The sequence below is a fragment of the Lolium perenne genome, chromosome 4, assembly GCF_019359855.2.
Source record: "Lolium perenne isolate Kyuss_39 chromosome 4, Kyuss_2.0, whole genome shotgun sequence".
NCBI classification, from domain to species: domain Eukaryota; kingdom Viridiplantae; phylum Streptophyta; class Magnoliopsida; order Poales; family Poaceae; genus Lolium; species Lolium perenne.
Genome location: NC_067247.2, coordinates 22,553,725 through 22,697,903, shown reverse-complemented (window position 1 = coordinate 22,697,903; position 144,179 = coordinate 22,553,725). Strand labels below are relative to the sequence as shown.

The window sequence follows — 144,179 nt, the reverse complement described above, 5'->3', positions numbered from 1 at the left end:
AGATCTACTAAATAAAGATCAAGCGGGGTGCCGCCCCCACACCTGAGATAGGTGTGAGGGCGGCTAGACATGCAAGGGTTGCACTACGTAAGCATGTTATACGAAGAACTATGCTAACCCTAACACATCTATGATAACTACGTTGCTCGCCATCAAAGACGCTTCAGTACGAGCAACGCATGAACAACGTGGGGCTTGTGCTGCCTAGATCGCAAGATGCGATCTAGGCAGCATGTCGCTACAGTAGAAACCCTCGAGACGAAGGAGTTGGCGATGCGCCGAGATTGGTTTGTTTTGGTTTGAACGTGAGTTGTTGTTTATTCCATAAACCCTAGATACATATTTATAGTCTAGCGGACTTTCTAATTCGGACGTGCACCTAACCGTGCACGGGTAAAACTCTAACTCCTAACTTAAGATACGATCTAATAAATTACAGATAAATGGGCAATCTAGCCCAACTTTGCATATAAGGCCGATCTTCGTATTCTCTCCATATATAACCTTCAAGCTTATCTTGATCGTGGCCCACCTCCGACTTGGTCAAATTCTGGTGATAACAGTTTCTTGTTTTTGTTTTTGTTTGAATAAATGCTTGTGTGGGAGAGAGACACGCTCCTCTGGTTCGTATGAACACATGTGTTCTTAGCTCATAATATTCATGGCGAAGGTTGAAACTTCTTCGTTAATTATTATATGGTTGGAATTGGAAAATGCTACATGTAGTAATTGGTATGATGTCTTGAATAACTTGATACTTGGCAATTGTTGTGCTCTTGTTTAAGCTCTTGCATCATATACTTTGCACCCATTAGTGAAGAAATACATAGAGCTTGTTAAAATTTGGTTTGCATGAGTGGTTTCTCTAGAGTCTAGATATTTTCTAGTAAGATGTTTGAACAACAAGGAAGACGATGTATAGTTTTATAATGCTTGTAATATGTCTTCTATGTGAGTTTTGCTGTACTAGTTCATGCTTGTGTTTGCTTCAAACAACCTTGCTAGCCTAAACCTTGTATCGAGAGGGAATACTTCTCATGCATCCAAATCCTTGAGCCAAACAACACTATGCCATTTGTGTCCACCATACCTACCTACTACATGGTATTTTCCGCCATTCCAAAGTAAATTGCTTGAGTGCTACCTTTAAAATTCCATCATTCACCTTTGCAATATATAGCTCATGGGACAAATAGCTTAAAAACTATTGTGGTATTGAATATGTAATTATGCACTTTATCTCTTATTAAGTTGCTTGTTGTGCGATAACCATGTTCACTGGGGACGCCATCAACTATTCATTGTTGAATTTCATGTGAGTTGCTATGCATGTCCGTCTTGTCTGAAGTAAGAGAGATCTACCACCATATGGTTAAGCATGCATATTGTTAGAGAAGAACATTGGGCCGCTAACTAAAGCCATGATCCATGGTGGAAGTTTCAGTTTTGGACATATATCCTCAATCTCATATGAGAAAATTATTAATTGTTGTTACATGCTTATGCATAAAAGAGGAGTCCATTATCTGTTGTCTATGTTGTCCCGGTATGGATGTCTAAGTTGAGAATAATCAATAGCGAGAAATCCAATGCGAGCTTTCTCCTTAGACCTTTGTACAGGCGGCATAGAGGTACCCCTTTGTGACACTTGGTTAAAACATGTGCATTGTGATGATCCGGTAGTCCAAGCTAATTAGGACAAGGTGCGGGCACTATTAGTATACTATGCATGAGGCTTGCAACTTGTAAGATATAATTTACATGATACATATGCTTTATTACTACCATTGACAAAATTGTTTCATGTTTTCAAAATAAAAGCTCTAGCACAAATATAGCAATCGATGCTTTCCTCTTTGAAGGACCATTCTTTTACTTTTATTGTTGAGTCAGTTCACCTATCTTTCTCCACCTCAAGAAGCAAACATTTGTGTGAACTGTGCATTGATTCTTATATACTTGCTTATTGCATTTGTTATATTGCTTTGCATTGACAACTATCCATGAGATATACTTGTTACAAGTTGAAAGCAACCGCTGAAACTTAATCTTCCATTGTGTTGCTTCAATGTCTCTGCTATGAATTTATTGCTTTATGAGTAACTCTTATGCAAGACTTATTGATGCTTGTCTCGAAAGTACTATTCATGAAAAGTCTTTGCTATATGATTCACTTGTTTACTCATTGCATTTACATTGTTTCGAATCGCTGCATTCATCTCATATGCTTTACAATGGTATGATTAAGATTATGTTGGTAGCATGTCACCTCAGAAATTATCTTTTCTCGTTTACCTACTCGAGGACGAGTAGGAACTAAGCTTGGGGATGCTGATACGTCTCCAACGTATCTATAATTTCCGATGTTCCATGCTTGTTTTATGACAATACCAACATGTTTTGTTCACACTTTATATCATTTTCATGCATTTTCCGGAACTAACCTATTAACAAGATGCCACAGTGCCAGTTCCTGTTTTCTGCTGTTTTTGGTTCCAGAAAGGCTGTTCGGGCAATATTCTCGGAATTGGACGAAATCAACGCCAAACCTCCTATTTTTCCCGGAAGCGTCCAGAACACCGAAGAAGAGTCGGAGAGGGGCCAAGGGGCCACCACACCACATGGCGGCGCGGGCCAGGCCTAGGCCGCGCCGGCCTAGGGTGTGGCACCTCCAGGTGCCCCCCTGCGCCGCCTCTTCGCCTATAAAAGCCCTTTCGACCTAAAAACGCAGTACCAATTGACGAAACTCCAGAAAGACTCCAGGGGCGCCGCCGCCATCGCGAAACTCCAATTCGGGGGACAGAACTCTGTTTCGGCACCCTGCCGGGACGGGGAATTGCCCCCGGAGCCATCTCCACCGCCGTCTTCACCGCCATCTTCACCGCCATCGCTGCCTCCATGATGAGGAGGGAGTAATCCACCCCCGAGGCTGAGGGCTCCGCTGTAGCTATGTGGTTCATCTCTCTCCCATGTACCTCAATACAATGATCTCATGAGCTGCTTTACATGATTGAGATTCATATGAGTTTTGTATCACTACTATCTATGTGCTACTCTAGCAAAGTTATTAAAGTAGTTCTATTCCTCCTGCACGTGTGTAAAGGTGACAGTGTGTGCACCGTGTTAGTACTTGGTTTATGCTATGATCATGATCTCTTGTAGATTGCGAAGTTAACTATTGCTATGATAATATTGATGTGATCTATTCCTCCTACATATGCATGAAGGTGACAGTGTGCATGCTATGCTAGTACTTGGTTTAGTCTTTTGATCTATCTTACACTATAAGGTTACTAAAATATGAACATAATTGTGGAGCTTGTTAACTCCGGCATTGAGGGTTCGTGTAATCCTACGCAATGTGTTCATCATCCAACAAAAGTGTAGAGTATGCATTTATCTATTCTGTTATGTGATCAATGTTGAGAGTGTCCACTAGTGAAAGTGTAATCCCTAGGCCTTGTTCCTAAATACTGCTATCGCTGCTTGTTTACTATTTTACTGCGTTACTACAGCTGCAATACCACCACCATCAACTACACGCCAGCAAGCTATTTTCTGGCATCGTTGCTACTGCTCATATATATTCATACCACCTGTATTTCACTATCTCTTCGCCGAACTAGTGCACCTATTAGGTGTGTTGGGGACACAAGAGACTTCTTGCTTTGTGGTTGCAGGGTTGCATGAGAGGGATATCTTTGACCTCTTCCTCCCTGAGTTCGATAAACCTTGGGTGATCCACTTAAGGGAAAACTTGCTGCTGTTCTACAAACCTCTGCTCTTGGAGGCCCAACACTGTCTACAGGAAAAGGAGGGGGAAGTAGACATCAAGCCCCAAGAGTTCTAGTCCAAGTCTTCGAATAAGACCCCAACACTAAAACCTCCCATATGTGGGAAACCTACTCAAGGAGGGAGTCCTACCCAAGGTGGGACCCCCACCTTTCCTTGAGGTGGGTTGGCCGGCCACCCTAGGGGAGTCCACCTTGGACTCCTCCCCTTTAGGGTTGGCTGGTCATGCAAGTGGAGTCTCTTCGGGACTCCACTTTCCAAAGTGCCATTCTTCCGGACTTTTCTAGAACCTTCTAGAACCTGCCATAAATGCACCGGATCATTTCCAAACTTGGAATATGACTTCCTATATATGAATCTTATTCTCCGGACCATTCCGGAACTCCTCGTGATGTCCGGGATCTCATCCGGGACTTCGAACAAATATTCGAACTCCATTCCATATTCAAGTACTACCATTTCAACATCCAACTTTAAGTGTGTCACCCTACGGTTCGTGAACTATGTGGACATGGTTGAGTACTCACTCCGACCAATAACCAATAGCGGGATCTGGAGATCCATAATGGCTCCCACATATTCAACGATGACTTTAGTGATCGAATGAACCATTCACATACGATACCAATTCCCTTTGTCACGCGATATTTTAATTGTCCGAGGTTTGATCTTCGGTATCACTCTATACCTTGTTCAACCTCGTCTCCTGACAAGTACTCTTTACTCGTACCGTGGTATGTGGTCTCTTATGAACTTATTCATATGCTTGCAAGACATTAGACGACATTCCACCGAGAGGGCCCAGAGTATATCTATCCGTCATCGGGATGGACAAATCCCACTGTTGATCCATATGCCTCAACTCATACTTTCCGGATACTTAATCCCACCTTTATAACCACCCATTTACGCAGTGGCGTTTGGTGTAATCAAAGTACCTTTCCGGTATAAGTGATTTACATGTTCTCATGGTCATAAGGACTAGGTAACTATGTATCGAAAGCTTATAGCAAATAACTTAATGACGAGATCTTATGCTACGCTTAATTGGGTGTGTCCATTACATCATTCATATAATGATATAAACTTGTTATTAATAACATCCAATGTTCATGATTATGAAACTAATCATCCATTAATCAACAAGCTAGTTTAAGAGGCATACTAGGGACTTCTTGTTGTCTACATATCACACATGTACTAATGTTTCGGTTAATACAATTATAGCATGATATATAAACATTTATCATCAACATAAAGATATAAATAATAACCACTTTATTATTGCCTCTAGGGCATATCTCCTTCAGTCTTCCACTTGCACTAGAGTCAATAATCTAGTTTACATTTGTAAAGATATAACACCTTGGCCTTCTGGTGCTTTATCATGTATTGCTTACGGGAGAGGTTTTAGTCAACGGATCTGACACGCTCAGAAACGTATGTATTTTGTAATTCATTTGCGTCTCAACGCATCACTCATTTCCAAATGAGTCGGCATTTAAATATGTTTGGTCTTCTGGTGGAACCTTAATTCCGCGGTCTGAAAATATGTCACTAATATTGTCACACACAATATAGCTTCAAAGTTCTGACTCTGTCGGAACTACACCAAGTTCTCAAAGAACCTCCTGACTTAACATCCTTTGTCATTGTCAAAACAATGACATATTCTGCCTTCATTTGTAGAATCCATCACAATATTTAGAACTCTTCTAAATCTAGCATAGACAACTTCTAGCTTATTGTGCTACCTTTTAAACAACACTTAGTCTAATTTGAGATTGAAATTATATTTTATATGTGACAAAAACAATATTGGTGTAACACCTTACAGCGATTTGTTTGTCATTTCTTCATACAAATATATATATATATATATATCCTTAGTTCTTCTGAAGTACTCAAGGATATTCTTACTGTCTCCCAATGATCATCATATGAATCATTCTGGTAAATGCTCATAACACTTTATAGCACATGATATCTGATTGTGTACATATTATTCGTGATCTATAATCACTCATGTGTTTTTACTCATTGAGTGTCAGATACACTTAAGTCTTGTTAAAACTTTAACATGACAAGAATATTTTCTTAATATTTCTATATTGAACTATTTCAATATCTATTCTATGTACTTTGACTTAAACTTATTTATGTGTTTCAATCTATCTTCATAGATTTTGACACTAAATTTGTTTCAGTCCATATCCTTTCATTGAAATTAATTTCTCAATGAAACCTTTTAATCAAGTATATAATTACATCATTTATAACCAACTATATGTCACCTACTCCCTCTCTCACAGTTTATAAGGCACGCGCGTACCCCTAGGTCGCAAATTTGATGAAGTTAGCATTAGTTATATGTTATAAAAATTATATCATTAGAAAGTTCAGATGTTCTATTTTCTAATAATATAATTTTTATATTATATAATTTAAATTATATAGGTTAAATTGGTGACCTAGGGGTACGCGCGCGCCTAATAAACTGTGAAGGAGGGAGTACATAAAGTATTATAAATATGTCTTAGCGCTCCCACTTAATTTCTTGCAAATGCAAGCCTCTTCATCATCTCTTGATGAAATCAAAAACTCTTTGACTATTTCATCTGGTGAAGATTCCAACTCTGCGATACTTACTTCATCCAATTGAAGTTCGTATACCTATCTAGTATTCCACGAACCAGCAAAACTCTTGGTTGTATCTTGTATACAACTTTAATACATACTTCTGATAAGTAATGTATTTTGCCATCCTACTAGCATATCTCATAAAAGAAATATGTAGTGATTACTAGAATAATCCACATAGACTATAAGCATTGCTACGGAAGATCTAATCTTATCGTAGTCAATTCTTTGAACTTTGTCGTAAACAATTTTTTGACAAGTCGAGCTTCTTCAAAGATATTTCATCCAAGTCTATAGATCCATTTACTTTCAAAAAGTATTCATCTATTATGGATTTCATGGCGCATGGCCATTTTAACGGAGTCAGGGCCCATCATAACTTCTTTGTTTGTAGTTGGTTTATCATTGTTCAAAATCAATCCTTTGTCCACAAATCATTTATTTGATCACAAAGTAAACCATACCTACAAGGTTCAATATGTACTTCGATCTCCATGGCTAAAACACTTTGTAGTCATGGGAGCCATGATCGTTGTGGCCGCTTCCGAAACCAATTCCGATGCTGCGCTACTCTGATCATTATGCTCAGGTTCATAAACCTTATCAAATTATATTGTCCTCCCACTCAAATACTTCACTAGAAATAATTTCTTGAAATAAGAAACATTGACAAACACTTTTGTCTTTGTCTTGTGGGAAGAATTCCCAATTAAATCTCTGGGATAACCAACAAAGACATTCATCCGATTTTGGTTGTAAACTCTTAGACCAAAATTTAAAGAAAAGACTATTAGGGTTTATACCCATGTCATAACTTGTATGATGTCATTTCATCGGATCATGATGATGCTCTATTCAGTGTAAAAGCGGTAGTCACTAAAGCATAATCCACAAAAATATAATGGCATCAATATTTTATCTCATCATTGATCCAACAAGGTTTGGATACATATCTCGGATACTATATCATCATTATGATACTCCAAGAAATGTGAGTTGTAGAACAATTTCATAACTCTCTTAGATGTTCGCTAAAACTCATAATTCAAATATTTCCACCATGATCCAATCATAGATATTTGACATTTCTATTACGTTGATTTCCACTTCATGTTGAAATTTATTTGAACCCATTCAAATGTTTCAAACTTCTTCCTTATCGAATATATCCATATATATATACTCAATTCATTGTTGAAAGTTTTCATGAAGTAGAAGAATCTCCCGCACACAACTATGCTCAGTGAACCATATACATCATTATGTATTTTTCCACTAAGTTTGTTGCCCGTTCAACTCTTGGCCTATGAACGGTATTTTAATCATTCTCTTTAGGAAAGATTTGCAAGCGCCAAATGATTCAAAAATCAAATGACTCCAAAAATCCATTTGCATGGAGTTCCTTCATGCGTTCCTTTCTAACATGACCTAAATGGCGGTTCCACAAATAAGTGGAATTCAAATCATTTGCCTTATGGCATTTTAGCGTCAGTTTTATGTATGTGTGTTTCACCATTAAGATTTATAATAACTTATCCATCGTACATGGAGTAATGTCATAATTTGAACAACTCATTGTTTTCATTTGACCGGAGCAAAATAACAATTATTAAGTTCTTTATTATAAATTCTAAGGGCTAGATAGAATGCCAACGACGAACATAATAACACTTTATTTTGTTCCAGACGTGCATTTCTATCATATTCCTTGTCAGTCACTTAGGCCATTGTATTCTTGTATTGCGTTGTTTTGTATGACACTTCAAACCAACCAATATAGTACTAATATCCAAGAATTTCATAGTGTGACCTAACTAGGAATACAACCATAACATGTATATCATTTATATACACCTGAGCTAGACTTTCTAGTCTTTTCTTTCTTTCTGCCAAAATATCTTTTGCAGTTTCTCTTTTAGCTTTCCTCATTATTCAGAAAAACACTTCAACATGAAAAACTTCTAGGTTTGTTGGTCTAATACCAATAACCTTGAGGTTCTTATTTTGAAGTTGATCATCATATGACAAGTGTTCTAGATTTCACTATTAGTAACTTTGTAATATGATGAACAATTTCACTCATAATTTTATCCATCAATTCATGACAACTTTCTGAGACCATGTCTATACATGCTAGGCTCATAAAGTTTAACCTTTGTATTTGCATGTGCAAATCTGGCTTGCACCCGTTGTAAGCACACGTAGAATCTATAACACCCGATCATCACGTGATGCTTCGAAACGACGAGTCTTAGCAACGGTGCATACTAAGGATGATAACTTCATGGATATGCGAATATCATTAGTGCCCCAATAGTTGGAGGATTGTGACGCCTGGCGTCTTCAACCTTCATACATTCCCATAAAACTTATGAGTTTATGTAGTCTCACCAAATTTATATTCTATCATCTTGTAATAAGGTCTTAGATATCACATATATCTCATACCTTGATTATTTCTGAAAACTAAATTTTCAGCTCCTTACTTTTCAAACAAATTTGAACTTTAAGTTTGACGGAGACAAGATAACTTTAGGTACTAATTGAAACCTTAGCTCTTTGAATCAACAATGTGAGGTTTACTAAAAGTTTGCAATAGGACTTAATCAATTCTTGATTCTTTAACAATACGGTACCAATCCGTAAAGTTTCTTGTCAGATTTTAACAGTATTTGTATCTCAATAACAAGACTAGCGCATAGTAGAAAAACGGATGCCAATACTACAAAATTAATTCAAAATACTACTCAGACTATGTTTAAGATAATTAGTTCATGTTTTAATCTAATTACTAATGAACTCCCACTTAATACAACATCCCTCATAGTTGTTAAGTGGTACACGATCCAAATCCACTACACCAAAACCGATCATCACGTGAGATGATGTAGCTTCAATGGTGAACATCAACATGTTGATCATATCATCCATATGACTCGTGTTCAACCTTTCGGTTTCCGTTGTCCCGAGGCCATGTCTGTACATGCTAGGCTCGTCAAGCAAACCCAAGTATTCCGCGTGTGCAACATGGCTTACACCCGTTGTATGTGAATCGTTGAATCTATCACATCCGATCATCACGAGATGCTTTGAAACGACGAACTGTTACAATGGTGCATACGAGGGGAGAACACTTTATTATCTTGATATTAATGTGAGGGATCATCTTATAATGCTACCGTCATGATCTAAGCAAAATAAGATGCATAAAGGATTAACATCACATGCAGTTCATATGTGATATGATATGGCCCTTTTGTCTTTGCGCCTTTGATCTTCATCTCCAAAGCACGGACATGATCTCCATCATCTTCGGGCATGATCTACATCATCGTCGGCGTAGCGTCAAGGTTCATGGCGCCGTCTTCATGGTTGTTCACCTCATTTAGCAACTATTACAACTACTTTGAAATACTACTCAACATGAAATTTAAAGACAACCATAAGGCTCCTGCCGGTTGCCACAATACAATAATGATCATCTCATACATATTCATCATCACATTATGGCCATATCACATCACCAAACCCTGCAAAAACAAGTTAGACGTCTCTAATTTGGTTTGCATATTTTACGTGGTTTAGGGTTTTCGAGAGAGATCTAATCTACCTACGAACATGAACCACAACGGTGATACTAATGTTGTCAATAGAAGAGTAAATTGAATCTTCACTATAGTAGGAGAGACAGACACCCGCAAAGCCTCTTATGCAATACAAGTTGCATGTCGAACGAGGAACAAGTCTCATGAACGCGGTCATGTAAAGTTAGTCCGAGCCGCTTCATCCCACTATGCCACAAAGATGCAAAGTACTCAAACTAAAGACAACAATAGCATCAACGCCCACAAAACCATTGTGTTCTACTCGTGCAACCATCTATGCATAGACACGGCTCTGATACCACTGTATGATAACGTTGCATAGAAAACAAAAAAAATTTCCTATCGCGAACACGCAATCCAAGCCAAGATGCAATCTAGAAGACGGTAGCAACGAGGGGATGATCAAGACTAACCCTTGAAGAGATTCCAAAGCCTATAAGAGTAGGCTCTTATTGCTGCGGTAGACGATCACTTGCCGCTTGCAAAAGCGCGTAGAAGATCTTGATCACGATCGCTTCCGGCGCCACGAACGGGCAGCACCTCCGTACTCGGTCACACGTTCGGTTGTTGATGAAGACGACGTCCACCTCCCCGTTCCAGCGGGCAGCGGAAGTAGTAGCTCCTCTTGAATCCGACAGCACGACGGCATGGTGTCGGTGGTGGTGGAGAAATCCGGCGGAGCTTCGCTTAAGCGTGCGGGATGTGGTGGAGGAGAGAGACCGCTAGGGTTTGGGGAGAGAGGGGGGTTGGGCGCCGGCCCTCTAAGGGGTGCGGCCAAGGCTGAGGCTTGAAGTGGTCAGCCCCCTCTCTATGCCCCTCATTATATAGGTGGAAGCCCCAAGAGTTCTAGTCCAAGTCTTCGAATAAGACCCCAACACTAAAACCTCCCATATGTGGGAAACCTACTCAAGGAGGGAGTCCTACCCAAGGTGGGACCCCCACCTTTCCTTGAGGTGGGTTGGCCGGCCACCCTAGGGGAGTCCACCTTGGACTCCTCCCCTTTAGGGTTGGCTGGTCATGCAAGTGGAGTCTCTTCGGGACTCCACTTTCCAAAGTGCCATTCTTCCGGACTTTTCTAGAACCTTCTAGAACCTGCCATAAATGCACCGGATCATTTCCAAACTTGGAATATGACTTCCTATATATGAATCTTATTCTCCGGACCATTCCGGAACTCCTCGTGATGTCCGGGATCTCATCCGGGACTCCGAACAAATATTCGAACTCCATTCCATATTCAAGTACTACCATTTCAACATCCAACTTTAAGTGTGTCACCCTACGGTTCGTGAACTATGTGGACATGGTTGAGTACTCACTCCGACCAATAACCAATAGCGGGATCTGGAGATCCATAATGGCTCCCACATATTCAACGATGACTTTAGTGATCGAATGAACCATTCACATACGATACCAATTCCCTTTGTCACGCGATATTTTAATTGTCCGAGGTTTGATCTTCGGTATCACTCTATACCTTGTTCAACCTCGTCTCCTGACAAGTACTCTTTACTCGTACCGTGGTATGTGGTCTCTTATGAACTTATTCATATGCTTGCAAGACATTAGACGACATTCCACCGAGAGGGCCCAGAGTATATCTATCCGTCATCGGGGTGGACAAATCCCACTGTTGATCCATATGCCTCAACTCATACTTTCCGGATACTTAATCCCACCTTTATAACCACCCATTTACGCAGTAGCGTTTGGTGTAATCAAAGTACCTTTCCGGTATAAGTGATTTACATGTTCTCATGGTCATAAGGACTAGGTAACTATGTATCGAAAGCTTATAGCAAATAACTTAATGACGAGATCTTATGCTACGCTTAATTGGGTGTGTCCATTACATCATTCATATAATGATATAAACTTGTTATTAATAACATCCAATGTTCATGATTATGAAACTAATCATCCATTAATCAACAAGCTAGTTTAAGAGGCATACTAGGGACTTCTTGTTGTCTACATATCACACATGTACTAATGTTTCGGTTAATACAATTATAGCATGATATATAAACATTTATCATAAACATAAAGATATAAATAATAACCACTTTATTATTGCCTCTAGGGCATATCTCCTTCAATTTGACAGTCCCGAAAGGTTACTAAGAGTAGGCCAATCGTTGATGGTTACGAAAAGCAACGCTCGTAGGTCAAATTCCTCTTCTTTGTGCTCATCCCACACACGGACACCAGGTCTGCCCCACAGCTGTAAAAGTTCATCAACTAATGGCCTTAGGTACACATCGATGTCGTTGCCGGGTTGCTTCGGACCTTGGATGAGCACTGGCATCATAATGAACTTCCGCTTCATGCACAACCAAGGAGGAAGGTTGTAGATGCATAGAGTCACGGGCCAGGTGCTATGGCTGGAGCTCTGCTCGCCAAAAGGATTCATGCCATCCGTACTTAGACCAAATCTTATGTTCCTTGCGTCAGCTGCAAAATCTTTGAACTCTCTGTCGATCTTTCTCCATTGCGTTCCATCTGCGGGGTGTCTCAACTCCCCGTCCGACTTACGGTCCTCTTTGTGCCATCGCAACAACTTGGCATGCTCTTTGTTCCTGAACAGACGTTTCAACCGTGGTATTATAGGAGCATACTGTTGGCGTCCGAAACCCACCGGCGAGCTACGGCTGGCGACACGAAGAGCCGGGAACAACTCAGAGATGCGGCTGGCCCTGGTCCCTCGCGCGACGGCCCGCAAAGACTCTGCACACACGTCCAATGCTGGTGCAAGGGCGTGCCACCTGACCTATACCTGGTCAGGAAGGTGATGGATTTGCTTCGCTTAGGTTTCCTGCATGGCATACACGTAAACATTAAATACGAGCCTCGATCGGCTCTCAGGTTTTCCCGTGAATCGGCTCAAGGAGCCGATCCACCCATGACTCGTAAAGTGTTTACGATAGCATGGTGGTCCAGCTTGATCAGCATAAAGCTAAAACGATCTACAACGATTTAGGGTTTTCACCGCATAATCGGAACATCCTACTCGTGATTGAGCCTAGCAGCCACGCACGGTGTCAATAAACCAACCCTAGATAAGGCCTAAAAACCAACATGAAGTTGATCCCCGGAACATCTTATCTAGGGTTAGCAAACTGTACCCTACGTGCCACCGGATCCTTCAACCCGTTTGCAAGGCCTAACTATGCAGATATTAAACTAATCCTTGAAGAACAAGGAACAATCATAACGGATCGGATCTACTAAATAATGATCAAGCAAGGTGCCGCCCTTACACCTAAGAAAGGTGTAAGGACGGCTAGACGTCTAAGGGTTGCATGAACGAAAGCATGTAGCAAGGTAAAACGATGCTAACCCTAACACATCTATGATAACTACATTGCTCGCCATCAAAAAGGCTTCAGCACGAGCAACGCATGAACAACGAATAAACGTATACTGCCTAGATCGCAAGATGCGATCTAGGCAGCATGATGCTTACCCGGAAGAAACCCTCGAAACAAGGGGTCGGCGATGCGCCAAGATTTGGTTTGTGATGAACGTGATTGTTGTTTATCTCGATAACCCTAGATACATATTTATAGTCCGTAGACTTTCTAACGTGGGAATAATCCCAACCGTGCACGAGTCAAGTTCTATCTAAACGACACGTATCCTACTATATTTACAGATACACGGGCAAATTAGCCCAAACTCGTTATTCAAGGCCGATTCACGTATATTCTTCGACGTATATTCTTCAAGCCCATCTTGATCGTGGCCCACCTCTGACTCGGTCAAATTCTGGTGATAACACATGCCCCCCTGGTTTTGGAATTGATAATTCCAAAATCACTCTGTCTTTTCTTCGTCGGGTCATGTCGTAGCAGAGCAGAACCATCGCAGTATCCTTCATCATGATGCCTTGCCTTCTCAACTTCTCCGCGTGACTTGGCAGTTTTTTTTTCTTTGGGCACCACTTCCTCGGAAACTGCTGTGGCATTGAATTTCCACCATATCCCCTTTATTTAACCGCTCTGAACAGTTCGCCGCTTCATCCCCTTGCTCTGTTCTGGCCATCGGCACCCGGAAAACCCCCAATCTCAGAGCAATGTCTTCCTCCTCTTCCTCCTCCGCCTCATCGGACCTCTCCTCCCAGTCCTACTCCTCTTCATCCTCCTCCTCCTGTGAGCCCACACCAGAGTGGGATCCGGCGGCGGCTTAGATGGCGGCGTACAACAAGCGCGCCCCGGAGGAATGGGACCAGGAGGACCACGCCTCCTCCGTCTGGTCCGAGGACGACCAGTCCTTGACCAGCGGAGATGAAGACCTCCAGTTCCTCGCTGATGGGAAACTGAAGCCAGGGAGCGAGGATGACTCGTTCTCCTGGGACGATTATACCTCCTCCGAGGAAGGGGAGGAGGAAGACGACAACAACGACTCCCTCGAGGATTACCCGCCGGCGAAGCGGTTCCGCGCTGGGTCAGACGACGACGGCGACGACGACGACGACGATGATGAAGATGAGGAGGCCCCCAATGGGGGCCGTTGGAGCAGCGACGAGGAGCCCGCCGGCAGCAGCACCGACGAGAGCTTCGACGACGATGAGGGCAGCAACAGCCCGTAGACTAGGACCTAGTAGCATAGGCCTAGCAGTAGTAGCAGATTGGCCAATAGGCCTTCTTTTGTTCTTTTCCCCTCTTGAGCAATCGGCTCTTTCCTTGTAAGAAATTCTTTATTAATGAAGAAATATTCCCCAATTAATTTCGCTCCTTATTCAATTTTGCCGATTGTCAAACGAAGTCGATGCACAAAGAGCCGATGGCAGGGCATCAGCTTATGCCATAAACATGCTTTAAGGCCATAAAAGTTGCCTATTCACACGGTCAACAGATCCAATTCGTGCCCACGCCATCTTCCGATCTCAAACGCGCAGATTCAGCAAAAATCCATGGTCAAATTATCTGAGATGCCATGACCTGGCATAAAATCAATCTATTAACCTACTCCATTGAGCTTGTTCCTCTAGAGTCGATGGCTACGCATCGGCTTTTTCATTATTCTACAGTCGATGGCCGTGCATCGGCTGTTTCGGTATCCATGTTTCTCAAGTCGATGTCTGAGCATCGGCTGTGATTTGCATATAAACAAAAAATTTACTGGGTTTCTGGCCCTCAACATCGTCACCAGGGTCATCGCCTCTGATCTTATAACGCAATGCAGTGCATACCGGGCATTCATTCAAATTCTCGTATTCACCACGGTAGAGGATGCAGTCGTTGATGCATGCATGTATCTTCAGAACCTCTAAACCTAGAGGGCAGACAACCTTCTTTGCTTCGTACGTACTGGCGGGCAACTCGTTATTCTTTGGAAACATATTCTTCAACATTTTCAGCAAGTTTTCAAATGCCGAGTCAGCTACACCTGCCTGTGCCTTCCATTTCAGCAAATCCAGTGTGCAGCCCAGCTTTTTCAGACCATCATCGCATCCGGGGTACAGCGCCTTTCTGTGATCCTCTAACATGCAATCCAAATTCTCCCTCTCCTTTTCAGTTTCGCAGCGTCTCCGTGCATCAGCAATGGTCCGACCAAGATCATCAACGGGATCATCACGTGCCTCTTCTTCACCTTCCCCTTCACCTTCAGCATCCTCCATGAAAGTATCACCGAAATGAGCAAGATAGCTTTCATCGATGAAATCATCCCCTTCTTCATCTTCTTCCATTATAACCCCTCTTTCTCCATGCTTGGTCCAACAATTATAGCTTGGCATGAAACCGTGCCGAAGCAGGTGCATGTGAACATCTCTTGAGGAAGAGTAACCCTTCTGATTCTTACAGTTAACACATGGATAGATAACAAAACCCCCCCGCTTGTTCGCATTAGCCACTACGAGGAAATCTTTCAAACCCGTAGTAAACTCGCAGGAGAGTCGGTTACCGTACATCCATTGCCGATTCATCTGCATTATTATAATATAAAATATATAATTAACCATCATGCATTTGTTAAACTAACTAGCTACAAACAATATAAATTAAACAATGAACTACACACATGCATATTTTATCAATGACACATCAAAGGTTCAAGTTGCTAACCGCGATCGAGGAGGAAAAAATAAATGAGAAAGCTCAAGTGTGGCTCCAACACTTCATATCATGTTTGTTTCATGCTCTTGGGGCATTTCATCAAACACCTTATGTGCATAAGAGGAACCAAAAGCAAACCTAACACCCACTTGTGAAGTTTGTGAAGAGAATGGCTCCAAATGGCTAAATGTTGGCTGCTGGATGGGTATATATAGGGGAGGGGCTTTAGTCGCGGTTGGCCTGGCAAACCGTGACTAAAGGTGCCCGAAGGCCTTTAGTCGCGGTTGGCCCCTCACGTGCACCAGCTGGCCACCGAGCGCCCTGGGCCCAGGCCTTTGGTCGCGGTTCGCCTCCCGAACCGCGACTAAAGGTCCCATTAGTCGCGGTTCCTACAGCTTCGCAACTTATGGGGCTGGACGGAAGCCTGTTTTTCCACCAGTGCACGTTCCATCTTTACCTAGTAAGTAGTCCATTGTTAACAATTCGACCTCCTTTTATACCACTGTCCACCGTTACGAATATGAAATTACTAGTTCTCAGCTAGCTGAGAACTAACTTCGCACTCGGTTAAATCCTACATTATTTAATTCGCATTGTGATTCGTGCTACTCATGAGTTGCAACTTAGAGATTTGATGATATTATTTGACTGAGAACGAAGTTAGTTCTTAGTCGACTGAGAAATAGTTACACCCTTAGGAAAAACGACAGATTATGCAGCCAGCTTAACCTCCACAAATTATGACGGGAATTTATAATTTTGACGGGGAACTCCACAAATTATACTTTTCTGAATTATAGGGTTGCATCCATAATATATTTTTATTCCTGGACTCGATCTTCAGCTCGGCCTGGCGGCGTGTGTACTGAATCTGCAGTGCGTGGGATCAGTTGGAACTAGGCGCCTCAAAAAGGGGCGGGCGCCTCACGTGCGCGGCCGGCGGGTGGCTAAGGACAGAGATGGATTTCTTCTCTCCTGAATGATCGCAAACAAACAAGGTTAGTACAACCAAATAAGCAAGCAACTAACATATTCATAAGTTGAGTGCCGTTACCGGTCCCGGTAGTGTGGGGAAGAGTGGTGGGTGCCGATGATCCGCTCATGGCGTTCATGCTCATCGCCTGGCCAGGATCACCAGCAGATGGTGATGGGTGCGGCGGAGAAGAAACCGGGGGACGGCCGCTGATCAACGTGGCACGGCCAAGCTCGCCGTTGGCCAGCAGGAGAAGCACCACCAGCCCTACGAATGCTTTGGACGCCATTTTTTTTTTCCTTTCTTTCTTGGTGAAGCCACTATGGTGTGTGTGTGCCACTGACCCAACGATGGGTGGCTCCATATAAATAGTACATCAGTGATCAATTGATACACAAGACGAGTACTATAGTTAGGCGAAGGTTTTAATTTGATTGGGAGTAATAGCAAGCAGAGCTCGGAGATAAATATGTAGCGAAGAAGTGGAGGAATCGGTATCTTGTACCGTCCTGTCTATCTTAGCTGTACCTACTTTTGTTAGAAAACTATAGGAATTGAGATGTAATCAGAGCGGGTCTCTTCTCCACGTGATTTCGAACTTACGAAAGGGAGAAATCGTGGTATCTTCAACAGTGCGCATTTCACATATGTGCTTAAGTGGCTATGCTAGCCTTCGGGAACATCAAGCGTCATTTCGCCTTAAAGTAAAAAAAAATGGATCCACCCCGAGCAACTTCCTAACTTTGGAGTAATTCTTTTTTGTTTCATAAGTTTTGGGCGAGCTCTTTCCCTTAAAAAAACATGCTACTAGTTTTAAGTAGACAACTATAGTTTTTCAGATATGTGCGGCTACGTGCTTTAGCCCGCTAAAGAAGGGCTGTAGCGCACTATAGACCCGCTATAGTCTTTCTAGCAGCCTACAGCTATACCCTTTAACCAATATTTCAAATGTTGTGCATATCTCTCTATCTTCTTGTTGCCTGCTAGTTACAGGATTTGAATTGCCAGCAGCTTTGCACGTGGTGTAGCCATCGGCCAAATGCACCGCTCAACATCAAAGGAGGAACTCACTTAGTATGGGATCGCTGCTTCTAGCTCTGAGGCCGCTAGCGACCACCTCGACTTGATTGTCATCAACTGCTGCGTCGCAGCAGTACATATGTGCACCAACTTTGAGTACAAAACTAGGACATCCCAGCTATCAGACTCGGGCATGCAAGAAAAATATCGGAAGAAGATCAAAATCGCATGCCATTTGCACGCCATCCACGTAGCAGATTGATCTCGAAGTTTTAAAAGAGGTAAAAACTGGCAAAATTTTCACTAAATGGGTAATACGGATGAAAATTTATTAAATGGGGTAATACGTTGAAAAAATCAAACTAGAGGGTAAAAATTGAAATTTACTCTAATTTGAAAAGACGGTGATAACGCGGGTTGCTTTTTAAACATGTCTTCAGTACGAGACAACAATGGTTACGCATTTTTCATTTTGTAAGCTAAACATGTAGTGGGAGGTAGGGTCTATGTTGATCATATTTTCAAAAGTGAATGAGAGATCCCTTGGTTTATTAACATGTATTTAATTAGGAGAAGTCCTCAATCTACTACATCCATCCAAAAGTCTAGGAAGAAAATGAGATGGATTTTTTAAACACATTTGGTCATGATAGACCAAGATACCGCATTCATTATGAGTTGTGTGATGACACATTATATTGAGGGCCACTGAAAAAGTGAAAAATTACAACCAAGCCCCCATTCTATTAAAGAGGGCCCTCGGTCTGGGGTCTACAACGTGGCAATGTCCCTTTTCACCAAGCTCGCTTCCATGCTAGCTAGCGCGGACATCCACACCATCATCGAGGACTAGGACACTTGAGACAGAGCAGCTGCAAAACGCTCCCCTAGAGCAGAAAAGCCTCCCTTTGGCATTCTAGCGAGAAGTTGAAGAAGAGTTGAGCCAACAAAGAAGGTCATAACTAGTAACGACGATATATCTCATAGAGCCACCCTTCGACTATAAGAGTCGGCAGAAAAATGGACAGAGCCCATTGAAACGCTGTTGAGAATGCACTCCGGTGTACATCATCATACTCACCCCGCTGCGGACCAGGCATGCAAAAGCTAGGAGCGAAACCCATATTTTCAGCCCCACCCTCACCTCGAGGAGGAGAACATGGAGAAACATTCTTTTATTGAATAGGACCTTGTGTAAAGCACTAAAACATCACCAACACCAAACCTCGCTCCTCTACGAAGCCTGATGGACTACAATGTCAGCAGGAGCCCAATGTAGCGCACACGCATGAGGAGGTAAAGTTCCCATGGCATAGAGCCAACACTAGTGCAAAAAATTACAGTAGTGGCGTGCCAGACCCGTGCCACTAGCAACAAACATACTATTGCCCTGCAAAAAAAATTGTCGGCATGCCACTATAAGACACACCAGTAATGTAATTTCCAAAAATTTAAATCTTATGAACATTTCATCATGTATGTGCAGCGGGCGAAGGAGTTTGTGTCATTTGGCAGCGGTGAGCAAGGACTCTCTCTGGCAGAGCTACTAGCTCGTTGGCCCTGCCATCATCTACTAGCAAGCGCGAGGGAGGCGGCTGAGAGGTGGAAGTCTACGCCTCAATTTTGGGTGCGGCAACAAGGTAAATGGACGAGGGGAGGATGCCGAATGCGCACCTTTTGGGCGGCGATGAGGGGTGGACTCCGGCAGCAGTGAAGAGTGAAAGGAATCTCAGAAGAAGGTTGGATGTGCACCTTTTGGGTTGCAACGATAGGCAGCCTTCAGCTGCCGTGAGGATGGGAAACATCCCACGATGCTGGTTGCGGAAGAGGGGTGCGAGAAGAGAGAGGTGGTTTGGTTTTTCCCAAGTTCCGCGGGGAAGGACACCGGGAGGAGGAGGCCGGATTCCTTAACTGTGGGTGCGATAATGAAGGAAATGATGGGGAGGATGTCGGATGTGCACCTTTAGCCGCAATGAGGGAGACATTCGACGTAGCTAGTCGCAAGGGAGGGGCTGAGAGAACAGAGTGGTGATTGTGTTATTTTAATTGTGAAAAAGGTGACATCGGAAAGTCTACTATTCATTTTTGACATTTTAAAATGTGTTATTTTAATAAAGTGAGCATGTGCACTCGGAAGATAAGGTGACTTTCCGCATTTATGGAATATCTATTTTTATAAAATTTTATGATTTAATATGTCTACCACGCTTCCATTCAGAATTGCAGTTTATACGTTTTTTTAGTTCAACTACCATGGAACAAGGAAGCCAAATAGAAAAGAATTGGCAAGAAAATGGCTTAAAATCAACTTGGTATCTTGCTAAGCTAACCACTATGAGTCATAAATCTCCCCTCCTAGTTATACAGAAATCGGGCGTAAGATCTGAATCGCATCGTCATGATACTCCTAACTTTTACAAGTTTAATTAATGAAGCATCTTTCATCAAAATGAGCAAGTCCCTCCTGTAAAATGATTTGAGCCGCCCTTTGTATACACATGTCAAATAGATCGTCCCGACCCATTGGTGGACCCCCCGGCTGGTGGCCGCATACCCGGCACCGGAGTTTCCACATCCCCACGGCAAGCATGCACGGCACGTACTGCCCGCGGCACCCTGGCACTGTGCACGCCCCAGGGCACAAGAAGCTGCGGGATCCGCCCTGCCGCGGCGTCTCCACGTCGGCGTCGGCGGGAGCACGCCGCCTAGGGTTCCTCAGCCACTCCTGGCACCGCCCGCAGTACTCTACCTCATCATCCTCGTCTCCCGGAGCGCGAAACTCGTGATAGCATCGGGCGCAGTAGGCGCTCCGGAATGTGCGCGGCGGCGGCGCTTCCCGCCGAGGCTTCCGGCTGCAAGACGTGTCGGAGGCAGCCGGTGGACTGGCGCGGCGCTTCTCGGCCTCCGTGGGCGCGGCCGCGGCCGGTGGTGGTCGGCTGTGATTGCTGGGCTTCTGGTCGGCGGAAGGAGGAGCAGGCGGGTGGCGCGCCGAGAGCGCGGCCCAGGCGTCCTGGAGCAGCTTGAAGGCGCCGTCGGCGGCGGCGGAGCGGTTCTTGTCGGGGTGCAGGACGAGGCACAGCCGCCGGTACCGGCGCTTGATGTCCTCGCGTGTCACGCCGCGGCAGGCTAAGCCCAGGACAGCGTACCAGTTCCTGCTGCCGGAGCCGGAAGCGGCGGCGTGGACCTCGTAGGCGGCGAGGGCGTGGGCGAGGCTGGAAGGGACTGGCATGCGGCAGAGTGCCTTGGCATCCTGCGCCACCCGGAGGGCGCCGGCGAAGTCGCCCGCGAGGAACCGCTCCTCGGCGACGCTCTGGAGCTTCTCGGGCGTCCCCTCCCGCGCGTTGTTTCCGCTCCTGGCACCGGTCGCCATGGGAAGCGTCGATCGACGTACGTTGCAGCTAGCGACGAGCCGACGATCGGTAGCCTGCGCGTGTCGAACATATTTATGATGGCGGTATACTTTATCCGAACCCGATTCATACAACAAGAACATGGATACGATCCGGAGGTAGAATAACGAACGGTGGCCAGTTGGCAGTTGCCAACTATACGATCGTATCTCCGGCCAGTCGGCATCTAATTGTCATCCTGAGTCCCACTGGCCCATGCATGATGCAATGGGGAATTCCTAATTTTTTGTGATGTATGGGCTGATTAGGGCATGTACAATGAGGAAAAATGCCCAAAAATATAAAACGATTTTTGTCTGAGCACTAATGTTTATTTGTACCAGACAAATGCCTAATTAACTAGCCACTTCTCATGTACAAATAAGCACATATACATAACAAAGATTCTCCGATATATATTTTTATTTATTTATTTATTTATAGTATAGCAAATAGTGTATGGTAGAGATACATGAGCTATCTACATCGATTATAAAATAAAGTCTAAGAGAAACAAGCAAATCTTTAAAGACTTTAAATTTTTTTTTCTTCTATGACATAATCTTGTACTTTTCTGAAAGGAGTCAAAGAAAAAAATGCAAAACCACACAGTCGGACACATAAACAAAGATTCTCCGATAATTGTGTACTTTCATGCAATAGCGCACGATAGTCTCTTCTCTTGATTCTTTCCTTTTGTTTTAGATAAGTTCATGACTACACATGACCAATATATCATGGATACATGGAGTCTGGAGGTAAGCTGCCGTTCTGAGTTGGATTACTTTTAACGCCATCTTCAGCTTGCAACATCAGTACAAACTTGCAGCATCTGGAGAAAAACATAATACATGTAGCAACACTTCAAAGAAAGACCATCTTTCTATGCTTGCCGGTTCTAGTGGTGAAATGGTACCTTTTCCCTTTACATCTACGTGTTGCGGTCAAAACCCACCGGCGAGCAGCGACGGGCAACACAGTAGAGCCGGGAACAACTTAGGGCTGCGGCTGGCCCTGGTCCCTCCGAGCGACGGCCCGCAAAGCCTCTGGTACACACGTCCGATGCTAGTGCAAGGGCGTGCCACCTGACCTATACCTGGTCAGGAAGGTGATGGAGATGCCTCGCTTAGTTTCCTGCATGGCATACACGTAAACATTAAATACGAGCCTCGATCGGCTCTCAGGTTATCCTGTGAATCGGCTCAAGGAGCCGATCCACCCATGATTCGTACGAGGTGCACGAATATATGGTGGTCCTGCTTGATCAAAATAAAGCTAAAGCGATCTACGACGATTTAGGGTTTTCACCGCATAATCGGATCATCCTACTCACGATTGGGCCTCGCGGCCACGCACGGTGATCGTAAGCCGATCCTAGACAAGGCCTAAAAACCAACACGAGGTTGATCCCCGGAACATCCTGTCTAGGACTAGCAAACGACACCCTACGTGCCGCTGGATCCTCCAACCCTTTGTAAGGCCTAACTATTGCAGATATTAAACTAATCCTTGGAGAACAAGGAGCAACCGTAACGGATCGGATCTACTAAATAATGATCAAGCGGGGTGCCGCCCCTACACCTAAGATAGGTGTAAGGGCGGCTAGATATGCAAGGGTTGCACTACGATAGCATATGATACGAAGAACGATGCTAACCCTAACATATCTAAGATAACTACGTTGCTCGCCATCAAAAAGGCTTCAGTAGGCAGCATGATGCTTACCGGTAGAAACCCTCGAGACGAAGGAGTTGGCAATGCGCCGAGATTGATTTGTGGTTGAACGTTGGTTGTTGTTTATTCCATAAACCCTAGATACATATTTATAGTCCAAGGGACTTTCTAACGTGGGAATAATCCCCACCGTGCACGAGACAAACTCTACCTAAACGACACGTATCCTACTATGTTACAGATACACGGGCAAACTAGCCCAAACTTAGCATAACAGGCCGATTCACGTATTTCCTCCATGTATATTCTTCAAATCCATCTTGATCGTGGCCCACCTCTGACTCGGTCAAATTCTGGTGATAACACATGCCCCCCTGGTTTTGGAATTGATAATTCCAAAATCACTCTGTTTTTTCTTCGAAGGGTCATGTCGTGGCAGAGCAGAACCGTTGCAGTATCCTTCATCATGATGTCCTGCCTTCTCAGCTTCTCTGCCGAATTTGATAGCTTTGGCATCGCCTCCTCGTAAACTGCAATGGCATTAAATCTCCACCAGGCTCCAAAAACAGAGCGTCCACCAAGTTAGTTGCCCCCCGAGCCTTAATCAAGGCGAGACCACCGGCGAAGATGCACAGGTCAAACAAAAAAAGCTTTGACCTCAGGTAACCTGGTAATCCAAGATAGCTACCATGAGGAGTCAGCCAAACTTGCCCCCATTGATCAGCTTCCTTCCACTGAACGCCGATGTTGTAGATGAAACACCAACAGCTTAACTGGCGCAAAGGGTTGTCGGCTTATCGCAGCCGAGGCTGCTCTCCTTGTTCTTGAAGCCGAACTGAAAAACCATCTTGGTTTAAGCATCGGCTGTTTGTCACGAATTTTTTTTTTACTGGCCGATTGTTCCTATCGGCCTCCAATATTTCACTGCACACATGTTCACCAGCACACATGTTCACATGTTCATCTGGTTTAGGTGCCCCCCGAGCCGAATCTGTCAGGTAACTGCAGATATCGGCTCTGTAGTTTAGCCAAGGCATTGTATTTGAACGTCGGCTCTGGTAGGACCAATGTTGACTTTTCCTGACTCATCAGCCGACGTAAACCGCTGTCCAGTAGATCGATGTTGCATACAAGCAGAACATGTGGTGAGGATAATTTTGGCCGATTGCTGGAATCGGCCTTCATATTGATCGAAGCGCTCAATGAAGTTTGTGTAGCGTTCCTTCATAGATCTTTGGGGCCGATCCAAAGGATCGGCCTCGCCACGTTTGTCCATAAGTTGGTTCTTGCTATTCGGTCAGGCCGGTGGCTCTGTTGAGATCTCGAAACTCTATAGCCACACGCCATCGGCCGTCCTTCTTCTCCACAGGTACGATGCTTGAGGGTGCTTCGTCTGACCCTGGAGCACCAAACTCCGCTGGAAGGATGAACACCATGTTCGTGCCAGCCGACGTTTCATCATCGGCTTTCTTTTGCTTGGGGCGCCACTCCATTTTTTGTGGTCGACCCTCTTCATCCAAGGTTCGCTGGACCTTTGCGGCCAGATCAGGCCGCGCTTTCCTTAGCGTGTGCAGGTATAGCCTTTCGGCTTCCTCCAAGCCACGCAGTCGCTGAACCCTGCGCTTTTGGGAACGGCTGAATCCATCAGGGCACCACCTTGGACGGTGGTACCTGTCTTCTTCTTCTTCTCCCTCGTCTTCCGAATCCTCGAGATCTTCCATCCGAGGGGACTCAGCGCGTTTGCTTTGTGGTGGGAAAGGCCCTAGACGTTTGAACACGGACACGTTGGCTGCCTCCTTCTTCTTCTGGTTGCATTCTGGGCAATTGCCGATTGTAGGCAATCGGCTCATTCCTGAGTCCCAGCAGTGTCTGAAGAAGGGGCAGTCCCAGTGCCTATCCTCGTCGTCTCGCTCCCTCGACTTTTCCTTGGCACGGCGCTCGTACTCCTCCTCATCGCGATCATGCCGACGATGTCTTCTGGCTTCTCTAGCTAGACGCTCTCTTTCATCATCGTCGCTGGATCGTCGGCGTTGGTCATACTGACTTACGTACTTGTTGAGGAGGTGATCAGAGAGAGGTCGCTGATATCTTACATTCCTCACTTCTCCCTCTGTGATGTAGCGCTTGCCGTCGTGCCGGAGCCGATCGCGTGGAGTGGCTTCCTCTGTGTCCTTGCTACGAGAGCAGCTGCCCTCGTCTCCGTCCTTGCCAGCGTGGTGTCCAGGTTCTACCATGTTGATGCTGAACGAGGATCCCGGCTGGCAACCTTCGGGGTAAGTGCACTCCACCATGTTAACGGCGGGGAAGGGGTGGGTGTCGACCTTCATGGCGTACTGGTTAAAAATCAGACGTCCTTGTTCTATCGCCATTTGGATCTGCTGACGCCACACCCTGCAATCGTTGGTGGCATGCGAGACTGAGTTATGCCATTTGCAGTATGGCTTTCCGTTCAGCTCCTGTACCGTGGGGATTTTGAGGCCTTCGGGTATCTTCAACTGCTTCTCCTTGAGTAGGAGGTCGAAGATTTGCTCAGTTTTGGTCACGTCAAAATCAAACCCTCTGGGTGGACCTGGTGGCTTGACCCATTTGCAGGACACGGGCGTTGCCCCCCGAATCCATTCAGCCATTGCTACTTCTTGATCTCCCACAGAGCCTTCATCTTCGTCTGCCTCAACCAGGACTACTGCACGCTTGAATTTATCCTGGTACAAGTCCGGGTGGCGCTGTTCATATGCTGACAGTTTCTGAACCATGTGCGCCAGTGAAGGGTAGTCTGCTTGAGAGGCCACGTCCTTGATTTGTGATGCAAGGCCCACCACTGCCAACTCGACTGCTTCTTTTTCAGTCACACGAACCGAATAACATCGGTTCCTAAGATTTCTGAAGCGCTGGATGTATTCTGCCACAGTTTCTCCACGCTTCTGACGTATTTGTGCTAGATCGGCAAGGCCAGACTCGGAAGCGTCTGAGTGATACTGCATGTGGAACTGTTCTTCCAACTGCTTCCAAGTCCGGATTGAGTCTGGTGGCAACGAAGTGTACCACCCGAAAGCCAATCCTGTGAGGGACTGTGCGAAGAACCTCACACGTAGTGGATCCGACGCTGAGGCCATTCCTAGCTGTGCCAAATATCGGCTCACATGCTCGATGGAGCTGGAACCATCTGATCCACTGAATTTGGAGAAATCAGGGAGCCGATATTTGGGTGGTAGCGGGACCAATTCGTATTCGTCGGGGTACGGCTTGGAATAGCCGATTGTCCTTCTTTTCGGCACCATGCCGAACTGGTCTCTCAGGATCGTGCTGATTTGATCCACGGTGCTGGCTGTAGGAGTCGAACTCTGAAGATTCGTCGGGGTGGCGTACTTAGCCAGCCATGCTTGCTTTTCCAGCTCTGAGCCAACTGCAGGAGCTGCGCTCTGGAGGTTTGTTGGAGTGGCATACGTAGCTAGCCACGCCTGCTTCTCAAGATCTGTCGCTGACGTTCCTCACCTTTTCCAGAAGTCCCTGCTGTTGCAGTCTGGTTTGCGAGTGCCCAGTTACTGCAGTCTGGCACGTATGTGCACGTGTATCCGTGAGGGATCTCCTTAGGCGCCTCGTACAAAAACTGGTAGTCGCTAGGGTCACCACCGATCTTGTAGACGACGAATGCCGGTGAATTCGGCACCTCTGGTGCTGCCAACGCAAATGGCAGCGGTGGACGGGACTGGAGTGGCATCTCTCCCTGGTATGTCCCGAGAGCTGGTCCTGACGGAGAGTATTGACGACTCATGATTTCCTGGATCACTCGAAGAGCAACACGCTCCAAAGTGTTCACCAGGTTCTCAGAGTTGCGGTGTAGCGAGTGAGCCACCATGTAGTTAATCTCCTGACGAAGGGACCTGGTGCGTTCTTCTGATGGGGCAGACAGGTCTATCCCATCGAGCGCACCTTGAGGCGAGAACCCTTTCCACCTGATGCCATGTGAACGGGTTCTGTGAAACGAGCCGATGAGGTCGGCCTCGAGGATCGTTTTGACCTCGTCATACTTCTTCTTGAGCTCCTCGGTCAGATCCTCGTACGTGACTGGAGTGCCGTCCGCCATCTCAGATGTAGATGGCGATGTGGTTGATGCCGAAGATTGTCCCACCGGGCGTGCCAGAATGTGTTGCGGTCAAAACCCACCGGCGAGCAGCGACGGGCAACACAGTAGAGCCGGGAACAACTTAGGGCTACGGCTGGCCCTGGTCCCTCCGAGCGACGGCCCGCAAAGCCTCTGGTACACACGTCCGATGCTAGTGCAAGGGCGTGCCACCAGACCTATACCTGGTCAGGAAGGTGATGGAGATGCCTCGCTTAGTTTCCTGCATGGGATACACGTAAACATTAAATACGAGCCTCGATCGGCTCTCAGGTTATCCTGTGAATCGGCTCAAGGAGCCGATCCACCCATGATTCGTACGAGGTGCACGAATATATGGTGGTCCTGCTTGATCAAAATAAAGCTAAAGCGATCTACGACGATTTAGGGTTTTCACCGCATAATCGGATCATCCTACTCACGATTGGGCCTCGCGGCCACGCACGGTGATCGTAAGCCGATCCTAGACAAGGCCTAAAAACCAACACGAGGTTGATCCCCGGAACATCCTGTCTAGGACTAGCAAACGACACCCTACGTGCCGCTGGATCCTCCAACCCTTTGTAAGGCCTAACTATTGCAGATATTAAACTAATCCTTGGAGAACAAGGAGCAACCGTAACGGATCGGATCTACTAAATAATGATCAAGCGGGGTGCCGCCCCTACACCTAAGATAGGTGTAAGGGCGGCTAGATATGCAAGGGTTGCACTACGATAGCATATGATACGAAGAACGATGCTAACCCTAACATATCTAAGATAACTACGTTGCTCGCCATCAAAAAGGCTTTAGTACGAGCAACGCATGAACAACGTAATAAGCTTATGCTGCCTAGATCGCAAGATGCGATCTAGGCAGCCATGATGCTTACCGGTAGAAACCCTCGAGACGAAGGAGTTGGCGATGCGCCGAGATTGATTTGTGGTTGAACGTTGGTTGTTGTTTATTCCATAAATTCTAGATACATATTTATAGTCCAAGGGACTTTCTAACGTGGGAATAATCCCCACCGTGCACGAGACAAACTCTACCTAAACGACACGTATCCTACTATGTTACACGGGCAAACTAGCCCAAACTTAGCATAACAAGCCGATTCACGTATTTCCTCCATGTATATTCTTCAAATCCATCTTGATCGCGGCCCACCTCTGACTCGGTCAAATTCTGGTAATAACACTACGTACGGAGAAAAAATAAAACTACAACTAAATTTTCGTATTGAAAAATAAAATGTTCGTATTTTCACGCATAGAAGAGCCTTTTTAGCAAATTCGAGGCATTTCTTGGGGTAGAAAGCATCTTCTACACCGGCAATCATCACCTGGATTTGGGGGAGGTTACGATTGAGCATGATATATGCTCTCTACTCCCGTAAACGTTTTTCTAAGCTTCCAAAAATTCGAAATAAATCACACATGTAGGTTTAGGAAACCTTTTTTAGGATACACTGGTGGAAAAACAGGCTTCGGGTGAGCCCCATAAGTCGCGATGCTGCAGGATCCGCGACAAATGGTACCTTTAGTCGCGGTTCGGGAGGAGAACCGCGACCAAAGGCCTGGGCCCAGGGCGCTCGGTGGCCAGCCGGTGCACGTGGGGGGTCTTTAGTCGCGGTTGGCCAGGCCAACCGCGACTAAAGGTGCCCGAAGGCCTTTAGTCGCGGTTGGCCAGGCCAACCGGGACTAAAGCCCCTCCCCTATATATACCCATCCAGCAGCCAACACTTAGCCATTTGGTGCCATTCTCTTCACAAGCTCACAAGTGGGTGTTAGGTTTGCTTTTGGTTCCTCTTATGCACATAAGGTGTTTGATGAAATGCCCCAAGAGCATGAAACAAACATGATATGAAGTGTTGGAGCCACACTTGAGCTTTCTCATTTATTTTTTCCTCCTCGATCGCGGTTAGCAACTTGAACCTTTGATGTGTCGTTGATAAAATGTGCATGTGTGTGTAGTTCATTGTTTAATTTATATTGTTTGTAGCTAGTTAGTTTAACAAATGCATGATGGTTAATTATATATTTTATATTATAATAATGCAGATGAATCGACAATGGATGTACGGTAACCGACTCTCCGGCGAGTTCAGTGCGGGTTTGAAAGATTTCCTCGTAGTGGCTAATGCGAACAAGCAGGAGGGTTTTGTTATCTGTCCATGTGTTAAATGTAAGAATCAGAAGGGTTACTCTTCCTCAAGAGATGTTCACATGCACCTGCTTCGGCACGGTTTCATGCCAAGCTATAATTGTTGGACCAAGCATGGAGAAAGAGGGGTTATAATGGAAGAAGATGAAGAAGGGGATGATTTCATCGATGAAAGCTATCTTGCTCATTTCGGTGATACTTTCATGGAGGATGCTGAAGGTGAAGGGGAAGGTGAAGGGGAAGGTGAAGAAGAGGCACGTGATGATCCCGTTGATGATCTTGGTCGGACCATTGCTGATGCACGGAGACGCTGCGAAACTGAAAAAGAGAGGGAGAATTTGGATCGCATGTTAGAGGATCACAGGAAGGCGCTGTACCCCGGATGCGATGATGGTCTGAAAAAGCTGGGCTGCACACTGGATTTGCTGAGATGGAAGGCACAGGCAGGTGTAGCTGACTCGGCATTTGAAAACTTGCTGAAAATGTTGAAGAATATGTTTCCAAAGAATAACGAGTTGCCCGCCACTACGTACGAAGCAAAGAAGGTTGTCTGCCCTCTAGGTTTAGAGGTTACGAAGATACATGCATGCATCAACGATCGCATCCTCTACCGCGGTGAATACGAGAATTTGAATGAATGCCCGGTATGCACTTGCATTGCGTTATAAGATCAGAGGCGATGACCCTGGTGACGATGTTGAGGGCCAGAAACCCAGGAAGAGGGTTCCCGCCAAGGTGATGTGGTATGCTCCTATAATACCACGGTTGAAACGTCTGTTCAGGAACAAAGAGCATGCCAAGTTGTTGCGATGGCACAAAGAGGACCGTAAGTCGGACGGGGAGTTGAGACACCCCGCAGATGGAACGCAATGGAGAAAGATCGACGAGAGAGTTCAAAGATTTTGCAGCTGACGCAAGGAACATAAGATTTGGTCTAAGTACGGATGGCATGAATCCTTTTGGCGAGCGAGCTCCAGCCATAGTACCTGGCCCGTGACTCTATGCATCTACAACCTTCCTCCTTGGTTGTGCATGAAGCGGAAGTTCATTATGATGCCAGTGCTCATCCAAGGTCCGAAGCAACCCGGCAACGACATCGATGTGTACCTAAGGCCATTAGTTGATGAACTTTTACAGCTGTGGGGCAGACCTGGTGTCCGTGTGTGGGATGAGCACAAAGAAGAGGAATTTGACCTACGAGCGTTGCCGTAACCATCAACGATTGGCCTGCTCTTAGTAACCTTTCGGGACTGTCAAATAAGGGATACAATGCATGCACGCACTGCTTACATGAGACTGAAAGTGTACATTTGCCAAATTGTAAGAAGAACGTGTACCTTGGGCATCGTCGATTTCTTCCGAAAGGTCATCCAAAGAAGAAAGAAAGGCAAGCATTACAACGGCAAGGCAGATCACCGGCCGAAGCTGCGGAACACACTTGGTGCTGAGGTATTTGATATGGTCAAGGGTTTGAAAGTCATCTTTGGAAAGGGTCCTGGCGGACAATCAGTTCCGAAGGGAGCTGACGGGCACGTAGCCATGTGGAAGAAGAAATCTATATTCGGGAGCTAGAATATTGGAAAGTCCTAGAAGTCCGCTACGCAATCGACGTGATGCACGTTACGAAGAATATTTGCGTGAACATCCTAAGCTTCTTGGGCGTGTATGGGAAGTCAAATGATACAAAGGAAGCACGGCGGGACCAGCAAAGTTTGAAAGACCCCGATGACCGGCATCCGGAACGGTTTCAAGGTCGTGCCCCTACGCTACGACCAAAGAAGAGAAGGTCATCTTTTTGAATGCCCGAGCGGTATGAAGGTCCCGTCGGGATTCTCGTCCAATATAAAGGGAATAATAAACATGGCGGAGAAAAAGTTCCAAAACCTGAAGTCTCACGACTGCCACGAGATTATGACTCAATTTCTTAAGATTGCTTTGAGGGGCTCTGCCGGAAAATGTTCGACTGCCCATTGTGAAGCTATGTGCATTCCTCAATGCAATCTCTCGAAGGTAATCAATCCAGAAGTTCTACCACGATTCTGTAACGATGTGATCCAATGTCTTGTCAGTTTCGAGTTGGTGTTCCCGCCATCCTTCTTCAATATTATGACGCACCTCCTGGTTCACCTAGTCGATGAGATTTCCATTCTCGGTCCTGTATTTCTACACAATATGTTCCCCTTCGAGAGGTTCATGGGAGTATTAAAGAAATATGTTCGTAACCGTGCTAGGCCGAGAAGGAAGCATCGCCAAGGGCTATGGAAATGAGGAGGTAATTGAGTTTTGTGTTGACTTTGTTCCTGACCTTAAGCCGATTGGTCTTCCTCAATCGCGGCACGAGGGGAGACTAAGTGGAAAAGGCACGATCGGAAGGAAATCAATGATATGTATGGACGGCCATTCTCTGACTGAAGCACACCACACAGTTCTGACCAATTCCAGCTTGGTTGCTCCGTACTTTGAGAAACACAAGAATATTTTACGCTCGGACAACCCCGGGAAGCCCGAATCCTGGATTAGGAAGGCCCACATGGAGACTTTCGGCGGTTGGTTGAGAAAACATTTAATGAGTGACAATAAGGTTGTAGATCAAATTTGTACATGTTGGCCAAGACACCATCTTCGACTATAACGACTTTCCAAGGGTACGAGATAAATGGGAATACATTTTACACGATCGCCCAAGATAAAAAGAGCACCAACCAAAACAGTGGTGTCCGCTTTGATGCAGCAACCGAGAATGGGCAAAAGGTCACATATTATGGTTACATAGAGGAGATATGGGAACTTGACTATGGACCCTCCTTTAGGGTCCCTTTGTTCCGGTGCAAATGGTTCAAGCTAACAGGAGGTGGGGTAAAGGTGGACCAGCAATACGGAATGACAATGGTGGATTTCAACAATCTTGGTTATCTTGACGAACCATTCGTCCTAGCGAAAGATGTCGCTCAGGTTTTCTATGTGAAGGACATGAGTAGCAAATCGAGGAAACGGAAAGATAAGAAAACGATCAGTACATCATGCGATGATCCAAAGCGCCACATTGTTCTTTCAGGGAAAAGAAACATCGTGGGAGTGGAGGACAAGACAGACATGTCAGAAGATTATAATATGTTTGCTGAAATTCCGCCCTTCAAAGTGAACACCGACCCAAGCATTAAGTTAAATGATGAGGATGCTCCATGGATACGGCACAATCGTAAGCAAGGGGACACAAGGGAAGAAATGATGTGTAATAATTTATTGTACCAAACTTTGTTGAATGAATCATGTGAATTATATTACCCGTGATGTGTTTGGTGTCCATTTTCGAATGATTCAATTGACTCGAGATAGCACTGATGATACATGAAATTTGGAGTGACTAAGTCATACTCCTGCATGCATACATGAAATTTGGAGTGACTAAGTCATACTCCTTCATACAGGAAATTTGGAGTGACTAAGTCATACTCCTGCATACATGAAATTTGGAGTGATTTAGTCATACTCCTGCCTAGGCGTATAATATGCATACTCGTAGTCTTCATAGCCGCCGCCGTTGTACCGGTAGTCGTCGCCTTCTAAGTTGCCGGCATCGTCGTCGCTTTGCCGTCGTCGTCGTCGGGCGGCGCTCGCGGCTCACCCTGAGGGTAGCGCAGGCGGGGGATAACGCCGGCCGTGATGTAGTCCATGACGCTCTGCAGTCCGGCCGTACCACCATAGCCGACGGCCGGCCTCGTGGAAGTTTCCGGGAGGCGACCGTCCTCCTCATACTCGGCGAGCGCCCTCTCACGCCGATTGATGAAGAAGGCGTCCCAAGTATGCTGGTTATCGGGATGCCAACGGGATTCATCCGCTGCTCCGGCGTGAGGTCGAGGTAGTAGTGGTTCGTAATGGCCGCCCGGCGCGCAGTACTCGAGGGACGGGAGGGACCGCACGCCGCCGGCGCGCTTAGGCTCCGGCCGGCGAGGACGCGGTAGCCACGAGGGCAAGGGTAGTTCGAGGCGCAAAGCTCCTCCACCCGCTGGTAGGTTAGAGTGGGTGCGGTGGAAGCCATGAGAGAGTGATGAGAGATTGTAGAGATGTGATCTTGGCCAAGGCGGGCTACCTATATGTCTTGACAAATGGCGGGAAAAATGGGAGCGGGAAGACAGACGCGGGAAGAAAGAGGCGGGGAGAAAGTGGCGGGAAGAAATTGGCGGGAAAAAATTGGCGGGAAGAAAGAGGCCGAAAGAAATTGGCGGGAAACAATTGGCGGGAAGAAAGAGGCGGGAAGACAGGGAAGAAATGGCGGGAAGACGAGGAGGGAAGAGGGGGTCGGCGGAAAGAGGCGGGAAGAGGGGTTTTAAAATTTTGAATTGAATTAGTTTTATTTTTCTGAATTTTTTGATATATTATTTGTATTTTAAGATTTTGAATTGAATTAGTTTTATTTTTATGAATTTTTTGATATATTATTTGTATTTTTAAGATTTTGAATTGAATTAGTTTTATTTTTATGAATTTTTTGATATATTATATGTATTTTAAACATTTTGAATTGAATTAGTTTTATTTTTCTTAGTTTTTTGATATATTATTTGTATTTTTAACATATTGAAATGAATTAGTTTTATTTGAATTAGTTTTTTTTTCTGAATTTATTGATATATTATTTGTATTTTTAACATTTTGAATTGAATTAGTTTTATTTTTCTGAATTTATTGATATATTATATGTATTTTTAAAATTTTGAATTGAATTAGTTTTATTTTTATGAATTTTTTGATATATTATATGTATTTTTAAAATTTTGAATTGAATTAGTTTTATTTTTATGAATTTTTTGATATATTATATGTATTTTTAATATTTTGAAATGAATTAGTTTTATTTTTCTTAATTTTTTGATATATAATTTGTATTTTTAATATTTTGAATTGAATTAGTTTTATTTTTCTGAATTTATTGATGTATTATTTGTATTTTTAAAATTTTGAATTGAATTAGTTTTATTTTTATGAATTTTTTGATATATTATATGTATTCTAAACATTTCTGAAATGAAATAATTTCGAAAAAAGTTTTAGTCGCGGTTGGCCGGCCAACCGCGACTAAAGGTCATTTTCCGCGGGAACCTCAAATGGGGCGAAAAAAGGCTTTAGTCGCGGTTGGGGTCACCAACCGCGACTAAAGGGTTTTTAGTCGCGGTTGGTGACCCCAACCGCGACTAAAGGTCATCCGCTATAAATATCGCGCCGAACGGCCGCGCAGTTCCTTCTTCCTCCGCCCGTTCGTGTACTGAGACGATCTCTGCCGCGCGCCTCGACGACGCCGCCGACGCCTCCTCGACGCAGACGCCGCCGCGCGCCATCGACCGCCGCCACCCGCCGCGCACCATCGACCGCCGCCACCGCGCGCCATCGACCGCCGCCACCAGCTCGCCGTAGCCCCGTAAGGATCCAAACCGCCCGCCGCCGCCCGCCGCGCGCGCGCCAGTGTCGCCGCAGCGCCGCCGCGCACGTACCCCGCGCGCGCCGCCGCAGAGAGAGAGGCGCGGGCCCCGCGCGCGCCACCGCGAGAGAGGCGCGCCGCCGGCCAGAGAGAGGCGCGCCGGCCACAGAGGGCGCCGCGCGCAGCGCATACCGGCGGCCCGGCCAATTTTTTTTCTTTTTTTTTTAGTTTTAGTTTTTGTTAATTTCGAAATTAAAATTAACTAAAAATTGAGACTTATAATTTGAGACTTAAAAAACTACAAGAAGACATAAAATTTGAGACTTAAAAATTTGAGACTTAAAATTTTAGACTTAAAATTTGAGACTTAAAATTAACTAAATAATTGAGAGTTAAAATTTTGAGACTTAAAAAACTAAAAGAAGACTTGTAATTTGAGACTTAAAATTTTGACTTTTTTTGACTTAATAATTTTGACTTAAAATCTTGACTTAATAAAACGTACTAGATCTAGGGGGGAGACGGAGGCCCGAAGGCCGGCCGGGGGCGCGCGCCACACACACGCATTAGGACGGCGTGCCACACACACGCACTAGGGCGCCGAGGACACATAACTTAACCACCGCGCGAGGGTTATGTGTCCTCGGCACCGCCACCGCCTTTCGCCACCGCCCTTTCACCACCGCCACCGCGCGCGTATACCGAGGGGGAGCGAGCCCTCGTCGCCCCCTCCGCATACGCCTCCCTCTCCGTGACGCCGTCGTCTACCGCCCCGTCTCGCGCTCTTCCGCGACACCCTCTCCCAACCCCTTCCAGCTCGCCGGCCCCCTCCTTTTTGCCACCGCCCTTTTGCCACCGCCACCACCCCTTCTTCACTTAATTAATTTGTTTTGACTACATGTTTTCAGGACTGACATATGGCGGACGATAGAGCTGACCCGATTCTGGACAACTATGATCCGGACGCTGAAGACCATATGTTCGGCATCATAAAAGGCGATATTCCATATGTGCCGACCGGAGAAGAAGAAGATGATATCTCTTCTTATCTGAACCTTGAGTGTGAAGATGAAGGGCGCCGTCAGCAAGCAGATGATGCCGAAGAAACGTCGATAAACGACGATCTTCAATTGGAAGTAGCAACCACCTCCGGCGCCGAGGTATATATATATATATATACATATTGAGCGTCTGGTGATACAACTAACTGATTTGAATAAATGTGTGTGTACTAACGCGCGCGACTCTCTTTCTTATTTTAGCCCTCGGCCGGATCGTCGAAAAAATCGAGTACGTCGTCAAAGCGTGGCGCAACCAAGACGATGAAAGCAGGAGAAACATGCACCATCGATGTTGTCGACGAAGAAACCGGCAGGCCGCTGGAGCCCAGCAAGAACGCCACCAAGTTTGTCAGCCAATGCGGAGCCGTTGTTAGAGACAACGTCTCGATCACCCGCCAGGAGTGGAATGAGCCAAAGAAGGCACGTGTTGGTTTCACTTTTGTCGATAAGAGAGAAAAAAAAGATTGCTTCAACAAGCTTATGGAACATTTCGTTCTACCTCCGGAATACCGCAAATACGATGAGGAGGGTAACAAGATTGCGGAAAACAAGAAGAGGCGCAAGCTAGTCAAACGATTCGCTCTTTCTAGGATGGCCAACGCATTCCGGAAATACAAGCAAAATCTAGCCCATGACTTTGTCAACCAGGGCAAGACTCCGGATTTCAAAGGACAATATGAGAAAGCGCAACATGATTGGCCAGAATTTGTGAAGCAAAAGAAATCGGAGCAGTTCCTTGAACTATCGAAAAAATAAGGAAAATGCGGCCAAGAAGGAGTACAATCATAAAATGGGGCCAGGAGGGTATCGCTTTTGGCAGCCTAAGTGGGAGAAGATGGAGAACGAGCTGAGGGCGCGAGGAATCCGTCCAGGTACGGAGGGATGGGACCCAAGGGCCAAAAGCTGGTGGTACGGGCATGGGGATCGCTGAACCCGGAGACAGGGGAGTGTGTTTATCGGGCAAAATAATTACACCCACCCAAAAGCTTATTGAGGCAATGAGGGAGGCTCAAGAGGGAGGATCAGGTTCAACAGAGAGAACGACGCCCTGACAAAAGCCCTCGGGAATCCTGAACACGGAGGACGTATACGAGGCATGGGGCCCATTCCGTGGAAAATAGGGTTCCCCCGGAACGATGACCCGTACGGTTACAGAAGCCGTAAGAGAAAGATGGATCGGGATGCAGATGTTGTGGCGAAGTTGGTAACGGAAATGGATGTGATGAAGAAAACCGTGAGTGTACTAGTCGCCGAAAGAGATGCAGCTCGGCGCAAAGATGCTGAAGATCATCCAATGGATCTCGGAAGCCAGCGAGAGAAGAAGCAGCGTGGCTTCCACGGAGGCCTCACCGGCTGGTGCACCGACGATAGAAATTACTGCACCGGAGCCTCTCGGTGGTCGAAATTACTGCACCGGACCCACCTCGCCACCCCGTGGACGAGATAAAGGAGATGACAGCATGTCATCTGTAATCTCCTATCGGGAACATGTCCATGAAGGTAGCCATCGGCAGTGCTTTACCACTGGAGCACTCCACCACAACAACCCCATTCAAGATGGCTATGCTCGTGTGACGGTGGAGGAGATAGTCCAAGGGTTTGAGAACCTGGACATTGACATTGCTACACCCGAAGGGGTGAAAAGACTTGGAGATGTCAAGCGCCCAGTTCATTCTATGGCGAAGAAATTTATCAAGTTTCCAGGCGAGGCGCCAACAAGTCCACCCCCGTACGGTGGTGGTGGTGGCGGTGGCGGTGACGGTGGCGGTGGCGGTGGCGGTGACGGTGGCGGTGGCGGTGACGGTGGCGGTGGTGCTTCACCTAATACACCTCATTCACGTCAGCCCACGCCGCCCCCCGCCTCCTCGTCCGGCGGGTGATCGGACACCGGTACCGCCCCCAATCCACCTCCGGCGAAGAAGCGAGAAGCAGTCTGGGTTATTAACCCGGACCCTTACGTACCTAAGAAAACAAAGGTACCGGAGGTATCATGAAGCCTCTCCCCACGAGGCCTTGGGAAAGTAGTGCCGAGGAAGTCGAGGCGGGCGCGGCTGCTGATTTAGAGAAATGGAAGGCGAGCGTCAAGAGGAAAATAGAGGGCGAGCCCAAGCGGTATATTCGACAAGGAAAAGCAGTGGGCTAAGTCATTTTTGAACACACCGTCCCAAGCCGCGAAGAATCTGCACGACGACTATTTACGTGAACTTCGTAGGCAAGCACTCGCGTTCAAGAACAGGAAAGAGTTGGCGGAGAAGAAAGCCGTGAAGGACGAGGCCGAGTCAAAATTAGAAAGGGGGAAAGAAGTTGCCCAGCTCGGGGAACAAAGTAAACAATCGATCGCCCCGCTCATAGTGCAAGCCGCCGATCCGGATGCCCCCGATATCGTAGCAGCTGCGGCAAAGACATGGATTGACTGTAACGAGTGCCGTAGAACAAGCGGCCGAGTTAGGTATCACTCTTCGTGCACCGCTAGGCCTTGATGAGGCGCCAATGAAGGACGTAGTATTTACATATGTGAAGAATGGCCCTCTCGTCGAGCTGCGCAGAAGGGGATCTACCTCGACAAATGCTAGGTCTGCTAAATTGGTACAAGGGTTACATAAAACATAAAAACGCCAAAGACTATATCTATGCGGAAGTTAGATATGAGCATCACTTCAAACAAGATCTGGGTACAAATTCCTCTGAGTGAATTGTTCCAGCTGTTCAATCTGCGCGACCTCGACAAATCTATCATCGGTTGCTACGTTACGTAAGTGATTTATTAATTTCTACCCCATCTCGTTCATTGCCTGCACCGTCCTAACTATCTTGTTGTGTACGCTATTATGCAGAATGAAGAAGCGGGAAATGCGAATAAGGAACATCCATGATGTTGGGTTCATTGACCCACACATCGTTAATTCACATGTGTTAGAACACCACCCCGCCGACGTGGAGGATGACCTGTGGCGGTTTATTAGAAAACAGCAACGAATAAAAGTGATATTCTATTTCCTTACCATTTTGGGTGAGTGTTTCTGTCTTGAGCACATTCTCTTTTGTTTACTCCATGCATGGTATGTGGCTAATCGATGAGTTATGCATGATCGTGCATGTATCGTGTCCGCAGGTTCCACTGGATTCTTATGGTAATTAAAGTTCAGACCTCCTCGGTTCTCGTCCACGACTCTCGAATATGGATCCGGCGCTTTGGGGCGACATGAGAAAAATGTTGCAAAAGTAATTATTTTCATTCATTTGCGCTCTATATCGATCGGCCTATTTCGTTCATCATTTCCTAATATCAAGTAACTAATTAATAACTCTCTTGTTTATTTAATTTTCTTTGCCTCGTAGGGTTTGGAGACGGTTCGTAGATACCAAGGTCGGTGAATTCAAAAAAGAGCTATCTTTTAATATGGCGGTGCGGACGACTGGGATACTCAGCCACCGGGGACCAATCTATGTGGATACTATGTTTGTGAGAGGATCCGGAGATACCGCAATGAGCGGGACCAGACGTGTGAGAACAACATCCCGAGGAATAACCTCCGGAAGACGCTTAGTACAGAAGCTCGCTTCCGACCACTTCAAGAGGAACTAGCTGGATGGTTGGCGAGGGAAGTCATCGATCCTAGAGGAGAACACTATTACGATGACGTAGAACTTTATATGCACCAGAATTTGTAACTAACTTGTTCAAAATTGTATATGGTCATCCGATATTGAATATATATTGTATATGGTGATCCGATATTGAATATATATTGTATATTCCTCTTGAATTCTTTTTGGTTCTAATTTCAAATTTGTTTGAAATTGTACATTCATATGCATGTATGTATACAGTACCGTAGAATATGTGAAACTCCTTCAAAATTAAAACCCAAAAGAAATAAAATAATACAAATTAAAAAGAAACCAGATTTAGGGGGAGGGGGGCTAAAACCCTAAACCCTGCGGAGGCCTTTAGTCGCGGTTGGCCTAAATATGTGAAACTCCTTCAGAATTAAAACCCAAAAGAAATAAAATAATACAAATTAAAAAGAAACCAGATTTAGGGGGAGGGGGGCTAAAACCCTAAACCCTGCGGAGGCCTTTAGTCGCGGCTGGCCAGAAGAACCGCGACTAAAGGTCCTCCGCCCTGGCGCTCGCCTGCGGCCCACGTGGACGGGCCTTTAGTCGCGGTTCGTAAGGAACCGCGACTAAAGGGGGGGGCCTTTAGTCGCGCAGCTTTGGTCGCGGTTGCGCCACCGCGACTAATGGCAGTTGCCAACCGCGACCAAAGCCCTTTTTTCCACCAGTGATAGTTTAGAAAACTTACTGCCGTACATTTTTTGAATGCGTTGAGAATTTGCAAAATCCCAAAATTGTTTAAGTCACAAATTTTGGAGCTTGGCGCGCAGCCTGAAAATTTGTGGCTTTTGGACACATGTGTACATTTAGTACATGGATAATGTTTTTCGTAATTTTTTGGAACTCGGAAATATGTTATTTTGCTATCTTCAGCTGCACTTTTGTGTTCAGCAACATATCCGTTCTGAAAATTCCTACTGCTCGTGCACTATCTATATGTAAGTCTGAACATTGGGCTACGTTGGCATAACAAGAGGCCCAGTGCAGTCTTTTCTCAGTAGGCCATGTCATCGCAACCAAAAAAACTAACACAGAGTTTGCGAGTTGGCACTTGGCACGCTCTAGTCCGAGCCAGGGACCATGTCCGATTTGAACCTGGAGTCAGCCACTCGATCGTAGACACGACGCCGTGCGCGTCTCCAACTCGATCTCGCCGTCAAGATCGTCTCGGACCCGCGCACCAGCATCATATAATGGTGCAGGCCGCCATTGTAACACCCGATCGACTCCACAAGGCTCTCCCGATCGATCGCCTGACCGAGAGCGCCTCGCACGTACGCACGCACACATGGCGGAGGCTAACAGGGAGGAGGCCGAGCGGGCCTGCCGGCGAGCGGAGGAGCACTTCCTGGCCGGCAACGTGGGCGCGGCGCGCCGGCTGGCCGGGAAGGCCCAGCGACTCTTCCCCTCGCTCCCCGGCGTCGCGAACGCGGTCGCCGTCTACGCCATCCACGCCGCCGCCCCCGACTGGCACGCCGTCCTCGGCGTCGACCGCCCCGCATCCGCCGACACCGTCAAGAGGCAGTTCCGGCGCCTGTCCCTCCTCGTCCACCCCGACAAGAACCGCTCCGCCGCCGCCGAGGGCGCCTTCAAGCTGCTCGGCAAGGCCTGCGACGCCCTCTCCTCCGGCGCCGCCCACGGCCCCTACGCCACCGACGCCGCCTCCGCGCAGGAGTGGTTCCGATCGCACCACTCGACACCGGCCAAGGCGCCTTCTGCGAACCCGCCGCCGCCGGCCGACGAAGCGGAGTCGTCCAGGCGGGCGGCGTCAGGCGCCACGGGTCTCGTCCGCGTCCGCTGCGACTACTGCAAGAAGGCCAGGGAGGTCAAGCGCAGCGAGCTGAATTCCGGGTTAGTGCGCTGCGTCCGGTGCCACAGCGTGCTGCGCGAGCCGAGTAAAACGACGTACGTGTGGGAGTCGTCGGGCACGTACTACAAGGTGAGGCCGCCGTCGCCGCGGCCGCCGTACTACCAGGTGCCCAACAAGTGTCCGCCGCCGCCGCCGCCGAGGAAGAAGAACGAGCCGAAGGTGCCGACGTTCCGGTGCCCCGCCCTGTGCCCGCGCTGCGAGACGCAGTTCACGTCCATGGTGACCACGGGCTCATGGCGACTCCAGTGCAAGAACTGCCTCAAGGACGCCATGGTGCACGTGAAAGGCCCCGATGCCGCGACCTGCACCTGAACGTTCCGACGACGCCTTGGCTCTTGAGATTCCTACGCTTGCTTTCTTTCCAGGGAAGGATGTCATTTAGCTCACCAAGCTCGCACTAGACTAGACGTAATGTATTTTTTCATTTTTTTTAGAACATACATGTGAAGATTATATAAGATGTGCCTGGTATATATAGCAGTATTGTGTTCTTACTTATTGTTGTTAATCCAGGGGAAGATTGCTAGAGAATTTACATGGTGCTCACTGAGATACTAACGCTGTATGGCAACTCGTCGGGGTTCAGTTTATCTCCAAAAGAGTGATGTCTTCCCCATTGGATGCACACATGAGGAGGCTAGTCTTGACCTTGTTCGTCTACCGGTGTCCATCAAGCAATTCCCATGCAATACTTAGGTCTGCCCTTGCACCACAAGAAATTGAGGAAATGAGACATGCAACCCCTTATAGACAGTGTTGTCAGTCGATTGCCGAGATGGAAAGCAAAATTAATGACTATCACTGCCGGTCTCATCCTCGTCAGAGCTGTGCTAACGGCCATCCAAATTTACATGCTGACGGTGTTCCATCTGGGCAGCTGGGCCATCAAACACATTGACAGGATCCGAAGGAACTTTCTTTCCAAGAGCAACACTGAGAACAACAAACAAATATCAGAAATCATTTTTTTTCACAAAAAAAAAATCATTTTTCCAATTAGTTTGATCATTTGTACGAATCATTCAGGTTAAGGTGCTTAAGTTATTTATAGTGTGAGGCCACACTGACACATTTTCTATTTACCATATTCCAATGCATTTAAAAAGAATACGTTTTGAAGATATTTGAGTTATGTTCAACGAGATGTTCTTAGCTTTAGGACAATGCATAAGTAGCTCAGTTAGGATATGGTTAATTGTTTATCTGGAAAACATCGATGAGGGCCACACACACTGCAGACCATAGAAAAAAAACGAAAGCATTCCGTGGTGCTTGTGTAGTTGTGTACTTCTCACGAACACCATGGACACGCAGCATCAGGACCCATGAATCTTCTTCACACCAGGACCTCAACTAATAATCTTGCATAGATCATACCTACAGACTGCAGCGTGGCTCCTTGTTTAATTATGCCGAAACGAATCGGAACATGATTTGTATGGCTATATTAGTCTTGCACTGATCTTTGGTCATGCACGAGAACACGAAAACCGCATGAGCCGGGCGGTGAAGCTAACCCAAATTCCTACAGAACCTACTCCCTCTCTTTCCCCTGTGCATCAACTATCCAGTATCTACGTGTCGGTCTTAAAGACGAAGTAACGCATGGTAAGAGCTGCATCAGTCCTCGTCGTCAGGGCCCAGAAACGAGGCAAAGGACTTCTTGAGCATGCTGATGGATTTGTCACCCTGTGATGTGAAACACAAACACATAGTTACTACTTGTCAGCGAGAAGTACTGTAGGTGATATGTCGATACAAACTGAACTTTGCTGAAGCGATATGGTGAGAAGAGCAAAAAGGCAGTTCTAGTCAACCATACCTGCTTCATCTTCTTCAGAGATACTTCTGCATCAGCAATCTTCTCTGCAACGGTCTTCTCAAGCTCAGACAGAGTAACCTTCTCTTTCTTCCCTGTTTATAAAGGATAGTTGCATCAGAGCAAAGATCTTGCAAACAAGTACTGTTTACATGATATTCGAGACCGAGGAATGATCTTCCAAACAAGTAGCTAGTGTGTAAGCATGCACTTACTTTGCAGTTCATACTGAACAATCAGTTTCTCCTTTTCAACTTCAAACTTTGAGAAGAGATCTGCACAGCATGGATTGTGGATAAGTATGTAGCTAGTCACAGAAAATGCTCTACAAACATGTTATTGTAACACACACGCAGAGAAATGTATGCCATAGACCTCAGAAGGCACTCGTTTGGCATACCTTTGAAATTCTGTACGTGTGCAGCTTTGTCTTTGCAGAACTTGTCATGAGTGGCTTCAAACTTGGTGTACTCCGTCTTCAATGAACCTTCACACTGCATTGTATACAGTCTGATGTTAACGAAACTATGACCATATTAGATGGTCAGATCTGAAGCATTAGATCAATGCAAGTTGGAAACCTCTTTGGATGTCTTCGTTAGAGCTTTAAGGAAACTCTGTCTGCCAATGCAAACAATAAACATTTGTCAGCATTCGAGGTACAGTCAGCTAATATTCATAGCATTTATCGTCAAGAACTGGCTTTGGTACACGCATTCGTGTTACAAAGATGACCAGAAGAGCATATCAAATCTTCACCCTACGAAAAGCACAACAGAAAGCTAACGGCAAATAAAATGGCTCAGCTTTTCACCTTTCCTTCTCAAACTTGGTCTTGGTGTCCTGTACCATTGACTGAATCTCTGTTGCAACACTGAAAGTTACAAAATCTGTTAGTAAAATAAAGTTAGTAGCACCTCTGCAGCGAATGCAATAGCACTCAGAAAATAGCTTGGGACAATTGGCAGACAGTAAGGGCAGGACATAACAGGCCACTGACCACACACACTGAGATGCATGTGGTTGTATGAATCTCATTTCATACAGGAATGCTCATGTATGCTATACTTCCTTCAGCATAGCATATACAGTAGAGATCAACAACCGTAACATAAAAAAAGAGACCCCAGCATTCCCAACCAAACTGCCAACCATGCTATGCCGCCCTTCTAGTTTGATGATACAGGTACGGATTTCTAGACTTTAAATCCGATACAGCTGGTAGAAACGCTAACATACTCCTGCAGGGTATTGTGAGGCTGAAACAGGACAAAGTGGGAGCACATAATCAATAAACAATACTAGTTACGGTTTCGCAAACAAGGTGGATACATTATGTAAACCAACTGGTGCATGCAACACTTCTTAAGTCTTATCTTCACATTGCATTGGTGCACACCAACTAGGGTGGCAGTGCGGCACGTCCGCATGTCCCGCAAAACTACTTTTTCTTCTTTGCCTTCCTGTTTTTCTGGATCTACTTTTTAGGAATAGTTAGTTCAATTGCTACAGTAAATAACCCCGCAAATCTGTCCGCATAGCAACCCTAACACCAACAGATCACTTATGATGAGCTATCTACTACTCCGATCATCAAAAGGGCACATCAACATTCACAAGCAACATGACACTCATAAATCCAAAACCTGTCACCGTGTACCACTAAACTCTCATAGGTGGCGCTGATAGAAAAATTTGAGACTGGAATTGTTCAAATCAAGATGTGGAAGCATAGGCATGGTTCAAAAAGGAATGTTCATGTATGCTATGCTTCCTTTGAGTAGAGGCGTACAACACACACAAAAAGCGTTAATGTCTTATTGGTTTAGGATCAACCACCGCAACATTACAAAAAAGACCCAAGCATTCAACAAAAACCTGACAACCATCTATGCTTCCCTCCTAGTTTTTAGATGCAAACACAGATTTCTGAGTCTAAATCCGATACAATCAATAGAAAGGCTAACACACTCTCAAGTCTCTGCAGTCTATTGTGTGAACCGGGAACAAATGGGGAGGTGGATGCAAATATTACATCAACAAAACTAGACATTGTTTACAACATGTAAATTAGTCGGTACACGCAACACTCTTAAGTTCCATCATCGCAATGGTGCACAGAAACAGATATTTGACAATGCGGTGTGCATGCCACAATCATCAAAAGTGCAGCTAAACATTCACAAGCAACATGACACTCATAAATCCCAAAACCTGTCAGTGTACCACAAATTTCCCGTAAGTGGCGCTGGTAGAAAAAATCAGACTGGAATGTTCAGATCGAAATGTGGAAGCATAGGCATTGTTCAAACTTGAATGTTCATGTATGCTATGTTTTGAGTACAGGTGTACAGCACACACACAAAGTATCAAATGTATCTTATTGGTTTAGGATCAACTACTGCAACATCACAAAAAAGACCCAAGCATTCAACAAAAACCTCACAACCATGTGCTGACCTCCTAGTTTTTAGATCCACAGATCTCTAGAGTCTAAATCAGATACAATCAATAGAAAGGCTAACACACTCCCAAGTCTCCGCAGGCTATTGTGTGAACCAGGGAAAAATGTGGAGGTGGATGCAAATATTACATCAACAAAACTAGATAATGTTTACAACATGTAAACTAGTCGGTACACGCAACACTTCTAAGCTCTATCACCACAATGGTGCACGGCAACAGATCTCTGACAATGCAGTGTGCATGCCACAATCATCAAAAGCGCACCCAAACATTCACAAGCAACATGAAACTTGTAACTCCTAAATCCTGTCGCTGTGGACAACAAATCTCTCATAAGTGGTGCTGGTAGAAATTTTCAGACTAGAATATTCATGTATGCCATGCTTCCTTGAGCACATCCAAAGAGACACCAAGCATTCAACAGAAACCTAACATTCAAGTTTGAAACAGGACAAAGTGGGAAAGTGGGGAGCACATAATCAATCAACAATATTCGTTACGGTTTCGCAAACAAGGTGGATACATTATTTAAACTAACTGGTGCACGCAACACTTCTTAAGTCTTATCTTCGCATTGCATTGGTGCACGCACCAACAGATCACTTATGATGAACTATCTACTACCCCAATCATCAAAAGGGCACCTCAACATTCACAGGCAACATGATACTCATAAGTCCCAAAACCTGCCACTGTAAACCACAAATCTCCCATAAGTGGAGCTGGTAGAAAAAATCAGACTGGAATGTTCAAATCGAAATGTGGAAGCATAGGCATTGTTCAAACTTGAATGTTCATGTATGCTATGCTTCCTTTGAGTACAGGCATACAGCACACACAAAAAGTGTCAATGTCTCTTATTGGTTTAGGATCAACTACCACAGCATCGCAAAAAAAGACCCAAGCATTCAACAAAAACCTGACAACCATACTATGCTGCCCTGCTAGTTTTTAGATGCAAGCACAGATTTCTAGAGTCTAGATCAGATACAATCAATAGAAAGGCTAACACGCTCCCAAGTCTGCACAGGTAATTGTGTGAACCAGGAAAAAAATGGGGAGGTGGATGCAAATATTACATCAACAAAACTAGATACTGTTTACAACATGTAAACTAGTCGGTACACGCAACACTTCTAAGTTCTATTACCGCAATGGTGCACGGCAACAGATCTCTGACGATGCAGTGTGCATGCCACAATCATCAAAAGCGCACCCAAACATTCACAAGCAACATGACACTTGTAACTCCAAAATCCTGTCGCTGTGGACAACAAGTCTCTCATAAGTGGTGCTGGCAGAAAAATTTCAGACTAGAATGTTCATGTATTCTATGCTTCCTTGAGTACATCCAAAGAGACCCCAAGCATTCAACAGAAACCTAAGAACCATGTTACGCTGCCCTTCTAGTTTCATGATGCAAACACAGATTTAGAGTTTAAATCACAGCACAATCAGTAGCGACACTAACATAATCCCAAGTCTCCACAGGCCATCATGTGAACCACGATAAAATGGGAAGGTGGGTGCAAATATTACACATCAGTAAAACTAGCCGTCGATTACATCATGTAAACAAGTCAGCACACGCAACACTTCTAAGTCCTACCATCGCAGTGATGCACGGCAACAGATCTCTAACAATGAAGTGCCTACTGCCCCCAAAACATCAATAGGCCACCGTAATAAACATTCAAAAACAGATGGCATTGTTTACTCCTGAGTAGTTCTCATCTAATCCAGTTACAGCAAGTTAAGAGCCACAAATAGCAGACCCAAATCCTACCGATGGTAACAGCGAACCTCCCTGGCCATAACTGGCGCTCTAAGAGAGATTCAGACACCGCCTGCTGCGAGATCGAGCGAGCAGATGGATGGGGAGGCGGGGGTCACCTGGAGATGGCCTGCTCGGTCTTCTTCACGCCGTCCTTGTGCGCCTTGTCCTTGATGTGGCGCAGCATCGACACGATCTCCTTGAAGTCACTGCGCCGCAAAAACCACATCGCGTCAGTACCCACGGAATCGCGGACGAGAATCGGTTCAGCCGCGCGAAAATCCGACGCGAATCGGCGAATCGCGCGTGGCAGGAGGATGGGGCAAGGAAACCCTCGCTCGCGCGCTCTCTTCGGCCCGAACCACGTCGCGGGACGGGACGCGGGCAGAGCGCGGAGTAGCGGCGGGATGGGGAGAGGAGGCGGGAGGCGGGAGGAGCGGCACCTGTCGATCTCGGGGTCGGAGTCGTCCATGTCGCGGCGCCGCTTGTCGGAGCGGAGCGCCTCGGCGGGGTCCTTGGCCCCGCCGCGCTTGCCGGCGCTCGCCTTCTCCTTCCCCGCCGACGACATCGCCTCCGCTTCGCCTTTGCCCCTTCTCTCTCTGCCTCAGTGGTGCGTTGTGCGTGTGTGTGTTCCCGTGTGTGTGTTGTGTGGAGAGGAAGAGGGGTTTTGCGGTGGGACAGTGGTGGGAGAGGGCTTCGGGCTTTTGCTGGTAGCTGGATCTCTCAGCCCAAAAAGAAAAAAATACTCTAGTGTTTACAACATGCCCTGCCTAGAGTTCGGTATGCAAGAGAACCAATATGTGGTTGGATCCGTGGAGAACAATGCCATCTTCAGCTCATCAGCGATAAAAACCCAGATTTATTACTTTGGTATCTAATATGTGAAATATTTTTCGATAAAAAGCGGTGTTTCTATCGATAGCGTGGCGTCTTCGACTCACTTTTCCAAAGAGGCTCATATGGGCAGGCCTCGCTTTGTCCCGCCAAACTTCATTAGTTAACTCATCATATATACAATCAGATATTAGCACTACATTTTTTACTGTGTTATTGTTGGCCAGCCCAACCACTTGCATTTAGAGTTAAAATTGTGGAGTAGACAATTTATGCTATGTAATCATACATGCTTGTTCCTATTTCTAATTTCAGATTTTTTATGAATTATCTTTTTTGCTAACTCTTGGTTTCCTTTTTTTTTTTGAAAAAAAATATCAACAAAGTTTTCTTATGTTGAAACAATGTAAGTCCATGTTCGAGGAGCATGACCATCTACAAAGGCGGCAGTTAACTTCTATTTAAACATTTATTCTTGCGATAATTTCATCGATCTAATCATAATTTTTAATAGCAGTGCATGAAATTTTTAAAGTAATAAGAACTTTAAAAAATGCATGTGTGCCACCTAGCAATTACTACAACATTAAACTAAATATACGCGAAGGGTCAAGCTCTTAGGCTAGTCGATTAGAAGTAATCTATGAGTCCCACGAAAATGCATTCGGCATTAGTAAGCCCCTTTTTGCAGAATTTTGGAACTCCAACTTATATGTCTCCAAAATATATGCCGAAAAATATATACCTAGATATATACCCCAAGATTATGCGCCATAGTTTCATATAAAAATACACGGTAATTTGGAAAATAGAAAAAAATAGTATTTTGCTCTTATATATGGTAAAAGAAAATTCCTATAGCCCAAACCAGAACAAGTTTTCTACCAAAATTTCGCACAGTTATACATACCATGTATACGAATTCCTGAAAAAAAAATCAATTTTTTGAAAAGGAGGTGCACCAGTGAGCCCGAGTGCTGCAAATCCATGTCCCGGGTCATTGTCTACTATTTTGTTTTGTTGCTAATAATACTCGTCTAAAATCAGTGTGGACATTGGTTGCACATCATGTAAAATCAGCGAACCGGTCTGGACTCTCAACGTGCATTTTAGGCACACGCTACAGAAATCACCGGCACCGTCTTCCATCAACCCATCTTGACGAGGAATCTACACATTGACCTTTCATGCGTCCATTACAATGCATCCGCCGCCAAGACCCCGCTACAACATGTAGTCGAGACTCGTTGTAGTTGATGTTGTAAATGCCACGCCGCTCTACCTTGTGGCCCTTCCAGCGCCTAGTCCAGAAGCGATGCCCCAAGATGGATGATGACATCAAGCATCATCATTTTCTGATCCGGAAGACCAAGATCTAAGGTTTACCTGGAGTAGCCCAACCGAAGAGACGAAAGCTGCATTGATGATGCTTTCATGAAGGTAACGGCACAAAATACGCCATCATCGTATGCTATGACATGACCGAAGTTGGCTTGGTTTTCACCATCACTAGCCGCGCCTCCCTTTCCTCGCCTCCAACAATCGATGGATCGAATCAGGCCAAACTCGGTCAAAACGTGCAAGATCGTGACCCCTCCATCGTCGTCCAGGACCTGAACGACCCCATCGATGCCGAACCTAACGCCGGCTGCTGCCTCCAAGGAAGGGTGGTGAGATCCCGACTGCCGCCTCAAACACTACAGGAATGGCACGATACGCCGATGATCTTTTATACGTCGATGACCAAAAGTCGGGGCCGTCGGCGTATGGCCCGGCCAGGTCAGCCTGTCAAAAAGTACCTCGATGTAGTGTTGCCATCGGCGTAGCGAGATCTACGACGAGGGAAGCCCTCGGCATACCTTTGGCCCTAGGCGTAGACAGGGCTACACGACGGACACTCCCGGCGTAGGTCATCCTTCAAATTTGTCTGATTTTGTAAAAATCATAACTAATTCATATGACGTCAGAAAAATGCGTATAAGGTATCAAAATATTCAGAAAAACATCTTATATCCCTTTATTTCAAAATCATGCATATTTGAATCATGTACATTACCATGTTAACAGAGTAACATTTCAAACACTTTCTTATATGTCCTTGATACGTCTCCGACGTATCGATAATTTCTTATGTTCCATGCCACATTATTGATGATATCTACATGTTTTGTACATAATTTATGTCGTATTTATGCGTTTTCCGGAACTAACCTATTGACGAGATGCCGAAGGGCCAGTTGCTGTTTTCTGCTGTTTTTGGTTTCAGAAATCCTAGTAAGGAAATATTCTCGGAATCGGACGAAATCAACGCCCAGCATCTTAGGATCCCCGGAAGCATCCAGAACACCCGAGAGCCGCCAGAGAGGGGACACAGGCCCCCCAGATGATAGGCCGGCGCGGCCCAGGTGTGGCCCGCGCCCCCCTATGGTGACACCGCCTCGTTGACCTTCTGACGCCGCCTCTTCGCCTATAAGAAGCCCCTCGACCTAAAACCTCGACACGGAAAAGCCACGGTACGAGAAACCATCCAGAGCCGCCGCCATCGCGAAGCCAAGATCTGGGGGACAGGAGTCTCTGTTCCGGCACACCGCCGGGACGGGGAAGTGCCCCCGGAAGGCTTCTCCATCGACACCACCGCCATCTTCATCAACGCTGATGTCTCCCATGAGGAGGGAGTAGTTCTCCATCGAGGCTCGGGGCTGTACCGGTAGCTATGTGGTTAATCTCTCTCCTATGTACTTCAATACAATGATCTCATGAGCTGCCTTACATGATTGAGATTCATATGAGCTTTGTATCACTATTCATCTATGTGCTACTCTAGTGATGTTATTAAAGTACTCTATTCCTCCTGCATGGTGTAAAGGTGGCAGTGTGTGCATCATGTAGTACTTGGCGTAGTTTAGAGCATCCCCAGCCGTTGGGGCTCCCCAGGCCGAAATCCGGCGTTAGTTATCGCCGGATGGATGTATTTTGGGGCCTGGGGAGGCCCATTTTCCCAGCCGCGAGCCCATGGTCGCGCACCCACCGCGTGCATAGCGACGGCGCAGTCACCGGGAAGGGCAATCGTCGGAGTGCCCTCGACGCATTGAACCGTCGCAAAGTGGTCTGGAGAGCCCAAACGACTCGTCGGGAACGGCCGAAGTGGCCTCGATGCGAGAACCTCCGTAATGGAGCACGAACTCCGCGGAAGAGCAACCGCCGCTCTCTTCGTCGAGAGACCTATATATACGGTTTACGACGGCCGACGCCATTCATCTGTTCTCTCCTCACCATCCTCCGTCAACCATGAGCGATCTCTCTTGGCCATCGGACACCGACAGCGAGGGGAAGCCGCCTGGATGGCGCCATTGGTGGGATAAAGCTGCATCGTCCAGCAGCAACGATTCCCCCCCGCCGGCCAGCGAGGACGACGAGGAGGACGAGGAGGAGGACGAGGAGAAGGACGAAGGGGCCAAGGAGCAGCCCGAGGAAGAGGCCGAGGAAAAGGAGGAGGAGGACGACGAGGAGGACGACGAAGAGGTTGAGGACACTGACGAGGAGGAGGACCCAACTTCCTCCGACGAGGAGGTGACGAGCCGGAAGCGTCGCCGCCCCGACGATGAGGCGGGGCCATCTAGGAAGAAGAAGTAGTAGTTTAAGTTTGTTTTCAAGTTTTTATATGTAATTTTTATGTTCATTCGAATTATATTCGAAATATATATAATCTATCTATGTTGCACCACTTGAGAGTTCAAAGCTTTCGTTCGACGAGGGTATTGCCGTAGATCGGGAAGACGAGGGTATTGCCGTACAAACCCAGGCCATTGTCGCCGACAAGTTGGGGCCACGCGCGCTTTCGTTTCGTCCGGACTCCCCGAGCGCTCCCCGGGGGGCCGGGGATGGCGTGGGATCGCCGGATGGATTTAGGCCCAAATCCGGACGAAAACGAGGAACCGGGGGCGCGACTGGGCCGAATTACGCCGTCCGGATGGAAAAAACGCTCGCCGGGGGCCTGTTCGGGGGGACGAGTGGAGATGCTCTTATGATCGTGATCTCTTGTAGATTATGAAGTTAACTATTACTATGATGGTATTGATGTGATCTATTTGGTTATGTTGATCTATCTTGCACTCTAAGATTATTTAAATATGAACATTGAATATTGTGGAGCTTGTTAACTCCGGCATCGAGGGTTCGTGTAATCCTACGCAATTAGTGGTGTTCATCATCCAACAAGAGGGTGTAGAGTCTAGCATCTATCTATTTATTTATGTGATCAATGTTGAGAGTGTCCACTAGTGAAAGTATGATCCCTAGGCCTTGTTCCTAAATACTGCTATCGCTGCTTGTTTACTGTTCTGCTGCATCTGTACTGTCCGCAATATTACCACCATCATCCACCCGCCAGTCCTGGATAGCAAAGCACTTTTCTGGCGCTGTTGCTACTGCTCATATATATTCATACCACTTGTATTTCACTATCTCTTCGCCGAACTAGTGCACCTATTAGGTGTGTTGGGGACACAAGAGACTTCTTGCTTTGTGGTTGCAGGGTTGCATGAGAGGGATATCTTTGACCTCTTCCTCCCTGAGATCGATAAACCTTGGGTGATCCACTTAAGGAAAACTTGCTGCTGTTCTACAAACCTCTGCTCTTGGAGGCCCAACACTGTCTACAAGAATAGAAGCTCCCGTAGACATCAAGCACTTTTCTGGCGCCGTTGCCGGGGAGAAAAGGTAAAAGGCACTCATACTCCGGTTCCTGTAATAAAGATTTCTTTTCTCGGGCGCCATTGTGTTTGTGCTCGAAGCTATTTCCTTTAGATCCTGCAATTGCATCTTTTTGTTTCTTGTTTACACTAGTAAGGCATAATGGACAACAATGAGCTTCTTATTCTATTTCCTGATTTAAGACATGGATGGTTTGATCCGAAAATTAAAAAACCCATGGAACATATTAGCATGAACACGTTGAATACCATTGTTGCTAATGATATGGAAAATTCTAAGCTTGGGGAAGCTGGTTTTGATGAGCATGATCTTTTTAGTCCCCCGGGCATGGAGGAGAAAATTTACTTTGATGATACTTTGCCTCCTATTTATGATGATTATAATGATAATAGCCTTTTGGTACCACCTGTTATGGAGGATAAATTTGATTATGATTAAAATATACCTCCTATATTTGATGATGAGAATAATAATGATAGCTACTTTGTTGAATTTGCTCCCACTATTACTAATAAAATTGATTATGCTTATGTTGGGAGTAGTAATAATTTTATGCATGAGACTCATGATAAGAATGCTTTATGTGATAGTTATATTGTTGAGTTTGCTCATGTTGCTACTGAAAGTTATTATAAGAGAGGAAAATATGGTGGTAGAAATTTTCATGTTACTAAAACACCTCTCTATGTGCTGAAATTTTTGAAACTACACTTGTTCTATCTTCCTATGCTTGTTACTTTGCTCTTCATGAACTTGTTTATTTACAAGATTCATATGCATAGGAAGCATGTTAGACTTAAATGTGTTTTGAATTTGCTTCTTGATGCTCTCTTTTGCTTCAAATACTATTTCTTGCGAGTGCATCATTAAAACTATTGAGCCCATCTTAATGGCTATAAAGAAAGAACTTCTTGGGAGATAACCCATGTGTTTAATTTGCTACAGTATTTTGTTTTATATTTGTGTCTTGGAAGTTGTTACTACTGTAGCAACCTCTCCTTATCTTAGTTTTGTTGCATTGTTGTGCCAAGTAAAGTCTTTGATAGTAAGGTTCATACTAGATTTGGATTACTGCGCAGAAACAGATTTCTTGCTGTCACGAATCTGGGCCAAATTCTTCGTAGGTAACTCAGAAAATTATGCTAATTTACGTGAGTGATCCTCAGATATGTACGCAACTTTCATTCAATTTGAGCATTTTCATTTGAGAAAGTCTGGTGCCTCTTAGAAATTCGTCTTTACGGACTGTTATGTTTTGACAGATTCTGCCTTTTATTTCGCATTGCCTCTTTTGCTATGTGGGATGGATTTCTTTGTTCCATTGACTTCCAGTAGCTTTGGGCAATGTCCAGAAGTGTTAAGAATGATTCTGTCACCCCTGAACACGTGAATTTTTGATTATGCACTAACCCTCTAATGAGTTTGTTTCGAGTTTGGTGTGGAGGAAGTTTTCAAGGGTCAAGAGAGGAGGATGATATAATATGATCAAGGAGAGTGAAAGCTCTAAGCTTGGGTATGCCCCGGTGGTTCATCCCTACATATTTCAAGAAGACTCAAGCATCTAATCTTGGGGATGCCCAAGGCATCCCCTTCTTCATCGACAAATTATCAGGTTCCTTCTCTTGAAACTATATTTTTATTCGGTCACATCTTATGTACTTTACTTGGAGCGTCTGTTTGTTTTTGTTTTTGTTTTTGTTTGAATAAATGTTTGTGTGGGGGAGAGACACGCTCCGCTGGTTCATATGAACACATGTGTTCTTAGCTTTAGTTTTAATGTTCATGGCGAAGGTTGAAACTGCTTCGTTAAATTGTTATATGGTTGGAATCGGAAAATGATACATGTAGTAATTGCTATAATGTCTTGGATAATGTGATACTTGGCAATTGTTGTGCTCATGTTTAAGCTCTTGCATCATATACTTTGCACCCATTAATGAAGAAATACATATAGCATGCTAAAATTTGGTTTGCATAATTGGTCTCTCTAAGGTCTAGATAATTTCTAGTATTGAGTTTGAACAACAAGGAAGACGGTGTAGAGTCTTATAATGTTTACAATATGTCTTTTATGTGAGTTTTGCTGCACCGGTTCATCCTTGTGTTTGTTTCAAATAACCTTGCTAGCCTAAGCCTTGTATCGAGAGGGATTACTTCTCATGCATCCAAAATCCTTGAGCCAACCACTATGCCATTTGTGTCCACCATACCTACCTACTACATGGTATTTCTCCGCCATTCCAAAGTAAATTGCTTGAGTACTACCTTTAAACACTTCAAAATTTATTACCTCTTATTTGTGTCCATGTTTTATAGCTCATGAGGAAGTATGTGGTGTTTATCTTTCAATCTTGTTGGGCAACTTTCACCAATGGACTAGTGGCTTCATCCGCTTATCCAATAATTTTGCAAAAAGAGCTGGCAATGGGATTCCCAGTCCCAAATTAATTAACAAAAATAGACACTCCTCCATGGTATGTGATTGTTGGACGGCACCCGAAGGATTCGGTTAGCCATGGCTTGAGAAAGCAAAGGTGGGGAGGAGTGTCATCATAATAAAACTAAAATAAAAAGGCACTCCTTCATGGTATGAGATTGTTGGCAGGCACCCGAGGATTCGGTTAGCCATGGTTTGTGAAAGAAAGGTTGGAAGGAGTGCCACCCAAAAATAAAAATAATTCATGGGAGCCGCTCTTTGAAGGTTTGTCTGGCAAGGGGGTTAGAATGCCCACTACCATTCGTTGACAACAACAAACACCTCTCACAATTTTACTTTTATGCTCTCTATGTTTTCAAAACCAAAGCTCTAGCACAAATATAGCAATCGATGCTTCCCTCTGCGAAGGACCATTCTTTTACTTTTATGTTGAGTCAGTTCACCTATTTCTCTCCATCTCAAGAAGCAAACACTTGTGTGAACTGTGCATTGATTCCTACATACTTGCATATTGCACTTGTTATATTACTTTGCATTGATAACTATCCATGAGATATACATGTTACAAGTTGAAAGCAACCGCTAAAACTTAATCTTCCTTTATGTTGCTTCAGTACCTTTACTTTGAATTATTGCTTTATGAGTTAACTCTTATGCAAGACTTATTGATGCTTGTCTTGAAAGTACTATTCATGAAAAGTCTTTGCTATATGATTCATTTGTTTACTCATGTCATTTACCATTGTTTTGATCGCTGCATTCATTACATGTGCTTACAATAGTATGATCAAGATTATGATGGCATGTCACTCCAGAAATTATCTTTGTTATCGTTTACCTGCTCGGGACGAGCAGAAACTAAGCTTGGGGATGCTGATACGTCTCCGACGTATCGATAATTTCTTATGTTCCATGCCACATTATTGATGATATCTACATGTTTTGTACATACTTTAGGTCGTATTTATGCGTTTTCCGGAACTAACCTATTGACGAGATGCCGAAGGGCCAGTTGCTGTTTTCTGCTGTTTTTGGTTTCAGAAATCCTAGTAAGGAAATATTTTCGGAATCGGACGAAATCAACGCCCAGCATCTTAGGATCCCCGGAAGCATCCAGAACACCCGAGAGCCGCCAGAGAGGGGACACAGGCCCCCCAGATGATAGGCCGGCGAGGCCCAGGGGTGGCCCGCGCCCCCCTAGGGTGACACCGCCTCGTTGACCTTCTGACGCCGCCTCTTCGCCTATAAGAAGCCCCTCGACCTAAAACGTCGACACGGAAAAGCCACGGTACGAGAAACCATCCAGAGCCGCCGCCATCGCGAAGCCAAGATCTGGGGGACATGAGTCTCTGTTCCGGCACGCCGCCGGGACGGGGAAGTGCCCCCGGAAGGCTTCTCCATCGACACCACCGCCATCTTCATCAACGCTGCTGTCTCCCATGAGGAGGGAGTAGTTCTCCATCGAGGCTCGGGGCTGTACCGGTAGCTATGTGGTTAATCTCTCTCCTATGTACTTCAATACAATGATCTCATGAGCTGCCTTACATGATTGAGATTCATATGAGCTTTGTATCACTATTCATCTATGTGCTACTCTAGTGATGTTATTAAAGTACTCTATTCCTCCTGCATGGTGTAAAGGTGGCAGTGTGTGCATCATGTAGTACCTGGCGTAGTTTATGATCGTGATCTCTTGTAGATTATGAAGTTAACTATTACTATGATGGTATTGATGTGATCTATTTGGTTATGTTGATCTATCTTGCACTCTAAGGTTATTTAAATATGAACATTGAATATTGTGGAGCTTGTTAACTCCGGCATCGAGGGTTCGTGTAATCCTACGCAATTAGTGGTGTTCATCATCCAACAAGAGGGTGTAGAGTCTAGCATCTATCTATTTATTTATGTGATCAATGTTGAGAGTGTCCACTAGTGAAAGTATGATCCCTAGGCCTTGTTCCTAAATACTGCTATCGCTACTTGTTTACTGTTCTGCTGCATCTGTACTGTCCGCAATATTACCACCATCATCAACCCGCCAGTCCTGGATAGCAAAGCAATTTTCTGGCGTTGTTGCTACTGCTCATATATATTCATACCACTTGTATTTCACTATCTCTTCGCCGAACTAGTGCACCTATTAGGTGTGTTGGGGACACAAGAGACTTCTTGCTTTGTGGTTGCAGGGTTGCATGAGAGGGATATCTTTGACCTCTTCCTCCCTGAGATCGATAAACCTTGGGTGATCCACTTAAGGGAAACTTGCTGCTGTTCTACAAACCTCTACTCTTGGAGGCCCAACACTGTCTACAAGAATAGAAGCTCCCGTAGACATCAGTCCTTGGGTTCACGTTTTGGCCGGATGATAATTTAAACGAAGTCAGAAAGTCTTGTGGAGCCGCATAACATCATTTTATGTATCCTAGTAACCACTCCAAAAGTCGGAATTGGAATACGGCAATTATTTTGGAAAACCCTTCACGAACAGGGCTATCAAATCCGGAGTTATATGGCTTATAGGGCAAATGAGTAGGAAACGGCATGTGACACCACATAGTTTGTCAGAACGAGGTCATATTTCGGCACGTGTGTGGGCTCTGGGATGGGAAGCAAGGCTCGACGCCCGGATTTCCAATCCGACCCATTGGCGATGGTTTTTTCATTTACGGGGTGCCAAAACGGGTTTTTTGTGAAGCAGCTACATTTTTTTGAAATGGGGATTTTGACCCCGTCTTCTGCATCATGATGATGTACACGGCCTTTTATTAAAAAGTTACGAGTACATAGTTCCAAAACATCTCACGCATCGTTCAGAATTGATACAAAAATCAACCAGCGAAAAACAGAAAATATGACTACACATCAACATAGTCGTCTAATGTGCCGCCAGCCAGCCTGACACAAGATATCCTGAGCGACCATCTGGAGCTATGTGCATCCAGAAGCCATAGCATCTCGCTGCTTTTACGGTGACAGTAGAGTCCACAGCTGAACCTAATGTGACACCATATGGATAACCTCCAAAAAGTGAAAAGATTATTTTTTGTTAAAAATAATATTATTCCTCACCTTCCATATAGACCAACATAAGGCAGAGACCCCAATACGGATAAAAGCCTTAGATTGTCTATCAACTCCATTTAACCAATTACCAAACATATTCGTAATATTAGTTGGAGGTGGAAGATTATACGTAAAATTAACCGTGCGCCAAAGAAGTTTAGGTAAAGGGAATTTATGAAGAGGTGTTCAATAGTCTCCTGTTCCCCACAAAAAACACACTTCGTACACCCATTTTCTATCGTCGTTTAGCTATTTGTCCTTGGTCAAAACCTTATTACTGAGAAACCACATAAATATTTTAATCTTAAGTGGGATTTTTACTTTTCATAGATTTTTTTTCTCAAGAAGGATGTGTGGTCATTCATAAGATCTTCATACATAGATTTCACGGAGAACAAACCATTGATTGTCAAATTCCATACAAAACGTATTTACATGGAGCGTGTTTTAGTATTGCGTGAGATCTCCATGTAGCGGTAGGAAACCGCATCACCGGCCGCAGTCGAAGAGGCCCCAATCCGCGCCGTCGGGCCAAGCCACCACCCTCACCTAGATCAAGGCGCCCAATCGTGATGGTGGCCAAGCAACGTGAGAGAGAGAGAGCCCTGTCATCGGCCATGCGGACTTTGCCGGAAGGCATCCTCTAGCGGTGGCGGGCGGCGCGCGGGCACTTCAAAGGATCCGGGCTGGTGGAGGATTTTGGGTTTCGCCCCCACCTCCAGTTCAAAGGATACGACGATTTTGTAATGGGGGCAGTTTTTTTTTTGTAATGGGGGCAGTTTATGGAATAGGAATGACTTGGAAGAGGCCGGTTGTTTCAAATATTCTATCTTGACGTGATTTTCGGATCATATTTAATCTCTTCTCCCCACGTCCCAAGTCGCCAGCATGAACTGTCCACCGAACTCGCGCCGACTCCTTTGCCGGCTCCTCGGCCGCGAGCCCTTGCAGGCCGCCGTTGGCGCACGGCCGCCTCAGCTACCGACCAGCCGGTACTACAGTCATGTTTCTTCGATCGGAAGTCTTCCGATCTACCCCAGGATCCTTCATCCGCCATGTCAGTAAACCTGCCATCCGTCGACTGCCTGGGCCGTGGCGCCCTCGACATTACTGCACTTCTCCGACGAGCACGGCAACCCCTTTGGTCCTCCGGTGGTACCACAACCCGTGGAAGGTCGCTGCGGCGGTGTCTGTCGTCTCCGTCGCCGCGCTGATCGCTTTCTGCCACCGATGCCTCGAGGTGGTGCCCTGCACCAATCGCGCCCACTTTGTCTTCCTGTCTCCTCGCACCGAGCGCGAGCTTGGCGACTCCGAGTTCGCCGAGTACAAGGAGGAGGTGTCCTCGCAAATCCTCAGCGAGCTCCACCCTGATAGTGTCCGCGTCCGTCTCATCGCCGACAAGATCATCCACGCCGCTCAACGTGGCCTCGGCGTCGGCAGCCGCGACGCTGTCATCCTCCGCGTCACCGGGAGCCGCCAGAACGGAAAGCCATGGAGACCCCAGCCTCAGACGAGCCATCTCCATGGACTCAATTGGGAGGTTATAGTGGTGGAGGATGAGCTTTATGCCACCGCATTCAGCATGCTCGGCGGAAAAGTTGTTGTATTCAGGGGATTCCTCAAAGATTTCAGCACGGATGGTGAGATCGCATATGCTATCGCCCATGAGGTAGGTTTGTTGGACTAATGAAGAAATCATCTCTTCTTTGATTTTTGATTATTTTCAACTGGAAGATCCAAACTAACATTCACCTCTTTTTCCTACCAGGTCGGGCACATCATCGCGAGGCACCATTCTGATATCACCCGGAGCACATGGGTGCCGATGCCCCTCTCGGCGTACTTCTGCAAAAAGTAATTTTGCTCCTCATTTTTTCGTGGCGATTTACATTCTCTGTGTGATACATCATAAAAATGAGTTCTCTTGAGTTTTGTTTAACAAAAGACCCGGTGATGTTGCATATCTAGGACTGAAAAAGAAGCAGATCACATTGGAATGCTACTACTCGCTGCTGCTGGTTTCAGTCCACATATAGCACTTGCCTTCTGTGAGAAGAGCGCAAAGATGGAAGGAGTTCAAACACTCCAACAATACCATCTCTCTGACCATCCTCCGTTCCAGAAAAGATTACACTTTTTATCTCAACCGAAGATCATGGAGATGGCAATGGAACTATATAGAGAAGTTACTTCCATGAATATGGTAACAGAACGGTACTTTCGGTAACCTAACAGGGCGTATGTGTGAAATAGGTGCACCTGGCAGACTACACCACACTGCATATCATTGTCCAAGTAAACAAGAATCAAGGACAATAAGATTACCTTTAGAAGCTCAGAGCGATGCGTACAGGATGATGAGCTCCCCTGTCCCCAAGTCCTAGGCATGTTATGTTCATTCAAAAGAAAAAAGGGAAAACCGTAGGCATGCCCTCAATCACTCTTGCTTTTCTGCTGCCTTCGTGCCCTCTCCTAGCAAGGAGTCGCCTGGGGGAGGAAGCCATGGTATGGGAGACCGGGGGATGACTGTCAAATCCGGCTACTCAGAATGCAGTGACACCTCCTGAATCAACGAATCGGAGTTGGAAAATTTCTATGAGAGCTACAAACCCTACAACGAAAAGTAGAGGATAAAAACTAGAGTTTAGCCACTGGGTTACCAAGAAACAACGTGGGAAATAGTTGCTTGATGAAATTGGCATCTTCCCAAGAGGAGTCTTCACGTGTTAACTAGGTTCTCCCATTCTAAATATTACTACAAGGCAGCGATCATTTTTCTTAGCACAATGATGGGTTTGATTTTTATCTTATCAGGACTCACTAATGGAAGATTTGGGCATGGAATTGATGGGTGACATAGTGTTTCTTCTATTGACTAACATGAAAACTAGGTGAATCTCCAGGGTTAGTGGTATTAGCAATGTATAACCAGCGACCAAATTTCTCAATAATCTTGAATGACCCATATTTTATAGCTTGTCGAAGACCAAATGCTGCCATGTTGTAGGCCTGCATTTTTAAATACATCATGTCTCCCACATTGAAGCTTCTATTTGTTATCTTCAAATCTTATTCTCAGCCCCGTAAGATTTACCTTATTGTTGTTGTTGCACCTTAATTGTTGTGTGGTATGTGGTATTGTACCACCATTTTAATTTCTAGTGTCAACCAATATGCCCATCTTTTGGTTCCTCGGAAACCATGCATCTTGGATAGTTTCTAAGCATCTGTTAATTCTTTATGTCGGGCCACCACGATGTGGGCGGTATGCAGTGCTCAGCTTTGACTTAATGCCCATTGATTTCAAAATTTCTTACCACATGTGCTTGTAAAAATCTTTTTTCTATCAGCGGTGACGCAGAGAGGTGGCCATTTAATTTGATTACATTATCCATTAATAGTTGGGCCACGATGTGGACTTTATAAGGACGAGATAGAGGGACAAACTGGGCATATTCTGTAAATATCTCCAGTAATAACATTATCTTTATCGAAAAAAAGTAATAACATTATCACCTCTTTCCCATTGGATTTTGGGTCCCTCTATGAAATCCTTGTTATATGAGAAAATGTCATATCAAGTTTTTCTAGTGGATGCAATAGTCCAGGGTAGTTGCACTATTCTCCCTTGCGTACCGACTCGCTCTGATGGGCCTATCCGGTTGGACATGCCCTTGTCAACGAAGGAGGTTAACCGCCAACTCATGCCCCCCCCCCCCCCCCCCCCCAGAGTTGTAGGCCATGGCAGATCTGCTCGTCTAGAGGGAGGTGGATGACATGGGTATACCCTTCGGGTACCCATTATTAGTATACCTGGCTTGACTCGGCCCAGTATGGAGAAGGCCCAACAAGGCAACCCGAAGAAGTAGTCGACTAGGACTCTTGTAAACCATAGGCTGGTTGCATATATAAAGCCAGCCAGAGCACCCGATAGAAGGAGGCCAACAGATAGATAGCATACCTCCGCCTATGGTGGCACCTTGTAAAGATACTTATGATCATATAGTAGATTGCAAGCAGCACGTAGGGATCCTCCACCGAGGGGACCCGAAGCTGGGTACCTCCTGTGCCTAATCTCGCTCCCGGAATCTCCATCGTCGCTCTCTCCCGAAATCCAAGTCTACAATACGTAGGCATTGGCGAGGTGATCCCTCGTCAATTGGCGCCGTCCATGGGGATCGCGACGACTAGATTTCGTTATCCGGACGAGATCTTCATCGTCAACAACAGCGAGATCGATCCGGAATGCGGCCGGCCCATCCGATTCGTGAGCTTCCTCAGCAGGACGCAGCCGCGACCAACGTGTTTTCTTCATAGTCGACATACGCGCGGAAGTACAAAGAACACAGAATCGGTGGAAAAAATCGAGTCACTCCATGGCAGCCTCCGCGTTACCTGGATCCGGCAAGCCTCGCGCGCACATGTTTTCATGTGCAAGGCAGATTGATCCTTTTCATCTCGTCAAACTTTATCATCTCTTTCTGATTGCTCTTCTGTGTATTCAATATTTTATTGCTAGAACCTAACTCTTCATATACATGCTTATTTATCTTGTATTGCATGTCATCTTGGAGCAATGAAGCAATATTGGATCTTGGCAGACGAACGCCGTGAAAAATCTTAGCAATATTGGATCTTGGCAGACGAACGCCGTGAAAAATCTCAGGTATTCGCCTAGGTCGTTCGGCCAGAGGCTCCGTGCTCAGACGCTTCGCTACGAACATAGTGGTCTACCGTTCGGCAAACCCGCCATATACATTATCGCCATGAACTACGAATTGCCATACCGACAACATCCGCATCGCTGTGGCATCGACTCTTCAGGTGCTATTTATCTAGTTATTTTTAAGATATATTTTTTTTTCTGTATTGCGGACAAATATACGTGCACTTGTTTCGGGTTTTGTCTACTTTTCTGCGCACAAAGTGATACACTTCATCATGGACTCCGCCACCATGGACCCATCATTGTGTATGAGCCACGCTTTGGGGCTCGTACGTCGCGAACTCGCCGATCTACTTCGCCGCATCGATTACATCCGCCGACTTCGTCATCGGCCACTTCGTCTACGAATTATCAGTTCATACCGTCAGCGAGCACTTGGTTGTCACGGATCATCAGGTGCTGTTCTCCAATTATTACTATTTCTGAAATTTATTTGGCCAAATATTTTTTCGGCATGTACTGTTATATGCGCGCAGATTTCCGCGATCCAATACAACCTTAGATCGGAACAAGCTCCGACTACTTCGATGAGCATTCGCCTGGCTTGGGGCTCGCCGCCGCAAACTCTACGATTTGCTCCTCCAGGCCGATTATTTCGGCTAAACCAGCACGGCTTTACTTCATCGGCTGCGTTCGTTTCGTCGACTCCGCCCGTTGGACGACCTGCTCCCATGTCGGCTCCGCCGTATGTTGGAACAAATCTTGTTGTTGTCTTTAGTTCATGTTTATTTTTATGAGTCCAACTAGTAGAATTAGTTGCAGCTGTGTGTGCACGATGAGGTGTGTTCACGTGTGCACCATGCATAGCTAAGTGAGTTTAGTTCTTCAGTTAGTTGAGCTAGTCATATGGAGAACCGATGCATGTGTGGGCATCGTTAGGATAAGTAGCATGCAGGTAGTATGCTGCTGCTTGCCGAGTCATGCGGATCCTAGAGAGGTTCCAGGAGCCGTGGTAGTTAGTGGCCTAGTGCATGCATTGTATTAGCGGCCGAGTCGTGTGGCCGCAGGCTTAGGAATAGGTCAGCTTTGTTAGTGCGTGTGTGCATGCTAGTTAGTGGAGTTAGTGGGTGAGTCTATCTTGTACTACTGGCTATTTAAGTCTGAGCAATCTAATGAGAAAAGTTAAGGCCTGCGGGCAGAGAAAAGATGTAGCCACGGTGGTACCAAGGGAGGAAGTCTGGGCAAAGCCTTTGTGTGTTCTTCCTTGGTGTATGCGTGTGTTGGGTTTGTGAGAGAGAGATACAAGAGAGATCAGAGAGGATGAAGATGGAGCTGCAAGTGCAGCTCCTACACCGTACCCAATAAAAAAGCTAAGTGTTCATTTTTCAAGAGTAAATTATTATTTACTTTCGTCACACACGAATACCCGGGGGTTGCACCATTACATCATCACAGCAAATTTACCCATACACTCGGAGTTGCACCATTACATTGTTACCGCAAATACACCTGCATTTATTTTCTTTGGCTCGTGGACATATCTTCTTCGGCTTAGTGGAATTATCTTCTCCGAAATATATCTTCTCCGGCTCAGTGAAATTATTTTCTCCGACACAGTGGAATTATTTTCTTCGGCTTACTGGATTGGTTTTCCTCGGGTTATTATTGGTTTCTTCTAATACAATACTACCCGATGCGATTCCGGGTCAATGGATTCATCTTCTACGGTTATTACTGGATTTATCTTCGGATCAGTGGATTCATCTTCTATGATATCAGCGGATTCATCTTCAATATTATTTAATGACGTCATCTTCAATATGGATTCATCTTAAATATTTCATCTTAGATTCATCTTCAATGACTTTATCTCTCATGTCGGTACATATCTATGGAGCAAACACTCGGGGGCTCGACCACAATTTTGCCCCCTAGCATAGCTATAACATAATATTTCAGGCGACCACTACTTCGGCACAACCTTCTCAGCAACGCTCGGGGGCTCGACAACGACTTCGCCCCGGGTCACAACTGTGATACGGCGTCTAAGCAACAATCATGACATCAACCCAGCAGCGCTCGGGGGCTCGGCTATTTCTTCATCAAACAATTTGGCGGCATTTATTTTCGCTATTTGGTGGTTTCTACTTCGGTTAGACTTCTTCTCCGCACTCGAAGACTTCATCGCGCCGACTCCGTCGTGCCCAATAAGCTAAGTGTTCCTTTGATTTGCATAAAGTTGATTATCATTTACTTTCACCGCACCCGACACTCGGGGGCTGCGCCATACTTCTTCACTATACATCTCAGGTTGACCAAAGAAGAACCGTGTCTACAAAAAATATCTTAAAGGAGGAACCTGACGAAACTATCTTCAAAAGAGAACTCGATGAAATATTCTTCAGGAAGGAACCCGACAAAATCTTCTTCAACGAGGAACCCGAAGAAATTATCCTCAATGAGGACCCGAAGAATTTTTCTCAAGGAGGAACCCGGCGAAGAATTTGTCCTCAAGGAGGACCCGAAGAAACTTTACTCAAGGAGGAACTCGAAGAAAATATCTTCAAGGAGGAACCCGACAAACAAAAAAAAGAGAGAAGGGAAAATCTTCGAGTCCATATACACGTCATTTATTCCAGTTGCATATTCGATGAAAAGCATACTTCAAGAAAGTCGATAAAGAAAGTTGAGCCTACACCCAAGTGCAAACACTCAGCTGTAGCCTCGGGGGCTACTCCCATCGGGAGCGCTGGTCGCGCACCCAAAGAAATGAAATCAATATAGCAAGTCAATACAGAAGGAGCTTCAAGATCCTATTCGACAAAAGATAGCAACCCGGAAAAACGGTTCAACCCGAAGAAATAGAGCATTCCATTAGCCGAACAAAAGGCACTCGACAATATATTCTCAGAGTGCCTCAGTCGCGAATTAATCTCTGAATGCCGCAATACTTTGCGAAGGTAAGTCCCCAGGATCCGTCCTGCGTGGCGTGGCACCGCCTCTGACGGCGCTTTGCTACTTTTTTCCGTATCAACAGATACGAATAAAAATCCTAACGGACGCGTTAGGTACCCGATAAAACATGACTGGAATTCGGCATCTAGTAAGACCTTAAGCGGCACATGTAGAATTACGCCAGTATCCCGAATTCGTGTCCGGGGACGCGAGTTTGAAGTAGGTTTATACGGATTGCCATAAGTCCATTAACTGGTACCCGAGCTTTCAGATGAACCAGCCCTATTTACCAATATCCCTGTGCAATATAGAAGTCGAGGAAAATATAGTGTTTCCGTGCACTCGAAATATATGAAAAACAAAGAAATGAAGTCTGGAGATTTCATCCGATTTCATCCTATCCTGTGACTCAAATAAATATAGCAAAGTTGTTTACCCAGAGCTTCGGCTTCATGAAGAAAAATGTATATCAAAATAAGACAAGGTAGCAAAATAGTTTACTCGACCCGAGTTTTCGTGTTTTTGTCTTGCAGGTAAATATATAAAGGTTTGTAGACTCAACTCGACTCTGCGACTCGAGTGGAGCCTACTCTCATCGGGAACGCTGGATTTTATTAAGTCCTTTAACAGGAGTCGATAAAAAGAGGGGCTACGCCCAGAAATATAGTCAAGTTCTTCATCGAGTAGTACAACTTGAGTCTATGCCCAAGTGCAAGCACTTGCCCATAGACTCGGGGGCTACTCCCATCGGGAGCGGTGGCCGCGCACCCGATAGAAAAATAACTTCGAGAATCATCGACATCATCTACGCTACACATGATCTACGACATGGACTGTGGTGACCCTGCATACCACTGCATGTTGTAGTATGCCAGTCGTTGATATAACATTCACGAAGTACCATTCCGCAAATATTACATCCCTCAGAGTAGTACAACAGAACATAGCAGGGTCCATAACTCATTCACTTATTATTACAACTATCATACACATGTCATCTTGGAGCTCCTCTTGGGTCCTAAGAGGAATACTCCTGGGTTCCAGGCGAACCCAACTTAACTTACAATATAAGTGTCTCATAAAGCTAAACATTTATTTCCTCGAGCAGCTAAATACTAAGAGTTCGGGCTGCTCGGTTACTAGTTCTATCGGATATCTCTAGGCTTGATCTCCTCCGGAAGCCTCCCCGGATCCATAGACTATGAGATAGTCTACGCCTTCAACCCCTCCTGAGAGGTCTGGTTCCTCGTAGCCGATGATCTCGGCTCCTTCATTGTTGTTGTAGTCCTCCTCCAGATGATCCAGATAATCTAAGCATGGGATTTAAGAGTGGTATGAGTACGAGCGTACTCAACAAGTTCATTATAGATAAGAGGTGTTTAATGCACTAGCTACGATATTAGACCAGAAAGTATAATACCAATGCAAGTTTTGATAAACATTTCTTCAAGAGATTGCTTTTATTTCAAAGAGCTATGTCCGTCAGCCTTCACCGGTTTACTAGAACTTCATGGAGCTCCTTTCCGGCCGCGTTCGCAGTTCCTTATCCCGGAACAGGGAGTGACAGGTCACAGTTCTTTACACTCTGCAGAGGTGTGTTGCTTTACCCATAAGAGATCTTAACCTTGGTGCCAACCGGGCAGCTTTCCCGTCCACACTTCCTTAGGTGTGAGGCCCGGTATAAGGTCTAGCCAATCATGTTCCTCCGCTACCTCGAACACCCACCCTTTGTTGCATACTCCGACCCTGGGTCCACGCCGGCCCCATTATTCCCATATATTTCAGGGTGGACTCCGACCACGACGTCAATGCAGGGCTCTACCATACATTCCTACGCCGGCAGATGCAACCCATCATAGACCTCATTACCGTTGGGACTTCTACGGGTTCCCACCCCTGCATCAAGTCTCGCAAGATCATGAGCACCCGGTAATGAGCATCCATTGATGAACGAGAGGTGGAAACACTTTTGACTACTCCGTCCCACTCCAGATCTTATGGTTAACACGGGTATTACGGCACAAGAATCACTGGCGACATTTGTTGTTTAATCCTAGATGGATATAAACCCGTGCAATGGAACCTCCACCATATCAACACAATCCATGGTTCCATTGCCCACCACATAGTCATATTCATAGTTATGAAAATAGTGGTTTTGGTTTTCATGCAATAGTGATAAACATAGTACTTTGCAAGTAATTTGATAGAAATACTCAAATGGCATGAGCAAGTGATGAACTTGCCTGAACACTGCAAAGTTTTGCAGTTGGAAGGTGTGGACTGACCCTTGTCCTCTGTTTCTGAAAAATAGCATCATTGTCCGATAAGGGCAATGGTTAAAGAAGCAATTATGCATGATTCCATTTTTAGGGTTTGTTCCCCCCTTCCGATGTCGTTATTATTTCATGTAAGAGGTTAATACTAAGAATAATTTGGGGATACTTGATTTAAAGTAAAATACAACCTTGAAATGTTGTCAAGGTGTTTTTAAAGTCCAAATGCATTAATGGACTTATTTTCATTATTGAAAATAATATGTGTGATTTAAATCATTATTTAAATCATCAAATTAAGACTTATTCTTAGTTGTCTTCAAATATTCTCTTTGATATTTTATTTAGATAGAGAATTTTATGCTGATTAATTTTCATATTTTTACTTATTTTTTTAGAGCTGTATTTTATTTTATAAAATTCTTGGAAATTCTCATTTAAATGGGTATTTTGGAAATGTCCAAAATACCCCTCGGGCCCACCTGTCAGGCGGCCGAGCTGGTTAGGTTGGACCAGCCCAGTGGGCTCGGTCCAACCGACCCAGACGCTTCGTCGCCCCCCTCGCTCTCGAACCCTAATTCCCCTTTCGCTCTGGCGACGCGCGCGTCGCCGCTCCCTTCGCCGAATTGTTCCGGCCGACTCCGGCCATCGCCGCCGGCGAGATGCGGCGCATCTGATCCGCCGTTCGACGGCGCTTCAGATCCACCGCGCCGATCTGTGCTTCGCCGCTTCCTCGACGCGTCCCCATCACCTCTGCTCGCCAGCCGTGATGTGCTGTGGCGAGTTCGTCGCCGCCGACGCTCCTGATGCCGAGGCCGTGTGCCTCGCTGTGCCTGCGCTGGAGCCCCCGCGCTTCGGCGACTGCCTGGCTTGGCCATGGCTTGGCGCTGCCGTGGCCAGGCTGTGCCGCCGTACCGCCATGGTGACGCTGTAGTGCTCCGCTCCAGGTTAGTATGCCTCCATCTTCTCCCTCTCTTCCTCCTCCTCTATGCCATGCTCTAGTTATTCGCCTGCCTCTCCTCATGGAGATGTTGGCACTGTCGTGCTGCTGTTGCTTCTGCGCCTCTGTGTGCCTTGCGCCAAGCCAGCCCTGGTGTTGTGCTAGGCCTGCTATGCGTATCTTTCTTCTTTGTGCATTTGCCATGGATTCTGGTTGCTGCTGCTCTTCTACTTTGCTCTATGCACTACTGTTGTATGCTATATTCCTACTGTGGCCTTTCTATGATTGTTCATGAACATCCAGTGATGCTCATGGCCTGCTGGTTGGCTCCTGTGATCATTATTGCTACTAGGATATCCTGTGTGCGCATAATCTTGTCCCTGGCTTGATCATTATGCATGATCCTTGTAGTATGCAAGTGCCAGTGTCTCTGTTCTTGATGCTATCTTCACCAATTACTCAAGTGTATACATTTATGGTGTTCTGGCTTGGTTGCTGTGTGCAATTCTTGTAAATTTACAAGTGCCAGTACCCCAGTGTGCTATAATTTCATGATCATGCTCAATTGAGCATTGTTACTGACTTGGCAGCTCCATCCCTTGATGGAGTGCTTCTGGATACAATCATAAAAATGGTTTATGGGTTAGTCTGTGATTCAATTGTTGCTTATCTGTGGCTGTTTAATTCATAGAATTCATGTGGGATACCAGTGATTGATTCTAGCCTGCCATGGCATGCTTTAGCAAGCCCTGATGATCAAATGATCATCACTTGCTTGTTGCCTGTGCCTTTCTGGTACTTCACCTGGTGTCTGTGTGACACTTATACTTGTGCTGGTGTGTGTAAATGCTTACTCAAGCATCATCAGATGCTTGCAGTGAACCATTGGTTCACTGGCAAGATGTTGGTGCTTTGGTTACTTATCTGTTTCATTTATCTGTAATTCCTTGCTTTACTAGATGGATAAATGATGTGAACTGTTTATCAGTAATGATCATATAGATGAATTTGATGTAGCTAGAGGGATGCCAACCACTGGTTGGGTACCCTAGCTCAAACTGAATCCTCCTGGATAATGATGTGATGCTTTGGTGAATTTCCTATGTGGTTGGGTAGCTGTTGTGACCCTAGCAGGCTCTGTCTTCTTAGAAATGGTTGCTCCTACCTCATGGATGCTTCTGTGCACTAATCTTGGTAGTCCTTCATAGGCTGCCAGATTATTTGATGTTGAAATCATACTGGACATATATCTGTCCATTATTCTGATGGTTTTGCTAGCTGTGTGTTGCTAAGTGAATCTGGTAGCTAAATAGGGATTAGTTCCTTGCTGGATTTCTTTGATTATGTCACTGGTTTGGCATAGCCAATGTTCCCAGGGTGCTTTCCTATTTGTTTCCCTCTTGTTCACTTGCACCAATTTGGCCAGTAGCCATATGATGACTCACATATAGGGTTTCTACCCTTGTGGTGTGTTTGAGAGCATGCCTGTGCAATTTATGAACAAAACCATCTGGTTTGTTCATGTTGATGTGAATACCTCACTCCAGCTCCTAGAAATAGTGTGTTGGTGTAGAGGTTTTGCTTCTGGTGGTTGGTTTGACTTGCCCTGCTCCTCCTTGTGACTTGTGCTTGATCTACTCCATGGTTTGCTTCTCAACAGGGAACAGTTCTTTGCTAGAGCTGCTCCTGAATGAGGGTTCTGGCTATGTGTTCTTCCTGTTCTAAGTGTTCTTGCTATCTGATGACTTACCAGGTTGCCTGTCGATGAATGAGCTAGGGTTTGGCTCAAAAAAGGTTATATATGCCTCTCCCTTGCTCTCTCTGGTCGACAGCAGTGGTGATTTCACTTGGTGACTCCTCAGTCTTTGGTGTCTTTGTTTAGCATGCACACATGCACTGTAAGCTGCCTGTGTGTGTGTGTGTGCCTGATGCTTTGCACTTGGATGTGAGAGGATCAGCTCGGCAGAGCTGAACCATATCCTCTTCTTTCCATTATTCTTCTAACCTGCCAAGTGGCAATGCCACTTGGCATAATTCTTGTCTTGCTTTGTTGTGTGCAGGGAATCAAGAGTATAATCAAGTGAAGATGAAGATCATCAGATTCAAGCATCTTATGAAACTAGACTTGTAATTTAGGATAGGTCATTATTTGTAATCTTCTTTTTCTTATTTGAGCAATTCTTGTAATGTGTTATATTATTCATTTCTTTTCTCTTATGAATATTGTAATGACAATGTAAATTGTGTAATGATCAATAAAGCTCAAAGTTTTCCCTAATGAGCTTTACTTTATTTTAATTGCTCATATTGTTTATTATTTATAATTTACTTAATGAATTTCCTCATAATTCATTATTTAGGGTAATTATTTAATGTTTGAATTTGAAATTCAAATTCAACTTTGGTTTGAATTCAACCATGTCACTTAATTTAGAATTCAATCATGCAACTTAAGTTTGATGCAAACTCTCCCCTCTCTTCTCAAATACCTAAACTAGTTAAGTGAGATGCAAGTTTGTCGCACTCTCGAAACCCTAACCCTGTAAGGTGTCGAGAGAGAAACTTGTCCCCCTTCGATGCAGTTTTTGTTTAAAAGCGCGAAATTTCCCCAGAATTTACCATGCAATGCACATCCCTTTCTAAAATCTACCCCTCGATCGTCTCTAAACCTGGGACATTACAGCCTTTCCCCCTTAAAGAAAACTTCGTCCCGAAGTTGTGGTTGTAATACCTGAAGAGTTCGGGGTATGTTTTCCTCAGGTCCTCCTCTTTTTCCCAGGTGGCTTCCCTCTCGGGATGATGCTTCCATTGTATCTTACAATACTTGATAGCTTTATTTCTGAGTTGTTTCCAGCTCTCCTCGAGAATCTTGGCTGGCTTCTCGATGTAAGTCAAGTCTGGTTGTAACTCGAGCTCTTCATGTGATACTGGTTCATCTGGGGTCTTTAAGCATTTCCGGAGTTGTGACACATGGAATACATTGTGAACTTGAGCTAGCCTTCCCGGTAGATCCAATTCAAAGGCTAAACCTCGGTTCTGACTCAGTATCTTGAAAGGTCCTATATATCGAGGACTGAGTTTTCCTTTTACTCCAAACCTCTGGAGTCCTTTCATCGGGCTTACCTTAAGATAAACCATGTCTCCAACTCGTGGCTCCCATGTCCTCCTCTTCTGATCGGCATAACTCTTTTGCCGACTTTGGGCTATCTTAAGCCTGTCTCTGATAATGTCAATGATTTGTTGTTTTTCCTTGACATAATCAGGGTTGAACTCTTTGCTTGCTCCGGCTTCATACCAACATATCGGTATCTACACTTCCTTCCATACAAAGCTTCAAATGGTGCCATCTTGATGCTGCTTTGATAGCTATTATTGTATGAGAACTCTGCTAGTGGTAAGTGCTCCTCCCATGATCCTCCGAAGTCTAGGGCACAAGCCCTAAGCATATCCTCTAAGATCTGGTTGGTTCTCTCGGTTTGTCCACCGGTCTGGGGATGATACGCGGTACTATAGTCCAACTTGGATCCTAAAGCTTCGTGTAGTTGCTTCCAGAATGCTGATGTGAACACAGATCCTCGATCCGACACTATCTTCTTAGGCACTCCATGCTTACTCACGATTTCTTTGATGTAAAGATCGATGAGTTTCTCTCCTTTATCCTGCTGATTTACCGCTAAGAAGTGAGCGCTCTTCGTCAACCGGTCCACGATTACCCATATCATGTCCTTCTTTTTATTAGTCATGGGTAGTCCGGTGATGAAATCCATCCCTATCTCCTCCCATTTCCACTCTGGAATAGGTAAAGGTTGTAACTTCCCTGCCGGACTCTGGTGTTCAGCCTTCACTCTCTGGCAGGTATGGCATTCTGCCACATATTGTGCTATCTCCCTCTTCATGTTATTCCACCAGAATAGTTCCTTTAAGTCCATGTACATCTTTGTACTTCCCGGATGTATGGAATATGGTGTTTGATGAGCTTCCCGGAGTATTACTTCCTTGATTTCAGCAATATCTGGAACGCAAATTCTTTTCTGGAACCATAAAGATCCAGATTCCCCGCGGTGAAATTCTGATGGTCTTCCCTCATCTATTCTTCTCATCTCCTCAACGATGAATGGATCGTCCATTTGACCCATCATTATCTCATTCTTCAGGTTGACATTAAGCTCATCGGCTACTTGCAACGCCGATAATCCTTCATGGGCTTCTTTCTCCCAAAGTTGTATTTGGGCTTGGCTTAATTCCTTCCTCAACTCCGGTGATATTTCTTGTTCCACTCCTCCGGTACTCTTCCTACTCAGGGCATCTGCTACAACATTAGCCTTCCCTGGTGTGTAATTGATTGTCAGATCATAATCCTTGATCAATTCTAGCCATCTTTTCTGCCTCATGTTGAGTTCCTTCTGAGTGAAGAAATATTTGAGGCTTTTGTGGTCTGTATAGAGCTCACACTTAGCTCCATAGAGAAAATGTCTCCAAGTTTTGAATGCAAATACGACTGCTGCTAATTCCAAGTCATGTGTTGGATAATTTACTTCATGAGGTCTGAGTTGCCTTGATCCATAAGATATTACTTTCCGATCTTGCATGAGTACGCAACCCAATCCATGTTTGGATGCGTCACAGTACACGGTGTAATCCTTGCCAACTTCCGGAACTGCTAACACCGGTGCCGTGGTGAGTTTCTCCTTCAGAGTTCGAAAACTCTTCTCACACTCCTCTGACCACACGAATGGTGTGTTTTTCTTTAACAGCTTTGTCATAGGTCCTGCTATCTTAGAGAATCCTTCAATGAATCTCCGATAATATCCTGCCATTCCTAGGAATCCTCGGATTTCCTTGACAGTTTTGGGTGCTTCCCATTCTAGAACTGCTGCTACCTTACTCGGGTTAACAGCTATTCCATCTTTACTAATAACATGACCAAGGAATTCCACTTGATCTAGCCAAAATTCACACTTACTAAGTTTGGCATAAAGTTGATGTTCACTTAGTGTTTGCAACACTAACCTCAAATGTTCAGCATGTTCGGCCTTGTTCTTGGAATATATCAAGATATCATCGATGAATACGATGACAAACTTGTCTAGATATGGCATGAATATCTTATTCATGAGATTCATGAATATTGCTGGGGCATTGGTCAATACAAAAGGTACTACAAGGTATTCATGATGTCCATACCTTGAGACAAAGGCAGTTTTCGGAACGTCTTCCTTCTTGATCTTTATCTGGTGATAACCGGATCTTAGATCAATCTTGGAAAAGACTCCCGCGCCTCTCACTTGATCAAATAGATCTTGTATTCTTGGAAGTGGGTACTTGTTCTTGATTGTGACGTTGTTTAGATTCCTGTAGTCTCCGCACATCCTTCTTCCTCCATCTCTTTTATCCACGAAGATCACAGGTGATCCCCATGGTGAAACACTCTCTTGAATGAATCCCTTTTGCTCCAAGTCATCCAGTTGCTCCTTAAGTTCTTTCAACTCCTTGGGCCCCATCTTATATGGTGCTTTGGCAATCGGAGTTGTTCCTGGAATTAGGTCGATAGTGAATTCTATCTCCCTATCTGGTGGCATACCAGGTAATTCCGCAGGAAACACATCCTGGAATTCATTTACTACAGGTATATCTTCTAACTTCACCTCCTTCATGCTGTTCAGCTGTAGCTCAACTTCGATCTGTGTATGTTTGTCTCCTTGGTAGATCATTCTACTTCCATCGGGGCTTTTCAAAGACACCATCTTATTTACACAGTCGATCAATGCTCCATTAGCTTCTAACCAGTTCATACCAAGAATGACATCAATGTCCTTCATCGGTAAAATGAACAGGTCCGCGTCAAACGCGCACTTATTGATCATGATGACTTGTTTTTGTTTGGCATGGGTTACTACTATCGTTTCCGACATAACCCCCTAGTTCTGCAACACAAGATGATACTCATAATTACTCCATGCGCAAGTTTTCTGAGCTCAACTTTGTGCACAGAACTAGTCACGCAATGGAAATCAAGAAGCAAATCCAAATCATACAAAACATATATCCTGTATATACATACTTAAGTGGTCTTATTACAATACTCAAGTCGATGTGAGTATGCAAACTCACTTATTAAAGTATATGCACAAATTTATACAAATATTACATACTATAATACACGTGGTACTTGTGTATTATAGCCTCGCCTCCCTTGGTGGACTCTAGTCGATCTTCACTCCCGGTACATCCCAGGCTTCCATCCGGTCGAACGTGTCGTCCTCCTGATAGACCCTGGAACATAAGGTCTCCCCGTTGGCTTGTAATCCGAATCAGATGATGATCCTAGGGAGAAATCAGTGTTCACAAACTGATCGTTGAGTGCATCATAGTCCACCCATCGGGTGTACTCTCCTGTAGCCCCACCATATGCGTTACCAACACCCATACCCGACTCAACCTGTGTCGGATACCCACCATCAACTCCTTCATTACTGGGATAACTCTGGTTCTGGGTTGTGGCATCATCATTCATATCCCCATCATAATACTCAGAAGTACTATGGGTTCCAGTATCATATCCCCAACGCCAACCCCTGGAATTCTCGATAGGAGTCTCGGAACGCTGGTTGTTTCCGGATTCCTCTCCGCCCTCGTATCCCCCACAGGAACTACCCAGATAGTTCCCAGGTGTAATAGGTGTAGGTTCACGCTCAAGTGGATCAATACTGATGTAGTCACCAGCTGAGTAAACTGGTGTGTGCACCACATTCTCCATAGGTTCTTTCCCCCTACTCTCCTCCTTGGGTTCAGTAAATTCCTCTAGCATCGTATCAATTGCTCCTATCAGATGATGGTTCAACTGAAAGAGTAATGATATGAAGTTGCGGCTATTATCCATATATTTTGCCGCTGCTATAGGTTTGCGTTTGGCATATTTGTAGTGGTTGAGCATGGGATCTTCTTCCTCCTGATTATGAGGAATATGGGAGAACTCGGAATCCATAAGCTCTTTCGTCTTATGTTCCCGTATGTCGGTTATGGCTCTCATAACAGCTATATGGAAGGCTGTGTTGGTTGTCCTAGCTTCCCCTGCTGGTATGACTACGCTCATTCCCAAAGATTCGGGAAGTCGCAGTCCTACCCTGCACTTGGCCAACACAGAACCATCATAGAACATGTACTTCTTTACTGGAATCTGGGGATCGCACCCAAATTCAAGTAACATGGCTCGTAAGATGTCTGCAAGTCCTCCTTGGTATTCACTTAGTGTGGAATCCATTACTTTCACGTTTCTTCCCGGTCGTGAACTTGCCATGTTGGCTGTAGAAATAGAAAGTTTATAAGATTAGTAATAATGCATCATAATAGAGATAATAAAGAATTATCGCACTAAAAGATATGATTGTTGTATTCTCAATTGAATATACACCATATTTTTAGAGAATTCTTTATTAGTCCTATTTGACTCCTAACGTTTGTCCCATTTACTAGGTTCCAACCTAAGGTCAAAGCTTTTGCTCTGATACCAACTGTGGTGACCCTGCATACCACTGCATGTTGTAGTATGCCAGTCGTTGATATAACATTCACGAAGTACCATTCCGCAAATATTACATCCCTCAGAGTAGTACAACAGAACATAGCAGGGTCCATAACTCATTCACTTATTATTACAACTATCATACACATGTCATCTTGGAGCTCCTCTTGGGTCCTAAGAGGAATACTCCTGGGTTCCAGGCGAACCCAACTTAACTTACAATATAAGTGTCTCATAAAGCTAAACATTTATTTCCTCGAGCAGCTAAATACTAAGAGTTCGGGCTGCTCGGTTACTAGTTCTATCGGATATCTCTAGTCTTGATCTCCTCCGGAAGCCTCCCCGGATCCATAGACTATGAGATAGTCTACGCCTTCAACCCCTCCTGAGAGGTCTGGTTCCTCGTAGCCGATGATCTCGGCTCCTTCATTGTTGTTGTAGTCCTCCTCCAGATGATCCAGATAATCTAAGCATGGGATTTAAGAGTGGTATGAGTACGAGCGTACTCAACAAGTTCATTATAGATAAGAGGTGTTTAATGCACTAGCTACGATATTAGACCAGAAAGTCTAATACCAATGCAAGTTTTGATAAACATTTCTTCAAGAGATTGCTTTTATTTCAAAGAGCTATGTCCGTCAGCCTTCACCGGTTTACTAGAACTTCATGGAGCTCCTTTCCGGCCGCGTTCGCAGTTCCTTATCCGGAACGAGGGAGTGACAGTCACGATTCTTTACACTCTGCAGAGGTGTGTTGCTTTACCCATAAGAGATCTTAACCTTGGTGCCAACCGGGCAGCTTTCCCGTCCACACTTCCTTAGGTGTGAGGCCCGGTATAAGGTCTAGCCAATCATGTTCCTCCGCTACCTCGAACACCCACCCTTTGTTGCATACTCCGACCCTGGGTCCACGCCGGCCCCATTATTCCCATATATTTCAGGGTGGACTCCGACCACGACGTCAATGCAGGGCTCTACCATACATTCCTACGCCGTGAGATGCAACCCATCATAGACCTCATTACCGTTGGGACTTCTACGGGTTCCCACCCCTGCATCAAGTCTCGCAAGATCATGAGCACCCGGTAATGAGCATCCATTGATGAACGAGAGGTGGAAACACTTTTGACTACTCCGTCCCACTCCAGATCTTATGGTTAACACGGGTATTACGGCACAAGAATCACTGGCGACATTTGTTGTTTAATCCTAGATGGATATAAACCCGTGCAATGGAACCTCCACCATATCAACACAATCCATGGTTCCATTGCCCACCACATAGTCATATTCATAGTTATGAAAATAGTGGTTTTGGTTTTCATGCAATAGTGATAAACATAGTACTTTGCAAGTAATTTGATAGAAATACTCAAATGGCATGAGCAAGTGATGAACTTGCCTGAACACTGCAAAGTTTTGCAGTTGGAAGGTGTGGACTGACCCTTGTCCTCTGTTTCTGAAAAATAGCATCATTGTCCGATAAGGGCAATGGTTAAAGAAGCAATTATGCATGATTCCATTTTTAGGGTTTGTTCCCCCCTTCCGATGTCGTTATTATTTCATGTAAGAGGTTAATACTAAGAATAATTTGGGGATACTTGATTTAAAGTAAAATACAACCTTGAAATGTTGTCAAGGTGTTTTTAAAGTCCAAATGCATTAATGGACTTATTTTCATTATTGAAAATAATATGTGTGATTTAAATCATTATTTAAATCATCAAATTAAGACTTATTCTTAGTTGTCTTCAAATATTCTCTTTGATATTTTATTTAGATAGAGAATTTTATGCTGATTAATTTTCATATTTTTACTTATTTTTTTTAGAGCTGTATTTTATTTTATAAAATTCTTGGAAATTCTCATTTAAATGGGTATTTTGGAAATGTCCAAAATACCCCTCGGGCCCACCTGTCAGGCGGCCGAGCTGGTTAGGTTGGACCAGCCCAGTGGGCTCGGTCCAACCGACCCAGTCGCTTCGTCGCCCCCTCGCTCTCGAACCCTAATTCCCCTTTCGCTCTGGCGACGCGCGCGTCGCCGCTCCCTTCGCCGAATTGTTCCGGCCGACTCCGGCCATCGCCGCCGGCGAGATGCGGCGCATCTGATCCGCCGTTCGACGGCGCTTCAGATCCACCGCGCCGATCTGTGCTTCGCCGCTTCCTCGACGCGTCCCCATCACCTCTGCTCGCCAGCCGTGATGTGCTGTGGCGAGTTCGTCGCCGCCGACGCTCCTGATGCCGAGGCCGTGTGCCTCGCTGTGCCTGCGCTGGAGCCCCCGCGCTTCGGCGACCGCCTGGCTTGGCCATGGCTTGGCGCTGCCGTGGCCAGGCTGTGCCGCCGTACCGCCATGGTGACGCCGTAGTGCTCCGCTCCAGGTTAGTATGCCTCCATCTTCTCCCTCTCTTCCTCCTCCTCTATGCCATGCTCTAGTTATTCGCCTGCCTCTCCTCATGGAGATGCTGGCACTGCCGTGCTGCTGTTGCTTCTGCGCCTCTGTGTGCCTTGCGCCAAGCCAGCCCTGGTGTTGTGCTAGCTGCTGCTATGCGTATGCTGCTGCTGTGCATTTGCCATGGATTCTGGTTGCTGCTGCTCTTCTACTTTGCTCTATGCACTACTGTTGTATGCTATATTCCTACTGTGGCCTTTCTGTGATTGTTCATGAACATCCAGTGATGCTCATGGCCTGCTGGTTGGCTCCTGTGATCATTATTGCTACTAGGATATCCTGTGTGCGCATAATCTTGTCCCTGGCTTGATCATTATGCATGATCCTTGTAGTACGCAAGTGCCAGTGTCTCTGTTCTTGATGCTATCTTCACCAATTACTCAAGTGTATACATTTATGGTGTTCTGGCTTGGTTGTTGTGTGCAATTCTTGTAAATTTACAAGTGCCAGTACCCCAGTGTGCTATAATTTCATGATCATGCTCAATTGAGCATTGTTACTGACTTGGCAGCTCCATCCCTTGATGGAGTGCTTCTGGATACAATCATAAAAATGGTTTATGGGTTAGTCTGTGATTCAATTGTTGCTTATCTGTGGCTGTTTAATTCATAGAATTCATGTGGGATACCAGTGATTGATTCTAGCCTGCCATGGCATGCTTTAGCAAGCCCTGATGATCAAATGATCATCACTTGCTTGTTGCCTGTGCCTTTCTGGTGCTTCACCTGGTGTCTGTGTGACACTTATACTTGTGCTGGTGTGTGTAAATGCTTACTCAAGCATCATCAGATGCTTGCAGTGAACCATTGGTTCACTGGCAAGATGTTGGTGCTTTGGTTACTTATCTGTTTCATTTATCTGTAATTCCTTGCTTTACTAGATGGATAAATGATGTGAACTGTTTATCAGTAATGATCATATAGATGAATTTGATGTAGCTAGAGGGATGCCAACCACTGGTTGGGTACCCTAGCTCAAACTGAATCCTCCTGGATAATGATGTGATGCTTTGGTGAATTTCCTATGCGGTTGGGTAGCTGTTGTGACCCTAGCAGGCTCTGTCTGCTTAGAAATGGTTGCTCCTACCTCATGGATGCTTCTGTGCACTAATCTTGGTAGTCCTTCATAGGCTGCCAGATTATTTGATGTTGAAATCATACTGGACATATATCTGTCCATTATTCTGATGGTTTTGCTAGCTGTGTGTTGCTAAGTGAATCTGGTAGCTAAATAGGGATTAGTTCCTTGCTGGATTTCTTTGATTATGTCACTGGTTTGGCATAGCCAATGTTCCCAGGGTGCTTTCCTATTTGTTTCCCTCTTGTTCACTTGCACCAATTTGGCCAGTAGCCATATGATGACTCACATATAGGGTTTCTACCCTTGTGGTGTGTTTGAGAGCATGCCTGTGCAATTTATGAACAAAACCATCTGGTTTGTTCATGTTGATGTGAATACCTCACTCCAGCTCCTAGAAATAGTGTGTTGGTGTAGAGGTTTTGCTTCTGGTGGTTGGTTTGACTTGCCCTGCTCCTCCTTGTGACTTGTGCTTGATCTACTCCATGGTTTGCTTCTCAACGAGAGCAGGTTCTTTGCTAGAGCTGCTCCTGAATGAGGGTTCTGGCTATGTGTTCTTCCTGTTCTAAGTGTTCTTGCTATCTGATGACTTACCAGGTTGCCTGTCGATGAATGAGCTAGGGTTTGGCTCAAAAAAGGTTATATATGCCTCTCCCTTGCTCTCTCTGGTCGACAGCAGTGGTGATTTCACTTGGTGACTCCTCACAGTGCTGGTGTGTTGTTTAGCATGCACACATGCACTGTAAGCTGCCTGTGTGTGTGTGTGTGTGCCTGATGCTTTGCACTTGGATGTGAGAGGATCAGCTCGGCAGAGCTGAACCATATCCTCTTCTTTCCATTATTCTTCTAACCTGCCAAGTGGCAATGCCACTTGGCATAATTCTTGTCTTGCTTTGTTGTGTGCAGGGAATTAAGAGTATAATCAAGTGAAGATGAAGATCATCAGATTCAAGCATCTTATGAAACTAGACTTGTAATTTAGGGTACGTTGTATGGGACGTGACTAAAATGCTTTTATATACACATCAAGAACAATTGCAAATCCCCGCAAAAAAATGAAATAAAATGAACAACTGCAAATCGTGGCGCGTCAAGCAAAACCATTGCTTGGTTTCGGGGTCTCGAATGGTACTACGCACCGCGTTGCGTCGCGTCCACGACGGCAAAAAGCAAAAACAAATCAAAACGGTTTGCCGACGACTTGACCGTGAAAGGGAAAGAAAACAAAACAAAAAAGGTTCGTGTCTTCGTGACGTGTTGGTGCGCGTGTCCCGTGTGCGAGAGGGAAGGAAGGAAGAAAAAAGAGGGGGATGAGCTCCGCCGCCTCGTCGTCGCCGGTGCCGCCGGAGGACGACGTCTGCTCGGTCTGCCACGACCGCTTCCGGATCCCCTGCCAGGCCAACTGCTCCCACTGGTTCTGCGGTTCGTCCCTCTCCCCACTCCCCCACGCCCCGACCCCTCTCCGCCTTTCCCCATTCCCTCTTTGGTCGTTTCTACTACGAGGATCCCCATCGAATTGCTCCCCTGGGAGCTGTCGGCCGAGAAGTTGTTGCTCCTCCTGAATTAGTTTGCTCCCCATCGGATACGTGAGGGACGGCTTTGTAGTTGTTTGTAGATTCGATTGTTAGCAGCCGAGCCGGTTTCCCAGATCGAAAACTGGCCATTGCTCTCTCTGAGTGTACTTAGGATGTGCCTGTTCAAATCGATCCGAAATGAGGGTTTAGGGAGTGTGGTTTCCTTGGGTCAAATACAGGTGGAACGGGAGCACACGGGGGGTATTGGGTACTAGAATGTGCACGACCGATACAGAAAGATAAGCTGAATTAAGGTTTTTTTTTCTCACTATATGGAAACAATAACACTCGCTGTAAGATAATCATTGCAGAAAAATAACTCTGCCACTGAGCGGAGGAGCATCATCTCGGTGTATCCCGGCCCCTTCATAGGGCTGAAGCAAGAAAATCATATCAACTCTTTCATGTTGAGTTTAGATCACATCCACCTGGGCAGGAAAAGATATTTCAAGACTACCAAATGCTACCTTATCCACTAGGAAAAGATATTTGAAGGATAATAGTTGTCATTTAAGGAAATGTGTCACTAACTTTATTCACTAGGAATAAGCAAGTCGTTTTACCTTGTTTGAGGCGGTAACTTACCTTGGTCGAACAGGATGACAGGGTAGTGGGTACTAGAATGTGCATGACGTTATGTAGAAACAGAAACTAGGTTTAAGGTTGCTTCTCATTATCTGGAAAACTAAGATTTTGAGACTTTCTCCTGCAACTGAAGCTGATGAACACCATCTCCCCGTGCAGCAACTGTAGATAAATCATCTTCATTGCCAAGCTGATGAGCATCATCTCGGCCCATCCAATGTCCGCTCACACTAAACTAGAAACTCACCTGGCGCCATTCACCTTGAGTTTTCATTTTAGGGAAATCTGATGCGTTACTGTACGGCGTTTCGTGATGGAGATATCCACTGCAAAGATTATTATATTTGTTCCAGTTTCCCCTGCATGCATATTAGTAGAGTTGTACATCGTCTAACTCTACGTCTCTACCCCACTTATTACTGCTTACTATCATCTGTTACTGAAGATAAGCTGAATTAAGGTTTTTTTCTCACTATATGGAAACAATAACACTTGGGTTGTTTCCTGCAAGTGAAGTCGGTGGTGTTCACTCCGTGACATCCCCTCATGCAAGCATTGCAGAGAAATAACTCCGCTGATGAGCAGAGAAGCATAATCTCTGTGTATCCAGTGTCCATTTGTAGGGCAGAAGCACGAAAATCATATGAACTCTTTCATGTCAAGTTTAGATAACATCCACCTGGATAGGAAAGATATTTCAAGTCTACCAAATGCTACCTTATCCATTGGTTGAAGGATAATACTTGTTATTTAAGGAAATGTGACAGTAACTTTATTCACTAGGAAAAATCAAGCCGCTTTACCTTGTATGCTTCCGTAACTTAGCTTGGTCGAACAGGATGACATGGTAGTGGTAGTGGGTACCAGAATGTGCATGACGTTATGCAGAAACAGAAACTAGTAGATTTAAGATTGCTTCTCATTATCTGGAAAACTAAGATTTTAAGACTATCTCCTGCAACTTAAGCCGATGAGCATCATCTCGGCCCATCCAATGTCTGCTCACACTAAACTAGAAACTCACCTGGCGGCATTCACCTTGAGTTCCCTTGGTTACAGGTGGTAGTTTTCATTTTAGGGAAATCTGATGCGTTACATTTTGGTGTTTCGTAGTGGAGATATCCAATAGTATATTTGTTGTTGTGCTGTACATTGTCTAACTCTACCCCACTTATTACTGCCTTGGGTACTGCTACTATCATCTATTACTACCGAAGATTTAGTTAGTGCTTCTAAGTTCTCTGTTTTTGCAGGAGAGTGCATCATCCGTGTTTGGAATCATGGAGCTGCTGTACAGCCTTGCAAATGTCCCATTTGCCGCCGCCTTATAAATCTGCTGGTACCTGCTAATATATCAGAGGATCAGAATGATGATCCTCAACTTCACCGTGTTTTGGGAGAGATTGAGCACTATAATCACATATTTGGTGGAGCACCACGTAGCTTAACTCAGGTTTGTTTATAGGGTCATGAAAGCTGGCTTTCATTCTTTGCAGATATAGTCTACATAAGGGATTTGGCCAAATTATTTCAAAATTCTCACCCTTTGCCTGATATTTACAACGGAGATGTGATCAGCCACAAAACCTGATAGCTCCCCAGCAATGTCAAAGAGGGACGTGTCACTCTCCCATGTTCTTATAGGCTAGAAATTCTCACATTAGTAATTGTAGGGAAAGGAGAAGGTTGTACACCATCCGTTCTGGTGTTACCAGATTAGAACATTCCAAATTGCTTAGGTATAGGTATCCAAGATTTATAGTTTGTCAGAATATATATTAGCGTTGTAGAATGAAGAGTCTGTTTTTTAAAATCTGAGTACAAACATAAGGTATTTGCTGTATTAGACTATGGTACCAGCTAGTTCGTTATTTGACTCCCTTTCTCTTTTTCAGAGGTTGCAAGACCTACCGTTCTTCATGCGAAGACTGTTCCGGGAGCTAATGGATCCGCAGAGGACCCTTCCGCTTGTCTTTAGGGCGAGGATGATTCTGATGGTATGTACTTCCATAGCCTATTAAGCTACGTTTGCCATCTTAACATGATTCTGGAGAATCGCTAAGATTCGTGTAGTAAACAGGTTGTGCTGTTCGTCACTTGATCCATTCTCGTGCCAGCCCTTGGTGACTGGTGCAATGGATGCCAGACATGAGACGAATCGTACATTGATAATGAACCTGATGTGCTTGCTGATTCAAACTCTGTAGGTGGTCCTGAGCGCAGTCTACGTCCTGAGCCCGGTGGACATCCTTCCTGAGAGTAAGTCCGATGTTCCGGGTTTACTTCCCCTTTGCACGACCTAACGACTCATGTTGGCATCGATCCGTGTTCTGATGGGTTTTGAATCTACAGGCGTTCTGGGGCTATTCGGGTTCTTCGATGACTTCCTCATCCTGGTGATCGTGTTCCTCCACCTCGCCGCCGTCTACCGGTCGTTGCTTCTCTACCGCCACGGAGGCCACCTCGCATAGCACTCCATAGCTGAGGGCTGCTGCTGTCCTGACAGCTTTGAGGGCCCGATTCGTACGGGAATGTTTGCCGGGTTGTTGGATGGGTGTGTTGGATGGATGGCTACGACATATTTAGGCTGCTTTGCCTTGCCTGTTCCGTGAGTAGAGGTGCTGTATTTGGTTTGCTGGATGGATCATGGACGTGGACATTGTACCTTAGCTCATTGTCAGTGTTAGTCCCAGGAAAAAGAACAAGAGGGAAAGTTATTGTTTATTCTCCTGTCGATGCTGTTTTCTTTTCTGAAGCTATTCTGTCAATGCTGTTGGTCAGGAATCATCTGTATGTAGGCTGTAATTTCATCTGTGAAATTCTGTGAGTACGTTGTAAATTTCATCTTTTCCTAACAAAGTAACGGGTGCTCCTGCCCTCTTTTCTGAAAGAATGGAAAAACTCGTTTGATGCACGTCTTTTTTGTGTTCAAAACACACACCAGGAGTCCAGGACTGATGAATTCTAAACCTGATAACCTGAGAGCCGTGCAGCTGGAGAGAGGTGTTGGGATTTAGCATTTGTTTTGTGGTGGCTCTTGCGAGGCCAAGCAAACAAGTGGCTGGAAGCGGTTCGGAAGGGGCACACACCATACGCTCATGTGCTGGAGAGTGGAGACGCCCGGTCAGGTCTCCTCACCACTCCCCTCTCCGGTCCCCTAATTCCCTCCGGCGAGAGAGCCAGCAGAGGCGTCGAGGAGCTCAGCGTACGTATTGCTCCTCCCTTCTCGATTTCGCCCCCGCCCGCATCTCCGCCGCCACCGGGCAAGCTTCCTGCCGGCCGCGCCGTGCTTCGCCGAGTATGTAGACCTTCCATCAATTCCTCACCCCTCCCATGTCTTTTCTTCCCAGCTTGGATCTCGATTTCTCCTAGTACAAACCCCGACTACCCTGTTACGCCAGTGAACGATAACCATGATGTTTCCTGTTTTTCTTTCTGTATTAGAGTACTATTCTTAGGTGTTTCCTGTTCTGCTCTTCCTTGCATGGAGAAGCTGGCAATATCAAACTCTGTTTCACGGCTTCAAATCCTCACCATTGGTATGCTAATGTTATTTATGCAGGATGTTGGCCAAGCTGCCGGCGCTGCCCTTTCTGACGGCCACCGAAACTGCCCCTGCTTCGTCGGCCTTCTTTCCATCTGTATGAACAATCTACTTAACTGCTGCTAGCTCTCTTTTGGTTGTATAAACAGTCTATCCTCACTCTGTTTGTTTCACATGTCCGGAGTTTCTCCGCTCCCTGCCATGACAAATCATATACGACTTATACGAATACCTAAACACTTTGAGCTCACTCTTTTCGTTTCCCCTGTCCGCGGTTTTCAGATCATATGTATTCCTGGATTTGAACTGCACATTAAAGCTCCAGTGCATTTTTCATGTAGCAAGATCATACAAATAGCTAAGCTAGCACTTGTAATGAGGCAGATGTACCTTTTGCTAGCTTCGTACTGCCCCACGATCTAGTTCAGTAGCAAATTCAGCTGTTCTGGAACTATATATATCTTAGAACTTAGCACTTAATGCAAGGTACCGATTTTTTTCTACACCAGTTTCGTCGAGGGCTTGAGGACCCATTAGCAATCAGATTGTTTAGAGGGTATATGTGAACTTGATTGTTTTCTCCATAGGGTGGAGTTTTCATCAGATTGTAGTTTGCCAGTATGTACTGACATTTTTTTTCGAAAATGGGGAAAACGCCACGACCTCTGCATCAACTGATGCATATGGCCTTTATTTTTAATACATTTTGACATAATGCGTATCAATGAGTTCTCAGTGGTTTGTGTTTCATTTCTTCAGTGCGATCTCTTGACTTCGCCGAGTGTGAATTTTAAGAAACATGGAAGAAGATTAAATATCCAGCAAAACATCCAACACCGAGAAACTCCAGATGCACGCAGGGTTCAGAGAAAATGGCGGGCGCAATCGTCTGGTCCAGCTCAAGCCGCTGTTGTGGATGCTGGTGACAGCAAAACATGGGAAGAGTGCCAACAGATGCTCACTTCATTGAATTTCTCCACTGAAGATGCCGAAAAGATGTTGAAGAAGGCATACGGATGGATCCATTCACCATACTGGACTGAGGAGCGAAACAAGGAGGTTCCGAGTGTCGAGGTGATAAGTGGAGTATTGGACTATATTAGGGGTCTTGGCCTCTCTGATGACGATCTTTACAAGTTGCTCAAGAAATTCCCAGAGGTTCTTGGTTGTGATCTTGAGAGCGAGGTGAAGCTGAATGTTGGCAAGCTGGACAGTGACTGGAAAATCAATGGGAAAACTCTCCGGAGTGTTCTCTTACGGAATCCAAAAGTTTTGGGCTACAATGTGGATTGCAGAGGGGACTGTGCGGCACAGTGCACCCGCTGTTGGGTTAGATTTTAGCGTTCTGTTCTATATTATAAACCGCGCGCATACCTTCACAAGTTCAGATGATATGTTATCAAAAATCTGTCTGCTTTTGCATTGGTTGTTCAACGCAAGCAGATATGTATAGAAGGATGGGCATTTCAGTTTTTTAGTACATCTTCAAAAACATCTAACCCATACTGTATATACAAGGATTTGCAATAAATATATCCATTTCCTGTGAATTGTATGTGAGCTCTTCAATCTTTGTTCTTATTTTGGACTCCTGAGCTCATAAAGACTACTTCAGTTGTCTTTTCCTGTGATTATGCCATTCTACTTCATGTTTCTCCAGACTTCACAATCCTTCTACACTCGGCAAGAAAATTCTCTAACTTGGCATGTGTTGGTGTATGCAAAATTTGCCAGTTCCAACCTAATGCTGTCCTTGAATTCAGTTGGATCATAGTGTGCAGTGGACAGCGAGGTGAAGCTTGAGAGCAAGGTTCTTGGTTTTGATCATGAGAGCAAGGTGAAGCAGAATGTGGGCAAGCTGCACAGTGACTGGATAATAAACTGGAAAACTCACCGGAGTGTTCTCTTACGGAATCAGAAAGTTTTGGACTATAATGTCGATTGCAGAGGGGACTGTGCAGCACAGTGCACCCGCTGTTGGGTTAGGTTTTACTGTTCTGTTCTTCATTACTGCACAAAACTTCAGAAGTTCAGATGATACAATACCACATTTCTGGCTGTTTTTGCATCGGTTGATCAAAGCAAGTCTGTATAGATTGATGGATTTATTAGCTTTTTATACATCTTCAAAAACATATACTCCATGCTCTGTGTAAATGATCAGTGATAAATATATCCAATAACTGTGAATGGTATGCAAGTTCTTCAATCTTTGTTCCTGTTTTGGATTGCTGACCTCATAAAGGCAACTTCAGTTGTATTTCCCTGTGATTCTGCCATTGCTATGTTTCTTCAGAGTTCCGTTTGATTCTCTATTTGCTCAAAACAAAAGTTGAAAGTGCAGAATCTGGCTATTGTATTGTGGTATGCTTATTTGGTGATGTGATGAGCATATGATTCTCAGCTCTAAATAACTGGGCATGATTCACTATAGCAATGCCTGCAGTTGAAGGAACTCCCTATTCCCAAAAATCTCCAGTCTAGTAACTTGGCAAGTGTTATGGAAAATTTGCCAGTTCCAGCCTAATGACCCTCAAGTTCAGTTGGATCATTATGTACAGTTGCATTATCCTTTGTCATTTAGCACTCAATTCCTTCAGAAAATAAGGTTTGTTAGTTCAATCAATATCAATACCAATATCATGCTGGTTATCAAGAATTATAGTAGAAACATTAGTTTTTAAGTTGCCCATTGTTTCATAATTGCTGTGCATGCATGCCAACCAATTTGGGTTTAACTTGATGTTCGGTAACTTTATGTTAGTTTTTTAGTACATCTTGAAAAACATCTAAACCATACTGTATGTGCAAGGATCTGCAATAAATATATCCAATACCTGTGAATGGTATATGAGTTCTTCAAACCATGTTTCTGTCTTGGATTGTTGTGTCATCATGACTATTTCAGTTGTCTTTCCCTGTGATTCTGCCATTGTACTTGATGTCTCTCTAGACTTTAGTATCCTTCTACACTTAAACTTGAAAGTGCAGAATCTGGTCACTGTATTGTGGTATTCTTATTTTGTTTTGAATATCAGTATGCTGAAGGCTACATATGATTCTGACTTTCTGAGTTCTAAATTATGAGGCGTGATTTCATATACTCCGTATCTATGCTTTGCAATTGAAGCAAGTCCCAAAATTCTCTAACCTGTCATGTGTTAATGTATGCAAAATTTTCCAGTTCCAGCCTCATGTTATCCTCGAATTCAGTTGGATCATAGTGTACAATTGGATCATTATCTGTCGCTTCAGCATCTCAATTCTCTTCAGAAAATAAAATCAGTTTAATTAATCAATGAATGCCAATATCATGATGGCTACATTGAATTGCAGGAGTACATATATTTTTTGTTTTAATTAGTCTACTGGTTCCTCATTGCTAGTGCCAACCAGTTTGGGTTGACCTTAAGTCGGGCACTTGTTCATCAGGTTCGGGGAGTTGCAGATCATCATCCCCTGCCCTGCCCCTTGTATCAGAAATCGAAGTCCATTGCAACGGCTTTGAGTAGGTCGAAGCCATCGAAGTCGCACAAACCAATGCCGATCGGGGAGGATGGGTGGCCTCGGCCATCATCCGTGCTCGCTTCGACGCCGGAGCAACTGAAATCGTTGAACATGCTACCGGATAAGCACTGGTCCAACACGTTCACGGCTTCGCCGTTGATCGGTGGAAGCTCACCGGAGCCGGGCACGACGCTGGCAGTGCCAGTGCTGCAATGGACGGTGGTGTCGTCGTCGTGCGGTGGCAGCGCGGGCGAGTGGCCGTCGAAGAGGGCGACGTGGGCGTAGAGCTTGTCCTTCCTAGAGAACGAGGTGCCGCAGGAGCAAACCCACCGGTCAAGGCCGCAGTGCTTCTCGTGGGTGCGGAGGTCGGCGAGCACCGAGAACCTCTTGACGCCGCAGCGGCGGCAGACGTGGCTCTTGTCGCAGTGGCTCCGGCGGTAGTGGTTCTTGACGCAGACAGGGGTCTTGAGCGGCTGGAAGTCCCTGTGCTCCCTGTTCCGCTTGCACCCGGCGAACGGGCACGAGTAGTAGCACCGCCTGCCCGTGTCGGGCGCCGGCGAGGAGGAGTGCCCGGGCTTCGCGAGGGACGCGGGCGTCTTGTACTGCTCGCCGTGGCCGCGCATGTGCATGCGCAGGTTGGCGTCGCGCTTGAAGCCCTTGCCGCACACCTTGCAGGTGTGCGCGTGCGGCGCGAGGATCTCCTCCTTCTCGATCTGGACCACCTCGTACGGCCCGGCCGGCGGGTGCTCGTCCGCGGCGTCAACGTCAACCTCCTCGGCGTGGTCAGAGTCGTCGTGCGTGGCCGTGGCGTTCGACAACGTCGGCGACCCGGCGTGGTCAGCCGCCTCCTCGCCGGCGCAACGAGTAGACGGGGTCGACGCGTCCGCCGCCGTGCCGGTACCGGCACCAGCGCCGGTGGCGAGGTCGTTGGCGATGGAGACGAGCTGCACGATGATGCATCGGAGCTCGGCGGACACGATGGCGTGCTGCTGCTGCGGGCGCGGCGTGGAGCGGAGGATCCCGCGGAGGTGCCCGATCTTGTGCTCCAGGAACGTCAGGTACGTGGTGAGCACCGCCCTCGGGTCCGACTCCGACCGGCCTTCTTCCCCCGCCGCCTCGTGGCCCTGCCTGCCATGCCTCTCCTCGTGCTGAGCTTGGCCAGTCCTCCGATCGAGGTCCCACGCCTCCATGATCCCAGCTGCTAAGCTCTGGTGGTGATCGGGCTGGAAGTGCATGTGATTACTGTTATTACTCGCGAAATGATCGGCGGTGCTACACATGGTGGACTTGATTTGTGGTTGTGGTGGTGAAGTGAAGTCGTGGTTGTAGTGGCTGCGTGTGGCTTGAGCATAGTTGATGGAGCTGGTTATATATGTGCATGGAGATCGCCCGTGCGTGCGTGGGCTCCATGGCGGCGGCCGGGTGCGTGGAAGGAAGGAGGAAGGAGACGACGGACGGAGGTACATGAACGCACGCGCACGGGTTTAGGTGATCGGACGATTCTTCCACCTGGCCTCTTCTCCTGGCTCTTGGGGCACTGCCTTTGGACAGGAAAGCGACGCCACCTTGCCCTTTCTGAAAAACAAAACTTCAAAAACGTAACGCGCGCGTTTGGACCGCCAAGCTTCGGGGTATGACTCGCAGAGTGATCGATCTCCATCCACTTTGCTGAGCTTAGAGCATCTCCAGCCGCGTCCCCCAAAGCATTCCCCAAAGAGATTTGGGGCGCGCCGGACAAAAAATGAGTTTCAGCCGTGTCCCCCAAAGCCCATTTTTGTCCGGCGCGGCCCGATACGGTGTCCAGCGCCCGAGCCCGTCCCCGTCCCACAGGGGACGCCGGACAAACCGAAAAGCGAGGCGGGCTCCCACATATCGGCGACTATTTGCATAAACCGTTGGTTCGCGCCTCTTTTCTCGTCGCTCCTTCGTTCCCGTGCCTCCCACCCCACCGCCGCCGCTGGATTTCCCGGCCAGTTGGGCGTCTGATCTCTGCTGAGAGTCGGCACCGTTGTCGCGGCTGGGGCTCCCGCCGGTCGTACCGCCGCCGCCGCGTCGCCAGCGCGTCCCAGAACGCGCCGTCAAATCCGCCCCGATCTTTGGCATGGCGGGATCACACAATGACATCAACGTGTTGCAGCAGTCTCCGGTGTTCAGCAGACTAGTGGAATGGCATGCTCCACCATGCAACTATGAGATCAATGGCCACGAATATACCAAAGGCTATTATCTAGCCGATGGTATATATCCAAAATGGGCCACTTTTGTCAAAACAATCTCAAATCCATCAGGTCTGAAGAATTCTCACTTTGCTAGGAAGGATGTCGAGCGGGCATTTGGTGTGCTTCAAGCACAATTTGCCATTGTCCGGTACCCTGCTCTAAGCTGGTCTCATGACCAAATGTGGGAGGTGATGCAGGCTTGTGTGATCATGCACAACATGATCATCGAGGATGACCGCAAGAATCATGCTAGGTCACATGTTGGTCCCTATGAGTGTGAAGGCCCTCTTGCGGAGGTTGATCATGAGTTGCCTGCAGATTTTGCTGATTTTCTCACCATGCACGCAGAGATCCGTGACAGCAATGTGCATGAGCAACTTCAAGCTGATCTCCTTGAGCATTTGTGGAGGATCAAAGGAAATACCGTGGCACCTTGATGTAGCATCTATCCCTATTTATTATATTTGTTTACTTGTTTTATTGTTTGTTGTAATTTAATTTGAAAACAATCCTCGCAAACATTTTTATTCATATGCTATATTTGATAAATGCTTCTGTGTTAAAAAGAAGTATTTTAAATGTTTGGGGGCGGCGTTTGGGGGACGCGGCTGGGGAGCGACGTCCCCCAAAGGCAGCACGAACAAAACACGTCCCCCAAACGCTCAATCCGGCGCGGTTTGAGAGACGCTTTGGGGGACGCGGCTGGAGATGCTCATGACTGATTATCCAGTTGCTAAGTCAGAGTTAACATGGCAAAAACAAGCCTCCATTTCAAATTAATTGACACAACTTTGCATATCTAGACGCGTCTCTAGATAAAGTTAAAAGTACTCCCATCCTCTTTCAGAAATAATGGCCTCGTTCTTTATGGTGTACCAGAGACTTCTACTCGAACACACATATTCCCTCCGTTTTAAAGTAAATATCGTTTTTATATCTAAAAAACAAAAATCGAGCAGCTTGCGCTAAATTAAAGAAACGACCGTGCTTACGTCACCATCTCCCCCCTCTCCGGTGTGGCTCCGTTGCTACCGCTGACTGAACTGCCGACCTCTTCGCCTTGCCCCAAAACCCCCCTCCACCGGTGCACCGCCGTCCCGGCCATCACTCTAAGCCTCGTCCCGGCCTTCTCCTCCGATGCTGGCAACCCACACCTCCTAACCCAAAGTTTCTTCCTCATTGTCGCCTTCACCGGCTCCGGCTCCGGCTCAGTGGTCTCTCCTCCGCATGGGCAGGCACATAATATGTAAAACATAAGGCCCTTGGCCTGGCTTTATATATAAAGCCATCACGGCAACCACATAGTAGCGATACAACACACACCCAACATAAGACTGATGCCTCCAAAGTGCTGGTGCCACAATACAACTAAGCAAAGTCTGGTACCAAGAACAACTCAAAGATAAACAGGGAAGGTGAAGCACATAATATGTACAACGGGTATTGCAATTCAGGGGAAAAAATCAATCGCAGATTCGCAGCCTTGGCCTCGTTGCGTCGCTGGAGCGAGCTTGGAGCTGGACTGCTGGACACCTCACAAACAAGTACGAGAGTAATCTACTGATTCTGTTTGTACAAAAGGTTCGGAGGACATGTTATGGGCCAGGAGGACAACTAGATTGGTTTAGCTAGACAAGTTGAATACTATGTGATTTTTCTTGGCCAAAAATAATGGGTATTCACTTGAATACCCATGAATACACTTGTGACCGCCATTGCTCCTCCGCTTACTCTATCTGTTTTCTTGTTTGTTTGGGAGCGAGGTAGGAGAACATGAGGTGACAGGGATGGGAGAGAGATAAGATTAGATGTGATCCATTAACATGAATCTTGGAGCAACAATCTACGGTGAAGAGGTAACTAAGCCCTAATGTAATTCTCAGCTAGTTGAGAGCTAGCAAAACAACACGTAAAGTGATGTTTTCTCCTATGTAGTTTGGTAGAAAGGAAGAGGCGGACCTAGCCTCCCTGACCTAGCCGCCGCCCCTCCACCCTCCTAGTGCCGCCGCCGTCCCTCCCTCCCTCCACCACCGCCCCTCCCATCCCCTCTCCTCCCTTCCCACCTTCGCCCCGGGTCGTCTCGCGTCCGGGCGACGACGAGCGGCCCATCTTCGTCCTCCTAGCCGTTGCCGCTGTCGGGATCGGCGGTGGTGGCCGCGTCCGGCTGCCAAAGGCAGGGGCGGTGGTGGCGCGTCCATGGACTCCCCTTCGCGCGGAGGTGGGGTATTCCAGGGGCGGGGGCGGTGGACGACAGGTCTAGTGGCGGCGGCCTTCGGCGACTTCACCTAGATCACGGCGGGTGATAGACCGCGGTTCCCAGCCATGGTGGTGGCGTTGGGGCCGACCGTTCCGACTTTCATGGTGGTGGTCTCAGGGTTCTTCTTTCGTGAAGATGAAGACATCCCAGATGCCGATTTTTCTTCATCTAGCCGGAGTGATGAGTTTCGGAAGGCTCCGACAGCGAATGGAACAGTGTATCTTTTGCCTGGAGTTCATAAGATCAGGTGGTATTCGGTGGTCCACACCCTTGTTTTTATTCCGACCGTTTGGTTCCGGAGGGAGCGACGCGAAGCTCTGTTCTGTTTTGACATCAAGAGACTTTTGGTCCATGGTGAAGTCAGAAGCAGAGAATTTCATGAAGGCGGGATTGGGAGATTAGCTAAAGAAGGTTCAAGTCTCGGCGATGTTGAGAAACTTGCTTGGTGTTCCGGGATTAGCAGCATTAGTATGAAAGCGGAGGCGGCAACACAAGTGAAGTTCAGAGTCCTATCTTTCAGGGTGAAAACTCAAGGTCTGGCCTTAACTGGTTGTGCCTGGCAATGACCTTGTTGGAGGCATTGTTTTGAGAGCGGGGACTATCTTCAGGGTGAAAACCTAAGATCTTTGATCGGACGACGACGGCGCTGGTGCACTGTTTCCTTCTTGGAGGCGTCACTTTTGGAGAGTCTGTATTTCAGGTGTTGTCCAGGGATGGATGTATTACTGTTGCTAGACCTGGGATAATATAGCGGGACTTTTTTTTCTTAGTTTGTTTTAATCTTTTTTTTGGTTGTGTGCATCTGTACTACCACTAGGGTGTTGCGTTGTTGTGAAAACTAGGTGTAATTAGTATCTTTTGATATTAATATATTTTCTTTATAAAAAATGTAGTTTGGTAGAAAGGAATAATCGGAAAGCGATGGAAAACGACATGGATAAAACAGCGTGCATGGGCAGGTGTGTGCTTTTTTTTCCTACATCTAACGCGAAGCTCAAGAGGCTTGCTCCTGCTCCTGCTGGTGCCTACTCCATGGCTTGGTTTGAAGGCCAATAAGGAAAATCTGCCGGCTTCATTAGTTTGCCTTTTCGAGCTGCCGAGCGCTACTACGCAACAGTAACTGTACTGTAGCAGTGCTGCTGCTTTAATTTGGTTTACCACGTCCACGGTCCACGTAACAGTTTAGCTCCGGGTTTGCTATATAGCACGTGGTCCACGTGGAAGAGAGACAAACCCCAGCCGATCGAGCAGTGTTAATTTTTTTTCTTCTTATACTCGTAGAAGACAATGACATTGGTCCAATATGAGTTACTGGTTACTCTAGAAAGTTACTGGATACGAAGGTTAACTTATATGCCTGGATCGATCATAATCACACATGATTAATATTCCACCAATTCAATCAACACGGTCGACGATATTTATTTTATATAGTTTCATTCAGAGCACGGTCCATGATATTTCCCTTTCCGAATCTCCAAAACCTTCACACCTCATCACTGACGATAGCATCCAGAGCTTGAAGCTCGGTCAGCACCACAGCACAAGTCTCCAGCTTTCTTTTTTTTAGGAGCAAAAGTCGCTTAGCCTGTGTTAGTCAAACTCCAACGACGTCCTCGTTTCGTCACCATCTGTTCGTTGGCTAAGACGGACAAAATCCAGGGAGCCTCACAAAAGAAAATTGTTTTTTTTTTTTTTTGAACAGGGGAGGTCCCGAAGGATCTAGAGTTTCATTGCAGTCAAAGCGGTGGAGGTATAAATTACATAAAAGGTCAAAGACAAACTGGAAATTAAAATCTGACCCTCACAATTTGCACTAAGGACCCTAAGAAAGAAACAAAAAAGCAATCCAGTCCAGCTTCTTCTCCACCACAGCAGGGCTCGCCGCCGTCAACCTGCATGCCACTGGGGACACGACCACTTGAGGCATGTAGGTGGGAGCTAACAACGGCGAACCTCCGCCGGAGGTTGATTGAGGCTTGGAGGTGACGGCTGTACACCATCGCTCGAGGTTGGAGGGGCCGCCCTTCGGCCATGTAGAACGGCGACAGTGGCGCCGTAGGGTACCTCCAGAAGAAGACCTGAAAGTGACGGCCAGACGCCATCACCCGAGGTTGGAGGGGCCACCTTCCGGCCATGAAGAACGGTGACAGAGGCACCGTGTGAAACCTCCGGTGAGAAGCAACGCCTCTCCCCTGCTGCAGATCCAGTGGGCAGCCAACCAAGAGCCGCATCCCCTCCCCCGTCACGCCACCATGACAGATCAAGGAGAAAAGGTTGCAGTTGTGGTCTTGAACACCAGATCTCGCCGAAGCAGCCTTATTTATGGAGATCTCCACTCTCCTCCGTCGCCACAACACCGGCTCCGACCATCGGAGCACCTTGAAGCAGCTGAAGAAGATGGTGCGACACTGGATCTGGCTGAGAAGATCCGCCGCCTCCCTCCCGGCATAGACGCCATACGCCATATAGGACCAAACCCTAGACCTACCACTACCACTATCTACTCCGACGCCTGCTCCTTCCCTACTCCGACCGGCTATTCCGGCGAAGAGGGCATCGGAGCGGCCCGGCGGGAGAAGAACGCCTATAAACTACTGTAGCGAGCTGAGAGAGGGGGAGGGGGGAAATGAGAGCACACAATCTACAAAAGAAAATTGTGAGCCTCAACCCATCACTAAAGACCATCTTCCACCTTAAGGGCTCCTTTGATTCATATGATACGAAAATCATGGGAATAGGAAAACATAGGATTGAGATGTCATGGCTACTTAAATCCTATAGAAAGACAAGTTATCTTTGATTGCACTAAATAAAAAAAATTCCCTCAGGTTGGATCTAATGTTTTATTCCTATAGGTTTGCACTACAAGATTCTTATAGGATTAGTTTTTATAGGATATGTTCCTATAAATCAAACAACTAGTGAAGAATATATTTTTATAGATTCTAAATTCTACACAATTTTTATACAAATCCTATGAATCAAAGAAGACCTTGTCTCCCTTCCACAACTCCATCGCCGCTGCCTTCTTAACGAGTAACGACTAGTCGATCGCGTCACCGCAGGGAAGTTGATGATGTTGTCTACGTAGTCCTCCGACTCCCGCAGCTAAGTTACACATCCCAATCGCGTGAGTTTTTTCCTCGTGAAGATCCGCAAGATTGAGCGCAAAAGTAGATGACACTTCTGAGGTATCCCCATGAAGGAGATATGCCCAAGAGGCAATAATAAAATTGGTTATTATATATCTTTATGTTTATGATAAATATTTATATATCATGCTATAATTGTATTAACCGAAACATTAGTACATGTGTGATATGTAAACAACAAAGAGTCCCTAGTATGCCTCTTAACTAGCTTGTTGATTAATGGATGATTAGTTTCATAATCATGAACATTGGATGTTATTAATAATAAGGTTATATCATTGTATGAATGATGTAATGGACACACCCAATTAAGCGTAGCATAAGATCACGTCATTAAGTTATTTACTATAAGTTTTCGATACATAGTTACCTAGTCCTTATGACCATGAGATCATGTAAATCACTTATACCGGAAAGGTACTTTGATTACACCAAACGCCACTGCGTAAATGGGTGGTTATAAAGGTGGGATTAAGTATCCGGAAAGTATGAGTTGAGGCATATGGATCAACAGTGGGATTTGTCCATCCCGATGACGGATAGATATACTCTGGGCCCTCTCGGTGGAATGTCGTCTAATGTCTTGCAAGCATATGAATAAGTTCATAAGAGACCACATACCACGGTACGAGTAAAGAATAATTGTCAGGAGACGAGGTTGAACAAGGTATAGAGTGATACCGATGATCAAACCTCGGACAAGTAAAATATCGCGTGACAAAGGGAATTGGTATCGTATGTGAATGGTTCATTCGATCACTAAAGTCATCGTTGAATATGTGGGAGCCATTATGGATCTCCAGATCCCGCTATTGGTTATTGGTCGGAGTGAGTACTCAACCATGTCCGCATAGTTCGCGAACCGTAGGGTGACACACTTAAAGTTGGATGTTGAAATGGTAGAACTTGAATATGGAATGGAGTTCGAATATTTGTTCGGAGTCCCGGATGAGATCCCGGACATCACGAGGAGTTCCGGAATGGTCCGGAGAATAAGATTCATATATAGGAAGTCATTTTATGAGATTTAAAATGATCCGGAAGGTTCTATGGAAGGTTCTAGAAGGTTCTAGAAAAGTCCAAAAGAAACCACTAAGGAAGGCGGAGTCCCGGAGGGACTCCACCTCCTTGGCCGGCCAACCCTAGAGGGGGAGGAGTCCCAAGTGGACTCCCCCTATGGGGGCCGGCCACCCCCCCCACATGGAAGGGGGGAATCCCACCCCAAGTGGGATTCCCACCTTGGGTAGGTTTCCCTATCACATGGAAGGTTTTGGGTTCGGGTCTTATTCGGAGACTTGTAGTCCAACACTTGGGGCTTCCACCTATATAATGAGGGGCCAAGGGGAGGGGGCCGGCCACTCCAAGACCACAGCCTGGCCGCACCCCTATAGTGGCCGGCCACCCCCTCCCAAACCCTAGCCGCCCCCTCTCTCCTCCATAGCTCCCGCACGCTTAGCGAAGCTCCGCCGGAGTTCTCCACCGCCACCGACACCACGCCGTCGTGCTGTCGGATTCAAGAGGAGCTACTACTTCCACTGCCCGCTGGAACGGGAGTTGGACGTCGTCTTCATCAACAACCGAACGTGTGACCGAGTACGGAGGTGCTGCCCGTTCGTGGCGCCGTGATCAAGATCTTCTACGCGCTTTTGCAAGCGGCAAGTGAACGTCTACCGCAGCAACAAGAGCCTCATCTTGTAGGCTTTGGAATCTCTTCAAGGGTGAGACTCGATAATCCCCTCGTTGCTACCGTCTTCTAGATTGCATCTTGGCTTGGATTGCGTGTTCGCGGTAGGAATTTTTTTTGTTTTCTATGCAACGTTATCCTACAGTGGTATCAGAGCCGTGTCTATGCATAGATGGTTGCACGAGTAGAACACAATAGTTTTGTGGGCGTTGATGCTCTCGTTGTCTTTAGTTTGAGTACTTTGCATCTTTGTGGCATAGTCGGATGAAGCGGCTCGGACTAACTTTACATGACCGCGTTCATGAGACTTGTTCCTCGTTCGACATGCAACTTGTATTGCATAAGAGGCTTTGCGGGTGTCTGTCTCTCCTACTATAGTGAAGATTCAATTTACTCTTCTATTGACAACATTAGTATCAACGTTGTGGTTCATGTTCGTAGGTAGATTAGATCTCTCTCGAAAACCCTAAACCACGTAAAATATGCAAACCAAATTAGAGACGTCTAACTTGTTTTTGCAGGGTTTGGTGATGTGATATGGCCATAATGTGATGATGAATATGTATGAGATGATCATTATTGTATTGTGGCAACCGGCAGGAGCCTTATGGTTGTCTTTAAATTTCATGTTGAGTAGTATTTCAAAGTAGTTGTAATAGTTGCTACATGGAGGACAATCATGAAGACGGCACCATTGACCTTGACGCTACGCCGACGATGATGGAGATCATGCCCGAAGATGATGGAGATCATGTCCGTGCTTTGAAGATGAAGATCAAAGGCGCAAAGACAAAAGGGCCATATCATATCACATATGAACTGCATGTGATGTTAATCCTTTTATGCATCTTATTTTGCTTAGATCGCGACGGTAGCATTATAAGATGATCTCTCACTAAAATCTCAAGATAATAAAGTGTTCATCCTTAGTAGCACCGTTGCCAAGACTTGTCGTTTCGAAGCATCTCGTGATGATCGGGTGTGATAGAATCAACAAGTGCATACAACGGGTGCAAGACAGTTTTGCACATGCGGATACTAAGGTGGCCTTGACGAGCCTAGCATGTACAAACATGGTCTCGGAACACGTGATACCGAAAGGTAGAGCATGAATCATATGGATGATATGATGAACACTTTGAGTGTTCGCCATTGAAATCACACCTTGTCTCGTGATGATCGGACTTAGGTGCGGTGGATTTTGGTTCGTGTGATCACTAAGACAATGCGAGGGATATTGTTTTGAGTGGGAGTTCACCTAGATTTTTAATTATGTTGAATTAAAATTTGAACTCAATTTGTCATAAACTTAGTCTAAACTTTTGCAAATATATGTTGTAGAGATGGCGTCCCCAATCAATTTTAACCAGTTCCTAGAGAAAGAAAAACTTAAGAGCAACGGTAGCAACTTCACCGACTGGTTCCGTCATGTGAGGATCTTCCTCTCTGGCGGAAATCTGCAATATGTGCTTGATGCACCGCTAGGTTACCCTCCTGCAGAAACTGAAACCGATGAAGTAAAAGCTGTTTACGAGACTCGGAAAACTCGGTACTCTCAAGTTCAGTGTGCCATCCTATGCAGTCTGGAATCCGATCTTCAAAAACGTTTTGAGCACCACGATCCTCATGAGTTGATGAAAGAGCTGAAAGCTATTTTTGAGACTCATGCGGCCGTGGAATGCTATGAAGCATCGAAACATTTCTTCAGCTGTATGATGGAAGAAGGCAGCTCCGTTAGTGAGCACATGCTCGCCATGACCGGGCATGCGAAGAAACTCAGTGACTTGGGAATAGTGATTCCTAACAGACTGGGGATTAATCGTGTCTTTCAATCACTGCCACCAAGTTACAAGAACTTTGTGATGAACTATAATATGTAGAACATGAACAAGGAGTTACCTGAACTCTTTGGCATGCTAAAAGCTGCTGAGATTGAGATCAAGAAAGAGCACCAAGTGTTGATGGTCAACAAGACCACCAGTTTCAAGAAACAGGGCAAGTCTAAGGGAAAATTCAAGAAGGGTGGCAAGAAAGCTGCCACGCCTCCTATGAAACCTAAGAACGGCCCTAAGCCTGATGCTGAGTGCTATTACTGCAAGGAGAAGGGACACTGGAAGTGTAATTGCTCCAAGTATCTGGCTGATCTGAAGAGCGGCCTTGTCAAGAAAAAGAAAGAAGGTATATCTGATATACATGTTATAGATGTTTATCTCACTGGTTCTCGTTCTAGTACACGGGTATTTGATCTTTGGTTCGGTTGCTCATATTTGTAACTCGAAACAGGGACTAAAAAATAAACGAAGACTACTGAAAGATGAAGTGACGATGCGCGTTGGAAACGGATCCAAAGTCGATGTGATCGCTGTCGGCACACTTCCTCTACATCTACCTTCGGGATTAGTTTTAAGCCTAAATAATTGTTATTTTTGTACCCGCGTTGAGCATGAACATTATATCTGGATCTTGTTTAATGCAAGACGGTTATTCATTCAAGTCTGAGAATAATGGTTGTTCTATTTTTATGAATAATATATTTTATGGTCGAGCACCTGGAAAGAATGGCTTATTTCTGTTAGATCTCGATAGTAGTGATACGCATATACATAACATTGATGCTAAGCGAATTAAATTGAATGATAATTCTACTTATATGTGGCACTGTCGTCTTGGTCATATTGGAGTGAAACGCATGAAGAAACTCCATACAGATGGATTACTTGAATCACTTGACTTTGAGTCACTTGATAGATGCGAAGCATGTCTAATTGGAAAAATGACTAAGACTCCATTTTCTGGTATGATGGAGCGAGCTACTGACTTATTGGAAATCATACATACCGATGTATGCGGACCAATGAGCATAGCATCGCGCGGTGGTTATCGTTATGTTCTAACCTTCACAGATGATCTGAGTAGATATGGGTATATCTATTTCATGAAACATAAATCCGAAACTTTCGAGAAGTTTAAGGAATTCCAAAGTGAAGTAGAAAATCAACGTAACAAGAAGATTAAATTTCTACGATCTGATCGTGGAGGTGAATATCTGAGTAATGAGTTTGGCATGCATTTAAAGAAATGCGGAATACTTTCACAATTGACACCGCCGGGAACACCACAACGAAACGGTGTGTCCGAACGTCGTAATCGAACTCTCTTAGATATGGTTCGTTCTATGATGTCTCTTACTGATTTGCCATTATCATTTTGGAGTTATGCATTAGAGACAGCCGCATTCACTTTAAATAGAGCACCATCAAAATCCGTAGAAACAACATCGTATGAATTATGGTTTAATAAGAAACCTAAGATGTCGTTCCTGAAATTTTGGGGTTGCGAAGCCTATGTAAAGAAGTTACAACCGGACAAGCTAGAACCCAAAGCGGAGAAATGCGTCTTCATAGGATACCCTAAGGAAACTATAGGGTACACTTTCTATCACAAATCCGAAGGCAAAATCTTTGTTGCTAAGAACGGAACCTTTCTTGAGAAAGAATTTCTCACTAAAGAAGTGACTGGAAGAAAAGTAGAACTCGATGAGATTGATGAATCTATACTCGTTGATCAGAGTAGCGCGATACGGAAGTTGTACCTGTACCGCCTACACCAGCAACAGAGGAAGCTAATGATAATGATCATGAAACTTCGAACGAGGAAACTACTGAACCTCGTAGATCGACAAGGGAACGTGCCACTCCTGATTGGTATGGTCCTTGTCTAAATGTCATGATTGTGGATAACAATGATGAGGACCCTGCGACGTATGAAGAAGCGATGATGAGCCCAGATTCCAACAAATGGCAAGAAGCCATGAAATCCGAAATGGGATCCATGTATGATAACAAAGTATGGACTTTGGTAGACTTACCTGATAGCCGCAAGGCTGTCGAGAATAAATGGATCTTCAAGAGAAAAACAGATGCTGATGGTAATATTACTGTCTATAAAGCTCGACTTGTCGCAAAGGGTTTTCGACAAATTCAAGGAGTTGACTACGATGAGACTTTCTTACCTGTAGCGAAGCTAAAATATGTGAGGATTTTGTTAGCAATAGCTGCATTTTTTGATTATGAGATTTGGCAGATGGATGTCAAAACGGCGTTCCTTAATGGAGACATTGAGGAAGAGTTGTATATGGTACAACCCAAAGGTTTTGTCGATCCTAAAAATGCTGACAAAGTATGCAAACTTCAGCGTTCAATCTATGGACTGAAGCAAGCATCAAGAAGTTGGAACCGACGCTTTGATAAGGTGATCAAAGACTTCGGGTTTATACAGTGTCATGGAGAGGCCTGTATTTACAAGAAAGTGAGTGGGAGCTCTGTAGCATTCCTGATATTATATGTAGATGACATATTATTGATTGGGAATGATATAGAACTATTAAGCAGTGTAAAAGGTTATTTGAATAATAGTTTTTCAATGAAAGACCTTGGTGAAGCATCATATATATTAGGCATCAAGATTTATAGAGATAGATCAAGACGCCTAATAGGGCTATCACAGAGTACATATCTGGACAAGATTCTAAAGAAGTTTAGAATGGACGAAAGTAAGAAAGGGTTCTTACCTATGTTACCAGGCAAGGTCTTGAGTAAGACTCAAGGACCGGCTACGGCAGAAGAAAGAGAAAGGATGAGTAATATCCCCTATGCCTCGGCAGTAGGATCTATCATGTATGCCATGCTATGTACTAGACCGGATATAGCGCATGCTGTTAGTTTGACTAGCAGATATCAAAGTGATCCAGGAATGGAACACTGGACAGCGGTCAAGAATATCCTAAAGTACTTGAAAAGAACTAAGGATATGTTTCTTTGTTATGGAGGTGACCAAGAGCTCGTTGTAAGTGGTTACACCGATGCAAGTTGGAACACTGATCCTGATGACTCTAAGTCACAGTCTGGGTACGTGTTTATATTGAATGGTGCTGCGATGGCCGGGCAAGCTCGAAGCAGTGCACGGTGGCGAAGTCTTCAACAGAATCAGAGTACATAGCGGCTTCAGAGGCTTCATCATAAGCGGTATGGATGAAGAGGTTCATTGTAGAGCTCGGTGTGGTTCCTAGTGCATTGGACCCATTAGTCATTTACTGTGATAACATGGGTGCCATCGCCAATGTACAAGAGCCAAGGTCACACAAGAGGCTGAAGCATATCAAGCTGCGTTACCACTCGATTCGCGAGTACATCGAAGATGGAGAAGTAAAAATTTGCAAAGTACACACTGATCTGAATGTAGCAGATCCGTTGACTAAAGCTCTCCCTAGGGCAAAGCATGACCAACACCAGAATGCCATGGGTGTTAGGTATATTGCAATGTAATCTAGATTATTCACTCTAGTGCAAGTGGGAGACTGAAGGAGATATGCCCAAGAGGCAATAATAAAAGTGGTTATTATATATCTTTATGTTTATGATAAATGTTTATATATCATGCTATAATTGTATTAACTGAAACATTAGTACATGTGTGATATGTAAACAACAAAGAGTCCCTAGTATGCCTCTTAACTAGCTTGTTGATTAATGGATGATTAGTTTCATAATCATGAACATTGGATGTTATTAATAACAAGGTTATATCATTGTATGAATGATGTAATGGACACACCCAATTAAGCGTAGCATAAGATCACGTCATTAAGTTATTTGCTATAAGCTTTCGATACATAGTTACCTAGTCCTTATGACCATGAGATCATGTAAATCACTTATACAGGAAAGGTACTTTGATTACACCAAACGCCACTGCGTAAATGGGTGGTTATAAAGGTGGGATTAAGTATCCGGAAAGTATGAGTTGAGGCATATGGATCAACAGTGGGATTTGTCCATCCCGATGACGGATAGATATACTCTGGGCCCTATCGGTGGAATGTCGTCTAATGTCTTGCAAGCATATGAATAAGTTCATAAGAGACCACATACCACGGTACGAGTAAAGAGTACTTGTCAGGAGACGAGGTTGAACAAGGTATAGAGTGATACCGATGATCGAACCTCGGACAAGTAAAATATCGCGTGACAAAGGGAATTGGTATCGTATGTGAATGGTTCATTCGATCACTAAAGTCATCGTTGAATATGTGGGAGCCATTATGGATCTCCAGATCCCGCTATTGGTTATTGGTCGGAGTGAGTACTCAACCATGTCCGCACAGTTCGCGAACCTTAGGGTGACACACTTAAAGTTGGATGTTGAAATGGTAGAACTTGAATATGGAATGGAGTTCGAATATTTGTTCGGAGTCCCGGATGAGATCCCGGACATCACGAGGAGTTCCGGAATGGTCCGGAGAATAAGATTCATATATAGGAAGTCATTTTATGAGATTTAAAATGATCCGGAAGGTTCTAGAAAAGTCCGGAAGAAACCACTAAGGAAGGCGGAGTCCCGGAGGGACTCCACCTCCTTGGCCGGCCAACCCTAGAGGGGGAGGAGTCCCAAGTGGACTCCCCTATGGGGGCCGGCCACCCCCCCACATGGAAGGGGGGAATCCCACCCCAAGTGGGATTCCCACCTTGGGTAGGTTTCCCTATCACATGGAAGGTTTTGGGTTCGGGTCTTATTCGGAGACTTGTAGTCCAACACTTGGGGCTTCCACCTATATAATGAGGGGCCAAGGGGAGGGGGCCGGCCACCCCAAGACCACAGCCTGGCCGCACCCCTATAGTGGCCGGCCACCCCCTCCCAAACCCTAGCCGCCCCCTCTCTCCTCCATAGCTCCCGCACGCTTAGCGAAGCTCCACCGGAGTTCTCCACCGCCACCGACACCACGCCATCGTGCTGTCGGATTCAAGAGGAGCTACTACTTCCGCTGCCCGCTGGAACGGGAGGTGGACGTTGTCTTCATCAACTACCGAACGTGTGACCGAGTACGGAGGTGCTGCCCGTTCGTGGCGCCGTGATAAGGATCTTCTACGCGCTTTTGCAAGCGGCAAGTGAACGTCTACCGTAGCAACAAGAGCCTCATCTTGTAGGCTTTGGAATCTCTTCAAGGGTGAGACTCGATAATCCCCTCGTTGCTACCGTCTTCTAGATTGCATATTGGCTTGGATTGCGTGTTCGCGGTAGGAAATTTTTTTGTTTTCTATGCAACGTTATCCTACACCCCATGCTCCGGTGTAGAATCACTGCCTCGTTGTGCGATCTAGCACACGAACAAGGCAGGGAAGCAACATGATGAAGATTAGAGCCTCTAAAATTTCTCTCTTGATTGGATCTAGAAGGAGGTAGATATTTTGGAGAAGCTTCCGCGAGAGGGGGAGGTGGCTCCTAGGGGGCCTACTATGGTTTTTGTCGATACGGGATGGCCACCAAGGTGAAGTAGGGTGGCTTGGTAGCTTTAGGTCCCCTCCTTGCGCCCCTATTATTATATATGGGAGACACCCCTAGGTTGGCCGTACCACGGGGGAGTCCTTGTAACCATGACCATTACTAACCTCTATGATCTGCATAACCATTCACGCACACACATTTATGTAGATTTACAAACTTTTCTTCCAACCATGCATGAAAATAGGTAAAGAAAAAGCGTGAGTTTAAACCTGAAACTTGTTTGGTTCTCCAAACGTATGGTATCCCATTGCAAGCTTACAATGTTTGTCAGTTCACAGCAAATGATGCAATAAAATTTGCCCTAATATACCTGCTATAAAGATTTGAAAACATAAGGAATGCAACAAAAAAACACGCAAAAAACTCAAAAATAGAAAAAGTGTACAGTAAATCAACCGCTAAGACGAAATCAACCAAGTAGACATGAGAACAATGATATAAATCACATAGTCACCAAGAAAAGTAGATCGATAGAAATATTGTTAGATAAATATCTATGGCACAAAAATGATCAAAGTGGATCTGTAATTCGAAGTTGCACGATTCTGCACCATTCCAGCTATGTTAAGCACATGAAAATGTACGGTACTGAACATAAATGCTGTCACATGATGGATACACTGGTGTGACTCCTAACAACTATTTTCAATTCAAGCGGACAATATAATACCTACATATACCCTTTCCCATCATCCAATGAAAATATATCAGTCTAAACTTAACCTACTTGTCAATGTATCTTTTAGCCAGGCTAATCAAAGCACAAATTTCACTGTGGTTAATTGAAATAAATATAGTTTTATACTTAGCTCTTATACTCTGTACTTTTAAAACATATTTATAGTCTTAGCGGGTATTAGTTTCTTACTAATTTTTCATTGATAACCAATTAAAAATCCAAATATTAGTAGAAGTGTTGTTTCTTATACACTTGCAATGTATATGCCGCTAAAAATAGCTTGCATTCATATATAATTAAATTAACCTTGTAACTCTGTTCATAAATTAATTCTCCCTTCGTTTCTAGATATAAGGTGCTCCAAAATATAAAGTATATTGCATTGGATAATCTATGTGGATTTTTTAGGGATTTGTTTGTGTTTCCAATCTTTTGAGAACTCCTCTATTTTATCATGTCAATTGTCCATGATCAATCCCTCCAATACCTAGTGTAGTTTTCTCTTCATGTGTGTTTCTGATTTTCCGTGCCAAAAACTATACACCTTATATCTAGGAACAGAGGGAGATTTATTTTCAAAACTTTCCATGAACTCATTGTACATTTTATGATAAAGATCAAATCACATATCACAAGGTTTATAAATATCTTAATAGATGTTTTAGCATGTGATTAGGTAAGCGTATTTATAGAAACTTCTAGAGTAGAAATCTAATTGTTGGAAAGATTCTTTATTGGACTTTTGTGGTCAAATGTGTCTTGGGAGTAATAATGGGTTCAGTATACTTGGTATTGAAGATTCTTTATTGCAAATGAGTATAGCTAATAAACATTGTAAGGGATTCCACTTATTTTGGGTTCACACGATTTGATACACTCATGTGCAATCCGCTTGGTACCATAGATTACTACCACCATGGAGTAAAGGTTAACTTGTAAACGCTTTTTTCTGCCCGATACGCTTTTGGAAAGTTTAATTAAATAGATTTAACCACTAGGTTCAACGGTGGACTGTATTTCAAGCAACTAAACCGTTTGTTCGGATCCGTTTGTTAGCCCACGGATATGGGAGAGGTCCATGTCCATTTATGCTTTCCGGCGGCTCAAACGGCAGACCGCATTTTATCCTCGCTACAACATAAGCAGCTGCTAATGACAGCCGCTGCTACTGTTAATCGATGGCTAATAGCGACGCCACCGTTTCCTGTTCACCCCAGCCCCTTCCCGCCGAGCACCACGCCTGCGCGCGGCATTTCCCGCCCTCGCCCCATTTTGCCGTCGATTTCTCCCACCTGTCCGTGCCGTTTCCAGCCCGCGCATGGCGTCGTGCCTATCAAATCGTTGCTGTCGGGGAACTTGGCCAGGCCAGACAACGCTAGCCTTGTCTAACCGCACCCACCCACACTACAGGAATGGCGACGTACGCCGATAGCCGTGGCGGACGCCGACGGCCAAATGTCGGGGCCGTCGGCGTATGGCCCGGCACGGCCAGCCAGCAGTCTGACCCTCGGCGTATCATTGCCGTCGGCGTAGAGAAGTCTACGCCGAGGGCAGTCCTCGGCATATACTTGGCCCTAGGCGTAGACAGGGCTACGCCGACGGCCACCCTCGGCCTAGACTATTTTTCAAATTTGTTTAATTTTGTAAAAATCATAACTAATTTATATGTTGTCAGAAAAATACGTATAAGGTATCAAAATGTTCAAAATGTTCAGAGAAACATCCTCTATCCATTTATGTGAAAATTATGCATATTTGAATCATGTACAGTATCATGTTAACATAGTAACAATTCAAACACTTTCTTATATGTCATCGGGTTCCCGTTTTGGCCAGATGGCAAATTAAACGAAGTCAGAAAATTCCGCGGAGCCGCATGACGTCATTTTATGTGTCCTAGTAACCACTCCAAAAGACGAAATTGGGATACGGCAGTTATTTTGGAAAACTCATCACAAACAGGGCTATCAAGTCCGGAGTTCTATGACTTTTAGTGGAAATGAGTAGGAAACGGCACGTGACACCGCATAGTTTGTCGGAACGAGGTCATATTTGGCACGTGTGTGGTCCCTAGGATGGGAAGCAAGGCCCCGGAAGCGGATTTCCAATCCGACTCATGGGCGATGGTTTTTTCATTTTCAGGGTGGCAAATCGGTTTTTTTTTGTGAAGCAGTTACATGGGGCGTATTTTTGTATTGCGCGATACCTTCGCGTAGTAGTAGGACACCGCCTCCGCACCATATATCACATGCCATATGTGCGCGCTAGCTATCTGGGAATCCATGCGGCTTCCTGCGGTGTCCCGCCGAATCCGCTGGAAACTGACCGGATTTGAACTAGGGGTACACTTTCCGTCGCTCAATAAATTCCGCGAAAATTGTTTTTAGGTATCTGACACATCACTTTATGTGCTAAATTTTTTCCGTTTAGCGCGATGGTGAACGGGTGCACCAGCGCGCCCGGTACGGCCATACCGCATCTCCGTGGGGCCGTTTTGGCCGGATGGCAATTTAAACTAAGTTAGAAAATCCCTTGGAGCCGCATGGCGTCATTTCATGTGTCCTAGTAACCACTCCAAAAATTATAATTAGGATACAACATTTATTTTGGAAAACCCTTCATAAACAGAGCTATCACGTCTAGAGTTCTAAGGCTTCTAGGCAAATAAGTAGGAAACGGCCGGTGACACCGTATAGTTTGTCGGACCGAGGCCATATTTGGCACGTGTGTGGTACCTGGGATGGGAAGGCCCCGGGAGCGGATTTCCAATCTGACCCATATGAGATGGTTTTTTCATTTTCAGGGTGCCAAAACGGGTTTTTTTTGTGAAGCAGCTACATGGGGCGCATTTTAGTATTGCGCGAGACTTCCGCGTAGTGGTAGGACACCACCTTCGTACCACATATCACATGCCATATGTGCACGCTAGCTATTTGGGAATCTCTGCGACTTCCTGCGGTGTCCCGCCGAATCCGCTGGAAACTGACCGGGTTTGAAATAGGGGTACAATTTCCGTCGCTCAATAAATTCCGCGAAAAATGTTTTTAGGTCTATAGCACATCACTTTATGTGCTAAACTTTTTCCGTTTAGCATGTTGGTGAACAGTGCACCAGCGCGTTCGGTACGGCCATTTCGCATCTCCCGAGGGGGCCGTTTTGGCTAGATGGCAAACTGGACGTCATATTTGGATTCCTCTAATTTTTAGGTTCAAATGATGATGTGGATGTTATATTTAGATTCCTCTCATTTTTTGATCGATTTAGACATATTATTTGTGGAATTCCGATTTTTCGATTTAAAGATATTAATTATTCCATATTAAATAGAAAAAAACAAAAAAACAAAAATCATTTTGTTGTTATTTGAATTCAATATTATTAATAATTGTTACTTATATATTCATTATTGTTTACTTAAGTAATTGTTTGGAATTCAAAAATAAAGAGTTGTGACATCACGGTCCAAGGGTTAATAGAGTTGATAGCTATTATTATCAGCAATGTGTCAATTCTTTAAGGGAAGCTCATCCGAATGGAACCAAGAAGTTAAGCGTGCTGAGATTGAAGTAGTGTGAGGATGGGTGACCGACTGGGAAGTTTAACCAGAATTGTAATTTGACCTAAGATTAAGTCTACTTAGAGTTAAAAGTGTATGGTGAAAGATAAATAAGTAAAAAAAAGAAAAAAAAACGGTGTAAAAAAAATTAAAATTTTAAAAATTTTAAAACTCTATGCCGACGGCAAAGCCCTCGGCATATAGAAAAAATATATTTTTTTTGAAATTTTTTTTTGGAAAAAAGAAAATTTGAATTTTTAAAATTTGTATGCCGACGGTTTTGCCGTCGGCGTAGCGTGCTACGCCGAGGGCCGGGCTACGCCGACGGCAATATTGTCTATGCCGAGGGACCTAAACACCGACGCCATACGCCGAGGGCTGCCATCGGCGTAGCCTACGTCGAGGGCCAGGCGTGGCTACGCCGAGGGTAGCTGGCCGTCGGCGTATGCGTCCATTCCTGTAGTGCCACCACTTGGGCCCATATTAGCGAGGTCGCGTGGGAGAGGTACCCTCCAAGCCCCATGGCGAGCGATGAGGACCGGGGCATGTCGTCGGTGGCGAGGGCGACCTACATGCGCTAACCTTCGTGGAGCAGCGAGTTCTCCTCGAGTCCTTCCAGAGCGCGTGACAGCGAGCCCTGGAAGCCTCAGATGACTTTGTCGACTCCATCCTCCTGAAGCTTTCTCGCCACATGGTGGCCTTTGAGGAGAGTGGCCGCCAGTTCATGGCGGCAGAGCGCCGTGCATGGGTAGAGCTCGACTGCTACCGGGCAGCCGAAGAGCGAAGCCGGCTATGCCCGAAGCTGGACAAGCTCCTATGTAGCTTTGTTTGGTCTAATTAGATCTATCATAGAATGAAAACATGTAGCCACCCCAAAAAAAACAAGTAATGGCCTTTTGTTTCACTGACCTTACCGGCCATGGGAGGATGCGCGTCCTGACGGCGAGTTGTCCGCACGACCCCAAACCCGCCTCAAAGGGTGAACCAATTCCTTGACTTTGTATTTTGAAACTGTTTTTCAATTTTGAACCATTTTACCTAGTGAACCGTTTTCATTTGAAAATTTTCATGTTTAAAAAGTATATTTAAAAATGTTCGGAATATGAAAATATCCAGATTTTAAAAAAATTAAATGTGAAATAATTGGAAGAAGAAAGAAAAACTTGCGCACTCCGTATGCATTTTGTATGTGCGTGCATGGGACTGATCGCTCTTTCTTTTTGGGAGCCGGCTAGCAAGGTGCCCAGATAGCTGATCATGTTGCTTGGCACTACGACAAGAGGGGGCTCTTCTCTGTCAAACTTGAACTTAAGCCAAAAACTCCTGATAATGGCGGTAAATTTGCTAAGGAATTTTTTTGGAAAGAGGATGTTTGACATATAATATACAGGGATGAAAGCAAACACTGATTTGATTAAAGCCAGCCTTGCCGCATGGGACATCGGATTGGCTTGGTAAGCATTGAGTTTTGATCTGAACCTGTCATAAATAAAGTTATAAGCCACTGACCTATCTTTTGCCGGAAGGATCAACGGATGCCCCAAATGTATGGTGTTGTTGTCCATGTCGGGTACCTGGAAAATCTGCTTGATACCTTGTTTTTTCTGCAAGCCAACATTTTTACTAAACAAGATAGCTGATTTGTTCCAATTAGGGATTTAACCTGAGCGTTGACAAAATTGATTTATAATGTGAAATATAGTGCAAGTTTCCTGAATGTTTGCTTTCCCACAAACTAGGAGATCATCTGCAAACATGAGAGTGTATGGGAGGACAATCTGGTCCAAGAGAAATACCAGACAATTCTCTGTCCTGTAGAGCTTGCTGTAGCGTCAAAGATAACTCGTTAACTGCAAGGACAAAGAGACTAGGTGACAGGGGCCTGTCGAATGCCTCTACTACTCCTGAATCTAGAATAAGCTTAGCATTTATAAGTACTGAGAAGTTTGGTGAAGCAATAGAAGCGTGGATCAAATTGATGAAATGACCATCAAGCCCTTTACGAGCCAAAGCCAAGCACAGTTTGAATGACTTGGAATAGCGTTGATGGTTAATGTTGCTTGAGCGCTCGATAATTTTTTAAGGAACTGCTTCTTCTGACATTTGTTTGAACAGTTCGAATCTCCCATGGTATACCAATTTAGTTTTTCTATTGATTAGCCAATCCTGTTGCATGGTTGAGCAGCACACTGGCTGGACTAATAGCTAATCCAGAAAATACTGATGTAATAACAGTACCAGTAGATACTTCAACCAGATTGGATTCTGAAAATTTCTTTCTTCAAGGATTACAACTCTACTCGGCCCACATGAAAGAGGTAGCAAACATATCCAGCGGCCTTCCGTGAGAAACTAGAAGCTATCAGCTCAAAATACTAATGATCTCCAGCTATGATATACTCACGGAATGAACCAGAGTGGTGATTTTCCCATTGACATACTTTGCGTATCTGCGGCAGATCAAACTTGAACTTAAGCCCTGACACTTACTACAGATCTGAAGGAGTGCTAATTATGATTGTTTGCTCCTACAGATGATAGCGGGGGGTGCTGCCGCGTGACTGTTGCTTCAGTTTCAAAATTCAAATACAACTGCATGTGCTTAACTTTCACGTCATTCTTTCATTGAGGTATTAAAATTTTCTCTTATTTTTATATCAGGTGTTGAGCTCTGTGTTGGTTGGGATTGGCGCTCAGCACCCGTGACGGCGGTTTCAAGCAACTAACAAGCGACAGCCACAACTGAATTGATAATGACGTTCTATGGCAGACTTCCAACCTATTTTTGTTCCTTCTTGCAGTGTATTTTGGTGTTGCATATCAGTGCACAGTGCTACAGTACGTTTGAGGGAGTCAGTTCTACCTTACCAATGTCACGGCTGTGGGTTTTGGCCATGTGATCTATCCATGTGGTTATTGTTCTACTGCTTCCATAAAAACCATTCTACTGGTTTTAATGTATCGTTCTTTCTGAAGCATGTAGATTTGGTTCAGTTATGTACTGCTAGCTACTAGACTAGATTAGCCCCATATTTATGCTCTTCTCTTCTAGCTAATCGGTGTTTGTTCTTTCTCTTATTTAGCGCTGTAATTCGGCGACTCTTCTACTGCGCCAGATTTTTTGTTGTCATGGATTATTTGTATCCTATGCATCAACAGTGGAACAAAGAATTAGGTCATCATCTACAGAGCATATTGTTTGTTTGGCTGAGAAACTATGCTATCATTAGATGAATCCAAGGAGACGGTTATCCTCCATCCACCTTTAATCTAAGAATTTGTACGCACTAATTATGTCAGTCCTAAAAAGAGCGTTGTGAAGTGGATGTACCACAAGTGTAGACAGGAACCAAATGTCAGTCTGTAGAGTAGTTTCTGATCTAAAGCCAGCTAAATTTGTTCTAACAAATATCTAGCATTCCAGATTTCCAACATGGTCAAGTAAAACCAGGCATTGAAGTTGTTTCCATCTCATTTCAGTTATGCAGTGAATTTCTCCAACCATTTTGTTGCTAATTATCTTAGTTGTTCCATACACGATTATGCAAAGTGGACATACCTTTGATGTAGTACTTTTTCCCCGCTTGGTGTACCATTCACGATCCTCTTGCCGAAATCAGCCATTGCCAGTCGCCCAGTCTACCATCAGTGTTACCGTTGTTGTGCCCACGGCCCGGTCGACCACAATCTCCATAGAAAGTGGCAACCAGAACACCAAGTACCTTTTTTTCGATACGGGGTATATCCCAGTCTCTGCATCAATCGATGCATACGGCTCTTTATTGACTTTGTTGAAGTGCTGCGTTACAACCTTATTACATATCACGGATCACTCAAAGTTTCTATGAAAACCAACCATCTAAAGAAGACAAAAATAACAAGCCGCCACAAGATCTTCATGTGAGTCGCTTGTCAGTACGTCAGCCGCACTGTGATGGCGTGTAACTCACACGTTCGTTGGGAACCCCAAGAGGAAGGTATGATGCGCACAGCAGCAAGTTTTCCCTCAGAAAGAAACTAAGATTTATCGAACCAGGAGGAGCCAAGAAGCACGTTGAAGGTTGATGGCGGCGGGATGTAGTGCGGCGCAACACCAGGGATTCCGGCGCCAACGTGGAACCTGCACAACACAACCAAAGTACTTTGCCCCAACGAAACAGTGAGGTTGTCAATCTCACCGGCTTGCTGTAACAAAGGATTAACCGTATTGTGTGGAAGATGATTGTTTGCAGAAAATAGTAAAACAAGTATTGCAGTAGATTGTATGCGATGTAAAGAATAGGACCGGGGTCCACAGTTCACTAGAGGTGTCTCTCCCATAAGATAAAAGCATGTTGGGTGAACAAATTACAGTCGGGCAATTGACAAATAGAGAGGGCATAACAATGCACATACATGACATGATAAATATAGTGAGATTTAATTGGGCATTACGACAAAGTACATAGACCGCTATCCAGCATGCATCTATGCCTAAAAAGTCCACCTTCAGGTTATCATCCGAACCCCTTCCAGTATTAAGTTGCAAAACAACAGACAATTGCATTAAGTATGGTGCGTAATGTAATCAATAACTACATCCTTAGACATAGCATCAATGTTTTATCCCTAGTGGCAATAGCACATCCACAACCTTAGAACTTTCTGTCACACATCGTCCTGCATTCAATGGAGGCATGAACCCACTATCGAGCATAAATACTCCCTCTTGGAGTTAAGAGCAAAAACTTGGCCAGAGCCTCTACTAATAACGGAGAGCATGCAAGATCATAAACAACACATAGGTAATAACTTGATAATTAACATAACATAGTATTCTCTATCCATCGGATCCCGACAAACACAACATATAGTATTACAGATAGATGATCTTGATCATGTTAGGCAGCTCACAAGATCCAACAATGAAGCACAATGAGGAGAAGACAACCATCTAGCTACTGCTATGGACCCATAGTCCAGGGGTGAACTACTCACTCATCACTCCGGAGGCGACCATGGCGGTGAAGAGTCCTCCGGGAGATGAATCCCCTCTCCGGCAGGGTGCCGGAGGAGATCTCCAGAATCCCCCGAGATGGGATTGGCGGCGGCGGCGTCTCAGTAAGGTTTTCCGTATCGTGGCTCTCGGTACTGAGGGTTTCGCGACGGAGGCTATTTGTAGGCGGAAGGGCAGGTAAAGAGGCGGCACGAGGGGCCCACACTATAGGTCGGCGCGGCCAGGGCTTGGGCCGCGCCGCCCTATAGTCTGGCCACCTCGTGGCCCCACTTCGTCTCCTCTTCGGTCTTCTGGAAGCTTCGTGGCAAAATAGGACCCTGGGCGTTGATTTCGTCCAATTCCGAGAATATTTCGTTACTAGGATTTCTGAAACCAAAAACAGCAGAAAACAAAGAATCGGCACTTCGGCATCTTGTTAATAGGTTAGTTCCAGAAAATGCACGAATGTGACATAAAGTGTGCATAAAACATGTAGATATCATCAATAATGTGGCATGGAACACAAGAAATTATCGATACGTCGGAGACGTATCAGCATCCCCAAGCTTAGTTCTGCTCGTCCCGAGCAGGTAAAACGATAACAAAGATAATTTCTGGATTGACATGCCATCATAACCTTGATCATAGTATTTGTAAACATATGTAATGAATGCAGCGATCAAAACAATGGTAATGACATGAGTAAACAAGTGAATCATAAAGCAAAGACTTTTCATGAATAGCACTTCAAGACAAGCATCAATAAGTCTTGCATAAGAGTTAACTCATAAAGCAATAAATCAAAGTAAAGGTATTGAAGCAACACAAAGGAAGATTAAGTTTCAGCGGTTGCTTTCAACTTATAACATGTATATCTCATGGATAATTGTCAACATAGAGTAATATAATAAGTGCAATATGCAAGTATGTAGGAATCAATGCACAGTTCACACAAGTGTTTGCTTCTTGGGGTGGAGAGAAATAGGTGAACTGACTCAACATAAAAGTAAAAAGAATGGTCCTTCAAAGAGGAAAGCATCGATTGCTATATTTGTGCTAGAGCTTTTATTTTGAAAACATGAAACAATTTTGTCAACGGTAGTAATAAAGCATATGAGTTATGTAAATTATATCTTACAAGTTGCAAGCCTCATGCATAGTATACTAATAGTGCCCGCACCTTGTCCTAATTAGCTTGGACTACCGGATCATCGCAATACACATGTTTTAACCAAGTGTCACAATGGGGTACCTCCATGCCGCCTGTACAAAGGTCTAAGGAGAAAGCTCGCATTTTGGATTTCTCGCTTTTGATTATTCTCAAACTTAGACATCCATACCGGGACAACATGGACAACAGATAATGGACTCCTCTTTAATGCATAAGCATGTGGCAACAATTATTATTCTCATATGAGATTGAGGATATATGTCCAAAACTGAAACTTCCACCATGAATCATGGCTTTAGTTAGCGGCCCAATGTTCTTCTCTAACAATATGCATGCTTAATCATTAAGGTGGTAGATCTCTCTTACTTCAGACAAGACGGACATGCATAGCAACTCACATGATATTCAACAAAGAATAGTTGATGGCGTCCCCAGAAACATGGTTATCGCACAACAAGCAACTTAATAAGAGATAAAGTGCATAAGTACATATTCAATACCATAATAGTTTTTAAGCTATTTGTCCCATGAGCTATATATTGCAAAGGTGAATGATGGAATTTTAAAGGTAGCACTCAAGCAATTTACTTTGGAATGGCGGAGAAATACCATGTAGTAGGTAGGTATGGTGGACACAAATGGCATAGTGGTTGGCTCAAAGATTTTGGATGCATGAGAAGTATTCCCTCTCGATACAAGGTTTAGGCTAGCAAGGTTATTTGAAACAAACACAAGGATGAAGCGGTGCAGCAAAACTCACATAAAAGACATATTGAAAACATTATAAGACTCTACACCGTCTTCCTTGTTGTTCAAAACTCAATACTAGATATTATCTAGACTTTAGAGAGACCAAATATGCAAACCAAATTAAGCAAGCTCTAAGTGTTTCTTCATTAATGGGTGCAAAGTATATGATGCAAGAGCTTAAACATGAGCACAACAATTGCCAAGTATCACATTATCCAAGACATTTTAGCAATTACTACATGTATCATTTTCCAATTCCAACCATATAACAATTTAACGAAGAAGAAACTTCGCCATGAATACTATGAGTAAAGCCTAAGGACATACTTATCCATATGCAACAGCGGAGCATGTCTCTCTCCCATACAGTGAATGCTAGGATCCATTTATTCAAACAAAAACAAAAATAAAAACAAACCGACGCTCCAAGCAAAGCACATAAGATGTGACGGAATAAAAATATAGTTTCAGGGGAGGAACCTGATAATGTTGTCGATGAAGAAGGGGATGCCTTGGGCATCCCCAAGCTTAGACGCTTGAGTCTTCTTAGAATATGCAGGGGTGAACCACCGGTGCATCCACAAGCTTAGAGCTTTCACTCTCCTTGATCATATTGCATCATACTCCTCTCTTGATCCTTGAAAACTTCCTCCACACCAAACTCGAAACAACTCATAAGAGGGTTAGTGCACAATAAAAATTAACATGTTCAGAGGTGACACAATCATTCTTAACACTTCTGGACATTGCATAAAGCTACTGGACATTAATGGATCAAAGAAATTCATCCAACATAGCAAAAGAGGCAATGCGAAATAAAAGGCAGAATCTGTCAAAACAGAACAGTTCATAAAGACGAATTTTAAAATGGCACCAGACTTGCTCAAATGAAAATGCCCAAATTGAATGAAAGTTGCGTACATATCTGAGGATCACGCACGTAAATTGGCTTAATTTTCTGAGCTACCTACAAGGAGGCAGGTCGAAATTCGTGACAGCAAAGAAATCTGAAACTGCGCAGTAATCCAAATCTAGTATGAACTTTACTATCAAAGACTTTACTTGGCACAATAAAACACTAAACTAAGATAAGGAGAGGTTGCTACAGTAGTAAACAACTTCTAAGACACAAAATAAAAACAAAGTACTGTAGTAAAAACCATGGGTTGTCTCCCATAAGCGCTTTTCTTTAACGCCTTTCAGCTAGGCGCAGAAAGTGTATATCAAGTATTATCGAGAGACGAAGCATCGACATTACCTTGGGCTTTACCCTTACCTTTCTTGTCCTTTTTCTTACCCTTTGGCTTAGGGAATATATGGCTACCCCCGGGTGTAGAGGTGAATTTTAGGGTGCCTTCTCTCATGTCTATGACTGCTCCCAATAGTTTCAGCAGGGATCTTCCGAGTGTGATTTGTCCTGTTCCTGCGCATTCAATGACAAGATAATCAATGGATATTGTTCTCCCAAGAATGGTTGTATGCACACCCGCAGCTATCCCTTTAGGAATTATAACAGAGTTATCAATAAGAGTTATTCCTTCTCCCCCTTCAGCGAATTCCCAAAGTTTCAAAGATTTATGAATACTCTTAGGCATTAGGCAAAATTCAGTCATAATATCACAATTAGCATGAAGAGTTTGGTCACCTATGACAATTTTAATAGTAGGATCCCACAATGAAGGTTCAGAGTTCACTAAAACTTGATCAAGACGGTTACGAATATATCCATAATTTTCATTTAAGCGAGATGCACTTGTCTCAAGAGTGTTTAATCTATTATAAATGCTAATAAGGGCTGAATCAAAGTTATTAGCTGAATCATGTGATGCAACCAACTTCTTTATGGCATTAAAAGCTTGATCCCCATTACAATGAAGGAAATCTCCTCCCACTAGAGCATCCAAGGCATATCTATAGCGAATCATAAGACCAAAATAAAAATTACTAAGGAGCAAACTTAGAGTCATTTGAGGTTCAGCTTTACGATAAGAAGTAAAAATCCTGGACCAAGCATCTTTAAAACTTTCCTCATCCCCTTGTTTAAAAGTAAAAACTAATTCCTCAGGTGAAGAAGTAACAGGTACAGAGCTAGACATGATAACAAAAGTAAACTAAATGCAGGTAACTAATTTTTTTTGTGTGTTTTTGATATGGAGAACAAGACAGTAAATAAAGTAAAGCTAGCAGCTAATTTTTTTGTGTTTTGATATAATGCAGCAAACAAAGTAGTAAATAAAATAAAGCAAGACAAAAAAAAAGTAAAGAGATTGGAAGTGGAGACTCCCCTTGCAGCGTGTCTTGATCTCCCCGGCAACGGCGCCAGAAAAAGAGCTTGATGGCGTGTAACTCACACGTTCGTTGGGAACCCCAAGAGGAAGGTATGATGCGCACAGCAGCAAGTTTTCCCTCAGAAAGAAACCAAGGTTTATCGAACCAGGAGGAGCCAAGAAGCACGTTGAAGGTTGATGGCGGCGGGATGTAGTGCGGCGCAACACCAGGGATTCCGGTGCCAACGTGGAACCTGCACAACACAACCAAAGTACTTTGCCCCAACGAAACAGTGAGGTTGTCAATCTCACCGGCTTGCTGTAACAAAGGATTAACCGTATTGTGTGGAAGATGATTGTTTGCAGAAAACAGTAAAACAAGTATTGCAGTAGATTGTATGCGATGTAAAGAATAGGACCGGGGTCCACAGTTCACTAGAGGTGTCTCTCCCATAAGATAAAAGCATGTTGGGTGAACAAATTACAGTCGGGCAATTGACAAATAGAGAGGGCATAACAATGCACATACATGACATGATAAATATAGTGAGATTTAATTGGGCATTACGACAAAGTACATAGACCGCTATCCAGCATGCATCTATGCCTAAAAAGTCCACCTTCAGGTTATCATCCGAACCCCTTCCAGTATTAAGTTGCAAAACAACAGACAATTGCATTAAGTATGGTGCGTAATGTAATCAATAACTACATCCTTAGACATAGCATCAATGTTTTATCCCTAGTGGCAACAGCACATCCACAACCTTAGAACTTTCTCACATCGTCCCAGCATTCAATGGAGGCATGAACCCACTATCGAGCATAAATACTCCCTCTTGGAGTTAAGAGCAAAAACTTGGCCAGAGCCTCTACTAATAACGGAGAGCATGCAAGATCATAAACAACACATAGGTAATAACTTGATAATTAACATAACATAGTATTCTCTATCCATCGGATCCCGACAAACACAACATATAGTATTACAGATAGATGATCTTGATCATGTTAGGTAGCTCACAAGATCCAACAATGAAGCACAATGAGGAGAAGACAACCATCTAGCTACTGCTATGGACCCATAGTCCAGGGGTGAACTACTCACTCATCACTCCGGAGGTGACCATGGCGGTGAAGAGTCCTCCGGGAGATGAATCCCCTCTCCGGCAGGGTGCCGGAGGAGATCTCCAGAATCCCCCGAGATGGGATTGGCGGCGGCGGCGTCTCAGTAAGGTTTTCCGTATCGTGGCTCTCGGTACTGGGGGTTTCGCGACGGAGGCTATTTGTAGGCGGAAGGGCAGGTAAAGAGGCGGCACGAGGGGCCCACACTATAGGTCGGCGCGGCCAGGGCTTGGGCCGCGCCGCCCTATAGTCTGGCCACCTCGTGGCCCCACTTCGTCTCCTCTTCGGTCTTCTGGAAGCTTCGTGGCAAAATAGGACCCTGGGCGTTGATTTCGTCCAATTCCGAGAATATTTCGTTACTAGGATTTCTGAAACCAAAAACAGCAGAAAACAAAGAATCGGCACTTCGGCATCTTGTTAATAGGTTAGTTCCAGAAAATGCACGAATGTGACATAAAGTGTGCATAAAACATGTAGATATCATCAATAATGTGGCATGGAACACAAGAAATTATCGATACGTCGGAGACGTATCACACTGGCTGTAGAAATCCGTGCTACCGTCGCCAAACGGCTGCACCCAATATCCATGCCCCGTCTCACATCCTACTGCTGAATAAAGGACCGCATATGAACACTACTGCAGAATAGGTCATCGGTGACATGCTCAAAAGGTCCATTAGTGACGGGCAAAGCGCCTGTCACTAATGACTAGTCACTGGTATGAGGTTACTAGTGACAGGCTAAGCCTGTCACTAGTATGTGTATAATAGTGACAGGCAAAAGAGATGCATGTCACTAGTTGCGATCAAAGGCTGCAGCCCTGTGAGGTTTTATAGTGACATGCCCATTATCATACCTGTCACTGATATGAATTTTGGTACTAAAAAAATAAAAACATTTTCAACGAATATGCAGTAACAAGAAGGTACAATATAATATCATACAAAATTCAATGAAAACACAATACTAAAGCACGCCAATCCTACAATAACATAGAGAAGTTTTACAAAACATAAATTATAATCTTGCGGGCAAAACTAAGGCATCTTGCTGTGCGACTGATCTTTGTCTTCCCTCATTCATCTTACTGTTAAGTTGGGGCAAAGTATTTTGGTTGTGTTGTGCAGGTTCCACGTTGGCGCCGGAATCCCTGTTGTTGCGCCGCACTACACTCCGCCACCATCAACCTTCAACGTGCTTCTTGACTCCTACTGGTTCGATAACCTTGGTTTCTTACTGAGGGAAAAACTTGCCGCTGTACGCATCATACCTTCCTCTTGGGGTTCCCAACGGACGTGTGCTTTACCGTCACAAGCAGCAGTGGTCATTGTTGAGAGTGTCCACTAGTGAAAGTAGGATCCCTAGGCCTTATTTCTAAGCATCGAATCTCCGTTTATTTATTGTTCTACTGCATGTTTACTCGCTACCATATTTATTTCAGATTGTTATTACCACTCATATTCATCCATATTACTTGTATTTCACTATCTCTTCGCCGAACTAGTGCACCTATACATCTGACAAGTGTATTAGGTGTGTTGGGGACACAAGAGACTTCTTGTATCGTAATTGCAGGGTTGCTTGAGAGGGATAACTTTGACCTCTACCTCCCTGAGTTCGATAAACCTTGGGTGATTCACTTAAGAGAAACTTGCTGCTGTTCTACAAACATCTGCTCTTGGAGGCCCAACACTGTCTACAGGAATAGAAGCGTGCGTAGACATCAACTACCGCTTTTATACTGAATAGAGCATCATCATGATCCGTTGAAATGACACCATACGAGTGATGGCATGGGTATAAACCCTAATAGTCCTTTCTTAAATTTTGGTATGCATAGCATAAGTAAATAAGTTTACAACCAAAATCGGATGAATGTCTTTGTTGGTTATCCCAGAGATTTAATTGGGAATCCTTTCCACTATGAAGTAAAAGACAAAAGTGTTTGTTAATGTTACTTGCTTATTTCCAAGAAATTATTTTCTAGCGAAGTATTTGAGTGGGAGGACAATAGAACTTGATAAGGTTTATGAACCTGAGCATAATAATCTGAGTAGCGTAGCATCGGAAATGGTTCCAGAAAGCGACCACGATGATCATGGCTCCCATGACTACAAAGTGTTTTAGTTATGGAGATCGAAGTATATATTGAACCTTGTAGGTATGGTTTACTTTGTGATCAAATAAATGATTTGTAGACAAAGGATTGATTTTGAACAATGATAAACCAACTACAAACAAAGAAGTTATGATGGGCCCTGACTCCGTTAAAATGGCCATGCGCCATGAAATCCATGATAGATGAATACTTTTTGAAAGTAAATGGATCTATAAAATTGATGGACTTGGATGGAATATCCTTGAAGAAGCTCGACTTGTCGAAAAGTAGTTTACGACAAAGTTCAAAGAATTGACTATGATAAGATTAGATCTTCCGTAGCGATGCTTATAGTCTATGTGGATTATTCTAGTAATCGCTACATATTTCTTTTATGAGATATGATAGTAGGATGGCAAAATACATTACTTAACAGAAGTGTGTATTAAAGGTGTATACAAGATACAACCAAGAGTTTTGCTAGTCCGTGGAATACTAGATAGGTATACGAACTTCAATTGGATGAAGTAAGTATCGCGGAGTTGGAATCTTCACCAGATGAAATAGTCAAAGAGTTTTTTGATTTCATGACGATGAAGAGGCTTGCATTTGCAAGAAATTAAGTGGGAGCGCTGAGACATATTTATAATACTTTATGTACATGACATATAGTTGGTTATAAATAATGTAATTATATACTTGATTATAAAAGGTTTCATTGAGAATTAACTTCAATGAAAGGATATGGACTGAAACATATTTAGTGTCAAGATCTATGAAGATAGAATGAAACACATAATAAGTTTAAGTCAAAGTACATAGAATGGATATTGAAGTAGTTCAATTTAGAATTATTAAGAAAATATTCTTGTCATGTGAAGGTTTAACAAGACTTGAGTGTATCTGACACTCAATGAGTAAAAACACATGAGTGATTATAGATCACGAATAATATGTACACAATCTTAGTGTCAGAACTTTGAAGCTATATTGTGTATGACAATATTAGTGACATATTTCAGACCGCGGAATTAAGGTTCCACCAGAGGACTGAACATATATGATTATGCCGATTCATTTGGAAAATGAGTGATGCGTTGAGACGCAAAATGAATTGCAAAATACATACGTTTCTGAGCATGTCAGATCCGTTGACTAAAACCTCTCCCGTGAGCAAAACATGATAAAGCACCGGAAGGCCAAGGTGTTATATCTTTACAAATGGAAACTAGATTATTGACTCTAGTGCAAGTGGGAGACTGTTGGAGATATGCCCAAGAGGCAATAATAAAGTGGTTATTATAATATATCTTTGTGTTTATGATAAATGTTTGCATACCATGCTAAAATTGTATTAACCGAAACATTGATACATGTGTGTTATGTAAACAACAAGGAGTCCCTAGTAAGCCTCTTGTATAACTAGCTTGTTGATTAATAGATGATCATAGTTTCGTGATCATGAACATTGGATGTTATTAATAACAAGGTTATGTCATTATATGAATGATGTAATGGACACACCCAATTAAGTGTAGCATATGATCACGTCATTAAGTTCTATTTGCTATAAGCTTTCGATACATAGTTACCTAGTCCTTTCGACCATGAGATCATGTAAATCACTTATGCCGGAAGGGTACTTTGATTACATCAAACGCCACTGCGTAAATGGGTGGTTATAAAGATGGGATTAGGTATTCGGAAAGTATGAGTTGAGACATATGGATCAACAGTGGGATTTGTCCATCCCGATGACAGATAGATATACTCTGGGCCCTCTCGGTGGAATGTCGTCTAATTAGCTTGCAAGCATATGAATGGTTCATAAGAGACCACATACCACGGTACGAGTAAAGAGTACTTGTCAGGAGACGAGGTTGAACGAGGTATATAGATACCGATGATCAAACCTCGAACAAGTAAAATATCGCGTGACAAAGGGAATCGGTATCGTATGTAAATGGTTCAATCGATCACTAAGTCATCATTGAATATGTGGGAGCCATTATGGATCTCCAGATCCTGCTATTGGTTATTGGTCAGAGAGAAGTCTCAACCATGTCTGCATAGTTCACGAACCGTAGGGTTTCACACTTAAGGTTTGATGTCGTTTAAGCAGATATGGAATATGGAATGGAGTTCGAAGTTTTGTTCGGAGTCTCGGATGGGATCCAGGACATCATGAGGAGTTCCGAAATGGTCCGGAGAATAAGATTCATATATAGGAAGTCATTTTATAAGTTTGAAAATGATCTGGTGCATTTATGGAAGGTTCTAGAAGGTTCTAGAAAAGTCCGGAAGAAATCACTATGGAAGGCGGAGTCCCGGAGGGACTCCACTAGCTAGGTCGGCCAACCCTAAGGGGAGGAGTCCCAGGTGGGCTCCACCTAAGGTGGCCGGCCACCCCACCTCAAGGAAAGGTGGGAGTCCCACCTTGAGTAGGACTCCCCCTTGAGTAGGTTTCCCACTTATGGGAGGTTTTGTTGTTGGGGTCTTATTCGAAGACTTGGACTACAACTCTTCGGGATTTCCACCTATATAATGAGGAGGAGAGGGAGGGGGCCGGCCACACCAAGCCATGAGTTGGCCGCACCACCCCTGCCCCCTTGAGGACGGCGCCCATAGCCCCCTCTCCCCAAACCCTAGCCTCTCCTCCTCCACATAATACTCCCGCAGCGCATAGGCGAAGCCCTGCCGGAGTTCTCCACCACCACCGCCACCACGCCGTCGTGCTGCCGGGATTCTGAGGAGGATCTACTACTTCCGTTTCCCGCTGGAACGGGGAGGAGGACATCGTCTTCATCAACACCGAACGTGTGACCGAGTACGGAGGTGCTGCCCGATTATGGCACCGTCAAGATCTTCTACGCGCTTTTGAAAGCGGCAAGTGATCATCTTCTGCAACAACGAGATCTAATCTCGTAGGCTTTGGAAATCTTCAAGGGTTAGTCTCGTTCATCCCCTCGTTGCTTCCATCTTCTAGATTGCATCTTGGCTTGGATTGCGTTCTCGCGGTAGGAAATATGAAAATATCCAGATTTTAAAAAAATTAAATGTGAAATAATTGGAAGAATAAAGAAAAACTTGCGCACTCCGTATGCATTTTGTATGTGCGTGCATGGGACTGATCGCTCTTTCAGTTTTGGGAGCCAGCTAGCAAGGTGCCCAGATAGCTGATCATGTTGCTTGGCACTACGACAAGAGGGGGCTCTTCTCTGTCAAACTTGAACTTAAGCCAAAAACTCCTGATAATGGCGGTAAATTTGCTAAGGAATTTTTTTGAAAAGAGGATGTTTGACATATAATATACAGGGATGAAAGCAAACACTGATTTGATTAAAGCCAGCCTTGCCGCATGGGACATCGGATTGGCTTGGTAAGCATTGAGTTTTGATCTGAACCTGTCATAAATAAAGTTATAAGCCACTAACCTATCTTTTGCCGGAAGGATCAACGGATGCCCCAAATGTATGGTGTTGTTGTCCATGTCGGGTACCTGGAAAATCTGCTTGATACCTTGTTTTTTCTGCAAGCCAACATTTTTACTAAAGAAGATAGATGATTTGTTCCAATTAGGGATTTGACCTGAGCGTTGACAAAATTGATTTATAATGTGAAATATAGTGCAAGTTTCCTGAATGTTTGCTTTCCACAAACTAGGAGATCATCTGCAAACATGAGAGTGTCCTGTAGAGCTTGCTGTAGCGTCAAAGATAACTCGTTAACTGCAAGGACAAAGAGACTAGGTGACAGGGGCCTGTCGAATGCCTCTACTACTCCTGAATCTAGAATAAGCTTAGCATTTATAAGTACTGAGAAGTTTGGTGAAGCAATAGAAGCGTGGATCAAATTGATGAAATGACCATCAAGCCCTTTACGAGCCAAAGCCAAGCATAGTTTGAATGACTTGGAATAGCGTTGATGGTTAATGTTGCTTGAGCGCTCGATAATTTTTTAAGGAACTGCTTCTTCTGACATTTGTTTGAACAGTTCGAATCTCCCATGGTATACCAATTTAGTTTTTCTATTGATTAGCCAATCCTGTTGCATGGTTGAGCAGCACACTGGCTGGACTAATAGCTAATCCAGAAAATACTGATGTAATAACAGTACCAGTAGATACTTCAACCAGATTGGATTCTGAAAATTTCTTTCTTCAAGGATTACAACTCTACTCGGCCCACATGAAAGAGGTAGCAAACATATCCAGCGGCCTTCCATGAGAAACTAGAAGCTATCAGCTCAAAATACTAATGATCTCCAGCTATGATATACTCACGGAATGAACCAGAGTGGTGATTTTCCCATTGACATACTTTGCGTATCTGCGGCAGATCAAACTTGAACTTAAGCCCTGACACTTACTACAGATCTGAAGGAGTGCTAATTATGATTGTTTGCTCCTACAGATGATAGCGGGAGGTGCTGCCGCGTGACTGTTGCTTCAGTTTCAAAATTCAAATACAACTGCATGTGCTTAACTTTCACGTCATTCTTTCATTGAGGTATTAAAATTTTCTCTTATTTTTATATCAGGTGTTGAGCTCTGTGTTGGTTGGGATTGGCGCTCACCCGTGACGGCGGTTTCAAGCAACTAACAAGCGACAGCCACAACTGAATTGATAATGACGTTCTATGGCAGACTTCCAACCTATTTTTGTTCCTTCTTGCAGTGTATTTTGGTGTTGCATATCAGTGCACAGTGCTACAGTAGGTTTGAGGGAGTCAGTTCTACCTTACCAATGTCACGGCTGTGGGTTTTGGCCATGTGATCTATCCATGTGGTTATTGTTCTACTGCTTCCATAAAAACCATTCTACTGGTTTTAATGTATCGTTCTTTCTGAAGCATGTAGATTTGGTTCAGTTATGTACTGCTAGCTACTAGACTAGATTAGCCCCATATTTATGCTCTTCTCTTCTAGCTAATCGGTGTTTGTTCTTTCTCTTATTTAGCGCTGTAATTCGGCGACTCTTCTACTGCGCCAGATTTGTTGTTGTCATGGATTATTTGTATCCTATGCATCAACAGTGGAACAAAGAATTAGATCATCATCTACAGAGCATATTGTTTGTTTGGCTGAGAAACTATGCTATCATTAGATGAATCCAAGGAGACGGTTATCCTCCATCCACCTTTAATCTAAGAATTTGTACGCACTAATTATGTCAGTCCTAAAAAGAGCGTTGTGAAGTGGATGTACCACAAATGTAGACAGGAACCAAATGTCAGTCTGTAGAGTAGTTTCTGATCTAAAGCCAGCTAAATTTGTTCTAACAAATATCTAGCATTCCAGATTTCCAACATGGTCAAGTAAAACCAGGCAATGAAGTTGTTTCCATCTCATTTCAGTTATGCAGTGAATTTCTCCAACCATTTTGTTGCTAATTATCTTAGTTGTTCCATACACGATTATGCAAAGTGGACATACCTTTGATGTAGTACTTTTTCCCCGCTTGGTGTACCATTCACGATCCTCTTGCCGAAATCAGCCATTGCCAGTCGCCCAGTCTACCATCAGTGTTACCGTTGTTGTGCCCACGGCCCGGTCGACCACAATCTCCATAGAAAGTGGCAGCCAGAACACCAAGTACCTTTTTTTCGATACGGGGTACATCCCAGTCTCTGCATCAATCGATGCATACGGCTCTTTATTGACTTTGTTGAAGTACTGAGTTACAACCTTATTACATATCACGGATCACTCAAAGTTTCTATGAAAACCAACCATCTAAAGAAGACAAAAATAACAAGCCGCCACAAGATTTTCATGTGAGTCGCTTGTCAGTACGTCAGCCGCACTGGCTCTAGAAATCCCGTGCTACCGTCGCCAAACGGCTGCACCCAATATCCATGCCCCGTCTCACATCCTCCTGCTGAATAAAGGACCACATATGAACACTACTGCAGAATAGGTCATCAGTGACATGCTCAAAAGGTCCATTAGTGACGGGCAAAGTGCCTGTCACTAATGACTAGTCACTGGTATGAGGTTACTAGTGACAGACTTTGCCTGTCACTAGTATGTGTATAATAGTGACAGGCAAAAGAGATGCATGTCACTAGTTGCGATCAAAGGCTGCAGCCCTGTGAGGTTTTATAGTGACATGCCCATTATCATACCTGTCACTGATATGAATTTTGGTACTAAAAAAATAAAAACGTTTTCAACGAATATGCAGTAACAAGAAGGTACAATATAATATCATACAAAATTCAACGAAAACACAATACTAAAGCACTCCAATCCTGCAATAACATAGAGAAGTTTTACAAAACATAAATTATAATCTTGCGGGCAAAACTTAGGCATCTTGCTGTGCGACTGATCTTTGTCTTCCCTCATTCATCTGCAATTGCTAAACTTTAAACGGAAAGTCCCTATGTAATTCATGGTTCATGCTTTGAGAAGCACTTGTTGCAAGTCGTGTAATTACATTCACACAAGCTGAAGTTTTGACCGGCGATCATCTTCTATAGCTGAAGTCAACGACGGTCGCTTGCGAGTAAACCAGAGGCAGACTCGCGGCGGCGGGCAGGCTCGCATGGCGGCGGTGGCAAGCGAGCTCGCGGGCGGGGAGCGGCGGCGATTGGCTGGCTCGCGTGGCGGCGGCAGGCACGCGTGCGTGCGTGCGGTGGCAGCGCGGCGGCGTGCGTGCGGCGGCAGAGCGGCGATGTGGCAGGGGAAGTCTTGTGATTGCGATCGTTCTAAGAAAAAAAGGCAGAAGCGAAACGATTAGGAAACTGAGTGTGATTAGTGGGGGCAGAGGAAGTAGCTTGCGCCTCGCGCGTGCGCCCATCCGTGCGCCGCGCGAGCCGGGAGGCATCAAACGGTTTCCTTCTTAGAGCATCTCCAACAGGCGCGCTAAAAGCCCCGCGCAGCAAAAAAAACCGCTGGTTTGCCGCGCGCGGGCGCTGCCGCGCTGCTCCAGCGGAGGCGGGAAAACGGCGCGCGCGCTAAATTTTTTGCCGCCCGCGCTCTTTCGCGCTATCCCGCGCGGGAAATCTGCCGCGCGCGCTATAAACACGACACGCACGAAGCGGCCAACTGCCATTCCGCCTCCACGCGTCTTCGCCTCTGTCCGTCTCTCTCCCCGCCTCTCTCCCTCCCGCGCCGCTCCGCCTCTGGCCGTTCCGCCTCCACGCGAAGATGCCTCCGCGCCGCCGCCCACCCTCCGGCTACCACGGCGTTCGGGCACGGCCGAGCGGCCGATTCGACGCGGAGATCCGTTCCGGCGAGGAGCGGATCCGCCTCGGCACCTTCGACACGGCGCACGAGGCGGCGCGGGCCTACGACGCCGTCGCGTGGCGGCTGGGCCGCTCCCGCCGCGCGATGAACTTCCACGACGTGTTCACGCGGGAGCAGGCGGAGATGCTCGCGCCACCGCCGCCGATGATCACGCGGGAGCAGCAGCGCCGACAGCGGGAGCTGGAGCAGCGCCTGCTCATCGCCGAGCGCGACGAGGCGCTCCGCGTTGAATGGGCGCGCCGCTTCCCCGAGGACGTCGCCGCCACGGCGGCCTTCTACGCGGAGAAAGAGAAGAAGGAGGAGGAGAAGGCGGCGGAGAAGGCGAAGAAAAAAGCTTCGCGCGAGAAGCGCCGCGCCGAGTCCGCGGCGAGGAAGGCGGCGAGGAAGGAGGAGGAAAAGAAGAACGGCGCAGGGCCGTCGACCATCGTCCTCTCCTCCTCCTCCTCCTCCTTCGAGTGGACGACGACGCCGGTGTCGGAGACGACTCCGAGCAGCTCGGACTTCGATTGGGACTCGGACGAGTAGTTCCAGTTCTATATGTCGCATTGTATCGTAGAACTTTTATAATATATTCGTATTTTCGATCAAATTTTCATAGTTCTTTCGATTTAAATTTTCAAAAAACGGTCGGATTAGCACTTTGTGCCGCGCGCGCGCTGCAAAATAGAGCCTCTGCCGAGGTGCGTTTTTCGCACAGCAACGCGCGCTGCAAAATAGCGCCTCTGCCGCGGGCAAATTCGCTAACACGCGCGCTAGCGATATACAGCGCGCTGAATCGCGCGTTTATAGCGCCAGATTTTACAGCACCTGTTGGAGATGCTCTTATTCTCCACTTTGGGTCTCCTTTAGCGTAAAAAAATATATAAATACGTATCATCATAATACAATTCCTCTCGTATTCATATCCACCGTCGACACCTCTGCCGTAGGCTCGCAAGGAGCAGCCCGCGGCCGCACATGCACCTTACTTCTTCCGGCCATGGTTTGTAGACTTTCCGCCACCAAATAAAACTTGAACGGTAGGTCCCGTAAGGCTACTCTAATAGCTATTGGAATGAGGAGGATCAGCTCCAGATAGCACTCCGTTCCTATATGCTTTCACTGCTCACCACCGGTGAGGACAAATCAAATCTTAAATGTGCTGGTTGGCTAGAACCCCGCGGTAAAATAAACAATTAAACCTGATTAAGTTAAAACCATTCTTAGTTTTACACCTGTCTGGTCGGCGGAAATAATATCGGTACAGTGACAGGCATTGACAAATAGATTTGTCACATTTGAAGGAGCACGAATATTGAAAGTCATATAAATAATGCGCCAGAGGATTTTAGCAAAAGGGCAAGTAAAGATTAAATATTGAATTGTCTCATCTTGATCACAAAAGCAACATCCAGAACACCCATGCCAATTACGTTTTTTTTAGATTATCTTTCGTAAGGATGACTTTCTTACGAATGAATCACATAAAATCCTAATTTTTAGTGGGACCTTGATCTTCCAGATAAATTTCTTGACATCTCCTGTATTACCTTCAAGCAAATCAAGATACATAGATTTCACCGTAAATTTTTCCGACTCGGTGAGGCCCCAATTGAAAGTATCATCATTTTCAGAGTGATGAACTTCCATTAGGGTGCACAAGATGAACCCATCGATCCCATCTATTATTTGATAGTGATCTCCTGAAACCTATGTTTAAAGAATTTCCATTCATAACATGTGCAACCGAAACATTGGTTCGGTTGACAATATGATACAGAGAAGGATATTGTTCGCATAGGGGCCTATTGCCCAGCCAAGTATCTGCATATGGAGATTTCACACAACAAACATCCAGTATCCCCCGGCCCTTCAAATTGCACTTAAAAGCTTAACACGCAACGTACATCTTATTACAAGTTCTAATAAAATAGAAACATTTTCTCCCAAAGGGTAGATAAAATGGAGCCCTTAGTTTTTTTAATGATTTGACTGTTTTGCAATACCATTACACTGGTACTTAATTGAATGTAAAGAAATTTATTTTTAAACAAATTAATTAGCCAATAGTTGAGTGGCAGAAATGGTCGTGTGCTTTTTTAGAGCGCAAAAATTATATCTTCGAAAGAGAGTCCTTCTTCCTATAAGCGAAACCTTTTTTAATGGGATATCACAACACCAAGTCTTTATTTGTATACATAAATCTATATTGCAGCAATACTGATTTGTAAACGGATTAGTTAGTCCTCAATTGAATTCTGGAGACATGCATATATTTTGTTACTATACAAATAGATATACCTAACTTTACACATGAAACTTTACTTAGAAAAATACGCCATATTCTAATTTCCCTTTTCTCATGGTTGTAAACTACAAATAGACATACTATGACAAACAGTTACAGAACTAAGGGGAAACACAATCTTTCAAAATATTCATAATATTCAGAACAAACACTCAAGTTTAAAAACTCTGTGCATTTTCAAATAATCATCGAAAAAGTGTCACCACACGGGTGCGGCGTGCCGCCACACCGAAAGCTTACTTGTATCACTCTAAACTTAACCTACTTGTCAATGTATCTTTTAGCCAGGCTAATCAAAGCACAAATTTCACCAGGGTTAATTGAAATAAATATAGTTTTATACTTAACTCTTATACTTTGCACTTTTAAAACATATTTTATAGTCTTAGCGGGTATTAGTTTCTTACTTATTTTTCATAGATAACCAATTAAAAATCCAAATATTAGTAGAAGTGTTGTTTCTTATACACTTGCAATGTATATGCCGCTAAAAAATAGCTTGCATTGATATATAATTAAATTAACCTTGTAACTATGTTCATAAATTAATTCTCCCTTCGTTCCTAGATATAAGGTGCTCCAAAATATAAAGTATATTGCATTGGATAATCTATGCGGATCTTTTTAGGGATTTGTTTGTGTTTCCTATCTTTTGAGAACTCCTCTATTTTATCATGTCAATTGTCCATGATCAATCCCGCCAAAACCTAGTGTAGTTTTCTCTTCATGTGTGTTTCTGATTTTCCGTGCCAAAATCTATACACCTTATATCTAGGAACAGAGGGAGATTTATTTTTAAAATTTTCCATAAACTCATTGTACATTTTATGATAAAGATCAAATCACATATCACAAGGTCTATAAATATCCTAATAGATGTTTTAGCATGTGATTAGGTAGGCGTATTTATAGAAACTTCTAGAGTAGAGATCTAATTGTTGGAAAGATTCTTTATTGGACTTTTGTGGTCAAATGTGTCTTGGGAGTAATAATGGGTTCAGTATATTTGGTATTGAAGATTCTTTATTGCAAATGAGTACAGCTAATAAACATTGTAAGGGATTACACTACTTTTGGGTTCACACGATTTGATACACTCATGTGCAATCCGCTTGGTACCATACATTACTACCACTATGGAGTAAAGGTTAACTTGTAAACGCTTTTTTCTGCCCGATGCGATTGGAAAGCTTAATTAAATAGATTTAACCACTAGGCCACCTTCAACGGTGGACTGCATTTCAAACAACCAACCCGTTTGTTCGGATCCATTTGTGGTAGCCCACGGATATGGGAGAGGTCCATGTCCATTTACGCTTGCCGGCGGCTCAAATGATAGACCGCATTTTATCTGCGCTACAACATAAACAGCTGCTAATGGCAGCCGCTGCTGTTAATCGACGGGCAATAGCGGGGCCGCTGTTTCCTATCCACCCCAGCCCCTTCCCGCCGAGCATCACGCATGCTCGCGGCATTTCCCGCCTGTTAAGCTTCATGCGTGGGACGGGAGAAGAGAAAGTCAACACGTGAAAGAAGAAGAGCACACCGAAACAGCGGTGGCTAAAGAGGGGGGCAATAACAATTTTTTGTTTTAATTGCGAAAAACAGGATTTGAACTTGAGACCTGGGGCTCTAATACCATGTTAAGCTTCATGCACTAGCCACTTGAACCAAAAGTCCGAACTAATGGAAAGGGCTAGGCAATCCACATATACACTTCAATTGCGAAAACCAGGATTTGAAACTGTTTTTAATTTTGAACCATTTTACCTAGTGAACCATTTTTATTTTCATTTTTTTCATGTTTAAAAAGTATTTTAGAAAAATATTCAGAATATGAAAATATCCATATTTTTTAAAAAATTAAATTGAAAATTAAATGTGAAATAATTGGAAGAAGAAAAAAAAATTGCGTATGCATTTTGTACGTGCGTGCACGGGGCTGATCGCCATTTCTTTTTGGGAGCCAGCTAGCTAGGTGCGCGCGACCGTGCATTGAGCAATTGAGACGTGCATTGAGCCATTGAGACGTACGAAACTCACGGTCGCCCGCATCGAGTTCAAGGTTGCTCGCTGGGCCAGACCCACGTACGGAAATGACCTGTGCCAGATACAGCGATCAGCGGGGTTCCTATACATCGCTTATTGCGGCCCCGAAATGAGGCTCCGCCTGAAGAGAAGTGTGGAGCCAAGCCAGCCCATGTACCTAGAGCAAGCAGGCCCAGCGTGGATTAGTATAGGAATAAGAAATTCGCAAGACAAAACAAAAGGGCAAATCCTATACACCGACCAGGTCGGCTGCTACCGCGCGCCGCACACCCCCCGCTCGCGGTATGGGCCGGCCTGGTCGGCCCAGTTCACCTCTTTTTTTCTGTTTTCTATTTCTCTTTCTTTCTTTTCTTTTCTTTTTTCTTTTTCTTTTCTTTTCTTTTTTTATTTTCTGTTCCTTTTTGTTTCTTTTTTTTGTTTTGTTTATTTTTTGTTTATATTTATTTTTGTTCAAATTTCAAAATATTTCAAATTCAAAAAAAATTCAAAATTGAAAACTGTTTAAAATTAAAAAAATTGTTCAAAATTTAGAACCGTTTAAGTACAAAAAAATGTTTAAATTTGAAATCCGTTCAAATTTAAAAAATGTTTAAATAAAAAAAAATGTTCAAATTTGAAATCCGTTCAAATTTGAAAAATGTTCAAATACAAAAATGTTCTAATTATAAAAGCGTTCAAATTTGAAATCCGTTCAAATATATAAAGCGTTCAAATTTGGAAAAATGTTCAAATTCGAAAATTGTTCAAATTTTGAAAAAAATTAAATCAAAATCTGAATATTTTTAAAATTTCCAAAATTTCGAATTTGAACTGATTTTGAAAATTTGTTCTCCGAAATATATTTTTTTAAAGTTAGATATTAAAAAAGAAAATATTAACAAAAAAGAAACAGCAAAAAAGAAAAAAACGTACCTACTACTAATGGGCCGCGGCCCAACCAACCGGCCTGGTCGGTGGGGTGTGCGGTGGTCCGTACACACCGACCAGGTCGGTGTACAGCACTCCCCAAACAAAAGCGCACACTCAAAAAAAAAAAAACAAAGGAATAAGAAAGCGAGTCAGGTGCGGAAAACCCTATTTCCCGCCCATTAGCGGGGGAAGCCCCGCCCGCGCGCGTGGAGATAAACGGGCTAGCTCCAGTACCTGGTGCCCGACTGATTTTTCTTTTTTCGGTTGGCATTTTGGTTTCCGGTCCACTTTTTTTTTGTTTTAATGGGTTTTCTCCGTTCAGTCTGTGTACTTCGTTTTTCTGTCGGTTTCCTGCTTTTTGAATTTTTCCTGCTTTTTGGTTTTTCTACTTGTTCTTTTTCTATTTTGTACTTATTTTTCGAATTGAAGCAAATTTTAAATTCAAGAAATTTTTAAGTTGCAGCAACTTTTGAATTTGAGAAAATTTTATACTGGAACAATTTTTAAAAAAAATTCAGTTTTGAAATTTGCTCAGATTTAATTTTTGCGCGCTTTCAAAATTTACCGAGATTTAAATTTTGCTCGGTTCTAAAATTTGCAGAGATTTAAATTTTGCTCGGTTTCGAATTTTGTTTGAGTTCGAAAAAAGTGAATGCATCCATGTTGACATGGAGATTTGATTTCTGGCCTTTGGTAGGAGGGGAGGTGACACCAGTATAATACAATTCATTTGTTGAACCAAAACGATCTTTATAATATCTAGTTTATTAGCCGAACGAATTAATGGGCCAGCCCATTCATGGTCGGCTTCAAGCGATGCATGTTTTGGCAGGCTAATGGGCAATAAGTAGGCGCGCCCCGTCAGGTGCAGAGTACTTAGCTAGGTCGCGTCGCATGGGCGGATCCTATACACCGGGCAAGGCGGTGCATAGCGATCACACCCTCTGCAGGACATTAGCCTGGCCCATATATCTCTGTCTTTGTTTTTTTCTTCAGATTTTCTGTTTATTGTTGGTTCCTTCGCGAAAAGTGTGTTTGGCACATGAGCACCAGTGCTCCTGATTTTTAAAAATCAAATATTTTGGATTTGAAAAAATATGAAATTAAATACCCACATACATATAAACATTCTGAAGGTACGATAGAAATTTTGAAGAAAAATATGTTATACTTTAAGCTATACAAAAAAGATAAATTTCTGACAAACATATACCTCTATACGTAGCCATAAATTTGTTATTTTTCTGGAGCTCAAAATACAATGCAATTTCTACCGAAACTTTGCATGATTATTCATAATATGTGTATGTATTCATGGAATAAATGTGATGATTTTTTAAAATGTAGAAATTCAATTTTTAAATATTTTAAAAACTGAGAGCACTGGTGCTCATGTGCACCAAATTTGCTTCCGTTCCTTCGTTATTATTAGTTTTATGTTGGCTTTTTTGGCTTTTCTTTTCTATTTTCCTTTTTTCTTATTTTTCCGTGTTTCTTTTTTCTCTTTATATTTTTCTGTTTAAAAATATTTTTCGAATATTTTCAAATTTGAAAAATGTTCAAATTTGAAAAAATGTTGAAAATGTAAATTGTTCATATTCAAAATCTGAACGAATTTCAAAATTTGAACACTTTTAAAATTTGAGCGAATTTTGTAATTTGATTTTTTTAGAATTTGAACGAATTCCTTATTTAGCGAATTTCGAGTTTTGAACAATTTTTCATCAAAATTTGAATGTTTTCTGAATTTTGAACTGATTTATAATTTTGAACAACTTTCAAATTTTAAACACATTCTAAATTTTGAACGTTTTTCTAAGCGGGGACGCGAACTAAACAACGGCGGGGTGGGGGGGGGGGGGGGTGTGCGAACTCAAACACCGATATTGGGCCAAGCCCGCAAAATGACCATGGAGGTGTGCGGGACCTGGTCAGCGCCGACCAGGTCGGCATATAGAACCTCCCCGTGGCATGGCTTACAGACGGAATGAGAAAAAGTGATGTGTAGTCGTGAGACAAAGCTGTAGACATAGTAGAGCGTGTTCATTTTCTTATTTCGAAGAATTCTGTTCAAATTTAAAATAAAAATTAAAGTTGAAAAGTGTTCAAAACCGAAATTTTTTCAAAATTTAAAAATATTTGAACATGAAAAATTCTCAAATTAAATTTCAAGTCTGTTTAACCGTGGACAATTCGGTGTCCTAGCTCGTTTGAAGTGATGCATATAACTTATGAGGTCGCTCTCGATTAACATGCCAAAAATTTATGGGTATTTTACGGTGGATATTATTCGAGCCAACTTTACATTGTGAATCTTGCTAAGACCTTATACTTTGAAATGTTATTAGGCGCAGTTCGTGGCCCCCGGGTTCTTCATGTTTCTCTTAGAATAGAATAGGCCACTAAGTCAGAAACATTTACTTCCTCCGTCCTGCTACAAATACTTGTCGCAATTTTGGGCAAAGTACAGATTAAAATATATCTAAATTCATTGAACCTGACAACTAATTAGGGCCAGTGGTGGATGCAGAAAAATAGCAGAAATATACCCCAGGGTGAACACACACCTCTAATTTCTATTTTTTTACTGTTCATGTGTGATAAAAATTTGCTCAAATAACTAAATATAAAATGTTTTCTAAAAATTCAGGGTGGGCCATGGCCACCCACCCACCCTTCTGCCTACGCCCCTGATTAGGGCTGGAGGGAGTAATATTTTTTAAGAAAGATTAATGCTTTTAGCAGGAGACTGTCTACTGCACAAGCAACGGTTAGTCGATTTATGTGTTCCACAATCAGAATCGTCAATTCCATTCCCCCCTGTCACCTCTGATCCAGCCTACCAAAACGTCCTATACTAGCATTAGCTTATGCTATTTTCAGGCGATCCGTCTTATAATTAGCATTAGCTGTTCAGTTATTCAGTCCACATCCATGATCCATGTAACCATACACGTACATACAGAGCTATGAGGATCTTTTTTTTCCTACCATGAAGGGAAATATATAAACGCGTGAAAAGATCAGGAGCTTTAGCTATTGACATTACATACATCCTCATCATCGAGATTACATCGATTCTCGTCATCGTTCGATCTTCGCTCGTCCACAGAATAGGAAGGAAACACAGACCAAACCTATGGTGCCCTTCTTCAGCTGACGCCGTCGAAGTTGCTGCTCATGAGATGCAACGTGGCGCTGGGCAGCACTTGGTTCACCTGCGGTTGCTCTGAAGGTGCACAGCGCGGCGCATTAGGCATCAGTAAATTTTACTGCGTACGGTGAATAATAAAAATGAAGGAACTTACTCTTGATTGCCTCGAGCTCGGACGGCGTGACCCTGGCCGAGAACCCGTTGATGACGTTCTTGTAGTCGAAGTCGATTGAGCGGGCCAGTGATTTTGGCCGAGAGCAACACACGCGTGTACAAAACTCTAGGGACTTTCTATCTCGCTCGATCTGCACGTAAGCTAAGCAAGCAAGCACACATGTTAATCTATCCAAGCTAGCTAGCTGAACCTATGAACGCATCAACAGAAGTATAGAACTCGCCGCTAAGCTTTTGTTGAACGTGGATGACATCGATGGTGGGGATGGGGATTGAGTCCTGGCCGCGTCGGAGCATGCAGTGACGCCTCATGGGGGCTGCAGCACCAAGTCCCTGCCACGGAGCTGCGCCTTGTCGCCGTCCACCACAGCTCGCCGGCGTGTACGAGGGCCAGAGGTGATGCGTCTGCTGGAGCACGGTTCCGTGCGTGCTTGGATGAATGCACAGTGCGCGCGCGGCCGCGCTGTGCTCAGGCCTCACACCATCAGCTCTGTTTTGTCTTGGGCGCTAAACAATGTTGGTACGGCGAGGTGACGTAGCTGTGGAGTTGGGAGTCAGTCAGCCTCATGGACTCGTCGGCATCATATGGTGGAGGTTGCCCGTGCGGGAGGTCAAGGCCAAGCTCGCCGCGGCAGTGTGCCGCGGCGGAACGTGAGCGGCACACATGCATGTTGACTGTTCTTTTAGCAACTCATGCCACGTTGTGCCAATAATAGAGTGCAACGTCACCAAAACCAGCCTGCAAAACAACTTATCAGAACTAGGGGTCAATTGCCCGGTTTTGTATACATGTGGGGGTTAAGTGTGCTAGTTTAAACTTAAGGGGGTGTAGTGTCCCAACTCTAAAACTTGTGGGGGTTATATGGACTTCTTTCTAGGTTAGCTAATAAAAGTTCCTGATTTGGGAAGGGAAACAGCAATAAATGGGACTGATGAACTATGGATCATCGTCCACCCCACACATAACTCAGGGCCTCCGGCTAGGTGCACTGAGCGCAGAATTAGACTCCTTGAACAGCTCGATCGAGGGGAGAGATGGCTGGTCATGTGGGAGGCGTGGGCCACGTTGTCAGCGCCGCGCTGAGCTACGTCGTGGATGCGGCCATCCCCACGCTTCTGATATTCGCGTGCGACGCTGGAGTCTCGATCGGGAGCTTCGTGGTCTGCAAGATCATGGAGAAGAAGCGCGTGAAGGAGGGCAGAGATGCGGAGGCCACTGCATGGAGGCGCAGAGGGGAGGACGCCGTCTCTTGGATCGAGGCAGGTGGCCGCGCGCTGGGCGCACTCGCTTTTCGCAACATGGGCGTCAACGTGGGCGCGGCTCAGCAGGGAGCTGTGCCTGTGCATGTGCCTGTGCTGGTTGCTGCCCCTGCCCTCCCTGCGGAGGCGGATCTCGAGCAGGGGCTCGGCCATGCGGAGGCGGACGACGAGGGCGACGACCAGTGGCGGAGCTTGGACGAACTCCATGGAGGGGCAAATGGGCAAAGAGGCCAAAATTAGAGTGTATTTTTTCTAATCTGGGGGGCAAATGGGCTAGTTTATAAGGCTTTAAAGCCTAAATGTCAATATGCTAGGGGGGGGGGGGGGGGGGCGGTGGCCCCCCTGAACTGCACTAAGCTACGCCAGTGGCGACGACGACACCACTGCTGAAGACAAGGAGGGGTACGCGACTGCAGAGGATCGGGAGGAGGAGACGGTGGAGGCGGCTGCTGCAGAGGAAGATGGCTACGCGGTGGCGGCGGCGGAGGATCCTGCTGGGGAGGAGGTTGCTGCAGATGTGGAGGTGGAGGAGGAGGAAGTTGCTGCTGATGATGATGTGGAGGTGCAGGAGGACAAGGTTGCTGCTGCTGATGATGTGGAGGTGGAGGAGGAGGAGGAGGTTGCTGATGATGTGGTGGTGGAGGAGGAGGAGGAGGTTGCTGCTGCTGATGATGTGGAGGTGGAGGAGGAGGAGGTTGCTGCTGCTGATGATGTGGAGGTGGAGGTGGAGGAGGAGGAGGAGGTTGCTGATGATGTGGTGGTGGAGGAGGAGGAGGTTGCTGCTGCTGATGATGTGGTGGTGGAGGAGGAGGAGGTTGTTGCTGATGATGATGTGGAGGAGGAGGGGTACGAGGCGACGGCGGAGGGAGTAATACTTTTGTAAGAAAGAAAAATGCTTTTAGCAGCAGACCGTCCAACGGTTAGTCGATTTATGTGTTCCACAATCAGAATCGTCAATTCCAACCCCCCCCCACATCACCTCTGACCCAGCCTACCAAAACGTCTTATAATTAGGAACAAACTTGTTCATAGGCGATTGCGCATGAGCTGTTTTGTTATTCAGTCCACATCCATGATCCGTGTAACCATACATGTACATACAGATCTATGAGGACCTTTTTTTTCCTACATCATGCAAGGAAATATATAAATGCGTGCAAAAATCATGAGCTTTAGCTATTGACATTACATACATCCTCATCATCGAGATTACATCGATTCTCTTCATCGTTCGATCTCCGCTCGTCCACAGAATAGGCAGGAAACAAAGACCAAACCGAGCTAGCGTGCATTGTTCAGCTGACGCCGTCGAAGTTGCTGCTCATGAGATGCAACGTGGCGCTGGGCAGCACCCGGTTCACCTGCGGTTGCTCTGAATGAAGGTGCATCAACAGCGCGGCGCGTTGATTAGGCATCAGTAAATTGCAAGGTTAGTTACTGCGTTTGGTGAATAATCAAATAGAAGGAGCTTACTCTTGATGACCTCGAGCTCGGACGGCGTGACCCTGGCCGAGAACCCGTTGATGACGTTCTTGTAGTTGTAGATTATCGCCGCCTTGGCCTTCTCCTCGCTTCTTTCAGGTAATTCAGACTCAGGTTAACACGCACAAGCCTATCTATGTATCACGATGGCACTCTCGCCAATCAATTTTGACAGTCAACCGAACCTGCCGAGGGCGGCGGAGAGAATGCCGAGGTGGTACTTCATGCAGGTGACGCCGGGCGGCGTGGGGTCGACGAAGACCAGGTAGGTAGCGGGCGGCCCGTCAGTCGCGGCGGCGGCCATGGCGACGGCGCCGGCGAGCGGGAGGAGGACGATGAGGAGGTGCACGGAGGCTGCAGTCGGAGGCTTCATTGCAAGATCAATCGGTCGGAGAGGAAGGAAAGATTTCCTGGCCTGCTCTTGGTTTCTTGTTTATATACGAGGAGGCGATCGACGAGAGGTTCCTATTGAACAGCTAATCGCCGGTCGGTTGGAAGGATATCCCGGCGTTGCCATGGCTCCAAAAATAGCACCACCGTACATGCTAATGCATTCAAGCTTTTTTCTTCTTCGGTGTCCTCCCCTCTTCAAACTTTGGTCACCGGAGCACACCTTACAGTCTCGTACATTTGGGAAAGTGTCTTCAACACATGAGCATCAGTGCTCCTGAGTTTTGAAAATCCTATTTTTCAGATTCCAAAAAATTAAAATTAAATATGCACATACATATAAACATTTCGAAGGTACGGTAGAAATTTTGAAAAAATATACTCCCTCCGTTCTTTTGTATAGTGCCTATAGATTTTGGCATTTGTTTCAGAATATAAGGTTGTAGCTTAGCTTTTTTTCAATTACCCCTTCCCTGTTCAGCTCCCAAATCGTTCAGGTCCCGAATTTGTAAGTTAGTAAGATATGGATTTCCCAAATTTTACGTTGATCTCAAATCGTTCACCTAGGGGTCTTGTGTAAAAAATACTCTTGCGCTAATTTCCGTGCCAAAAAACTATAGGCACTATAGAATGGAACAGAGGGAGTATTATATTTTTAGCTATACAAAAATGACAGATTAATGGTTTAATGCAAGGTTTAAATAACACTGGCGTTGTTAGCATGCAATATGCTGATGACACTTTGTTATTCTTGAAAAAATGACCTAACTTCTGCAACCAACTTAAAGTGGATCCTATCTTACTTTAAGCAAATGTCTTTAAAGGATGACGAATTAATTTCCACAAATGTAACCTAATTCCCATTAGGTTTGATGAACATGAGGCACAAGTGGTCTCTTAGACTTTAAGTTGTCGCCTAGGAGTGTTTCCTTTGAAATATCTGGGTGTTCTTTTGCACCACAAGAAGTTGAAAAAAGAAGACTTACAACCTATATAATTGATAAAATTTAAAAAAAGGTTGTTGGTTGGAGAGGAAAACTTCTTAGCCATGCTGCCAAGTTGGAGCTGGTCAATAGTGTCCTTGTTAGTATCCCTATGTATTTGTTGAGTGTCATAAAGTTCTCTAAATGGGTCATAGTCTTGATTAACTCATAGATGGCCATTTTCCGTGGGATGATTCTGAGGAACATTATAAGTATCATTTAGAAAATTGGAATTTTGTATCACAGAAAAGGAGTTTGGGGGACTAGAAATTCCAAGCTTAGTTGAGATGAATATGTGCCTCATTGCTTCCTGGATTAAAAAAAACCGGTTAGATGATAACAAACTTTGAAAACAAGTGATATACTATAAGTATAAAGTCAGTAATTCAAACATTTTCTCCTGTTCCTGAGTGGGTGTTTCACCATTTAGAAAATGAGTTGTCTAGGCAGTTAAAGCTGCTAAGCTTGGTTATCGATGGAAAGTGGGGAATTTAAAGAAGCTCAAGTTTACTTGGAAATTTACTTCCTGGCAAATGAACAAAATGGCACTATTATTGAGTTGTGGGCACATCTTAAAGTAACTTTTAGAAGATGTTTTGATCACAAACATATGCTTTTGTCGTATGAGATTTACAAATTACCCAAACCCTTCAGATTAGTGAAGAAGATGATAATGTTTTATGGAATCTTGAGCCAAATGGCATATATAGTGTGAAATCCCTATATGTAGTGGTCAATTTTAGGGGGGTTTTACCTGCATATGTACAAAATGTGTGGAAAATTGAAACACCACCAAATATTCATTTCTTCTTATGGTTGTTGTTTCATAATAGTATACTCACTAGAGATAATCTTGTTAAGAGACAAAATGTGGATGATCTGACTTGTGTTTTTTGCAATGAACCTGGAACATGTACACATTTTCTTTTGGAATGTATGGTTGCTAGAGCTATATGGCAGGAGATTTTGCATTTGACTAGGTTGGGATGTTCCTAGGTTTCACTAGAATCCTTGGCTGCATTTTGGGAGCAGAATAAAACTCATAAAGTGCTTAATATGATTAATGTTGCGATATTATGAGTTACCAGGCTCATTAGGAATGACTTGTGCTTCAATCGATTCAGGGGGCAGAAAAAGAACATATGAAGATGAAGGTGAGTTCCCTGGAGGTTTTAGCTCATGCTCCACCACCACTTTTGTGACCGGATCCTGTTTAATTCCGGTGAAGAAGATGATGACATGTACTAAAGTGGAGTTGATGAATCAAAACTGTTCTGGGGACAAGGATATCAAAATTGCATCTGCTGATCTATCGAGGACTATGGCGGCCAATGCCTTGATGCTGGTGGGTGATGGGGAGTGCTTCA

The 144,179-nt window shown here is 44.7% G+C and overlaps 7 protein-coding genes and 1 long non-coding RNA gene across 10 annotated transcripts; 3 read left to right on the top strand and 5 right to left on the bottom strand.

Moving 5' to 3' along the window:
- Window positions 1-16,823: 16,823 nt before the first annotated feature.
- Window positions 16,824-17,436, bottom strand: LOC139830819 (uncharacterized). Its single transcript, XR_011744298.1, has 2 exons — window positions 17,154-17,436; window positions 16,824-17,074 (listed from the first exon to the last, which is right to left on the bottom strand). It is a non-coding gene; the product is annotated as an uncharacterized lncRNA (long non-coding RNA).
- A 3,078-nt stretch (window positions 17,437-20,514) lies between these two features.
- On the bottom strand, window positions 20,515-21,462 carry LOC127346610 (uncharacterized). The gene has a single exon (XM_051372893.2). The coding sequence runs from the start codon at window positions 21,460-21,462 to the stop codon at window positions 20,515-20,517; it is 948 nt and encodes a 315-aa protein (XP_051228853.1).
- Window positions 21,463-42,720: 21,258 nt separating this feature from the next.
- LOC127291891 (uncharacterized) lies at window positions 42,721-48,083 on the bottom strand. Its single transcript, XM_051321208.1, has 8 exons — window positions 47,891-48,083; window positions 47,567-47,656; window positions 44,022-44,081; window positions 43,789-43,828; window positions 43,608-43,701; window positions 43,423-43,482; window positions 43,211-43,302; window positions 42,721-43,077 (listed from the first exon to the last, which is right to left on the bottom strand). The coding sequence occupies exons 1-8, from the start codon at window positions 48,013-48,015 to the stop codon at window positions 43,009-43,011; spliced, it is 630 nt and encodes a 209-aa protein (XP_051177168.1). The 5' UTR covers window positions 48,016-48,083; the 3' UTR covers window positions 42,721-43,008.
- Window positions 48,084-59,500: 11,417 nt separating this feature from the next.
- On the top strand, window positions 59,501-60,718 carry LOC127346609 (mitochondrial metalloendopeptidase OMA1-like). The gene is made up of 2 exons (XM_051372892.1): window positions 59,501-60,166; window positions 60,266-60,718. The coding sequence occupies exons 1-2, from the start codon at window positions 59,501-59,503 to the stop codon at window positions 60,353-60,355; spliced, it is 756 nt and encodes a 251-aa protein (XP_051228852.1). The 3' UTR covers window positions 60,356-60,718.
- A 20,928-nt stretch (window positions 60,719-81,646) lies between these two features.
- On the top strand, window positions 81,647-85,271 carry LOC127291890 (uncharacterized). The gene is made up of 5 exons (XM_051321207.2): window positions 81,647-81,804; window positions 83,795-83,994; window positions 84,437-84,538; window positions 84,749-84,800; window positions 84,894-85,271. The coding sequence occupies exons 1-5, from the start codon at window positions 81,693-81,695 to the stop codon at window positions 85,010-85,012; spliced, it is 585 nt and encodes a 194-aa protein (XP_051177167.1). The 5' UTR covers window positions 81,647-81,692; the 3' UTR covers window positions 85,013-85,271.
- A 322-nt stretch (window positions 85,272-85,593) lies between these two features.
- Window positions 85,594-87,635, top strand: LOC127291888 (uncharacterized). Of its 2 annotated transcripts, none has more exons than XM_051321206.2 (3): window positions 85,594-85,746; window positions 86,104-86,182; window positions 86,845-87,635. In XM_051321206.2, exons 2-3 carry the CDS (start codon window positions 86,105-86,107, stop codon window positions 87,424-87,426), a joined length of 660 nt encoding a protein of 219 aa, XP_051177166.1. In that variant the 5' UTR covers window positions 85,594-85,746; window position 86,104; the 3' UTR covers window positions 87,427-87,635. The 2 variants fall into 2 exon arrangements, with proteins under 2 accessions (XP_051177166.1, XP_051177165.1); XM_051321205.1 differs by having other exon boundaries at window positions 85,622-85,839.
- Window positions 87,636-89,357: 1,722 nt separating this feature from the next.
- On the bottom strand, window positions 89,358-90,986 carry LOC127291887 (protein SENSITIVE TO PROTON RHIZOTOXICITY 1). The gene has a single exon (XM_051321204.2). The coding sequence runs from the start codon at window positions 90,870-90,872 to the stop codon at window positions 89,562-89,564; it is 1,311 nt and encodes a 436-aa protein (XP_051177164.1). The 5' UTR covers window positions 90,873-90,986; the 3' UTR covers window positions 89,358-89,561.
- A 50,007-nt stretch (window positions 90,987-140,993) lies between these two features.
- Window positions 140,994-141,944, bottom strand: LOC127348265 (subtilisin-like protease SBT3.17). 2 transcript variants are annotated; one of them, XM_051374346.2, is made up of 3 exons: window positions 141,625-141,944; window positions 141,431-141,531; window positions 140,994-141,329 (listed from the first exon to the last, which is right to left on the bottom strand). In XM_051374346.2, exons 1-3 carry the CDS (start codon window positions 141,810-141,812, stop codon window positions 141,253-141,255), a joined length of 366 nt encoding a protein of 121 aa, XP_051230306.1. In that variant the 5' UTR covers window positions 141,813-141,944; the 3' UTR covers window positions 140,994-141,252. The 2 variants fall into 2 exon arrangements, with proteins under 2 accessions (XP_051230306.1, XP_051230308.1); XM_051374348.2 differs by having other exon boundaries at window positions 141,431-141,528; window positions 141,625-141,922.
- Between the last annotated feature and the right edge of the window lie 2,235 nt (window positions 141,945-144,179).

Excerpts from the sequence above, each read along its gene's own strand:
- LOC127346610 (XM_051372893.2), bottom strand. The coding sequence starts at position 21,462 with ATGGCGACCGGTGCCAGGAGCGGAAACAACGCGCGGGAGGGGACGCCC.
- LOC127291891 (XM_051321208.1), bottom strand. The coding sequence starts at position 48,015 with ATGTCGTCGGCGGGGAAGGAGAAGGCGAGCGCCGGCAAGCGCGGCGGG. Across the intron at positions 43,829-44,021 it reads ACCAAGTTTGAGAAGGAAAG|ACAGAGTTTCCTTAAAGCTC; the intron begins GTGAAAAGCTGA and ends TTGCATTGGCAG. Across the intron at positions 43,078-43,210 it reads CTCTGAAGAAGATGAAGCAG|GGTGACAAATCCATCAGCAT; the intron begins GTATGGTTGACT and ends TTCACATCACAG.
- LOC127346609 (XM_051372892.1), top strand. The coding sequence starts at position 59,501 with ATGTTTCTTCGATCGGAAGTCTTCCGATCTACCCCAGGATCCTTCATC. Across the intron at positions 60,167-60,265 it reads CATATGCTATCGCCCATGAG|GTCGGGCACATCATCGCGAG; the intron begins GTAGGTTTGTTG and ends TTTTCCTACCAG.
- LOC127291890 (XM_051321207.2), top strand. The coding sequence starts at position 81,693 with ATGAGCTCCGCCGCCTCGTCGTCGCCGGTGCCGCCGGAGGACGACGTC. Across the intron at positions 84,539-84,748 it reads GGGCGAGGATGATTCTGATG|GTGGTCCTGAGCGCAGTCTA; the intron begins GTATGTACTTCC and ends CAAACTCTGTAG. Across the intron at positions 84,801-84,893 it reads GGTGGACATCCTTCCTGAGA|GCGTTCTGGGGCTATTCGGG; the intron begins GTAAGTCCGATG and ends TTGAATCTACAG.
- LOC127291888 (XM_051321206.2), top strand. The coding sequence starts at position 86,105 with ATGTTGGCCAAGCTGCCGGCGCTGCCCTTTCTGACGGCCACCGAAACT. Across the intron at positions 86,183-86,844 it reads CGTCGGCCTTCTTTCCATCT|TGCGATCTCTTGACTTCGCC; the intron begins GTATGAACAATC and ends TCATTTCTTCAG.
- LOC127291887 (XM_051321204.2), bottom strand. The coding sequence starts at position 90,872 with ATGTGTAGCACCGCCGATCATTTCGCGAGTAATAACAGTAATCACATG.
- LOC127348265 (XM_051374346.2), bottom strand. The coding sequence starts at position 141,812 with ATGAAGCCTCCGACTGCAGCCTCCGTGCACCTCCTCATCGTCCTCCTC. Across the intron at positions 141,532-141,624 it reads CTCTCCGCCGCCCTCGGCAG|AAGCGAGGAGAAGGCCAAGG; the intron begins GTTCGGTTGACT and ends ATTACCTGAAAG. Across the intron at positions 141,330-141,430 it reads CGAGCTCGAGGTCATCAAGA|AGCAACCGCAGGTGAACCGG; the intron begins GTAAGCTCCTTC and ends ACCTTCATTCAG.